The sequence below is a fragment of the Monodon monoceros genome, unplaced genomic scaffold, assembly GCF_005190385.1.
Source record: "Monodon monoceros isolate NGI ecotype Baffin Bay Population unplaced genomic scaffold, NGI_Narwhal_1 Super_Scaffold_12, whole genome shotgun sequence".
Taxonomy (NCBI): domain Eukaryota; kingdom Metazoa; phylum Chordata; class Mammalia; order Artiodactyla; family Monodontidae; genus Monodon; species Monodon monoceros.
The window spans coordinates 87,426,735-87,570,913 of record NW_021703768.1 but is presented as its reverse complement, the minus strand read 5'-3'; the positions used below and the strand labels follow the sequence as shown (position 1 = coordinate 87,570,913).

The following is a 144,179-nucleotide window of genomic DNA, read 5'->3' as shown; positions in this document are numbered from 1 at the left end:
AAACAAAAGTCCATGACCAGATGGCTTCACAGGTGAATGCTATCAAACATTTAGAGAAGAGTTAAAACCTATGCTTCTGAAACTATTCCAAAAAATTGCAGAAGAAGGAACACTCCCAAACTCATTCTATGAGGCCACCATCACCCTGATACCAAAACCAAACAAAGATACCAAAAAAAGAGAAAGTTATGGGCCAATATTGCTGATGAACGTAGATGCAAAAATCCTCAACAAAATACTAGCAAATTGAATCCATCAATACATTAAAAGGATCATACACCACAATCAAGTGGGATTTATCCCAAGGATGCAAGGATTTTTCAATATCCACGAATCAATGTGATATACCACATTGACAAATTGAAGAATAAAAACCATATGATCACCTCAGTAGATGCAGAAAAAGGTTTTGACAAAATTCAACACCCATTAATGATGAAAACTCTCCAGAGAGTGGGCATAGAGGTAACATAACTTAATATAATAAAGGCCATATATGACAAACCTACAGCTAACATCATACTCAACACTGAAAAGCTGAAAGATTTCCTTTAAGATCAGGAACAAGACAAGGATGTCCACTCTCGCTACTTTTATTTGACATAGTTTTGGAAATCCTAGCCATGGCAATCAGAGAAGAAAAGAAATAAAAGGAATCCAAACTGGAAAAAAAGAAGTAAAACTGTCACTGTTTGCAGATGACATGATACTATACATAAAAAATCCTAAAGAGCTACCAGAAAGCTACTAGAGCTCTTCAATGAATTTGGTAAAGTTGCAGGATACAAAATTAATACGCAGAAATCTGTTGAATTTCTATACACTAACAACGAAAGATCACAAACAGAAATTAAAGAAACAACCCCATTTACCATCACATCAAAAAGAATAAAATACCTAGGGATAAACCTACGTAAGGAGGCAAAAGACCTGTACTCAGAAAACTATAAGATGCTGATAAAAGAAATCAAAGATGACACAAACAGATGAAAAAATATACCATGCTCATGTATTCGAAGAATCAATATTGTCAAAATGACTACACTAAACCCAAGGCAATCTATAGATTCAATGCAATCCCTATAAAATTACCAATGGCATTTTTTATAGAACTAGAACAAAAATTTTAAAATATATATGGAGACACAAAAGACCCCGAATAGCCAAAGTAATCTTAAGAAAGAAAAACGGAGCTGGAGGAATCATGCTCCCTGACTTCTGGCTATACTACAAAGCTACAGTCATCAGAACAGTATGGCACTGGCACAAAAACAGACGTATAGATAAATGGAAAAGGATAGAAAGCCCAGAGATAAGCCCACAACCTACAATCAATTAATCTATGACCAAAAGAACCAAGAATATACAATGGAGAAAAGACAGCCTCTTTAATAAGTGGTGCTGGGGAAACTGGACAGCTACATGTAAAAGAATGAAATTAGATCATTCTCTAACGCCACACACAAAAATAAACTCAAAATGGATTAAAGACCTAAATGTAAGACTGGATACCATAAAACTCTTAGAGGAAAACATAGGCAGAACACTCTTTGACATAAATCACAGCAATATCCTTCTCGATCCATTTCCTAGAGTAATGGACATAAAAACAAATGTAAACAAATGTGACCTATTAAACTCAAAAGCTTTTGCACAGCAAAGGAAACCATAAACAAAACAAAATGACAACCTACAGAATGGGAGAAAATATTTGCAAACTATGCAACCAACAAGGGATTAATCTCCAAATTTTACAAACAGCTCATGCAGCCCAATATCAAAAAACTGAACAACCCATTCAAACAATAGACAGAAGACCTAATTAGACATTTCTCCAAAGAAGACATACAAAGACCAAGAGGCACATGAAAAGATGTTCAACATCACTAATTATTAGAGAAATGCAGTTCAAAACTACGAGATATTATCTCACAACAGTCAGAACGGCCATCATCAAAAAAGTCTACAAACAATAAATGCTGGGAAGGGTGTGGAGAAAAGGGAACCTCCTACACTGTTGGTGGCAATTGGTACAGTTAATATGGAGAACAGTATGGAGGTTCTTAATAAAACTAAAAGTAGAGCTACCACATGACCCAGCAATCCCACTCCTGGGCATATATCCAGGGAAAACCATGGTTTGAAAAGATACACGCACCCCAATGTTCACTGCCATTCTGTTTACAATAGTCAAGATAAGGAAGCAACCTAAATGTCCATCGACAGATGAATGGAGAAAGAAGATGTGGTACATATGTACAATGGAATACTACCCAGTTAAAAAGAATGAAATAATGCCATTTACCACAACATGGATGGACCTGTAGATTATCATACTAAGTGAAGTAAGTTAGACAGAGAAAGACAAATATCATATGATATTGCTTATATGAAGAATCTAAAATAAAATTGATACAAATGAACTTATTTACAAAACAGAAACAGACTCACAGACTTTGAAACAAACTTATGGTTACCAAAGGGGAAAGGTGGGGGGGGAGGGATAAATTGGGAGTTTGGGATTAACATATACACACTAGTATATTTAAAATAGATAACCAACAAGGATCTACTATATAGCACAGGGAACTCTGCTCAATATTCTGTAATAACCTAAATGGGAAAAGGATTTGAAAAAGAATGGATACATTATATATACATATATATATATATATATGTATAAATGAAGCACTTTGCTGTACACCTGAAACTAACACAACATTGTAAATCAACTATAGTCCAATCTAAAGTAAAAACTTTAAAAAAATGAACCACAGAAATCACCTTGTGAATGGTCACTTAGTGTCCGTACTGAAAGTGAAGGCTTGGTCTCATGCCCTGTACTTTTAGTACTCTAAAATAGCACGTTCATCTTTAAAAACAATGAGAACAATCTTCCCAGTACTCAAGTAACTTAATTCTTTGTTTCTAGTACCAAAGTTATAGGAGAGTGTGATCTTCCTCATAGGATTAAGTATGTAAGTCAATGACTAAAACAAGAATTGGAAAATTGCATATTGTCAAAATTAACCTTGAAAATCTTTTATTACTCTTGAAAAAGCACACATTTTCCTTGTTTTACATTGGTCAGGAAATCCTTAAAATGATGCATACATTCTTTACATAGGTTTGTCAAACATAAGCATTGTTTCAAAGTTTCATGCATCCAATGTCTGATTAATACAAATGACATGATGTTCAAATGCTTCCTATTTTTGGAAGTAAAATTCTCATATGATACAACTAGAATATCTTGGTGGAATACAGGATCATGAGGGCTAAAACTTTTGTTAGTTTTGTTCACTGATGTAATTCAATCACCTCCTAAAATAATGCTGGTCATAAGTAGGCACTCAATAAATATGAGAATATATATGTTGAATAAATAAATATGAATTAGATATATTGAAAAAGTGAATGCATTAAAGGTGAATGAATATGTCTCCTAAGCCTAGTTCACAGAGGTTTTAAGTTAACACCAAAATATCTAGCTAAAAAATTGGTAATATGGAGCTGGATTAAATAGTCTTCTGACATATTTGGCTTTTTAAATCTTTCTTTTGGCTTGATAATAATCTTGTATATAGTTTTTAGGTGCTATATATAGACAAATTTATTTATTTATTCAAATTCAAGTTGCTAACTGAATTTACCAGATATTTTGACATCAGTTAGATACAATCTCCTATTGCAAAGTGCCTACATAAATAAAAGATATGACATTAAGTCGCTGTACATGAAACTTTTACCAGAGTCAAATTATTTCTGTATAACGATATGTCTCACAAAGAAATTCAACCTTTCAAAACTGAAAATACTTAGATTTCTTATCGCTAAAAAACTAGTTAGAATGTTATTAGTAATTCAGACGTCCTGAGACACTTGCTCTGGGATTGGGTTTCCTCTAGGAAGGCTGTCCTTAGGGTTCATGGTGTCATCAGATTTTGGAAAGCCTTCTCTGTTCTCTGTTCTCTAGATTTCTTTTCTTCTTCCCTTCCTCTCTCCTATGCTTCCCTTCCTCCCTTTTCTCTTCCTCCTTTCCTCCCTCATACTCTCCCTCCCTCAACTTTCTTCTTTATCCTTTCAATTGTTTAGAATTGGGTCACAGACTTACTTGACATACAAGAAATATGAACCTCTTTACTTCTCTATACCTATCCAGATTTCCATGATGAAGTCTCAAATTGTGAGACTACCCAAGTTGTAGAGAAAAAGAAATAGATTTAGCCAGCTTGAGTAATCTTGATCCTACTAAATAAAAAATGTTATTGAATAAACAGCTAAATGCTTCATATCTTTTACATAAAATGTTGCCTTACAGATTCCTGCCCCTCCCCACTCATCCTCGTCTTTCCAGCATTTTCATTCAAAGCAATGATTCCCTGGTAATGCTGAAGACTTGTAGCAGAGTACAGAGGGTTGTTTGTAGAAATAAGGTGCTGCTGTGTTGCAGCTCTGCCCTGTACAATTCACATGTTGGCCATTCAATGTTGAAGTATCTGATTAGTTAAAGCAATGACTTCAAGGGTCTAATAAAATAAAACCTCGAAGTTTTAAATCATTAGTTCCATTTGGTTTGGAAGTAGTCTTATATTAACTGGATAACACAGTCAAGAGAAATCAGCTATTTAACTACTGTTATAGTAAGAAGATAAAGGCCAAGACTGAAAAGAAAAACAGGGAGATCTGCAAAGAGTTCCAGATAGGAGGGAGATCTGCAAACAGTTCCAGATAGGAGGAGTAAAGTGGGCAGCTGGTCTCTATGTTTAGCAGTTCAGTTCTTAACTTGCCTCCCTCTTTTGGAGAAAAATGAATCAACTTTTTTCAAATAGCAGCAGAATGAGAACTTTCCTTTTTTTTTTTGGAGTACACGGGCCTCTCACTGCTGTGGCCTCTCCCGTTGCGGAGCACAGGCTCCGGACGCGCATGCTCAACGGCCGTGGCTCACGGGCCCAGCCACTCCGCGGCATGTGGGATCTTCCCGGACCGGGGCACGAACCCGTGTTGCCTGCATCGGTAGGCGGACTCTCAACCACTGAGCCACCAAGGAAGCCCTCCCTCTTTAATATTATACATTTGATTCATTCTTCACTGGTTTGGTGGAGGAATTATGTATTTTGTTTTAAAACTCTCCAAAGAGGGATGCATTTAGAACTGTAGGAAGCAGAGACAAGAGTTTACATGCTAGCAAATAATTTAAAAGTATGGAGATAATTATGTAAAAAACAAAAATCAAAACACAGTAAATGATGGCTGAGTACTAATAAATTGGATCTGATCCTGAGTTTCTAGGGTCATGGGATGCTGGAACTGAGGTTAGTTAATATCATCTCCACATTTTACAGATTTTTTTTTTTTTTTTTTTGCAGTATGCGGGCCTCTCACTGTTGTGACCTCTCCCGTTGCGGAGCACAGGCTCCGGATGTGCAGGCTCAGCGGCCATGGCTCACGGGCCTAGCCGCTCCACGGCACGTGGGATCTTCCCGGACTGGGACATGAACCCGTGTCCCCTGCATCGGCAGGCGGACTCTCAACCACTGCGCCACCAGGGAAGCCCCCATTTTACAGATTTTAAGGCTTTACTTTAACTGCTCAATTAGACCCTTGAAGTCATTGCTTTAACTAATCAGATACTTCAACATTGAATGGCCAACATGTGAATTGTACAGGGCAGAGCTGCAACACAGCAGCACCTTATTTCTACAAACAACCCTCTGTACTCTGCTACAAGTCTTCAGCATTACCAGGGAATCATTGCTTTGAATCATAGACAAAGTATATTTGTCTATGTGAGTATACAAAATTATTTATTTTATGCTTTTATTTTAATTTGAAAAATCTTAACATTTTACACACATATTTGTATGCTTAAATAATGGAATTTTGAGAGATAAAAATTCTACCAGATCTTTGAACTGTTGGAAGGAACTTTACCTTGAAGTTAATGACACTTAAGTTACACTTCCATGATAACAGGAGAGACCCTAGAAATGTGTCCAAAGAGTCACAGAATTAGATAAAGTTGGTTAAAGTAATATATGGTATTTCTGTCCACTATTGCTTCTCTTCATTCACAACTTCTTTTTTGTCAGATGAGGCTGCAATGGTGGGAGGTATGTCTCAGATCAGGCCAAGGAGAAGCTGAGTTGTGGATACACTAAACTTGGGTTTAGTGGCATATGGTTTCAATCTCCTGATTGTTAGTTAAATTACTGGCTACCCAGTTAAAGCTGGAATACTCCAAATGCCCACTGGGCTGATTCCCATGGGGGGACAGGGCCAGAGGTTGTATTATGATATGAATGGGTCTTACAATGGTCAACACCAGAAATATATGGTAGAAGATGAGAAGCGAGGTCCAATGTACATAAATACACAAGCTGGTTTGTAGAAAATATTTCTACAATTTTCTACAATATTTCAGATATTTTAAATTATAAGTGGAGGATTCAATTAACATCAGCACTCAGTCAAAACAGAAGTTCTCTCCTATCCTGAATATACTCTGTAATGCATTTTATGAAATTCAAATGTACCCTACATTATTTTTATTTTTTGATGGCTTTTTGCAGTATGGAATATATGAGAATTTCTGAGTTACAGGACACAAATTCCTAGCAGTTCTACGAATGGTCATTACGTCTGTGCTGACATTTAATGTTTTATGCATCTCATTACTACTAATAAAACCAAATTCAACCAATTATGTTAGGAAGATTAAATTATATTTTTATTCTTTTTATAGAAAGATAATATAAAACTGTTGTCATTTGAAGAAGTGATCAAAGAATATGCAGCCAAATGAAAGAAAAGCATTATAGGAATGTGTCAAGGAGTTCGTTAAATAAGTCTTCTGTATTATTTTTCTACATTTTGTAATGATTGAAGTATTTTCCAGATATTTTAGCTTTGATTTTGCTGTGATTTTCTTTCTCATTCCAAATAAATATTCATGTTCATACCTAATTTTGTATCATAATGTAATCTTTTCCTGAAAGACAACTACTGAAATTATATATGGTTCAGGTTCCACAAAACTTAAGTCCACCTTGTAACTGAATCTAGAACAACTGTAGATGTGTATAGGCAGGGAGTGGGGCTGTAAAAGGGTAGAGGAGGGGGTAAAGCATGGTGGGTTCATGAGAGGAGGAAAGCCACATCTTCATCAGTTCATTTAGTTGTCCTTATCACTCTTTCTCAGGAGATGTAATAGAAAAATGAGGTCCACGAACAAGTTTTAGATGAGGGTTGGTACCTCCAAATGCATCTGGAAGATATACGGGAAGACAGAGTAGCCCATGGAAGCCAAGTATAACTTTTTCTTTCAAATTTGGTTGTTTGAAATATGCCTCTATTTGCCATGAAATGTTTTAATGTTTGGAATCTTTTCATTAATTTTCCATATTCTCCATTGGAGCGGGTCTATATTTCATTTTATGTACTGCCTTTCAAAGTCCTGATTCTTTGTAGTTCAAAACAACCTGACACTGGGGAGCCCTAGCCATACTGCTTTACCCAGGGATGACACCTCTGTCCATTCCATGGCCCAGCTCCATCGTTAGCCCTGACTTTGCAGAGTAATTCCCTACTTGTTAAGTCCAGCACTTTCCTCTATAGGAGCTGTCCCCTAGAGTTTGAGAACTCTTTAAAGGTGTGATAGAAAAAGCTAGTGCAAATGTTTCATCTGGTTTTGGTTTGCAGGTTCCAAGCATATGGTTTCCAAATGTTACATTTGGAAAGTGGAATTCAGTAATTCGCAAGCATTTTGATCAAATCAATGACTTTATCCATTGTCTTCTGTGAATGAACAATACATGATGTCTGGCTCTTTTCAAACACCCTCTTCCCTCCTCTTATATATTCAACTGACATGTTCTTTCAAAGGTTAGGAGCATTTGGGAATCTGTATGTTTTGAGAAGAAAGGTGAACTCATTAGCTTCACTTTCTAAATATTTTAATAATGTAACTGAAGCCTGGAATGCCAGCTTTATTCAGCTCTCTCTTTTGTTTTTCTGCCACAACTTAGCACTTACAGTGAATGGCAATACATATTAATAAGAAGGAAGCTTAATAAGACTCAGGTTAATGATGATAATTATTCCTACATGGTGTATGCTGACAGTGTGTGCAATGATATTCACTCTTCAAAAAAGCCCCAAGGCAGTACAGATAATTCTGACACTGAGTACCTTATCTGAGTAGAAGGTTAACAATGTTATGTGATACTTGGCTTTTTTTTTTTTTCTAAGTGAACATTTTAATTACCTGGGGATAATGTCCATGACTGGAATTCAGTCAGTGGGCATAGGGCCAGTAACTTTTCAGGAGATCCCTGAGACAGACTTAGAATTTTAACCATTAAAAATCATAGGCTTGGGCTTCCCTGGTGGCGCAGTGGTTGAGAGTCCGCTTGCCGATGCAGGGGACACGGGTTCATGCCCCGGTCTGGGAAGATCCCACATGCCGTGGAGCGGCTAGGCCCGTGAGCCATGGCCGCTGAGCCTGCGCATCCGGAGCCTGTGCTCCGCAACGGGAGAGGCCACAACAGTGAGAGGCCTGCGTATGGCAAAAAAAAAAAAAAAAAAAATCATAGGCTTGCAAATAGGGACACTATCTAGAAATAAATAAGCATAGTCAAGAATTAAGAAAAGGTCAGTGTTTTAACTCAAATTCTCATAGTGGGTTCCTAGTTTGAAGTAAATATTTATATTTTAATTAACCATGGTAAAAGCATGAAACTGTAAAGTTCTCCTTCCTTTATTCTTTTCCAAGTCCACCAAATTCTCCACAAAACCAAACACTCTGATGCTTACTGACCTTGTGCTCTGCTTTTTATTCCTCTATTCTAGGTTGCTCTCCAAACCTTCATTTACACCTGAAGAATAACGACAAGTGACTGATTAACAGTTCAGAGAGACATTCCACTTTTTTCCTCCCAGGGTCAATTGCCTTTTCAGAAGTATTACAACCTTAAACCAGGCATCTCAAATAAAACACCAGCTAAAGCCTGTCAAGTAACATTAATGAGTGAAGCTGGCCTACTGAGAATTGTAGTAAAACTAAAAGAGAGGCTTCTAGAATGGGGGCTATCGTTGCATGTCTGCAGCAGATTATTTCCAAATAGACATTCTGGTCCAGTTTTGCTAAAAACATACTTTTACAAAAGAAGCTTGAAATGTGGATTTTTGTGAATTCCTCCCATGTTTAAATTTTGTCCATGAATTCAAACACTGCATAGGTCAAGCATAACGTGTCAGGGCCAAAAATGGTCCAAAGGGCACGAGTTTATAACTTCTGCTTTGAATGGAAGGGAATATGTTGCAATAACTATAACTCACACACTTCTGTTCCCAAGCTCAAGAAACTGGAGGACCCACACTCCTCTGATGCACTTGCAACCCTCTGCCCTTCTTCATGCTCTTCCATTTGCTCTGGGTGACCATGCTGCCCACTCCACCCTGGGGACCCACTCACTTTGGATGGCCTCTGTTAAATGTCACCCTCTCTGCAAAGCTTTCTAAGCCCCTTCTCTCTTACCAAACCATATTTCTACTACCTCCATTGGAGAATGAGTCCATTTTCTCATTACGTTGCTAGGGTATCTGGCACATACTGTAATTGGCACTTAACATAATGTGCACATACTAAATATCTGTGGGTGTGTTGGTCTCCCCAGTTACAATGTCAACTCCATATGCAGAGTCCATTTTTTATTTCTTTATCAGCATCACAGTATCTGCTTCATAATATACAATAAATATTTGCTGAATGAATGTATGGATTAGTGAATGAATATTAGAAAGCTACTTTGAAGGCTTAAGTATTCTTGTAAACATCTCTGCTCCCATCAGGGGGTGAGAATATGGAAGACATTCAGTACGTATTTATTAAATAGGAAAAGAATGTCAACCAATGGGGGAGATTATTCTTTGAAGAGTTAGGGGGTGGAACATAGGAAATTCTCAGCGCTTGTTTCCCTTAAATCATTTCCCACCAGGATAAAACAGGTTCTTAAAATATCTCTGAACCTAAAATTTAATTTAAAATATAAATTATCATACATATACATATATGTGTGTGTGTGTATATACATACACACACACACACACACATATATATATATATGATGGAGATGTATTCACTGCTTTCATGACGACCTTTTAACATAGCCCTTAGTGTGTCTTCTAATTGAGGCAACTGTGTAACGGCATCAGTATCACAACTGAGCTGTTACTATTGAGGCAAAACCTTATACAAGGTCTATCGGTTATAAAGTAAATTTTTTCAGAAGCAAGTCAGGATGAATTTGAATAAAAAAGCCATCTGGCAGTACTCTAGCCAATTGGTATTTATTATAAATGCACACACAGTTATTTGAAATACAGTTGTTTATATCAAAGGTATTTAGTCTGATCATCACATTAGTGAAAATATGCTTGAGTCCTTCTGTCCTGAGTCTTCTGCTTGAGTCTTCTAGGAAACTGCCTTACTAGAGCCTGATTTTAATTTAAAAATTTAGATTGACTTGGAAATATGTTAATGATTAAGTTAACAATCTAGTGTAAAGGTATCATCCAAGAACCCTATCCTTCATGTTGACCTAGGAAGATACATAAAGGTGAAAGGAATGATGCTTCTTCCATAATAGATATTTGCCATGCTTGTGATCAGTTTTTATTTTTGCAGGGGAAGTACCAGTAGAAGACAAACTGCTTGTTCTGTAGGTGACTCCAGCTAGCTGAATAATTTTGCAGACAAAATCAAATTATGAAGGTCAGTTGTTTAGTCACTTGTACATCTTAACAATTAGCCAATCAGTTATATGAGAATCAATCAATGAATTAAAGATCTGGGTTGTAGACAGCTGTGGCATGGCAGTTGTGCTTTTAAAAAGAAAATAAAAGTTGTTTGTTGCTTAGCTTGTGTTGGCGTGCTGCACACATAGCATATCATGATACTATTCGGGAACTTGTGCTATTTTACCTAACTTCGGACAATTCAACAATGAGCAGTTATGAATCGTGCACATTTTTCCCACTGGGGTCATGCATGCAATGTAACCAAATTTGAATAAGCAGATTTTCAGAGTGTATTTGAATCTCTTCCTGGGGGCTAAAACAGACCTGCCACTGGTCTCTCCATTTCCTTTGGTAAGCCCTTGTATATTAAGCAGTGGAAAATAAAACAACAAATGTTATTCAGCAGAAAGATAAAAGCCCAATCTATGTAAAGTGAGACAGAAGAAATGGAAACAATGTGGATTTTGCATGTGAGCCTCATAAAATGCAAGCGTGAATTTCCTCTCTCAAGGAGTGTGGTCCAACATTAAACGAAGCATGGGGCATGCTTATGAGAGATAAGATCAGTAGTTAGAGAACATACAGCAAGCTGTTTTACCCACATTGAATGTAATTTCACTCCTCTGATCTATTAGGCCCTCTTGGTGCACATCTTTGTAGATTTTTGCTAGTTCTCAGGAATGCATTAAAAAACCCTACGGGCTATAACTAAAATTACTGAATATTTTTTAATGTCGCACATGTTGACAGCCCTGATTTTCGTTATGTAAGAAATAACTGTCGATAGTGCCATTTAAATCCCTATTCTTTAGACTTCTGAATGCTAATGGCTGGGCTGTCGAACTTCAGCTTTTCCTGTAATCGTTATTCCTGGTTTCCTGTGGTGGATATGTATCGAACATAAGAAATTAGCTGCAGAGAGAATTAGAGGGTGTAAGACTGAGTCATGTAAATGCCAAAAGCTTTTTGTGACATTTTTCAGACTTTAAAAATGGAAATATGTTATTTGCACAGTAGCTCCTGATGGAATATGTCATACTGCAGCGATGTGGCGAGTTTAAGATTGGGCTGCAGGTCATTAGGAAGCCTCTGTGTGAGAGCCTGGGGCCTGAGCAGAGGAATGGAAGTGAGCTATTTGGAAGAAGCACGTGAGCTATTTGGAAGAAGCACAGCATTTGCTGACGAGCCAAAGAATCCTCAGATCAAGAGCTACTAATGACAATTGAGAACTTGCTTGAACCTGTTACCATAAGTAAGGCTTAGGAATATAATTTTCAACTTGATGTAACCTTTGTCTTTATTCCAGATGGTATTACATCATCATTATTATATCAGCACACACACAAAAAATCATAGGGCTACGTACATACCTTAACTCTTATATTTCAATTAATGCTGAGCTCTTTCATTCAGCTGAAATAAGAAATCTTTCTTAATAGATTTTGAAGCTTTTTTGGGTCCTGAGAGGCATGGAGGATGGTGTGAGGGGCACATAGCAGAATTTTCTCTAGAGGAAAATGGAGGACTCCCATCTGTCACACTGTCCTTCACCTTCTGTTCCAATCCCTTTTAGCTTCTGAAGCCTCTTAAGGGGGCAGAAATGTCTCTGGTTTCACCTTTGGTTAGCAGAAAAGATCTCTCCAGAGGTTTATTTCTACTTCAGGGGATAGCCTTGCAATCCACTGAGCCCACACTTCTTCTAAACATGGGAACATGGGCATACTTACTTACTTACTTACTTATTTATTTATTTGGCGGATAAAGTAGCTCAGTAATCTTACGCTAATTTTGATATATTCCTGCAGCGTTTAACGTGCTATCATGAGAAACAAGCTTGCTTAACCTTCTCTGTTTTCTATTCTAGAAAATTCAGTGTTCAGTTTTTGAAAGATACAGAATCTATGAAAACAAACACATGATATTTGCAAGAAGAAGTCAGATGACCAAAAGGACACCTGAAAGAATTTTATAAGTGCAGTCTGGATACAGATGACTAGTGAAAATGATAAGACAAAACAAAACAGGAGGCAGGGGTTTTGACAATTTTTCCTTTCAAAAATGTCTTTTGGGAAGCCCCTGTCCAGACTTCTCCATGCACCCTATAAATTTAATACTGTTTTTCCCCTTAAATTCTCAGTGATGCTTAAAAATGCCATTAAACCTCTTCTCCCAAAGCAAAAAACTAGTCATCTTTGACAATTTCCTCTTCATGTTCTCCCTCCAGCTTACCATTAAGACATGTTTGTTTTATTGCAAACCTCCTCATTTCTCCTTGCTTTCTCCCCACTGCTGCTTCTTAGTCCTGACCCTTATTTTATCAGAACTAGACTGGACAGTTTTAACTGGTCTCTCATCTTCCTGTCTCACCCCATTTCTCCATCTTCATTATTTACATAAATATTTCACTGTTTTATGATTGTGAAATATTTATATATTTTTTCCTTCTTTACTGATGCTCAGGCACCTTGCAAGTAAGTGTGAGTCTGAAAAGAGTAATTCATTGCTTCCTGGGAGCCATAAAAACCTGCAATCGTGTTCCTTTCCAATCAAGTTCTTTTCTTCCCCTGCTCAGTTGAGGAACACTCTATTTTTCAGTTGTCCATGGGAACAAGTTTACATCAACAGTCAAAGCTATTCACAATTTGGTCCTTTCTTACCTCTTGGGTTTACTTGCATCTGCCTGTGTTCAACCGCCCACAAGCCAAGCTAACAGCGTTATGGCTTCATGAACTGTCATTAATTTTCATAACTCCATACTTTTTTCACATTCAGTTCCCTGTGCCTGAAATTCCTTTCCCTATCTGACAAATATCTAGTCTTCCTTTAAGATTCCTCCTCAAGGTCATCTCTCTCTATTTTCCTTACACTCTCAGGCTGAGTGAGGGGTTTTCTCCCTGTAGGCCTTTATACTTTGAAATGTATTTATACTTCTGGATTGACTGTGATATTCAAGGCCCTTTATGACAACGGCTTTGTTTTATTCACCTTTGGAATTCTAGATTTTAGCACTTCAGGGGAGAAAAATATATAACCCAAAATACGCCTCTTTAGCATGTTGATTACTTTAGGCTGATTATTTTTAAGAAACAGCATACAGAAAAGCTCTGGAAACTGCATAAAAGTTTTCCTTTTCTAAGAAAAAGGAAAATTTAGATTTATAAGGGAAATCGCCACTTGTACTGGTATTTCCCTGGCTGTACTGGGAAGAGAAGGATGACTAAATCTTTAGAAACTATTACCAGTGGAGAAGGCAATGACAAATCTGCATAACCGTATGTTTGGTTACTGTGCTTTTCCTGCTCACCTCCCATAACTGACTCCCCAACCGCAACATCTTCTTTTGTCTTCAGCTGAAGATAATATTTAAAGTGATGGCTTCAGCCATTTTAGAGAGTTACTCATTTTTCCTGGGTCTCTTCCATATATACTGGAAGTACCCATGTTATGAAACTTTTGTTTTTTTCTCCTGTTAATCTGTCTTATATCAATTTATTAGACCAGCCAAAGAACCTAGAAGAGAAGGGAAAGTTTTTCCACCCCTACATCCACAAAACCAAATCAAACCCATCGTTGCAATGAAAAATAAATGAATGAACTGAAGATATAACTCAATACTTTCTCTTTGCATCAATTATGAAAAGCAGTGGAAATCAAACACACTGAATATCCGATATACTGCCTGTACAGAACATGACCCAGGGAGCAGTAAATTCATAGAAGAAGCATCTGCATTTTTCCTTGAACAGAATCTCTGCTCACTTTGAGGTTTACCCATCAATGCCATTTGAAGAAACCTGTTCTGCTAACAATGTGCCACTTTATTGAATTCTATTAGAGAATTTCACTACAGGTTTAATTACTGCTCACCTTGGTGTCAGGCTGCTTTCTCTTTATTAACTAATCATCTACTGGCCCAGTGGGGTTCTTCTAGCCTCCAGGCTTCTCAAGATATGTCAAATCAGATTATCTGCCTTTATTTTACATGGATTAAAATTTAAGTTTTTTCTAAACTCAGTGAAGAAACTATCTCCCACCATTTAATATACACAGACTATACCAAGGCATGAATTTATATAGCCTGAACTGAGTTAGTCATCAGAGGTTTGTTAATTAGCTTTGGAAAAGTACGTTAGCACAACCATACCAGTAAATAGATATATTTGATGAAATTTTTATTTTACTTTACAACAGAGAATATCGTTGCGTTGTTCAAATGGTTTCTAAATACTGGTTATGAAACAGAGATCAGAGACCGGGCTTTGTGTACACTAACACGACAACATCATAGTTCAGAACATTTTTGCTTCAGCAGCTCTCAGAAATGAAGATTTTATGAACTGGGTTGGCCTTGAAGTAATTGTTATTTGTAAACTGTTTTTGTTGATTCCAAATCAGTATGCTGAGAATTACTTCTATAAAGCCTAGCTTTCTAGAAGACTTTCATGTTGAAATCTTCTGAAACTTAAAGGTGAGGTATTTTGAAATATCACAGAGTGCCAAATGGCATAAAATATGTCAAAAGTATCTTCTGATTTTTAAACAATTTGAAAATCAGAGTTCAGTGTTTTATGATCTTTTGAAGTGTACTTGAGTCCCTCTAAGTTTATATTCTATGAAGCCTAGTCATTATGTGTTATAGGTAACAAAGCTTCCTACCATTTTTTTTTTGTCTTGGGGTATATGTTTGTATGACAGTCCAATACATGGTTAATAAAATGTTAGAACTTTTCTGTTAAGTATATATAATTAATAAAATACTTTACATGAATTAAATCAAGAAACTTAGAAGTTATATAATTTATTCACACAAATGAGTTGCTGCAGATCTAAGAGTAAAATTTATGATTTCTCTTCATTCCCAGATCTCATTGCACTTAACAATTTCATCCAAAAGTATTGGATAATTAGAAAATATTTGTTTTTCCTCACAATTGTTGTAGTTATTACATTGTTTCTGACAGATTTTGTATTACTATTTTACCTTCAGAAATGCAACAGTAATTTTTGATAAATTTCAATTTTATAACAAATTTATGAGGAAGGGTAAAACTAAGTAGAAAATATATCTGAGTTATAAGTTATAATTGGAGTTATAAGTTCACTCCAATTTTATTGAGATGTTATTTAGCTTGAATTTCTCTTGAATGAACCTGGATTTAAGAATGAGAGAAGATTTGAAGGCTATGCTTTTCTCTTCATTTTATTTAGTTATTTAACCCTTTGTAGTCCATAACTAATAAAGAACTAGTATGAGGCTAGCTGTAAAGTTTTTTTAATCAAATAGAGAAGTTCCTATCATTTTTTAATTTGCTGAAAATTTTTATTATGAATAGCTGCTGAAATTTGTCAACTGCTTTTTTCTGTATTGATTGAGATGATTACATTTTACTTTTTAAGTCTATTAATGTGGTGATTTATACTAATTTTCAAATGTTGAAATAGCTTTGTTTAGTAAATCCCACTTGTGATTAACCTTTTTATATTTTCTTGTATTCTATTTGCTATATTTTGTTTATCTTTGTGTCTATTTTTGATAGATTATTGCCCTGTAATTTTATTTTTCCCTCTTTTCCTGCCTTTTCTGGTTTTAACTAAGCATTTCATTTGATTCCATTTCATCTTCTCTTTCCATTTTAATGTTTCTTTTAAAAAGATGTTAGTGGTTGTCCTAGAGGTTGCAGTATAAATTAACTAACCTAAGTCTACCATCAAATAACATATAGCACTTCACAAGTACTGCAGAGATCTTAGAGTATTTCTAATTCCTCCATCTCATCCCTTATGACATTATTGTCATTCATTTCACTTATGCATATACCATGCATTCATTGCATTCCTTTAAATAAAATATAACTATTTTAGATCAATTAAGATTAAGAAAACTAAGAGATCTTGTTTTATCTTTATTTTTTCCTTCTCCAGTGTTCCTTCTTCCTTTATGTAGATCCACATTTCTGATCTATATATTTTTTTCTCCTTGAAGAACTTCTTTTAACAGTTATTTCAGGGACGTTCTGTTGTTGATAAGTTCCCTCAGTTTTTGTTCATCTAAAAAAATCTCAATTTTTCCTTCACTTTTGAAGAATAATTGCTGTTTTTCTTCCCCCCTTCAATACTTTAAATGTTTCATTCCATTCCCTTCTTGCTTGTATGATTTGTGATGCAAAGTCTGCTGAAATTCTTATCTTTGTTTCTCTTTGGGAAAGTTCCTGCCAAACACTGCCCCAACTCTGGTTTCTTTCAGGATTTGCTTTTTGTCCTTGGTCTCCTGCAGTTTGAAAACGATATACCAAAATGTATATTTTATGGTACTTTTCCTGCTTGGTAACCCCAGAGCTTCCTGGATCTGTGGCTTGGCCTATTTTATTAACTTTCTAAAGTTCCTGGCCATTATGAAAATATTTATTTTGCTCTATTCTTTATTCTCCTCCTGGTATTTTGAATACGCATATGTTGTACCATTTGAATTTCTCCCACAGTTCTTGGATGTTCTTTTCTGATTTTTTCATTCTTTTTTCTCTTTGCATTTCAGTCTGGAAAGTTTTATTAATCTATATTCAAGCTCACTGATTCTTTCCTCAGCTGTGTCCAGTCTACTGATGAATCCATCAAAGGCATTTTTCATTTCTGTTACAGTGTTTTTGATGCTACCATTTCCTTTTGATTCTTTCATAGAGTTCTCATCTCTATGCTAGAATCAGAGAAAAGTCCCTCTCCCAGGTGGAATAAGGCTCTGGTGAAGTCTTTCTCATTGGAGAGTAGGCATTTGTTACGGAGAACACTTTGGGCATATTTCATAATGGTTACTCTACCTCTCCCTGCCCTGCCAGAGCCAAGAGAACATCTTTCTTGGCTCCTCACTGTGAGAATCTGGTGGGGCTCCTGGAGTAGAAGTGCGAGCCCCTCCTAAGATTGCAGCCTCAAGGAGTTTCTCAAACTAGTTTTCTCTCAGGTTCTAGCAATTCATCAAAATTACCATTTAGTGCTCCTATCATGTTATGGCTTTTGCTCTAGGAACGCCAACTTCAGTTGTGGCTCTCTGAACTTGTCTGTCTCTCCAGATTTGTGGTGGCAGCGTGTCCTGTTGCCTCATTTCTCCGAGGGGTCTAAGAAAAGTTTTTGATTTTCAATTTATTTATCTTTTTTTCTTGTTTTTAAGGGTGGGAGTGATGACTTCTAAGCTCTTTCATGTCAGAACTGAAACCAGGAGTTCTGATTTTCTATTCTTATGATACCTTGTCATTCTTTGCTTTCAGGGCTATATTGTCCTCAAAAAACAAGATGAAAAGAATTCCTTCCTCTGTTATTTTCTGAAATATTTTGTGTGAGAGTGATTTCATCTTCCTTAAATGCTTAATAGAAATTGCCAAAATAAGCCAGGATTTCTTTTTGAAAATATTTTTGATTATAAATTCAATTTCTTTTATAGTTGGGCTTGTCAGATCTTTCTATTTCCTCTTTTGTCAGTTTTTTAAAAATACAAACTGCTCTATTTTTTTTGTCAAAATTCATTTTTATTAATAGAAAATAAACACTTATTCCAGTTGTTATACTTGAAGTTGCTAATAAAAAAAAAGAATTTAAAATCACCACTTAATAATCCTGTTTTAACTAAGACAATGAAACTGTGGCTTAAAAAAAAAGTATTCAGCACCATTTGCTCATAGAACTTTCAGACTTTGTTCTTAAAGTTTCTGGAACTTTCCCATCTGTAAAGTACAGGAATTGCTGAGCTACATGAGGAACCCTCTCTGGGACAACCAACGAGAAGTTAAGCAATCAGTATATATTCAGCCTGGTAACTTGGACTGTACAACGATCCCCTCCTCTCCACTCTGGCTCAGGAGGGACATGCTTCTAAGCACTGAGGTATGACGAGTCCGACTGTTATTAGCTGGAAAGACCAGTTCTAACAGCAAATAACAGTAAATCTCTGGCACAGAGACTACTGTCCTTAAGGTTCTGTGATTTTAGGAAATTCTGTAAATAGCTTGGCTTTAGTTCAATTTACTCAGAAACGAAACATGTTTAATGAGGTTAAACTACTCTGCTACAGTAAGTGTCTGCTGGTTTAGTGTCCTTATAAAATACATACATAATATGTGTAGGTAAATCATAGTCTTAAAGTATACTTAGAATACTGCATTATTGAAACCAAAGTCTAACAAAATGACTACAGTTAGAAGCAGCTAAAGAAACTAAATCCAAAGTTATAACAAGGGAGACTCATTCTCACTTGAAGCTGCGTCACTTAGAGAATTAAAGCCATTCAAGGCGAGGTGAAGGTGGCACCTTTAGATAATTCCAATCAGGGCCAGAAATTAGCATATCTAAATATTTCAGAAAAGTCCATAGAAGTGTTTCAAAGACTTTTATGCAAAAGAATGTCTGTCTATCTTTCTGCATCAGTGAGTAGTAGTGCCCATCAGACTTTCCTAATAACACAAAGACAAAGGCAAGTCCATACACTTGATCAGATGTCAAAGGAATGGGAGGTGGACTATTAGGTCACCCTTAGAGCTTCTGCTGGCTTTTTACTATATGCTGTTCACCAGTGTGAGTCAGGCGGACTTTTGTGAGAGAATAGTGTTTGGTGGCCAGGACCTCTTATGGGCGTTTCTTGCTAAGTGGAATACACAACAGATAAGGGAATAGGGGAGGTAATACAGGGAAGCTACTCTTTCCAGCTCAGAAGGAGTTGATGAAGCCCATATATGCATTCAAGAAGCCCATGGGATCCTCTATATCTGTGGACAGTGGCTAATGTGGTCATCCAGAATCGACACTGTGGACCGCAGCAGCATTTTCCTGTACAGCTCCAAAAACTCTGGATAGGGATTCACTGGATCCAGTGGCCCATAGATAAAATGAATGGGAATAGATACAGAGGCAAGAGCTCCCACACAGTGTCTTCTAAACTTCTTCCTTTGATTGATGTACTGCAAGAGACTGTCGATAACCAAGTTCCCATCATTGTTGTGTATCCCTGCCCACAGGCCCCACAGTTCACTCTCAGAGGGTCGAGTGTATGGCCCAAAGACCGGGGTGAGACCTCGAGAGAATACGAAGAAGTTCATCAGTCGCGTGAGGATGGGTGACAGCTGGCCTCCATCTTTGAGAAGCTTTTGGAGAAGGAGAGGACGGTGAGTCTCAAGAAATATACCTCCATTCGACAGACAGAGACTCTTGATGGTAAGTCGACCAGGTCGATTCTGCTTGAACCTATAGAGAAGCTCCTGAGCAACGATATCCCCATAGTCGTGAGACAACAGGTTGATCCTACGGTTCGGGAGCCCCAGATGCTGCAAAAGAACCTCCACGATGCTGGCCTGCTCGAATATGGAATAGTGATGTGGTCTCGGTTTGTCACTGAAGCCAAAGGCTAGGAAATCAAGGGCAATCACTCGATGAAACCTGAGGGTCAGACCCTCCCAAATCTTGTACCTGTCATAGCTGGACGTTGGAAAGCTGTGTAAAAGCACAACTATCTCTGGACTTCCAACCACACCCACAGAGTCTTGGTAGAAGATACGCAGTCCCTTGTAGGTAAAAAATTTGCCTGATGACTTCCATGAGTGAAGAGCAGGGGAGAGCTGGCGGGGCGGGATGTGCAGATAGGCCGCAAGCAGGGGCACAGCCAACAGCCCCACGTGGACCCACCACTCCCTCATCCTGATTCAGGTAAGACCTGGGCTACAAGACTCCATGTTTGGGGCCAAACTGCTTTTGAGTCTCTTTTTTTCCAAGAAATGTTTTCACTTTATTGTCTAATTTACTAGCATAAAGTTGCTTACAATATTCCATTATATGAACATTTTGTAGTAATAGCCACTAATTCAATTCTGCTATTGCTAATTTTATTTTTTCTTCATTAATCTTCACATATGGTTTCTGTTTTATTAGTCTTTTAAAGAACCAACTTTTGGATCTGCTAATTTTCTCCATGTTTGTCAGTCATTGATTTCTGTTCTTTATTGCTTCATTTTCTCTCCTTGCTTTGGGTATATCTGATGTTTTTTTAACCTTCTTAAGGTGGTAAGTTAGATGATTCACTTTATAACTTTCTTGTTTTCTGATATTGGCATTTAAAGTTATAAATGTCCCTTTGAGAACTGCTTAACTGTATCTCATAAATTTTGATGTTTTACTTTCATTATTATTCAATTAAAATTTCCTTCTGATTTTTGCCACTTACTGTTTATTTAGAAATGTATTGCTTAATTTCCTAATATTTGAGAATTTTCTAGATATCATTTCTATTAATTTCTAATTAAATTCTTTGTGGTCAGAGAACATACTCCATAGGATTTCAGTCTTTTGAAGTCTATTGAGATTTATTGTCTATCTAGGTACATGTTTTACCTTGGTGAGTGTTCTATTGGCATTTGACAAAAATTTGTTTTTTTGCAGTCTTATGTTAATGTCAATTAGCTGATAATGGTTGATGTTTTTCCCATCTTCTGTATTTGTACTGTTTTTGTATATCTGTTCTATTAGTAAATATGAAAGATGTGTTTAACATTCCAACTATGATTATAGACTTATCTGTTTCTCTCTTTAGTTCCATCAGTTTTGTTTCATACTTTTCAATGATTTCTCATTAGGTGCATATTTAAGCTTGTTTTGTATTCTGCTGGTTGACCTGTTATTACTATACAACATATCACTTTATTTCTTGTAATATCTGTTGTCTTGAATTATACCTTGTCTCATAGTAATACAGCCATAACAGTCTTTTTAATGTTTATTGCTGAATGGTATATATCTTCCATCTTTTTACTTTCAATCTCTGTGCCTTTTTTTAATGTATGCATCTTGTAGAGAGCATATGGTTGGAATTTGCTTTCTGAAAGCATACAATGTCTGCCTTTTAATTTGAGTGCTTAGTCCATTTACTTTTAATATAATTATTGGTATGGTTGGGTTAAAGTCTATTATTTTAACCCATGTATTCTTTGTATCATTTGTTTTTTGTTCCTCTGTTCCTTTTTTTGATGTCTACTTTTGGTTTAATTGAATATTTCTAGTGTTTCATTTATTTTCTCTCATGCTTTTTAGCTGTACCTTTTTATATTATTATTTTAGTGGTTTCTCTACTAAATAAAATAATATCTCACTAGAGTCTATTTAGAATATTTTATCATTGCACAATTTGCACATCACACATCACAGATGTAAAATTCTTACAGCAGTATACTCACAGCCGCCTTCTTTTGTTCTAATTTGTCAAATATTTTCATTTTACATTGGTTATAAAGCACCTTACAATTATATTATTTTTGCTTTAATTTTCACTTGTTTTTAAAGAGAAATTCATAGACTAAAAAGAATTTATTTGCTCATATATTTAGCATGTCTTTGGCTCCAGTATTTTCTGATAAGAAGTCAGTTTTATGCATATTCGTGGTCCTCTACATGCACTGTGTTGATTTTCTTTGCCTGCTTTCATTTCTTTGCCTGCCTTCTTTATGTCTGATTTATGGCAATTTTACTATCATGTGTCTAGGCATAGTTTTCTTTGAATTTATTCTGGTTTAATGAGCTTCTTAGATCTGTAATTTTACTTTTTTAATTTTTTCATCAAATTGAGACAACTTCAACCATTATATCTTCATATATTTATTTCATGCCTTTTTATCTCTCTTGTCTCTTTTGGGGACCCTATTTGCAGATGTTTGACTGCTTGATATTTCCCTACAGGTCACTGAAGAACTGATCATTTTTCTTCCTTTTCTATGTATTATTCAGATTGTATGATTTCAATGAAAGCATTTTGAAGTTTTCTGCCTCTTTCTGCCATCTCCAATCTGACATCAAGCTTATCAAAGTGAAAATTTTCATTTTAGATATTCTAATTTTTTATTCTAGATTTCAATTTGGTTCTTTTTTGTACTTTCCTTGCGTATCTGAGAATTCCTATCTCTTTACTCATTAAAGCCATATTTTCCTTTAAGTTTTTAACATCTTTATAGTAACTAAAGTCACTATCTTTTAATTTTAATATTTGGATCATCCTGGAGTCTTTTTCTATTCACTGCTTTATTTCTTTATGATGGGTCATATTTTTCTGCTTTTCAACATGCTTACTAATTTTTGTATTGTTTTTGGAAGTTTGCAGGTAATATAAATAGTACAGATTATGTAGTCATTTTTTAAATAGTGTTGAGTTTTGTTCTGGCAGTTTGACAATTTACCAGGGGGCTCCTAGATCCTATCAAGGCTTGGCTTAGGCTTTGTTACAGTATGGTCCTTATTACTCTTAAGATATTAATTTTCTAGTGTTTTAGCTGAATGCCCAGGGTGCTGATGAGCTCTTTCAACTCTGGCTGGGTTAGAACTTAAGACTTCCACACTGTGTAACCTCCATTATCTTTGTTTCACTCCCAATCCTTGTAAGCACCACTCTCTGCCAGACCTCTGAGTCCTACTCTCTAAAATCTAAAGTGAGGCCCTTGATCCAAGGGCCTTACAGAGATTATTGAGACCACTCTTTTCCCAAGCAACCTTCTAACACTTTGCCCTGCAAATTCCAGCTTCTTTCTGCAGCGCTAAATTCTGGAATTTGCCTCCTCAGCCAAGTGGGACTGCCCTGTTTCTGTTGGTCTTCAATTCCTTATTCTGGTTTAGGGAATTTGTCCCTAGACAAAAGCCTAGGTGATCAAGCAACTCACCTCTTGTGTTACCCTTCTTTCAGAAGGAATTCCTGTGCTGCCTACTGTCAAATGCCAAAAAACAGTCACTTCATGTATTTTGTTCAGTTTTATAGTCACTTAACATGTTTGGACAACTCTGGAACAAGTTAATCTTTCATATTTGGAAGTAAAAGTCCCACACTGTTATCTCTTAAAGAGGAGAATAACTTCTGGAAGGTGGTAATTCCAATCTTGTACAAGGGGATGCACTGATATTATATTTATTGCTGGTAAGCATTGCAGTACCTGAGACAACAAAGCAATGACACCTCACTGTCCTCAAATAAAGGTACAGGTAGAGGAAGAAATATCTCTAGTTTGGTACTATGACATATATTCTCAAAAGTGGTCCCTGACTTTGATATCTATTGTCTCAGTTTTTTGGTTAGAGCATCTAAATACAAAATGCAGACAATGAGGAGGTAAATCCAGAATGCCTATTTGGTAGGTTAGTAAATATCTATAATTAATTTTTCCTTCATATTAAAAAAATTAAAGGCAAAACTTGAAATGGTATAATTCAACATTATATGTTTTAACATATAATAGGAGATATAAAATGTCTGGAGTCGTGTGATATTAACACTTGCCCATTTTATTTGATTTTGAAGCTTATCACCTTTTACATTATGAATAATAGTTGAAAGGATGTGGTTAAGCTAATAATATGAGAACTTAAATTTGGGCTTTCTTTCTTTTATTAGTTTCTAGTTTTTAAATTTATTTTTACCTAACTGGAGATTTTCCACATGAAATATATTTCATAGTAGTTTTTATATAGTCAACAAAGTGAAAGACATGTGTTAAACATAGAATTTTACATGGCAAAGTATTTGGCATGGATCAGATTACAGTGGCCATTTCTGAACATAAGAAAACCCATGTTTCCTCATTTGATTTTGTGAAGACTGAAGCACCTGGGTCCCATCCTTTTTCATTCACCCTACAGACCCAAGAACACTTTTTTAGCTGTCACTCTTAGCATTTCGTTGGTTTTTTTGTTTTTTATTTATTTTTTAACTTACTCCATTCCTTCAAAATGTTTCTGCACATTTTCTTATTAATTGTACTATGTGTATATTGGAGACTGAGAATTCTCTTATCTTCTTGCTTAGTATTAAACAACAAAAAAGTTTTGCCTTTAAGATTAAATTTTCTTAACTGACATCCCACTTGAAAAAGAATTCCGTCTCTATTTATGTGTCCTGTGAAATTATCTGCTAATCCAATTCCTCCCCCATCTTGAGACTATGTTTCCAAAAATCCCTACTGTTGGAGATCTAGTAGAAGTTCTCTGTGCTTTGTGTGATAGTAAAACTTTGAGACTTGTGTAGTCTGAGGAAACCATAAAAGCTCGTAGTAACAGTTTTTACTTTCACCGAAGTAAAGCAATGAAAATGTCCTGTTTCACTGTATTTTACTTAGTAATAAAATGTCCTGTTTCACTGTATTTTACTTAGTAATAAAGTGTCATGTACTACTAATATATATAAATCACTTGTTTGCTAAAAACAATGGATGTCCCTCCTTCTCATCCTTAACCCAATCATCTGTGATTGTGTACACATTTATTCCAGTTAATGTGTGCACTAAGGAGTGTTTCTTTCTGTTTGATACTCCATACAAATGGCTGACTCCTTTACAACTTTATAACTCAGGCTGATTGACTCCCTCTGTTCAAGTCCTCTGTGGTCCCAGTGAGCTAGAGTGACTCTTTATTGTCACATGAAAAAGCATTTTCATGTATTAACATAATCTTCCACTGATTTTCACATCCTATTTTCTGTTCCACCCTGAGTTCCTTCTCTTTTAAATTCTCTCCAGAAAAAAAAATACTTATGATTCACACATACATGATTTTCATGTAAGGATAATATGAGCTTCAGAAGGATTTGATGTACTTATTTGTTCCCTTTGTCTAAAGAGCTTATAAAAACATTATATTTTGAAATAACTCTTCAAATTTATTATTACATTGAGCATATGATAGATGATCAATGAGTTCTTGTTTTATAAGTTAAAGTTTTAGCAACCCATTCACACTGTCCATGCACTTCTAATTCAACATTTGATTTCCTTCCAGTTGTGTTTTAGTAACTGCAATTATGTTCCCTAGTTCATATGCAAATCATGGCTTTTCTGGAGACTTTTCATGTGTAGAATTTGTTCTTGCAATTTAGAAAACTTCAGATATTAAAAATCGATAAAAAATGTAAGCAGCCAAGTAAAGTGGCAACATGTAAATTAAACATTGCAATGGAGACTTCTACAAATTAATTTTTCAGAATTTATGGTTATTAATCTTGTGAAACAGAAGTTGTTTAATGATATATTGTTAGACCTGGAGGACTCCCAAAATTTAGAAGCAAGTTAAATAATTTCCCTACCTTAAACTAGTCCTAACAAAAAGACTAAGAAAAAAATTTTAGATCAGCTATTTGTACAGTCCTTACAGAAAATGTACCATCTGGTTAGAAAACATGGGCTGAACTTACTAGGAAGTCTGCTGAACCTCCAAAACTGAGTACCAATCTCTAGTATATGGTGGCTTTATCAAAGTGCAGCTACCCTGTGAAGCTAGCTTAAAATAACCTGGGAGCTCTTCAAATCACTTTAAAGATGTTATCTTCGTAACATTTTAGCTACTGGTAATCCTAATGGGTAGGTTTGTCAGTGAGAGGTTGACAATGGTCATTACTACAAAATTACTTAATTGAAATGATGCTGAATGGTTTTATGGGAGTGGATGTGTTCTCAGCTCCAAACTCATATATTTAACGGCCTACTCCACATGTATATCTAGCTTTCCACATTCAAAACTCCACAAGTACAAAACTGAACTCGTAGTATTTTCCTTGTCCCAAATCTGCACCTCCTGTAGTCTTCTCCACTTGTTTCTGTTCTCAAACATCATCATCCACAACTCTTTTCTTTCCATACACCCCAAGTCCAACCAAACTGCAAAGCCTCTTGACCCTATCTATCTTCTATATGTCTAGGATCTGGTGTCTCCACTGCTACCACCATGATCTAAGTTACATCACTGTTGCCTAGGTTACTGAAATAATCTCCTATTTATTAAATAGTTACTTATGGCTACTATCATCCGTGCACTGTGCTTAGAACTTTACCTGCATGACTTTGACTAGTCTTCATAATTGCATTAAAAGATGATTACAAGCCCTCTTTTATATATTAGGAAGCTGATACTTAAAAAAAAAATTTCCCCTAAGACCACACAACTTGTAAGTCACAGAGCTAGTATTTCAACCCAATTTATTAAATTCCAAACCTGGATTTACAACACCTCTATGATGTTTAATCTTTGTGGCAATCTTAGTTCTAGTAACTACAAAACTAAAGCAAAGTTAAGATAAAAATTATAGGATGAGAATCTTTTTATAATACTTATGAGATCTAGAAGGTAAACAAAAAACACCCCTAAAACTCTAAAGTAATTCTGATACAATTAAAATGGCAATTTGGGGTAGAATCATTAGGGTAATTGTTCTACTTCTTTAATTCTGACTGTGCGCATGGCAGGAACAGTGAGAGGTCTGTGATTTTATCCTACTTGCAAGCTAAAATGTTTGCCTACCAGAGTTTCATAGAGGCTTGAGAAGACATGAGAATCCTCAGTCAGGAGTTATAGTAAATCATTTATCCTTTAGGCCCAGCCTGGGAGAAATCTTTCTCATATTAGTATACTAGGATATTTTAATAGCGCATAAATGTCTGTGGTTTAAATGCAATAAGGGCCCTAACTTCAGACTATATTTCAAAGTTACAGTAATCAAAATAGTATTTCTTACTAATAGTACAAAAACAGACACATAGATCAATGGAACAGAATAGATCTAAAGCCCACGCACTTATGGTCAATTAATCTATGACAAAGGAGGCAAGAATATGTAATGGAGACAAGACAGTCTCTTCAACAAGTAACTGGTGCTGAGAAAACTGGATAGCTATACTGGACAGAATAAAATTAGAACACTTTCTTACACCATATACAAAAATAAATTCAAAATAGATTAAAGACCTAAATGTAAGACCAGAAACCATAAAACTCCTCTTGGAAGAAAACACAGGCAGAGAACTCTTTGACATAAATCGTAGCAATATTTCTGGATCTGTCACCTAAGGCAACGGAAATGAAAGCAAAAATAAACAAATGGGACGTAAAATTAAACTTAAAAGCTTTTGCACAGCAAGGAAACCACTGACAAAATGAAAAGTAAACCTCCTGAATGTGAGAAAATATTTGCAAATGATATGACTGACAAGGGGTTAATACCCAAAAATATACAAACAGCTCATACAACTCAGTATCAAAAACGCCCAAAGAACCCAATTTTAAAAATGGGCAGAAGATCTAAATAGACATTTTTCCAAAGAAGACATAAATAGCCAACAAGCATTTAATAAGATGCTCAACACGGATAAACATTATAGAAATGCAAGTCAAAACCACAATGAGATATCGCCTCACACCTGTCAGAATAGCTATCATCAAAAAGACCACAAATAATCATTGTTGGTGAGGATGTGGAGAAAAGGGAACTCTTATGCACTGCTGGTGGGAATGTAAATTGGCGCAGCCACTATGGGAAACAGTATGGAGGTTCCTTTAAAAAGCTAGAACTATCATATGATACAGCAATTCCACTCTGTGATACGTGTCCAAAGAAAACAAAAACACCAAATCGAAAAGATACATGCATCCCAATGTTCACAGCAGAATTACTGACTATAGTCAAGATATGGAAGCAATATAAGTATCCATCAACAGATGAACAGATAAATATGTACACAATGGAATACTACTCAGCGACAAAAATAATGAAATTTTGCCATCTGCAACAACATGGATGAGCCTGGAGGGTATTATGCTTGATGAAATAAGTCAGCCAGAGAAAGACAAATACTGTATGTTATCACTTCTAAGCATAATCTAAAAAATAAAACAAACAGATGAATATAACAAAACAGAAACACAGATAAAGAGAACAAACTAGCTGTTACCAGTGGGGAGAAGGAAAGGGGAGGGGCAAGATAGAGGTAGGTGATTAAGATGTACAAAATACTATGTATAAAACAAGCTACTAGGGTACATTGTACAGCACAGGGAATGTAGCCAATATTTTATACTAACTTTAAATGGAGTATAATCTATAAAAATATTAAATCACTGCTGTACACCTGAAATTAATATAATATTGTAAACCAACTATACCTCAATAAAATATTTTTTTTCAAATAAAATTAGTTACCATTGTGGGGGAAAAAAATTAAATGCAGTAAGTACAATCTAATGTTAGTTTCACAGCTACATTGATCAGAACTAAGGGTAGAAGAGCATTTTATAGTTTTTACAGATTGACAAACTCACTAAGATTCTTTGTGCTCAATTGAGTCCTAGGCAGAACTTCCCAAAGGAGAACTTCAAAATAACTGAGGGTGATAAGAAAATCAGCATGTCTGAGCTAACGATTCCAAGTATTGAAATTTTAATTTTCTTCTATTTAATAATAATTTGCTTGTAATGTAGTATATTAATAACTATTCTACTTTATAGTATTCTTTACACACTGTTTAACTTCAGATGAATTTAACATAAATTCTGTTGTTTGGGTCGATTTCAGTGTGCATGGAATAAAGAAAGAGGTGAAAACACCTCCAGTTGAGCTAAATATTAACTAACTCCAAAAAAGGCATCTTATACTACAAAGCTACAGTAATCAAGACAGTATGGTACTGGCAAAAAAACAGAAATATAGATCAATGGAACAGGATAGAAAGCCCAGAGATAAACCCACGCACATATGGTTACCTTATCTTTAATAAAGGAGGCAAGAATATACAATGGAGAAAAGACAGCCTCTTCAATAAGTGGTGCCGCAAAAACTGGACAGCTACATGTAAAAGAATGAAATTAGAACACTCCCTAACACCATATACCAAAATAAACTCAAAATGGATTAAAGACCTAAATGTAAGGCCAGACACTATAAATTTCTTAGAGGAAAGCATAGGCAGAACACTCTATGACATAAATCACAGCAAGATCCTTTTTGACTCACCTCCTAGAGAAATGGAAATAAAAACAAAAATAAACAAATGGGACCTAATGAAACTTTAAAGTTTTGCAGAGTAAAGGAAACCATAAAAAAGACGAAAGACAACCCTCAGAATGGGAGAAAATATTTGCAAACGAAGCAACTGAAAAAGGATTAGTCTCCAAAATTTACAAGCAGCTCATGCAGCTCAATATCAAAAGAGCAAACAACCCAATCCAAAAATGGGCAGAAGACCTAAATAGACATTTCTCCAAAGAAGATATACAGATTGCCAACAAACACATGAAAGGATGCTCAAAATCACTAATCATTAGAGAAATGCAAATCAAAATTACAATGAGCTATCACCTCAAACCAGTCAGAATGGCCATCATCAAAAAATCTACAAACAATAAATGCTAGAGAGGGTGTGGAGAAAAGGGAATCCTCTTGCACTGTTGGTGGGAATGTAAATTGATACAGCCACTATGGAGAACACTATGGAGGTTCCTTAAAAAACTAAAAATAGAACTACTGTATGACCCAGCAATCCCACTACTGGGCATAAACCCTGAGAAAACCATAATTCAAAAACAGTCATGTACCACAATGTTCATTGCAGCTCTATTTACCATAGCCAGGACATGGAAGCAACCTAAGTGTCCATCGACAGATGAATGGATAAAGAAGATGTGGCACATATGTACAACAGAATATTACTCAGCCATAAAGTGAAACGAAATTGAGTTATTTGTAGTGAGGTGGATGGACCTAGAGACTGTCATACAGAGTGAAGTAAGTCAGAAGGAGAAAAACAAATACCGTATGCTAACACATATATATGGAATCTAAAAAAAATGGTTCTATAGAACCTAGGGGCAGAACAGGTATAAAGACGCAGACTTAGAAAATGGACTTGAGGACACAGGGAGTGGGAAGGGTAAGCTAGGACGAAGTGAGAGAGTGGCATGGACATATATACACTACCAAATGTAAAATAGGTAACTAGTGGGAAGCAGCTGCATAGCACAGGGAGATCAGCTCGGTAGCTTGTGACCACCTAGAGGGGTGGGATAGGGAGGGTGGGAGGGAGACGCAAGAGGTAGGAGATATGGGGATATATGTATATGTATATCTGATTCACTTTGTTATAAAGCAAAAACTAACACACCATTGTAAAGCAATTATACTCCAATAAAGATGTTAAAAAAAAAAGGCATCTTTCTGGTACCTAGTAATATGGAATTAAGTATTTTAAAAAGATTTAAATTCAGTGTGCATGGTTGACATTTTTTAATGCTGACATCACTGTTTAAATAAAATGCTTTTCCTCACCAACGATTTTTGATTCTTTCTTATTTTTAAATGTATTCTTAAATTTGTTTGACAAGCAAAGATATGTTGTTCAATAATAAGAGAATTTAAAGTAATGTCCTTGTATACCTAACGTACAAAGCATAAAGGGTATCTAACACAGGCTTTGGGCAGGACAGAGGCAGGAGGAGAATGAGTAATGGGAAAAGAGAATATCAACCGATGGCTGTCATTTTTTTTGCTAGTGACGTTGACACAGCCCTAAGCAGATTTGGTTCTCATTGCTTCAACAAAACATTTTATCCAAAGATAATTCCAAAGCCACATTTAGGATGAATTTATTGAGTCTAACTTTTACAGACAAAACTGAAGCAGAATTTTGAAAAATTTCAATGAAAAGGTTCATTATGTGGATCTTGATTGCCGTGATGTTAATCAATTCAAGAGCTATGATAAAACTTGCAATGGGATTGGCAGGCCAGCAAGAATCCTCACCCCATTCCCTACTTATAATATTAGTCTTTATGAATTGAAACAATTCCAATTTTCATTTTATGTTTTAATTAAGGAGTGTGCATCTGAAAGTCTAAGACATTAATTAGGTGATTCAAAAGGTTTTCCACAAATGATTTCTATTTTTATGCCCCACAATGTCTGATGTGACACTGTTGGAAGAATGTAATTTTTATTGATTTATTTTTTAATTGATGTATAGTTAATTTACAGTGACGTGTTAGTTTCTGCTGTGCAGCAAAGTGATTCAGTTATACATATACATACATTCTTTTTTATATTCATTTCCATTATGGTTTATCACAGGGTACTGAATAGTTTCCTGTGCTATATACAGCAGGACCTTGTTCTTTATAAAGAATGTAATTTTTAAACAGTGAATTTAGAAAGATTTTTCATCCTGAACCAAAACTTATGGTCTTACATTCTAAACATGGTAACTGAAATCTATGGATTGAGCGCACTGAACTATATATCATGTCTAGTGAGTGATCTCCATTTAATGTGTAGTCTTTCCTCTCTTTATCTCTTACTTACCATTAATTTAGTTTTTAAAAAACAAGCATGTAAGCATTAGTTCCATTTTAGCTTTTTCTTCAAAAGTGTATAAGCAGGATTCAAATCTGTAAATAATTTGTGCTTTCTATGCTGTTGAATTTGAAAATGTTTATTCTGTGTCTGAAAAATAGCTAATATAGACATTCTTTGAAGATATTCTATAATTCTCTCTTTGATCTCCCAGATTGCCCAATGACAGATCATTTTTACTATCTGACAGGCTGCTATTCTTGCTGATGACTGTTCCAACTCTCCAGAAACAAAAATCTACTGTTTTCTACTTAAAGTTAACCTGTATTATGTTTTATCTTCCATGTCCCCCTCTTTTTATGTTTGTTTGATCTGGTGGTAGTTGTCACAGTTCAGTTTATCAAACAGAATACCATATAGGTGCTCTCTCATCTGGTCTTTATATATATAGAGAGAGATATATTAAACTGGTAATATTTTTTCTTTTATGCATCATGTATTATTCTGTTAGAGTATATGTCCTCTGAATAATACTTAAAATTTTTTTTTTAATATTTTATTTATGTCTCCAGCGAAAATTTATAATCATTTTGTTAAATTTTCTTAAAAATATCACAAGGAGACAAAGAGTATAATAGCATTATGCTTATGAATTAATTAAGAATTAATCATACTTTATAATACTTAGTCTTATAATTTGGAATTTTTAAAGAATATCTAATAAAGAAGATCTCACAAGCCAATGAATAAATAAAGGATTACTGAAATGAAATGAACTGGAAAAACTTGGAAAATTTTTGGAAAAATCAGTTAACTTCGGGAAAACTTACATCTTTAATTCAAACATTCACATATTCCAGCTGAATTAAAGATTTAAATAATAAAAACATGTCTTGCAAGAAAAAAATTTGAAGAAAACGTAGATGTTAATTTTATAAACTCTAAAGTGGGAGACAATCTCTAAGATGGTAAGTGCTAGAACTAGTGAAGGAAAATGTTAGTAGTTCTGAGTAACATCAAAATAAAAAAACTTCTTAAATGTCATTAAGTGAATAACAAAGCCAAATTGGAAAAATACATGTAGCAAATATGAGAAGACAGAAGTGTAGTATAAATATTACATAGGCGATTTATTCAAATTGATAAATAATATAATCACACTAGATAAATGGGCCAAAAGTATGAACAGATAGTTCACGATTAAAATAAATTTATTGAGAATTGTTTTATGGGCTAGTATATGGTCTAACCTGAAAAATATTTAATTTGTGCTGGAAAAGAATATATATTCTGGTGTTGTCAGATATAGTGTTCTATAGTATTGGTTAGGCTGTTCAAATTGTTGCTCTAGCTGTTAAAATCTTCCATATAATTACTGATTTTATGTTTAGTAGTTTTATCAATTATTGAGAATGTGGTATTGAAATCTCCAAATATAGTTGCTGAATTGTCTCTCCTTTCAATATGTCAGTTTTTATTTCATGTACTTTTGGGTCCCTGTTATTAGGTGCATATACATTTATAACAGTTATTTCTTTCTAATATCCCTTTATCATTATAAAGTAACTCCATTTATTTCTAATAATGTTCTTTGCCTTAATATTCATTTTGTATGGTATTATTATAGCTACACCAGTCTATTACAGATCTGTTTGCTTGGTATATGTTTTTCCATCCTCTTCCTTTTATCCTATTTGTGCCTTAAAAACTAAGGTATGTCTCCTGTAAATAGCATAAAGTTGAGTCTTAATTTTTATTCAATTTAACAATCTACTTTTTGATTCGAGTATTCATTCCATTCACATTTAATGTAATTATTGCAAAAATTGATGAAATTTTTAGCTTTTAGTAATTAAACTATGTTGTACCTAGATATGGCTCTCTTTATGCTTTTTCTACTTAGAGTTTTTGGAGCTTATTGATTCTTTTCATTAATTCTTTTCCTCAAATAGCCATTACTTATTTGACTATTTTTTTCTACCTTTTTCTTTCTGTCTGTGACATCCATTGTACAAATATTAGTATGCTAGATGTCTCACAGTTCAATGAAGAACTTTATTTCTTCAATCTTTTCCTCCCTGTTCTTCAGACTGGATCATTTCAACTGATTTATTTTCAAGTTCATTGAATTTTTCTTCTGTCATTTCAAGTTTACTTTTGAGCACATCTAGTGGGGGATGGGAGCAAGTCCAGATGGGAAGGCCTCAGACTTTCACCATTCTTTCTTGGAGGTCCTGCAATTCTTCACGAATAAGCATCTCTCCATTTGCTGCTTGGTCACTTTTCAGAATTCTGAAAGGGTTGTTTTTGAAACACTGCCCAGTTTTATAATTATTTTTTTGGGGAAAGATTTGTTGACAACTTTATGTCACCATAGTCATTAAGTCCTGCTCCCCAAATCATTAAATTAAATTGCTTAACATGTATTTTTAAAATAGTTCAACTCCATTATCTAAGAAAGGTAAATTAAAGTAATAATAAGATATTGATTTGCCTGTAAAATTAGCAAAGATTGAACACTTGTGTACACCGAATCTGGCAAGAATTCAGGAATATAGCATTCCCATGTGTTTCTGATCATACTCTAACATCAAATTTTTAAATTTATTTTCTCTTTTATTATGTTTCCCTGAACCTAAATTTATAAAATGTTTTAAAATCATTGCTTAGGTTGAAAAAACTATTAATATGAGCACATTATAACAAAGAATAATTTAATAGAGTATATGGTTAAAAGTAAGTCTTTCTACCAGGCTTTCACATCCTGTCCCTGGAGGCAATCATGGTTATATCTTTCTTGTGAATATTTCCAGAGCTATTCCTGTATATGCAAGCTCAAGTGTCTATAACATAAGCTTTTTAAAAAAATACAGACACTTGAATATTGAATATGCAACATCCTCCAGCTAGTGTTTATTATTAACAAAATATCTTTATTATCATGACCAATCAATATATGAAGATATTCCACAACCAAATCCTTTACTATTTTCATATCGGGAAAGTTATAGAATTTTAGTTTTTTTTTTAACCGGTTTCTACTTTTTCATACTTAAGAAAATTCTACAATGAACATTTATTGATTTTGTAATTGTAAAATAGACTTTATTATAAAATATGTATATATATATATATATATATTTTTTTTTTGTGTGGTACGCAGGCCTCTCACTGTTGTGGCCTCTCCCGTTGCGGAGCACAGGCTCCGGACGCGCAGGCTCAGCGGCCATGGCTCACGGGCCCAGCCACTCCGCGGCACGTGGGATCTTCCCGGACTGGGGCACGAACCCGCGTCCCCTGCATCGCTAGGCAGACTCAACCACTGTGCCACCAGGGAAGCACCATATGTATATGTTTTGACTCATTAATTTTACTTTCATAAATGTATTCTAGAAAATGTTTACAAATGAAAATATTATTATGTATAAACTAGTTTATCACTGAATAAATATTAAAATAAGAGTTTTAACTAAACTCTAAATTTACTGACTATGTACAATACGGCTCATTCATTTGAAAGATATTTAAGCAGCTATCAAAATAATAATAGCTAACACATCTTATTAAATACTGTTATTCCATGCCAGGCACTGTTCTAAAAACTTTAAATGTATTACCATTTTTCACTGTAAGAATAATTCTGTGAGATAGGGGCTTTCTTCATTTTATAGATGAGAAAACTGGAGCATAGGAAAGTTAATTAACTTGCCCAATGAAAAGTTTATAATGATATGCAAAAATACTTATGTTGTCTTAGGTCAGGTTCCCCAGAGAAGGCATTTTGAAATTATGCAGGAAGAGGGGGCAACCACGAGGATAAATACCAGAAGGGAAGCAGAGGAAATAGAGTTAAAATGTGATGCAGATGTTGTGTGGTCACAATAAACGTCTCAGCAGACCCTGCAGGGAGCTCTGGAGCTGCAGTGGCCCTTCAGAAATGTCCTGAATTGAAGTAATGTGGCTGGGCCTTTACACCCCTGCAATGAACGTGAATAGTCATTAGTGGATGTGTGTGACAGGTTAAGAGGTGTGATTTTGGCAAGCCTGCTTTCTCTGGCTGAGGCGATCTCCCTGAGAGTGCCTCAACTGAGCTACGCCACCTGCCAACCCTCCTAGCATTTGAGGAAACTAGTGCCTTAGTCCTGAAGGGGGATCTAGGTGGTACACACAGCAGCTGTTGCACATGAAATGATAAATCACTGTAAATCCTTATAGGGTTAAAAATAAAAAATATTTATACATGTATAATTTTCAACCCTACATGGACGTACTATGTATACACACATACAGACATATGTATGCTTAGAATGGCAAGAAAATATGCTTTCATTATGGGAAACAATTTTTTTTCTAATCTAAATTACCTCTTTTATAAGGACAAATACTTCAAAATAAATGGTTACTCTCAAAACTTCTGTCAGCTTGGTAAACCGAAAACATCCCAAGTGTGTAAGATTTTTCTAATGCACATATTGGAGTATATAAGATGAAAGTGATATTGATGGAAAGAAACCCAGGGTTTAAAAAGACTATTAATCCCATATTTGATCAAGAAGTATAGCTACAGTTATAGGTCAAGTATAAGAACATTATAAGAATATGTGTACTCTTGAAAATTTCATATAATAAAATATAACTTTCTCACTACTGTTGGGAAGTTCTGTAATTAAAATAACCCCTTTCAGTCAAAAAACTTCAAAGAAAAAAATCCATTCACTGTTAGGCAATATGAAGTAGTTGACCATACGTAATTTGCTTATTGAGTTATTCTAATAGACCTAAAATTTCAGCTTTTCATTTCTTAATTTTTGCATTCTCTTTTCCATGGAAAAAGCAGAGTCGAGAAAGAAGAGGAATAAAAGGAACCTGGAGTCAGGAGGATAAAAATCCTCTAGATTGATGATGGAAATGGCTGCTTCCAGGTGTGTCAAGAGTACAATTTAGCACATCTTCTGGGCAGATTTCAATATTCCTGACCAGCACCAAGGTGCCAACTGCTGACTGCCTCTGGCTATTGAAGAGGTCATTTCCACAAATATAAACTGGTCTTTTACAACTTTCTCATCTTTGCTCTGAGCTCTCTCTCGTGTGCTCTGCTCTTAGGAGACCCAATATTAAGTTGACACAGTCACTTTAGGCACTCCTTTCCTGTATTCTTTTTGGTGTTCTTAAAGCCAACTCTTCCTTCTAATGCAATTTAATTTCTCCATATAGTTGCTGTTGCTGGGCACCTTTGGGAATCCAGGAAAGTAGCTAGGGCTTATTGATTTGACCCATCAGGATAATGCTTAAGCAGTAGCTTGAAGGGTCCTACGTGGTTAGAACACGAAAGTAACAAAAGTCACATTCCTGGGTACTAATTTATTACATTTTGCAGACATCCAGCATATAACTGTTTATGGAATTTTTATGTTTAGGAATTTCTCCACTCCAGGAACTTTGAAGGGGCAAGTCTTCAAGCTCATAGGAGCTGAAAATACTACAGCACAGACATTTGACCTGAGCTCTGTTAAGCAGACTCACCTATGTCAGACTTGGACTCAGGAGGTAACATCACAGGTAAAAATGGACTGAGAGCTTGTTCTTTCTCATTGGTGGTGACAGTAGTGGTGTAGGCTGAATGGAGTTCCAGGGGTAAAGTGGTATCAGGGTGGTATTAGAGGTGCTTGCTGTGGTCATTATTGCTTCCCCTTTGGGATACATAGTAGGATCTCTCTTGCTGGCTTCTTCATCATTGCGTAGAGATAGGTGACTGGTCTTGACCAATGACATGAGCAGAAACGATAGTGTCACTTCTGGCTCAGGTGTTTAATAGCTGGCAAGAGACTCTCTGGAGCTCTTTCCCTCTGCCACAGTGAACAGCAAAACTCCAGATATTGGCTTCTATCAGCCTGGGTCCTGGAGTGGGGACAAGGCAGAGCAGAGCTGCCTGTGACCTGTGATGGGCAAGTAGTGTGGATGGGAAAGAGCCTTTGCATCATGACTGATGTAGTGGCCACAACAGCAGTGTTCCTGGAATAAAAGTGGCAGCTGAGCTGATTGGTGTTTGGCTAGAATCCTTATCCAAGCAGTTTTTAAGCAGGATTTTGGGCTATTTCCAAAAAAAAATAGTCTTTAGCCTGGTTCTTCATCCTTTTCAACATTTCTGTGAACTACCTGGCATCTTCCATAGACGCCTTTTTGTCTCAGACAGTAAGATCCAGCACAACTCTGCCCAATCCAACTCCTAAACCGCTTGGTTTCCTTCAGGATCCTGCTATGAATTTCTCTTCCATACATTTGTAAAAAATCTTTGAAAGCTACTGATTTTTAAAATCGAAACTTCCTCTCAAGAGTAACAAATTTCAAAAATTTGCTAAGTTTATAAAATTTGTGCAGGCTATTTTCCCCTAAATTTATCACTTTCAAGCTCCAAGGGTTTATCTTAATTCTTTACAGTAACATTTGATGAATAAATAAGCATTCACCCCTGTTTTCCTTAAGCATGCTATTAACCTCAGAAATATCCCTTCCTGGGCTTCCCTGGTGGCGCAGTGGTTGAGAATCTGCCTGCCAATGCAGGGGACACGGGTTCGAGCCCTGGTCTGGGAAGATCCCACATGCCACGGAGCGACTGGGCCTGTGAGCCACAACTACTGAGCCTGTGTGTCTGGAGCCTGTGCTCCGCAACAAGAGAGGCCACGACAGTGAGAGGCCCGTGCACGGCGATGAAGAGTGGCCCCCGCTCGCTGCAACTAGAGAAAGCCCTCGCACAGAAACGAAGAACCTACACAGCCAAAAATATAAATAAATAAATGAATTAGTTAAAAAAAAAAAAAGAAATATCCCTTCCTACTCTTTGCTGTCCAGAGTAAGCCAGCTTGATCTCATTAAACTGACCATTTCAGATGGCTCCCAGGGGATTCTAGGACTGTGTTAGCCACTGAAGATCTAGTCCCTCCAATGTCCCCACTCCACCACTGCCAGCCAGGAGTGTGCAAACTGTGCGGAAGTGTGCAGCATGCCTTCTCACTGCGCCACGCTGTCTTACTCTCTGTTAAGTGAAGCCTGTATTGGATAACCTCTCATGTTTCTTCATACTCTAAGTTTTAGGATATCTTTCTCTCCTAAGTAACAATTGGTAGCTTAGAACTCTTAGCATAAACATAGTTTTGTGGGCTTGTATTTTCTAATTTTACCTTTGTTCATTTTGAAGTGCAGGTGGTTCCTTGGGCCTTGAGCGTTCCCTCAATGGAGCATTTCCTTATTTTGGGCACTACTGACATTTGGGGCCAGGTAATTTTTGGTTGCAGAGAAAGGGGCTTGTGTATGGTAGGATGTGTAGCAGCATTCTACCTCTACCCGCTAGATGCCAGAAGCATGCCCAAGTTGTGATGACCAAAACTGTCTCAAGACATGGCTAAACATCTCTTGCGGGGTCAAAATTACCCTAGATGAAGATCAGTGCATAAGAGTATCTACATTTGCACGGTTTCTCCATTTTACTTTCAAAAGAGCCATTTCATTTTTAAACTTGAGAATTTCATTCTGTTATGCCTCTTTTAGAAAATTCATAAAAATATTAGTTACTTCCAAGTATAGGAAATAGTAATTTTATCCCTCATTTCAATTACCACTAGACTTTTATCATTGTAGAGAGGTAGTCCTGGGCTATTTACATTTTTTAAAACTGGAATATCATGTTACTCTGTCTCCATTTCAAACACTCACTGTAAACTCTTTTACAGAATTTTAGCACTATCAAACTAGTTTAAATCTCAGCTAACAAGGGTGAGTTAGGTCTTTTCTTTCCTTAAAAGAATACAGTATTCCAGAGGTTTAAAATGTTTTTAAGTGTCTTCTCTGTAGAGAGTAAGGAGAATTAAGCTTTTATTATTCTGTGTATTTAGTGGTCACACCATTGTTGGTGATAAAATCTCTGTGGTCAGAAGAACGTATTTATTACTTTTCCCTGTTCTTATTCTTACACCCTTTAACCTGGAGGCCACTGGTATTCAAAGTGAAATAGGTAGCAGGGGCCCAGAGTGAGAGCTGACAGATTTGTTTGGGTAGTAGTGCATGTACGTGTGTGTGTGTGTGTGTGTGTGTGTGTGTGTGTGTGTATGTGTGGTGCATATGTGTGATCTGTTCCCATACATCTCGCCATTCAGTGCTTTCTGGGTTTTTTTGGTGCATGAGACAAATGTCCACCCTGATAATCTTTACTGATAACCCTGTGACTGGAAATTGACTTGCTACCTATGATAAAGTGAAAACGAGGCTGGGTCAGATAAAGAGGAAATAAAACAGAGTCTGTAGAGAAGAAAATGAGCACGAAGTCAATAGGTGAGAAAGAAGGGCTGTGGCACAGTGATCCAGGATTATTTGATCAATGCAGGGAAAAATGCAGGGGGAAATAGTAAGCCACCCAGTTGTTTAGTACTCTATCTACAAATCAGTCAGATAGCTGTCTGTGAAATGATTACCTTTTTCAGCATTGAGTAGGTAATGCTATAGTGAGAAAAGCAGGAGATGTGAGGGAACCAACTCAGGTCACAAGATGGCTGTATGGGTAGATGCTGTTTGGACCAGCAATCTACTCATAATAAAAATAGTGTGAAATTATGATTTTAACATTATTAGTATAAGCACTACTCTTGAATATTATGTACAGTCTGCATTCTTTTTAGAATAAACAGTACATTGAAGGGAGAGCAAAGGCGAAAGACAAAAGAGGCACGGCTTCCTTGAAAGTACAAGCATAGGTTTAAAAATTAATGAGAAGGCAGATGCCAGAAGAAAGAGGAAGCTTGAACGGCTGGTTATTCTGAAGCAGACAGACCCCTGTGATTCTTTGAGGCCTGCCTATCACTAATAGTCGCCTCTCTGAATCTTCTTAGAGTCTCTTCACTATTATCTTTTGAAAGTGGTATTTGCATTTTTTCAAGTCCGGCTCGGGAATACGTTTTAACTCAATTTTTTTTTTTTTGCTATGTCAAACTTAAAAAGACCTGCTTTGTTTTGGTTTCTCATGAGTTTTGAAATATTTTCATCATATGCCTGAAGATATGTTTTACACAGCAGGTGTTAAGGATCCAGTAAGGTCTGTTGGACAAATGATTCATAAATATGTGTTTGTAGGCTGTACAATAGTTGAATAGAACCACACAGATGGAGCCACCCTATTCTATTGAGGAAGTGGTATGTGTTTTTGTAAAAACTGTGATACACATGGTTTTTAGCCAAGGAGCCAGACTCTGAGAAAGTTTTTGGAATAATATACTTATGTTGTACTGATTTGTTCAGTGGGAGTGTGATGTAAATATACCCTTATTACATATTACAGAAAGGCCTGGAGGGTCTTAATAAAAGAAACTTGAGACATCTCAGGGGAACTGTGATAAGAATATAGATAAAATGAATGCTACTGATGGAAAAGATATTATCTGGTATTTTTAAAGTGATGGAGATTAAGAAGTAAGCTTGAATACTTGGGTGAAAGGTAAGTTTTACATCAAAGAGATGATGACTAAAGACCAGATTTCGATTCCAACACATTCCATTTTGTACAAATGTCACACTGGTGAGCAGGAGACATAACTATTTTCTGAAGGCCTGGGAGATGGGGTTATCTAGGGCCTTTCTCAATCATGTTTTAGCTAAAAACTAGTAACTGAAATGACAGGATTTTAGTACTCATACATTTCATCCTATGAAGCAGCTTTCTAATTTTGATGGTGTGTTTAAAAAGCATGAAAGACCTTGCTCCACCATTTACATGCAAACACCCTTTTACCTGTTACCACATTTCCCAGTGTGTCTCATCATCATGTAGGCATTCACAGTGATGGGAGATTACTGAAGAGACCCATAGAGGCTGATTTGAGAAGAATGCTAGGAGGAGCAGGTCAGATTTTATTCTGCATGCACAGGGGACCATCAAGAAGAGGAATGGCAGGATCACAGTTGGGTTTCGAGAAGACGATGTCAGCAGAACTAAGAAGAAGGGCTTTGAGGAGAGGGAATGAGCACAGTGACAGTGAAATTTCTTAGTGGTGTTCTTCCTGGCTGTGGTTAGCTAGCTGTGCACACAAGTTCACTGAACGACTGACAAAAGCAGGCCATGGGTGCCCCTAGGCTGTTCAGTGCATTTGCTTAGGATCTCTTTGCTCATTCTATATCTGTGCAACCCAAATTTAAATTCTTAGTTTCTGCTTCTTGCCTTTAGATTGTCTGTATCCCAATTTCAAGGGCTACGGATAATTCTTTTCCCCAGAAGACTTTGAACTTTTCCTCTCTTAGAAGGCTACCCACCATGAAGAACCCCTTGCCTGTCACTTGGATTGTTCTTCAGCCTCAAATCCCCATGTGGTGGATAGAATTTGGATGATTATAATGATCCTTATATTCTGGCTGAGAGGTAATGCAGGTAACAGCAGAGAGTTAAGAACTAATGTGGATATTAGAGTCAGAGTGACAATATTTGGTGACTAATTTAGTATGAGGGGCAAGATAAGTAGAAGGCAGATTTGTGATTGTGACCATGAAGAATCTAGAGGACTATGTGGGAGCTTTAACCAAGACTGGAAGACACGAGAGCAACAGGGTTGTTAAAAAGTGAGTTAAATATTTGACATGTTAAGTTTGAGATACCTGGGACCTATGTTGGTTGAATTGTGAGTTGTGAATGGCAGTTCTCATGGAAGACTACATTTAGATACACAGATATGCAAGTGATTTTTAGAGACGAAAGCTGAAACAAGTGGAGTGCTGATATTTGCCATAGGAAAGAGGAGAGGAGGAAGATAGAAGACCAACAAGGGATACTCAAGTTTTATTCACCCTTACTTGGTTATCAGAGGGACAGAAATCAGCAAAGAAAATTGAAGGAGGATTCAGAGAGGCATGAGGAAAGGCAGGAGTGTGGAAAGAAGGAGAGTGGAATGTCATATATCCTTATTCTTCTTAATAAAAAGGGTATAAAGTCTACTGTAGAGGGAGCCAACAATGAAATACATTGGCATGGCATTTTTCTGAATAACTTATTGTTTGATGGCTTTCTTTGGTTAATTGCACTTCTTGTTGGTTAACTGTGTTCTGTTCACTTGAAAGTAAAGACCAATAAAAGAATAAAGCACAGTTCCCACTGAGCACAGGTGAAGGCAAGCCTTTGAATAGTGACTATAACTCAAGCTTAAGTGTTTGTCACTACTTTTGACTTGCTTGCTGGATTCATAATTTACATGAAAATAGCTAATAGGTGTGCAGCTGTTGGGTTCCTCAGCTGGCTACTTGGTGTTTTTGGAAGCTTCATGTCAGCGAATTCTTGAAATGCTTCTTCTAGCCTCCTCACTTGTAACTTCCCACTTCAGCTGTCTATGTAATTACTTGCCTGCGACCATGTTGCTCTTTATGGTTTAAATGGTCCAAATTAGCGGATTCATATTTTGACTGGTATTGGTGGGATTTAAATTATTAGTGGTATATTTCTGTTCCGTAAGTCTTTATGTGAAAGTGATGAAATTTTTAAAGAAGTTCATATGCTCTTATCTTTTGAACATAAAGGAAATACATATGTATAGGTGTGTGTGAGAGAGAGAGGGGAGGGAAAGTGCACGCGAGCGGGGGTGGGGGGAGGGTGGGGGGAGGAGTGAGAGCAGAGAACACTCCTGATGGGTTTTCAATTCAATTCTTTTGGGACTAAGACAAACTGATCAACCACCTGAGTGTTCTGATGACCTTTTAATCAGATTTTTCTTTATTTCTTCATGCTTAGTTTTATTCATTGCTTCTATTCTGGAAAAGTTAATATGGTTTCCAGAGGGTCTGGTTTAGAAAACTGATGAATATTAGACCTTATGGGAATCAGACTCAATAGTGGATAAACTTTTATCCCTTTAATATTTTTCCTTTATATATAAGAATAAGGAAACAGGGTTTGTTACTATAAATAACAAAACATGCGCATACTACCAAGAGATTACTCCCATTCTTCAAAAAAGCATCCCCAGATTTGCATGACATGTACAATTATTAGTACCAACTCTAGTTTAACAATGCTTTATGTACCGAACTATTAGATGTGGATGAAAATTATGTACCCATAAAACTATGTATTTATTGGTCAGAGATCTTTCCATGTGTGATTAATAATCCTGCTCATTAAACATCACTAATATTTTAGAATTGAAAATAATGTAAATAATCTCAACATACATGTGACGGCAAATATATTCATGTCTTTGTAATAATGGTTCTATATAGTGTAAGACGTGGGGTAAGAGAAAAAGAATCAACAATGAAAAGAGTATTTGCTTGAGCAACTGGAAAAATGATATTTCTACCTAATGAAATGGGGAAACATGGGGGAGGAGAGGTTGGGGTGAGAAAAATCTGGAGTTTAGTGTTGAACATTTTAATTTTGTAATAGTTATTAAATGGACATGTGAAGTTCAGCTTCATAAAAGTGTGGATAGTTATCTTATTTACTGTGGGATTTCCATTGCCTTGATGCAATTATTTCTTGAATAAATGACTGAACAGGGCTCAGAATAGAAGACCAGCTTGAGACATAAATTTTGCCACTGTCGTCATATAGGTCGTATTTAAAGTTGAGTCTGGAAGAGATCACTAAGGGTGAGACAATAACTAGAGAAGAGAAGAGATGCTAAAAGTCAAATGTCTGAGTACTGGAGCATGCTGAATTCTGGAAAATGAGGAGAATCTCTGTCTCTATCTCCATCTCTATATTTATATGTACGTCTATATCTACAGTCATATCCATTTTATATCCATTTGTTGTTGTTATCCGTAGCTCTATATCTATCTGTATATCTATATCTACATCCATATCCATTTTATATCCATTTCCATTTCTAAATATATCTATACATAGATACACACATGAACATATATCTCACAATGTACATAAAAGGGAATACTCCCAATCTTTGGCTGTTTGTATTTTCAACTTAGTAATACTCCTTGAAGACTTTTCTATGTCATCATATCCTGCTCCACCTTATTCTCTTCTAGTAGCTGCATAGCGTTGAACTGTTGCAAAATTCGATAGTTCCCCACTGACTGATATTCAGTTTGTTTCTATTTAGATTATTGCCATTGCTTACAGTGTTCCAGGGCACATCCTTGTCTCTACATCAGTGCACGCTTAGAGGTGTCTATCTGAAGGACATATCCCAATAGATGAGTTTCTGGATAAAAATATATGCATTTTAAAGTGTGATAGACATTGTCAAAATGCTTTACAGCAAGGTAGCCCTCTCACTAATAGTTTATGAGGTTTTTTACAAAGGTTATTCATAAGTTGAGTGATTATCGTGTCAAGTGATTCATTTGTGTAAAGTCAAAATAGTAACTGACACAGGGAATAAAGTTTTGACTGATGCTCGGAGGATGGGGAGTTCTTCCATAGTCACAAGACCCTGGAATACCTGTGTGATTATGACTTCTGGTTCCATAAATGTCCAAACCATAGAAGAGTTTTTTACTTTTGATGTGGTAACCTTTTTATTCTAAAAAATTCTACTGTGATAAATATAAGCCAAACTCCCAAGTAAGCAGTTAGAATTTAAATGCAGGATGTACTAGTGATAACTGATTAGCTATTTGGACAAAAGTAAATTCATATATTCACACTTTATCACCTAAAACAACTTCAAATGAATGGGAGTGCTAAATATTAAAGATTATATCATCAAAAGGCTGAACATCTACCACCATTATCACCACCACAGCAATAGCAGCAACAAAACCAAGCAATCTAGGAATATTTAACTATAATCTTAAGAGGAAAGAACTTTCAAAACCCCCAAAAGATAGAAAAAAAACCCCAATAAATTTTAGTAAAGGTAGAAAAAACTGATTCATTTTAGTAAAAATGAATATTTTTGCCTAAAATAGATTAAAACATTCAATACTTTAGAAAAGTATATGAGAAAATGTAAAAAGGTTAATATTGGTATAAAAAATATCAAATCATATAGATTATATAAAAAATTATACTATTAAACTAAACAAACCAACATTAAGGTTTAAGAAAATGGGCCAATGCCTGAAAAACCGTGTTAAAGAGAAATAAGAACCATAAACACGTATCTGGAATAATAATGTTCAATTTCACTAGAAACCAAATAAACACAAATTAAAATGATATACTACATTTAATCTATGAATTATAAAACACTTAAGATACTGAGAAAACCATGTGGCTGGCAAGAGTGAAGTGAATTGGACATTTTAATAAATTGTTAGTATCAGTTTTAGAAAGCAATATACTACTAGTGACCACACTTATAGCTGTTATTATCTTTTGATCCATATATTTTCTCTCTCCTGAGAAAATAACGTATATATAAAATAAAATTTAATCATTAAAATTATTAACATCAGCAGTATTTATGAAGCAAAAAATTTTTATTCTACCTAAATATTCAATGATAAGGAAATAGATACCTATGAATACACATATGATGGACTATCATGCAGAATTTAGTATTGCTTAAGGGAAAAAATAATAAGGACATGACTAGTATGTAATAAGTGAAAAAAAGACACAAAATCCAATAAACATTATGATTAGACCGTTAGGAAGAAACACTCACTGAGAGATTTAAAAAATAAAAGGAAATACACCAAAATATTTATAGTGGTTATGTTTGGTTGGTGGATCTTTACGTGGTTACTTTCTAAATACATACTTCTATATATATTTGAAATGCTCTTCAGTTGGAACATACAAATTTATGGTGAAACTGTAATTGCATGAAATGAAAAATATTTTTGTTCTGCATTGTAAAAATTCATTCTGATGTTTCTTTTTTTGACTTCAGAGAAATAAATAAATTTTAACTTCTGGATTTTGAGGCTTTTTCTTAAATTCCAAATGATACGAATCCAAGCCTTACTTGAGGAATTACATACCCGAAAGCAGCAGTCTCTGTGTCATTAATTTTGCCTCCTAAAGGATTTTTCAGAGTTTCCCAGTCTTCAAAACACTCCCCTCCATCCTATTTGAGAAAGATAAACTCTGTGTTGTACCCATATTGTGGTAAGTGCCAACTTTAGCAACAGGCAGTGACTCCCCACAACCCTCCATGAACCTGTGCAAGCACATTCATTTTGAGGTTTCCAAGAGTGTAAATCTTGCTCAGTGCTTTGAATTTGCAGAGAATCTATCACCAGGGCTTGCAGACCAAACATTTGTAAGTACTGTGCCCCAGCAAAGGGAACAGAGAAAGAAAATTGAGGCTCTGAATAAGTTGCCCATAGTAGAGTAGTTGAAAATTGATACTCAAAATTCCCACTAAGTGATTTCCACATCTTTTAAATTTTTCAAATTACCATGATACACTGAAGTCTTTAGATTTGTTCTATCTTATGACCACTGAGTTAGAATTAAAACTCAGGAACATGAATGATGGCGTGACTGACAGTAAAGTTTCCCTTTAGGGCAACTCAAAGTAGGAGTAGATGTGTATTCCAAAGACAGGGCTTTTCCTCACCCAGCTCCAAGGTCAAAGTCTTAGCATTTTTAATAGACTGTGTCACACCTGAATTGTGAGTAAAAATAGAGATCAATAACTTAGTGTAAATGTGCATGTATATTATATGTATGCATATAGGACACAAATACCCATATTTGTACACATATATATTAAATGAAAGGCATGTTACACACTCCTTTTAGTAAATTTAAAAATTATATTTGAGCCTGTTAAATGTTAGAATGTAGTGGGTTATTTCCTGACCCAACATCAGCTCTCTCAGTTGTTATCTAATTAAACTAATTAGGAAACACCGTATTTGCTCATCTACAAACTACAGAGCTAGTAGTCTTTAATCTTCAAAGTAGTTTGCTATGTTAATTTATTCTTATATTCAGGTGTATATTTGTTATTTTTATACTAACCTCTTGAATGTTTTCTACATTTGTCATTGTGAAGAATAAAAAACTATCTAATGCATTAACAAGGTAATATTTCTCACATGGGTGTTCTAACTTTTGACACTGATTCTTCAAGGTAACAGCGGAAGTCCCACAAGACGCATTTGGTTTGCCATCATCTGGAATAACTGAGCAGCTTATAAATACATTTCCCTGGAGACCTCATCAGGTTATGCATTTTTAAAAGAGACACCTATCACTACCGGCAAGTCATAGGCAGTCTCCAGCATCGCATCTCTTCCAGCTGGCCTGAGTTTTGCTGCCTCTATTTGTACATCTTCACATGAGAAACACTCTAGGAACTAAAAACTGTTCTTTCCTTCATTGTGCATGTGGAATGCGATGCAATTTACCACCTAACAGATGTCATAGCTAAGTACCCAGGATCATGTCATGATTCATTCATCTTAAGACAATCTGCTTCAGAAATGCATGGCTTTTTATAAATTGAGAGAATTTGGCTTTTGAGTAATTCTATAAAATGCTGTCTATTTATAACTTTCATTTTTTTCTTAAAACACAATTACAGGCTTCAGATTGTTCTCAGGTTAGCTGCCATTTTTTTGGTTTGACTTTGAATATCTCTGCCACTGAAAAATAATAAAAAACATCAATTTATTTTCTACCAGAATGGTTATTGAGGTAACTCTGGATATTATTCTAAAATTGAGGTTTTAATGTCTAGGCAAATCTGGAGAAACATTATTTCTCTACCCTCATAAAGCAGACAAAAAATTCATGCCAAGTGGTATTTTACATAATATTGTCATTAAACATGGTCTATTTTCAGCAGAAGAAGCAGACGGTAATAAGTCAAATAGGGATGAAGAATTATCTGAATCTGAGGAGATACACTTGCAAATGAGTAACCGAAATTATTATTAAAAGTAGAAATATGACATCAAGATTAGTAGAGTAAAAGCTTGAAAGAAATGTTTAACTATTGGGAGTAATTATCAAAGGCTTTTTTTGTAAAACAATATGTTATGTAGTCTCCTATTTTTGGAGGCTTATTTTTTCTATGTTAGAATAAAGAATTCATAGATCCTTTGCTGCAGCTGTTTCGGTCTTGATTAACCTAAGTACTGTAACCATAAAAGGAAAAGTAGCTTAATTAAAAAAATGTTAAAGCAGAATAGAATACATTTACAATAATCTCCCTTCTCTTTTTGGCTAAATGTAAGAAAGAACATCATCCTTTCTTTTAGAGGGAGCAAATCAATATCTGTGCCTCTGCAATTACCCTCGAGACACAATGTTGCAGAGACGGGTGCACAAACAAAGGAATCATGGGTTAAAACCATATCCCTCAGCATTAAAAAAAAAAAAAGAAGAGAACTATTTAAGTCTTGCTACATTTATTTCTGTTCTCCTCCTCCAATCAAATACTATCATTGTAACTTCCAACCTTAATCCCATAAAAACGTTTTTCCCAAATGTATAAGTTTTTTATAACTTCATTCTGTTTTTAATTTCCCCTCAAAGGGATCCAAACTGATTTCCTTATTACCTTGAGGTGCATATGTCTCACTGGGTTGATGTTTAGCTTGTTTATAAAATAAATTTATCCTTTTAATATTTACACACCTCTTGAGAACTATGAGGTAAAGCCACAGCAGGAAAGTTTCCTAGTTGGGAATTCTGTGTTTTCCTCTCCTGTGAATATAGAAATTGATTTCCGATGTACATTTGTAGGAGCCCTGTGGGAGATAGTTTTCTGATGATTGTGCTATCAGCATCTGTAATGATAGGCTATAATGGAAGAGAATACATAGTTTAAACCAGAACAGGTGGATATTTAAAATTTTGATTGTATGTTGGTAGAAGTTTCCTTTTTGATAAGTTTAAGAACACATCTAAAATTTTTCAACAGTCATAACAGGAAAAGCAAGAGTATTAGGCAAAGAGTTTTACAGTATTAATCATAAAGATCTATGATTCTAATATTATTGCCTTACCTTCCTCAGCAATTATCTCAATTTCTTTACCATATAACAAACCTAGTTTCATGGTGTTTGCTTTGCATCATGGCTGAGACAGATGACAATCTTGACATTAGTTATTTTTCAGTGGGAATTTCCCAAGAAAAACTGAATTATTTGTTATGTTCAGTTCTGCCTTGTGTTTGATTTAATTTTGAAGGATTTTTTTTACTATTCCATGTGAAATTAATAAAATATTTTTTAGTAATGCCCAATAATACTGTATACAGAATAAAACCAAGCATCACCCACTGCTTAGCTCCCCACAGTCCATATTAAAGGCTAAACAAAACATACCACACAAAATTAAGGGAAGGAATGGGCCCAAACTGGATTGAACGATAGGAGAGTATTTTATTTCTTTGGCTTAAGTATATCATGGGAATATAAAGCTATCCATACACCTAATATAAAGTTAAAATTATATGTTGCTTTGCAGATCCTTCAGGAATTGATAGAAGAGTCAATTTGGTTAAAACACTTTCTAATTCTTTTCCTTTTGGCTAAATTCAGATCTATAAACTGTGTATGCTTAAAAGAGCAATTGCTTTATTGTTTTTAGAAACATAAGAAGAGAACCTCAATTTTTTTTACATTGTGGGACTAGTTTATAGATTCTGTTTCTTCTACACAGGTGCCTGCTATCCAGTTGGCTTCTTCAGAAGAAGGAGCTTTTTGGTATGGGAAAAAGTACCTAAGACGACACAACTGCAAGTTGTCTTGAGTTGCCCTTGAATTGACTGAAAAAGTAAGAGACCTGATTTCAGGAATCTAGAGTATGAGAAGCTATCTTCTAAGGGACATATCTTGTTCAAAATTGACGACAAAGAATCGTTGCACTTGAGGTACTTGCTGATGGAGGAGAATCTATAACCCCTGCCAAGTTATACCTAGGAAAAGACTTAGCAAGGGAGAAACAATACATATGACATTTATTCAGTCCACCCTTTCTGACAGATCAGGCAGTTTTCTAAGTCCCAAATTCACATTCCTTCAGAGGACAGACAAATAATGTAAATGAGTGAAACATGGCAGGTGAGGCATGAGTGTTTGGAATTAACATTTGAGTTTCTAACAAAAAGAGAAAGAAAATGTACATGACATTTTCTCTGATGAAATGCACGTGCCAGACGCATACATACACACAACTATCTGGTTCTACTGATTGCTCCCAATATGTGGCAAGTCCCAGCTTTTCCACTTACTACCTGTTTGACAGAGCAAGTTCCTTAAATTTTCTGTACGTCAGTTTCCTCATCTGAAAATGGGAATTATAACAGTAACTACCTCATGGAATTACTTTGAAGAATAAATGATTGGATACATTTATAGTGCTTCAAACAGCACCTGGTACATACCAAGGGTTTTATACGCATTGTTATACATGTTTGTTCTGTGCCTCTATCTCAATTTTTCTCTGTTTTTACACATACACAGTATATACACACACATACTCACAAACATACTCATTAATATAAATATTATTAAAAATGGATTTGGAGGATAAGAGAGAAGCTCCAAAGACTGGATAATTCATATTTGTCCTTCAAGAACCACTCTCTGCGCTGCTTCCTCCTTTTCTGTCTTCTCTGTGCCCCAGGAGGCTGACCTCCATGAATGGCACAAACTGGCTCCCATGCCCTCAGGCTTCTAGGCAGACTTGCCTAAGGGGAGCCACCCACTGGCGACTGGACAGGGTCAGGGAAATGATGTCAGGGTATTTATTTCTCTGCTTCCTCCCTGTTGGAATACTGCTGATTGGCTGTGTTCCTCTGCAAAAGGAGCTGTAGCTACTTTCATGGTTCATGGCTCTCTCATTTTCCCCTTTAGGCCTAGGAGGTGACCACTCCTACTCTTGCAACCCCGGCATGTTTAATCATACCTCACTGTGCATGTTTACGCTCGTCAATAACCTTCCTCAACAAGCCTGTTGATTGTACCATCTCTTCCTTGCCTGGATCCTGACAGATACAAACTCTTATTTAAAATGGCTTAATATCTTCTCTCTTCTTTTCCTAAATCCTGCTAAAATGATAGAAGACAAAAAACTGATAATGAATCCACAGAAAGCCTGGATGCCCAACGGGAGTGGTAGCAACAGAAAATACAATGAGTAAATTGACATTGAGAGTGAAAAATCACCTGAACTAAGGACCATGCCTGGCCACATAGGAGACCTTCAAAACAACCGGTTCTTCCCCTGCCTCCTGGCCAAACAAAAGCCTAGAATAATCTATACTAGAGAAAGCAGAAACTAGTTGAAGTAGTGGCTAATGGGATGGCCTGAAGTTACTAACAGGGCAACACGTTTGAAACAGTCCTATCCTTGGGAGGGGTTCCCCAAGAACAAGCTGTGAGAATAGTTCCCTGAAGAGAGCGTTTTAACCTAAGAGACATCAGAATGCCTTTTGCAGGCCAAAGAAACAGGATCATTTCCAAGGTTACAAGTGGAATAAAGAGACATCTGCCTGGAATGGCTCTGATGACATTGTGCCTACAGGCTAAACTGTAGAATAGACAGCCTTTGAAAAATAACAAGTCAACAAAAAAATTATAGCATTCTTGTTCCTAGTTATCAGGAAACCTAAACTCACATTGTTATTACACAGTCAAAAAGAGAATAAATGTTAAAAATACACTATTCAGATAAATATAAAATGATCTGGAAATTTAGTTCATGTGAAACTATAAAACTGAATTTGTTTCTATCCGAGCATTTATATGAACATCCATGTGTATGTGAAAACAAAATACTGGAAAAAATGACTTTCTAGATTCACTGAAACTTTATAACACTGTCAGAGTCAAGAATGGTTTTCTTAATATAAATGCATAGTGCTCAAAGAGAGGGTAATAAAGAAGGGTGTGTGTGTGTGCACGCACACACATTCTCCTCTAGGCAAGTCTGCACTGCTGAAAAGCAAAGAAATGGTGTCCACATGGTATGTTCCTTCCCTTCATTATTAGCAACCTACTTTGTATTATACTTTCCTCTGGAAAGAATGTACACAATATAAATGTTCAGTTTTATAGCTGCTTACATTCTAAGCAGATGAAGTGAGGAAAAGTAACATTTTCCCTTTCATTTTCTTACATAGTAAATATGAGATATTTAATGCTAGTAAAAGTGAATCTCTTTCCAATAGTAACAACAGCAACTTATAACTACCAACAACACAACAAAAACACACTCCAGAACATTTTGTCATTTTAAAATAACTTAGATCCTGTTTATTTTTGTGGTTTGACTATCAATTCATTATAAATAGCTGAAAAACTCCTGAACATCTAAACATTTTTTAAACATGGTTTGAAGTGGCAGAATTTATTATTATGAAATACATTTAAAACTAACTAAATCATGGTTTCCTAACTTCTTCTCCAGCTAAAGCAAAACAAATCAAAGCAAAACAAAAACAAACAATGGACATAAAAGGAAAAGAAAGAAGAATCAAGAGAAATAAATTAAGAGAAATAAATTTATAATGCTTTAGTGTCTGAATCATGTGGTCCATATCAATCACACAAATGCACTTTAGACAATGTAGGCTATATATACATTCATGAGAAGTTTCTACAAAAGTATAGTTCGGTGGATGTTTACTTCATTGGATAACAGAAGCTTAGCTCTCATCTGAACCCCTACAAGTGACTCTCAGGGCACCAATAATAATATTCCCAAGACTTTTTCTAGACATGAAGATGAGCATATTATTTTTTATCCCTGATGGACATAATTCCACTATATCCTCAAGGGGGTTCTGGTAACAGGTTTCCTGAATCTGGAATATCTAACTCATTAGGAACTCTTAAAGATGGCTTTCTTGGCAGAGGCTCTGAATAAAGTTCATATTTATTAAGTCCCAAATATCCACTGATGCTTTTAAGCCCAGAACAAAGAATTAGAATTTTAACATCCTAGATCACGAGGTTAAGTAACTTTCTGGGTTAAATGGACAAAAAATTTCAAAATAATGTGAACATTTGATTTTATTTAACTTAATCTCCATTAAGAAACATTTTTTATTTTTTGAAAAGAAAATAATTTTTTCTGTGGTAAAGTATACATAACAATACAGCTCAGTGGCATTAGGTACATTCACATTGTTGTGCAACCATCACTACAATCCCTCTCCAGAACTTTTTCATCTTCCGAAACTGAAACTCCATACCCATTAAACAATTCCCCATTGCTCAATTTTCCCAGCCCCTGGTAACCACCATTCTACTGTCTGTTTCTAAGAATTTGACTACTCTAGGTATCTCATATAAGTGGAATCATATTTGTCCTTTTGTGTCTAGCTTATTTCACTTAAAATAATATCTTCAAGGTTCATTCATATAGTAGCATATGTCAGAATTTCATTGTTTTTTAAGGCTGAATAATATTCCATGGCATGCACATACCACATTTTTAAAAATCCATTCCTATATCAATAGACATAGAGTTAGTTCCATCTCTGAGCTATTGCGAATAATGCTACTATGAACACTGGTGCAAATATCTATTTGAGTCCCTGCTTTCATTAGTTTTGTGTATATACCTAAAAGTGGAATTGCTGGATCAATTGCTGGTAACTGTTTAATTTTCTGAAGAACTGTCACACTGGTTTCCACAGAGGCTGCACCATTTCACATATCCTCCAACAATGCACAAGGATTTCAATTTCTCAACATCTTGCCAATGTTGGTTATTTTGGTTTTTTGATAACAGCCATCTTAATGGGTGTGAAGTGATCTCTCATTGTGGTTTTGATTTGTATTTCTCTAACGATTGGATATGTTGAACATCCAAAAAGAAAATAATTTTAAAGTTTGTTTTTTAGTTCCAGTCAACACTAGAACCAGAGAGTTGAAATTTCTTTCTTAAATCCTTTGGGTCAATCTAATATCATTATATATTTTTAAAAGGAAAACTTAAAAATCACTGCATATTAAATTAAAATTTTAATTAAATTCATTTTACAAATAAACACACATCACAACTATTCCTTTGAGTGAAACAATGGAAAATATTTTCTACACCCTGTAAATTGCTAAATTTACTATATCATTTTGAGATTATGTGAGTAGCAGATTCTCATTAGGTAAAAACGTATTCTAAAATAAGAAAATGTTTATATCAAAAGAAACAAACAAGCTATCAAACAAACTAAAGCAACAGTTGGACTGAATATCAAGAAATGCCGAAGAAAGAGAGTGTAAATATTTAAATTTAAATTTAAAAAAATCTTCTTTAAGGGACAAAAGCAATTTAAAGAGGCTATGAGTTTGTGCTCTCATTTTAGAGATCTTTATTAATCTTGTAGATAAATAATGGGGAACATGGTTGGAAGGAACGTGAAGAAGGATGGTTAAGGCCAAGAATATGGTCTTTTTGGAAAACAGATGGCTTGTAAAAATCAAGTTTATGAACGAAGGTTTGTGGAAATTTTGCTGGTTGGATTTAAGAAGGGTTTTCCCCCACTCTGAGTATTTCCATTTGATCAGAGAAAGCTTTGTGGTGATATTTCTGAAGCTAGTGACTCTGATGCTGCCAGCCAAAGAGTTTCAATGGTTTTCTCTGAAAAGTAGTTTCATACTTCCTTTTCCAAGACAGTAAATTACCCAAACAAAAGTAACATGTGTAGTTTGCTGGAGGCCATATAAAGAAAGAGAGAAATGTGTTTGTGCAGCAACAAAAGACTGTGGCTTTATTGGCAGCACCATCAAAGCTAGTCCATTTGCTTGCCAAGGCAGTGTGACTCCACTGCAAGATATGTCGAGTCTGTAAGAAAAATAATTTTCCTGGAGCACCCACTTGCGGGACTGTAACTCTTTCTTCAAGTCCCCTGATAGAGAAGGAAGATTTTCTATGATAGTGCATAGCTACTTTTGTCTTTTGGTTTTCATCCTTTCATAAATTACAATGATTTTATAATTTTGATTCTCATCAGTCAGCAATTTTTCTATCAAACCACTGAAAAGATTTACTCTGGAATCCCTCTCCTAACTGTCTGATTAACAATGTAAACTTCTGATCTTAATGAGTTGGAATCATTTAAGATGTGATTCCTAGAATTATTTTGAACTGTTTCAATCTACTGAATGGAAGTGTTCTTATTTTGGGAATCAACAGGGAATATTCCAAGTTAGAGAAATTTCACTTCTGTCTTATGAAATATATACTAAATATATGAATATGGGGCAATACAAATCCACAAAATCTAATTTACTTTTAATCTAAAGATTTTTGCTTTATTTCTTAAGCTCTCTTTTAAAGACAGTGAGGGATTTAAACTGAAACCCTTTTGCTTATGAAGATAAACCTTTACCACTGCACATCACTGAACATCTTGTTATCTGGCTGAGCCTGTGGCCAGCTGGAATTATACAAACAAGCAAAAAGAAAATATTACAGAACCCTGATTCACATTATAAAGGTCTTGATTTTGAAGTTTAATATAGTGGTTTAGATACTGTAAGTAATTCTGTGCTGTAATTTGTTCAATGTAATTCAGTATCTTCTAGCTTTTTTTTAAACATTATTCACTTTAGTGTAGGAATGATCATGGTTAAGTGGAATTCAAAAAACAAATACACTCTTAGATTTAGGAATTAACAGTAGGTTTCAGTTTGTATATGATTTTATTTAACATATTTATATAAGAATATTTTAAGAAAATGCTAGAATAATTTTTATGATTTTGATGTGTTTATATTTGCTGTCAGGTAATAACGTACCATATTTGCTAGCATTTACTGGCTTAAATTGCTGCATCTGATTTATAAAATCTGGATAGAATACAAAACATTATGTTTGCCATGATGTTTGGTGCTACTGAATTCTGTCACTGGGAGATGACATCATAAAACAATTATGGAAATCACTCTTAAAAGCATAAAGACAGAACTAGAACTCTTGGGCCAGAAAGGACATCAGGTGCTTAGTTAGTCCTTTTCCCTTATCTAGGCCACTGGCTTCCTGGGCCAGGAGGGGAACACGAGGCATTTGAAGTGCAAGAAAAATGTTAGCCCTATTCATAGTTATTTTATTTCATCCTTAAAAAAAACCCACATTCATATTACTTTAAAAATATATCAATACATAATATGGTATTAATATCTGTAATCAGCTTATAAAAATATACATATCTTGCAAAAGCACTATATGAAAATGTTTGGAGACCAGTTCCTTAGGCAATACTGAAATCAAATAATCCTGGCAAAAGACTGAGGAGAGTGTATTGAAGATGTGTTTAATAGCCCCTGTACCATATTTCAATGCTTACATGAAGCAGGTACTTAATAAACAGAATTGAATAGTTTTCCAAGGCTTAAATTATGCTTTTTGATTATCTACTTGAAAAATGAGTTGGACAATTGTTAAGTACTTTCTTCATATTCTCAATTATTTGTGTTTCAAAAACTAGTTCAGTTTTCTGAGAATGTAGATAAGCTTATCTTTAAGAGGAAGCAACTGAGGGAGAGAGAGAGAATGTGTATGTGTTTAGGAAAAAAATATTCACCAGATTAGAAAATATTTTTTTTCTGGAATTTTTTTGTTGCTATATCTCGTATCTGAGATTTTCACATTTAAACATAGAGAAGCAACAAACATTTTAAAGTTTATGTAAATATTGTGAAAATTAAAGATATATCTATGATTCTAGATCATCTAATTACATACAAACAATACACCCAAGTTTATTTTCTACTGAAGTTGCTTTGATAATAAGCAAAATCTGTTGGTTCTTGTCATCAAAATTCACTTTAACAGATTACTGCTGTTTTATTTTAAGTGCTCTGGTTCAGTAATTCACCTTGCTTTTCTCACCATCTAGGAATTATTCCCAATACAGTTATTGGCACAACATATTGGTTTTTACCTTATACAGAAGACTGGTTACTTAATACTGTAACACTGAGAGAGTAAAAACAGCAGCAACATATTAACAATGTGTCAGATACTTTAATTGAGTACTACATTTAATCCTTACAAGAACCCTATAAGGTGGTTTTATTATTAATCTTGTTTTATATATAAGGAAACTGAAATTCAGAGGGTTAAGTAATTTTCTCACATTGCTGGTAATGTGAAAATCAGATGTGAACCCCATCTTTCATGGCTCCAAAGTCTATCAGAGAGAAGCCCTTTCCTATGGCTACCATGCAGGCCTTGGCATTAGCCGTATGTTTCATGTATACATACCACTGGTGATAAGGTTGAGCATGTAAGATCACTGTTCATGAAAAAACAGTTTGAGTCACACATTCAAGGCGATGATTTAGTGTATCATCTATTTAAAAAGCCAGAGTTTGTGGTTTAAACCAGTCCAATGCTCTAGGTTGAAGTAAAATTAATTCAAGTAACATTCTCTACTACTACTACTGCTACTACTTTTCCTCCTCCTCCTCCTTCCCTCTTCCCTCTTCCTCCCCTCCTCTCCCTGCCCTCCTCCTCCACCTCATTATTATTATTACTATTATTATTGATTGATTGCAATAACATTTACAGCTTTCTTTCTCCTTTCCCCAACTTCAAATGTGATTTCCTAGTGCTGCAGATATAATTCTGGAAAGCTGAAGTTTAAACTTTTCAAAAGAAAAAACTTTTCAAAAATAGATTTTAAGGAATCAGTCTTTGAGAGCAAAAACAACTTACTAGTTAACTAACTTAATTTCTTGGACATCCACTATAAGTACTAAAATAACTGCTTTGGGTTCATGGATAAATTATACTTTCTTCTCCTTCAAAGACAGATATGCTCATAATTAATTACAATAACATATCAAAATTCTATAACAATCGAGGCATTCACCAGATGCCATGGAGGTACTGAGAAATGAAGAATTCCAGAGGAAATGAGAGAGGAAGGCAGATGAACTTGTCTTAAAAGAATTTTACAAAGTAGACCAGACAAGGAGGAAAGATACTGATTACAACATTTTTTTACTAATTTAGTTCTAATATTATATGATAGAATGATTAGAGAATAACCTTCTATCTTAACGAATAAAGAGGATTTTGGGAATTGCTATTTGAATATGTTTCACCTCTATTTGTTGCTTAACTTCAATCAATGTCTCCCAAGGCAAGTGGTTTCTGGGATAGTGGACAGCTGAGTATGAGTCAGACAAAGGAGACTTAGTAGGAAGAAGCAGTCAATGACTTTCTCTCTCATGGGTCAGGCAATAACCTGGAGACTAGGACCAGAAAACCTCAAGTCAAGAGTTGGTATACAGTAGATTCTGTGAAGAGCTTGGCCTTCAGAGTTTAGAAGACACAAAGGTTAGTGTTAACAGACCCGCAGGAGTTGGCCTGGTCTTGCTGGTTGACAAGAATCTGAGGAATTGCTGAGTAGTTAGGCTGTTTTTACCCTATTCCTGAGGCAAAGAATATGTGAGAAAACTGGAAAGCAGGAAAATTTCCATCTCATTGCCTTGAGGGAAGGGCAACCTGACTGCTGCTACAATCCCTGCCCATGGTGGCAGAGAAGGTTTTACCTTCCTTCTCTTTCTCTTTTGGGACTGTTATGACTTAGAATACTGCAACAGCCAGACCTGAGCCACAGTGAGCTGGAGAAGTCTGCCCAGAAATCAAAGAGAAGATAGGCAAAAGTGGTACCCAATGGAAAAGACTTGTATAACAAAAAGTAAGAATATGTATGAAGATACAGATACATTGCAGAAAGGACTTTTTGGAAATAACAGCTTTCATTTTCAAACCAAAATCAAAGTTAATAGATGAAATGAAGTCAGGTTTATTCACTGCTGAGACCTTAATTAGTCACCAAGAAGATGAATGGAAGTAATAGCTTAAAGCACAGAGCAGAAATATAAAGAGATTAAAATCATAAGGAAACTAGACAATACATTTGGAGGATATATATTAAATATTTAACATATTAATACTAAGAATTCCAGAAGGAATCAAGCACTAGATGGAGAAACAATAATAAACAACATAAAATATCTCTTAAGGCCAAGGAAGGACAGGAGATTGAATACTGATGCACACACTGAGTTCCAGACAGATTTAATGAGGAAAAAGCATATATTTAGGCATATTCTAATAAAGTTTCAAAACCCCAATAATAAAAAAAAAATTTCTAAGTTGCCTGAAATAAAGAACATGTTATTTGAAGAAAAAAAGAAAAAAGAACTAAACAAAACATAATTCTGGTAGGTACCACTAGAAACTAGAAAGACAGCTAATATATAATGTCTATGAAATACTGAGAGATAAGAATTGTAACCCTAAATTTCTTATACCTAACCAAAATAGCACTTACTTTTCAGAGTTAAAAACAGATATTTGTATTATGCAAGAATGAAAGCGTACTCTAGGTTTTATCTTGTTGGCGTTTGAGAAAAGTGTTTCTATGAAGAAACAGAGTATCTTGGCAGGAAAAATAATTCACATATCCTTTTCTAATAATAGTACAGAAATATGCATCTCAACATACATACCACGAAAAACTGTCTCAAAGTATTGAAAGGTAGACTTCCCTAATTAACTAGAAGAATAAGAGAATCAAGTTTAATTTAATCAAGAAAAGAACACATAACATAAACATACACATAAAATAAAATGGAAGGAATAAAATAAAGTGTGCTTTTTTCATCAAATGTGAATAGGCTAAATGCTCTTACTAAAAATGGTGACTCTAATACTAGGTTAAAAAAGCAAGGCCCTAAAAAACACTAAAATACTAAAGAAATATAGAAATTAAAGAGAAGGGTTAAAAAATCATGCAAATATACATAAAAGAATAGAGAATTGATAATATTAACAGATAAGGTGGAATTTGATGAGCTAAAATTTAAACAGACTAAGAATGGATATAATGTCATGAAATGCCTCTTTCAAAACTGATTAGAGGGGCTTCCCTGGTGGCGCAGTGGTTAAGAATCTGCCTGCCAATGCAGGGGACGTGGGTTTGAGCCCTGGTCTGGGAAGATCTCACATGTCACAGAGCAACTAAACCCGTGCACCACAACTACTGAGCCTGCGCACCTAGAGCCCATGCTCCGCAACAAGAGAAGCCATTGTAATGAGAAGCTCGCGCACTGCAATGAAGAGTAGCCCCCGCTCGCTGCAACTAGAGAAAGCCTGTGCACAGCAATGAAGACCCAACACAGTGAAAAATAAAATTAATTAATTAAAACTGAATACAGTAGAAAAAATATGGAAGTATATAGAGAATTTGAATAGTACGATCAATATACTCATTTTAATAGTAACTCACATTGTTCAAAAGAAAATATAGATCTTTATTTGTCCATGAAACATTTCAAATACTGATCATATACTTGGCCATTAAGAAAACCTCAACAAGTAGAAGCACATGAGATCACATCTACTGAAGATCACATCCTTTAATAAAATAAAGCAATAAATGGAAAAAACTCAATTGGAGATTAAAAAAAAATACTCCTAGATTATTCTTATATCAAAGAGGAAACAAAAATTGACATTACTAATTCTAGAAAGCAGGGAATATAAGCCTCACATTATTGTCTCACAACAATTAAATGAGAAGAAAATATATCCTCTTTATCACATTCCACATTAAAAATGACAACAATATCAACAATAATGAAATAACAAATGCTTATCTTAAGGAATTGAAAAAATGGAAAAATGAGCCAAAAGGAAACAGAAAGAGAAAAATGATGAATCTGAAATTGCTAAAGTAGAAAAACATACTGGTAGCGATAAAATTCATCAAAAAGCTGGCCTTATGAAATGATAAATTAGGAATCAATCAAATTTTTTCAATTATAAAACTGATGAAAGAAAAAAGAGACAGGAAAATTATACAAAATTTGTTGTGGGAGTGAAGTAGAATGATAGGAAAAATGAAAAGAATTGTAGAAAAAAACTGCAATTCTTTGGACAAAATTTTGAGGGAACAAATAATTTTTTATAAAAATATAGATTATAATCAAAGCAACTCAAAAGGAATACTAAGACCACTTTCTACAGAAGGGCTTAAATAGGTGATCACAGAGCAACCACTGAAAAACTTAACAAGACCAGAAGGATTCATAGATGAATTATATCTAGCTTTTTACTAGTTTAACCTGCCAGGCTATTTAACTGATGCATGCATGGAAAAAATGAAAAACTTTCTTACTAATTTTTTAGAGCTGGTATAAATTTAGTCCCAAACCTGATAAAGATTATATAGAACAAACAGTCTAATCCCACTTAAATATAATCATGAAAATAGTCCAAATTAAATACTGGTAAAGAGAATCCAAAAATATGGAAAAACAATAATGCACTTAAATGAGACATGATTTATTCTGGGAATACAGGGTGATTATATATCAGGAATCTAGCAGCATAATCCACTACACAAACAAATTGAGAAACAACATAGTCACAGAAGTAGATGAAAATAATTTGCTTAAACTTGGCAGCCAGTTTTTGAAAACCGTTAGGTTAAATGGTAACAAAAGAAACCTACTTAAAGGTAATAAAGGGAGCTTCCTTAGTGACACAGTGGTTAAGAATCTGCCTGCCAATGCAGGAGACATAGGTTCAAGCCCCAGTCTGGGAAGATCCCACATGCTGCGGAGCAACTAAGCCTGTGCACCACAACTACTGAGTCTGCGCTCTAGAGCCCGCAAGCCACAACTGCTGAGCCCACGCACCACAACTACTGAGCCCGCACGCCACAACTACGGAAGCCCGCATGCCTACAGCCCGTGCTCCCAACAAGAGAAGTCACCACAATGAAAAGCCTGCGCAGCACAATGAAGAGTAGCCCCCACTCGCATCAATCAGAGAAAAGCCCGCGTGCAGCAACGAAGCTCCAATGCAGCCAAAAATAAAATAAATAAATTTATAAAGGTAATAAAGATCATGAAAGCTGGACCAAGATGGCAGAGTAGGAGGATGTGGAGCTCACCTCATCCAACAAACATACCAAAAATACATCTACATATGTAACAATTCTCACGGAAAAATAACTGGAAACTGGCTGAAGAACTCCTATGCAACCAAAGCTGCAAGACAGATCTCCATGTAACCAGGTAGGATGAAGAAAAAAAGGCATCAGGTCATGATCTCTGCCCCTGGGAGGGAACTGTAAGGAGGGGAAGGTCCGCATGGGTGGACTCTCACCCTGGGGAGTGAGCAGGTTGAGTCGCAACTGAGTACCTCAGTCCTGGGGTCCTGCATGGAGGAGATGGGCCCCCTTGCCTGCTGGAAAATGCTCTGAGACAGATAGAAGGGCTGGAGAAGCCTAGACTCTACTCCCAAGGAGCGCGCCCATGCTGGCTTGCTGACACTCAGGGTGGAGAGAGCCTTGCACTGGCGACTGCCTCCTCCCTGCACTTTCCAATCTGAAAGGGTGAACACCCCAGCCCCACTAACTCCACACCGAAGCCTGGTGTAAGTTCTGGGCAGACTTGATCCAACTGTGCAGAGACAGACTGGGGTACACGGGGAAAGCTGCAGAGGCCATTGTTAGAACATGCAAGGGGCAGTAGGTGTAGCTGCAGAATAAACTGTCAGTGTGCATGAGGGGTGGTGTCACAAGAGTGCATAGCGGCTAAGTGCTCCATCTCAGGCAAACAAGCCCTGGAAGAGGACTCAATCTAGCTACACAGAAACAGCCCACAGGGCCCAGGGTATAGTCCAGGTGGGGTGGTGATGGCCCATGTCAGTGCACTTAGGAGTATGCAGTGGTTCATCTTCCAGCAATGTATCCTGGCTCCACCCACTCCACACCACAGCTTAGCAGTAGATCTAGGACAAACAGGTCCTAGAAGAAGTCTGCCACAGAGGCAACCCCGATCTCAGGTGGCAGCTCATCAACCTCAATTCTTGCAGCCACAACGTTGACTCTCAGCCATGGCTTGCTCCACAGCATAGCCTTACACTAGATCTGAGACAACTGCAACAGAGAAAGGGGTGCAATCTTGGGCTGCATCTAAGCAGAACTGGCAGATGCCTACACAGGCAGCCCATAGGTCCTCTGTGATCACATGGGACTAGCTTACTTCAGCAATCACCTCTTTTCAGGCAGGGCATGCACTCAAAACAAGAGAAGCCTGACTAAACCCAACTCTCAGGGCTTCTATGTCAAAAACTGGGAAGCAGACTCCACCTTGACAGGGCAGTGACAGAGCAGAGAGGAAATGCCGCCTCATGTCCATCACAGGCTCTAGATATGACACCACCAACCATATCCCCTATCAAGGGGAAAATGGTCAGCACACTCTGGGGAAAGATGTGCCCAGCATCCATACCAAAACCAGCCCTCACACCAAAAACACTGGACACATACTGTCTACATAAAAACACCCCTTCAAGACCAGAGTAGATAACTGTATCTCCTAAATTCATAGAGGCTGAGAAAGTTAGGTAAAATGAAAAGTCAGAGGAACTACTCACAGTTAAAAGAACAAGAGAAATCCCCTAAAAGAGCAAATAATGAAACAAACCTCACTAGTCTACTAGACCCCCCAAGTTCAAAAATAAGGTAATAAAAATGCTAACTTAATTAAGAAAAATTATTGATAGAAATGCAGATCACTGTAACAAGGAACCAGAAACCATAAAGATGAACCAATCAAAAATAGACAAATTGCTGGGCCTCCCTGGTGGCGCAGTGGTTGAGAGTCTGTCTGCTGATGCAGGGGACATGGGTTCGTGCCCCGGTCCGGGAGGATCCCGCATGCCACGGAGCGGCTGGACCCGTGGCCCATGGTGGCTGAGCCTGCGCGTCCAGAGCCTGTGCTCCACGGCAGGAGAGGCCACAGTGGTGAGAGGCCCGTGTACCACAAAAAAAAAAAAAAAAGACAAATTGCTGAGATAAAAACCAATCTAGAAGCAATAAATAGCAGACTAAATAACACAGAAGAAGGAATAAGTGATCTGGAAGATAGAATAATGGAAATCACCCAATCAGGACAGCAGAAAGACAAATTAAAAAAAAAAAGGAAAAAAGAAAGCAACATATGAGATATATAGGATAATATAAAGTGTGCCAGCTTATGCATATTAGGAATTCCAGAAGGAGAAGAGACAAGGGGAGCAAAAATGTGTTTGAAGAAATTATGGCTGAAAACTTCCCAAACCTAAAGAAGGAAACTGATATCCAGGTATAAGAAGTACACAGGGTCGCAAACAAACAGACCTACTCCAAGACATACCACAATTAAAATGGCAAAAGTTAAAAATAAAGTCTAAAGGCAGCAGGAGAAGAACAAACAGTCAGTTACAAGGGAGCCCCCATAAGGCTATCAGCTGATTTCTCTGAAGAAACTTTGCAGGCCAGAACAGAGTGCCATGATATAGTCAAAGTCCTGAAAGGGAAAAACCTGTAACCTAGGATACTCTACCCAGTAAGATTATCATTCAGAATAGATGGAGAGAGAAAGACTTTCTCAGATAAGCAAAAACTAAAATAATTCAGCAATACTAAACTCACCCTAAAAGAAATAATGAAAGACCTTCTCTAAATAGAGAAGCAAGAATCTACAGGAAAGGGAAAAATCACAATAGGAAAGGCAAATATATAAAAGCATTGAATATCACCTAAATAAGCCAGTATGCAGATTAAGAAACAAACAAAAAAATAAAAATGATTATAACTACAATTAACGGTTAAAAGATGAGCATGAAGATGTAAAACAGGACATCAAAATCATAAAATGTGGGGGAGGAGTGTATAAAAATGTAGATCTTTTACAATGTGTTTGAACTTGAATGATTATCAGTTTAAAGCAAGTAGATACAGTTATGAGTCAACACACTTGGACTCCATGGTAACCACAAATTAAAAATATACAACAGATTTACAAAAGCCAAAAAGAAAGGAACTCAAGTATACTATACAAGAAGATCATCAAACCACACAAGGAGAAACAAAAGAATAAGAAACAAATAAAGAAGAACTACAAAAACAACTGGAAAACAAGGATTAAAATGGCAACAATTACATACCTATCAATAATTATCTTAAATGTCAATGGACTAAATGCTCTGATCAAAAGACAGAGAGTGGATTGACAAAAACAAGAATGTACAATATGCTGCCTACAAGAGATTCACATCAGGGCAAAAGACACACTTAGGCTGAAAGTGAGGGATGGAAGAAGATACTTCATGCAAATGGAAACTACAAGAAAGTGGGGGTAGCAATACTTATATAAGATAAAATAGACTCTAAAACAAAAGCCATAAAGAAAGACAAAAGAAGGCATTATATAACGATGAAGGGATGAATACAAGATGAGGATATTACACTCCTTAACATATACACACTCAATATAGGAGCACCTAGATATATGAAACAAATACTAAGAGACATAAAGGGAGAAACTGACAATAACACTATAATAGTAGGAGAATTTAACCTCCCACTGACATCAATGGATGGATCAAACAGAAAATCAATAAAGCAACAGAGGTTCTAAATGACACAATAAACCATTTGGACTTAATTGATAGGTACAGAATACTACATCCAAAAAACCCAGAGAACAAATTATTTTCAAGCACACAAGGAACATTTTCTAGGACAGACCAAATACTAGGTCACCAAACGTACCTCAACAAATTTAAGAGGACAGAAATTATTTCAAGCATCTGTTTTGACCACAATGGTATGAAACTAGAAATTAATCACAAACAGAAAAATGGGAAAAGAACAAACATATGGAGACTAAACAACATGCTACTAAAACATCAATGGGTCAACAATAAAATCAAAGAAGAAATCAGAAAATACCTCAAGACAAACTAAAATGAAAATACAATCATACAAAATTTATGGGGTGCAGCAAAAGCAGTTCTAAGAGGAAAGCTCATAGTGATACACGCCTTCCTCAAGAAACGAGAAAAATCTCAAATAAACAACCAAACCTACCACATAAAAAAGTTATTAAAAGAACAAACAAAACACAAAGTCAGCAGAAGGAAGGAAATAATAAAGATTAGAGAAGAAATAAAACAGAGATTAAAAGAAAAAAAAGGAAAGATCAATAAAACCAAGGGCTGGATTTTATAAAAGATAAACAAAATCCACAAAGCTCTAGCCAGGATAACCAAGTAGAAAAGAAAGAGGGCCCAAATAAACAAAATCAAAAGTGAAAGAGGAGAAATAACTGATACCACAGAAATACAAAAAAATCATAAGAGAAAACTAGAACAGTTATATGCCAACAGATTGGACAACCAAGAAGAAATGGACAAGTTTCTAGACATACAACCTGCCAAAACTGAGTAAAGAAGAAACAAATAATTTGAACAGACTGATCACTAGAAGTGAAATAGAATCTGTAATGAAAAATCTCCCTGCAAAAAAAAGTGCAGGACTGGATGGCTTCGTTGAAGAATTCTACCAAACATACAAGAAACACTTATGCCCATCCTTCTCAAACTATTCCAAAAGATGAATAGGAGAAAACACTCCCAAATTCTTTCGATGAAGCCAACATCACCCTGATACCAAAGTGAAGACACTACAAAAAAAAGATCACAGGCCAATATCTATGATGCATATAGATGCAAAATTCCTCCACAAAACATTAGCAAACCAAATCCAACAATACATAAAAAGGATCATACACCATGATCAAGCTGGATTCATTCCAGGGTCCAAGGATGGCTCAACATAGGCAAATCAATCAATGTGATACACCACATTAACAAACGGAAAGACAAAAACTAAATGATCACCTCAATAGACACAGAAAAAAATAACTGACAAAATTCAATATCCATTCATGATAAAAACTCTCACCATCAACATTGTGAAATGACTATACTAACCAAAGCAATCTACAGATTCAATGCAATCCCTATCAAACTACCAATTGCATTTTTCACAGAAACAGAACAAAAAACTGCACAATTTATGGAAACACAAAAGACCCTGAACAGCCAAAGCAACCTTGAGAGAGAAAAATGGAGTTGGAGGAATCAGGCTCCCTGACTTCAGACTATACTACAAAGGTACAGTAATCAAAAGAGTATGGTACTGGCACAAAAACAAAAAGATAGATCAATGGAACAGCATAGAAAGCCCAGAGATAAACCCACGCACATGTAGTCACCTTATCTTTAATAAAGGAGGCAAGAATATACAATAGAAAAAAGACAGCCTCTTCAATAAGTGGTGCTGCAAAAACTGGATAGCTACATGTAAAAGATTGAAATTAGAACACTTCCTAACACCATATACCAAAATAAACCCAAAATGGGTTAAAGACCTAAATGTAAGGCCAGACACTATAAATCTCTTAGAGGAAAGCATAGGCAGAACACTCTATAACATAAATCACAACAAGATCCTTTTTGACTCACCTCCTAGAGAAATGGAAATAAAAACAAAATTAAACAAATGGGACCTAACAAAATGTAAAGGCTTTCACACAGCAAAGGAAACCATAAACAAGACAAAAAAAACAGCCCTCAGAATGGGAGAAAATATTTGCAAACGAAGCAATTGAAAAATGATTAATCTCCAAAATATACAAGCAGCTCATGCAGCTCAATATCAAAAAAGCAAACAATCCCATCCAAAAATGTGCAGAAGATCTAAATAGACATTTCTCCCAAGAAGATATACAGATTGCCAACAAACACATGAAAGGATGCTCAATATCACTAATCATTAGAGAAATGCAAATCAAAATTACAATGAAGTATCACCTCACACTGGTCAGAATGGCCATCATCAAAAAATCTACAAGCAACAAATGCTGGAGCAGGTGTGGAGAAAAGAGAACCCTCTTACACTGTTGGTGGGAATGTAAATTGATACAGCCACTATGGAGAACAGTATGGAGATTCCTTAAAAATCTAAAAAGAGAACTACCATACGACCCAGCAATCCCACTACTGGGTACATACCCTGAGAAATCCATAATTCAAAAAGAGTCATGTACCACAATGTTCACTGCAGCTGTATTTACAATAGCCAGGACATGGAAGCAACCTAAATGTCCATCAACAGATAAATGGATAAAGAAGATGTGGCACATATATACCATGGAATATTACTCAGCCATAAAAAGAAACAAAATTAAGTTATTTGTAGTGAGGTGGATGGACCTAGAGTGTGCCATACAGAGTGAAGTAAGTCAGAAAGAGAAAAACAAATACCATATGCTAACACATATATATGAAATTTAAAAAAAATAAAAAGTTTCAGAAGAACCTAGGGGCAGGACCAGAATAACGATGCAGATGTACAGAATGGACTTGAGGACACAGGGAGTGGGAAGGGTAAGCTAGGATGAAGTGAGGGAGTGGCATGGACATACATGCACTACCAAATGTAAAATAGATAGCTAGTGGGAAGCAGCCGCATAGCACAGGGAGATCAGCTCAGTGCTTTGTGACCACCTAGAGCGGTGGGATAGGTAGGCTGGGAGGGAGATGCAAGAGGGAGGGGATATGGGGATATATGTATACGTATAGCTGATTCACTTTCACATACAGCAGAAACTAACACAACAATGTAAAGCAATTATACTCCAATAAAGATTTAAAAAAAAATCTTACTTAAGTGGATATAGAGGGAACATATCTCAACACAATAAAAGCCATTTACAACAAACCCACAGCCAACTTAATACACCATGATGAAAAGCTGAAACTGTTCCCACTAAATTCAGGAATGAGACAACAATTCCCACTCTTACCACTTCTATTCAAAATAGTGTTGGTAGTCCTAGAACAGCAATCAGAGAAAGAAAAAAGAAATAAAAGGTATCTGAATGGGAAGGGAAGAGGTAAAACTGTCACTATTTGCAGATGACATGATACTCTCTCTCTCTATATATATAGATAGAGAATCCTAAAATCTCCATACAAAAACTATCAAAACTAATAAATGAATTCCATAAAGAACAAGGATACAAGTTGAATAAACAGAAATCTGTTGCATTTCTTTACACTAATATGAAATATTAGAAAAAGAAAGTAAAACAGCAATCTTGTTTTAAATAGCATCAAAAAACCCAGCAACAACAACAAACAACAACCTAGAAAGAAACTCAACCAAGGAGTTGAAAGACTTATATGCTGAAAACTATATAACATTGATAAAGGAAACTGAATATGATTAAAAGAAAGACATCCCATGTTCTTGGATTGGAAGAATTTGGTTAAAATGTCCATACTATCCAAAGCAATCTACAGATTTAATGTAACCCCTATCAAAATATCCATGACATCTTTCAAAGAACTAGAACAAATAATCTTAAATTTTATATGGAACCACAAAAGGCCTAGAACTGCCAAAGTAATCCTGAGGAAAAAGAAAAAAGCTGGATGCATAATCCATTCAGACTCCAGACTACACTATAAACCTACAGTAATCAAAACAGCATGGTTGGGCTTCCCTAGTGGCGCAGTGGTTGAGAGTCCACCTGCCAATGCAGGGGACACAGGTTCGTGCCCCGGTCCGGGAAGATCCCACATGCCGCGGAGCGGTTGGGCCCGTGAGCCATGGCCGCTGAGCCTGCACGTCCAGAGCCTGCGTGTCCAGAGCCTGTGCTCTGCAACGGGAGAGGCCATAACAGTGAGAGGGCCGCATACCGCAAAAAACAAAAGCAAAAACAAACAAAAAAACCCAGCATGGTGGGGCTTCCCTGGTGGCACAGTGGTTGAGCGTCCACCTGCTGATGCAGGGGACACGGGTTCATGCCCCAGTCTGGGAAGATCCCACATGCCGCGGAGCGGCTGGGCCTGTGAGCCATGGCCACTGAGCCTGTGCATCCGGAGCCTGTGCTCCGCAACGGGAGAGGCCACAACAGTGAGAGGCCCACGTACTGCAAAAAACAAACAAAAAAACCAAACAAAAAAAACAGCATGGTGTTGGCACCAAAAAAACCCCCAGAAATCAAAGGAATAGAACAGAGAACCCAGAGATTAACTGACACACCTGCCATCAATTAATCTACAACAAAGATGGCAAGAATATACAATGGAGAAAAGATAGTCTCTTCAACAATTGGTGTTGGGAAAGCTGGATAGCTACCTGTAAATCAGTGACGTTAGAACACTCCCTCATGCCACGTAGAAAACTTAACTCAAAGTGGTTTAAAGACCTAAATATAAACCATGACACCATAAAACCCCTAGAAGAGAATATAGGCAAAACATTCTCTGACATGAATTGTAGCAATATTTTTTACATCAGTTTCCCAAGACAAAATAAACAAAAGCAAATATAAACAAATGTGACCAATCAGACATAAAAGCTTTTGCACAGCAAAGGAAACCATCAACAAAATGAAAGGACAACCTAAAGAATGGGAGAAAATATTTGCAAAGGTTGTGACTGACAAGGGATTAATGTCCAAAATATACAAACAGCTCATACAACTCAACATTGAAAAAAACAAATAACCCAATGAGAAATTTGGCAGAAGACCTAAACAGACATTTCTCCAAAGGAGACATCCAGATGGTCAACAGGCACATGAAAAGATGCTCAGCATCACTAATTATTAGAGAAATACAAATCAAAACTACAATGAGGTATCACCTCACACTGGTCAGAATGGCTATCACCAAAAAATCTATAAACAATAAATGCTGGAGAGGGTGTGGAGAAAAGGGAACCCTCTTGCACTGTTGGTAGGAATGTAAATTGATACAGCCACTATGGAAAACTGTATGAAGGTTCCTCAAAAAACTAAAAATAGAGCTACCATATGATCTGGCAATCCTACTTCTGGGTAAATACCTGGAAAAAATGTAAACTCTTATTTGAAGACACACGCACTCCAATGTTCTCAGCAGCTATATTTACAATACCCAAGACGTGGAAAGAACCCAAGTGTTCATCAACAGACAAATGGATTAAGAAAATGTGGTATATATACACAATGGAATATTACTTAGCCATAAAAAAGAATGAAATATTGCCATTTGCAGCAACATCAATGGACCTAGAGAATATTATACTTAGTGAAGTATAAGAAAAAAGAAAGAAGCTGGAGGTATAGGAAAGACAAATACTATATGATGTCATTTATACATGGAATCTAAAAATAATACAAATGAATCTACATACAAAACAGAAACAGATTCACAGACATAGAGAACAAACTTATGGTTACCAAACGGGAAAGAAGTGAGGAAGGGACAAATTAGGAATATGGGATTAACAGATAAAAACTACAATACACAAAATAGATAAGCAACAAGGATTTACTGTATAGCACAGGGAATTATATTCAATATCTTGTAATAACCTATAATGGAATATAATCAGAAAAAAATCACTATGCTGTACACGTGAAGCTAACACAATAGTGTAAATCAAGCATACTTCAATTGAACAATTACTGCATTTAGGCAACTCTTGAAAATTTACTACAAAATTGTATTTGTAAACCCCAAGAGGGAAGGAATATGAAATAGCAGTTTATAGGGGACCAAACCAAATGGCTTGCAATTATAAGAAAAAGCTGTAAACTCATTCATATTCAGGGAAATTTGATAATGGGATTGGGCTTATATTCAAGAAAAATAAAAGACCAGTAACTACCTTTGGTGCAGTGATATGAGTAAAGAATTATGGACAGAAATGTGGAATGTTTTATCATTTTGGACAGCAGTCTAGAAACACTACTCAAATCTATTTCTGTCCATCCATGATCTATCTATCTATCTAGTTGTAACAATCCCACTCCTGAGAATCTATACCATTGGGGGAAAAAAAAATGTGTATGGATGTATCCAGAAGGAAATGAACTTATCTTTGAATTCTTCTCACAACAAAACACGGAAACATACTAAGTCATGTGGGAACAAATGATCGTACATCAAGACCCGGGTCTCTTATGCAGCCATGCCATAGAATGACATAGAACCACATGGGTTGATTTGAAATGATCTCATGAGGTGCTTTTCAGAGGAAAAAGCAAGATGGAGAAAAGTATATATACCATATCCCATTTTTGAAAGAAACCATAACCAACCTCATACATAGGTTTATATATATGTATATGTACATATATATTCATATATGATTATATGATATGAAAACAGTATGAAAGTATACATATGCAGTAGTTCATATTCTATACCTTATAGGGAAGGAAAGCAAGGAGGAAATAAGTGTGGGAAAAAAAGAAGAAAAATGCTGTAATAAAAAAGTCATAACATGTATAATTCCATTTCTGGGTTAATGTGAAACCACATTTATGTATGTATATGGAATTTTTAAGAAAATTAGTAAAAACAAAGAAAGTTGGGAAAGATGTCTATGTTATGAGTGCCATAAACGAGGATAAAATATGTTATGAGCATTTAAATTTCATCTTATAGGTTCTGTGTCACGTATATTTTGTTACTTATTTTTGCTCATAGTGTTGGCAGAAGTACCTTTAAAATATTATATTTACTCCTATGGATACTTAAAGGAAATTAGCATGTCCTGGGGCTTTGCTAAAACTCCATCTTTGGAACTCATACTATAGGAATAGACCTCAAGAATGCTTGAAATCCAGACCCATTAAAAATGGGAGATGGTAAATTGAAGAACATTTCTCAAAAATACAATAAACTAGTGAATACAACAAAAAAGCAGAATCACAGACATAGAGAATACACTAGTGGTTACCAGGGGGTAAGGAAGACAGGGGTGGGAGGGGAAGAACAGGTGGGGGAGCAGAAGGCACAAACTGTTGGGCATAAGATTGGCTCAAGGATGTATTGTACAACATGGGGGATACAGCCAATGTCTGTAATAACTGTAAATGGAAAGTAACCTTTAAAAATTGTGCTAAAAATAAAATTGAAAAACAAAGAAAAAAGAACATTTACTTGGATTCTTTTATTCAGGAAACGGTCAGGAATGCACTGTGGTTGTTATTAGTCACTTCTCATTTCGTGAGCAAGCAGGTGCATAGACTGGGTCTCTATAAGAGCTGAAAGGAGTCAGGAGGTTATTAAGCCCCTTAAGAATGAAAGGAAACAAGCTTTTCAGAAGAACCAGATGGAATTTTAATCTGAAATCACATTGGCAGCTGGGCTCCCAAAGGGCATGGAAGTTTGTCCCATATTTGAAATATGCTCCTGGTCTCCCAGCTCTGATTGTCTGTATAAAAACCCAGTATTATTTCCTTACCTACTTAGTAGAACTTGTATCCTTTGCCTGCATCTGTTGGTGTCTTACCCTTGTGTCATCACTGCATATGTTAGAAAACTGTCTTCATTCATTTGTTCAACAAATATCTTTTGAATGCCTACCATGGGCCAGACACTACACTGTATGTGTAAACTTGTATTAGGGCAATTTTTTTGTTACTTAGTACATCTATTCTCTGGAAAAACTACAAGACTTCCTTGTCTACCTTTGTATAATAGCTTCCTATAAAGAGTTCCTACAATAGCTGTGCTAGAGAAACTGCTACTTATTGTAGTATGGTGGAGTGCCTTACACTGCATTCTGTACAACAGTAAATACTACAGAAAGGTTCTAGTGCATTTGATGATATCTGGCCAGCTTACTCATAATAACTCTGACTTCACTGTGGAAGAAGGGCCTTCTATGCAAGGCATAAAATCCAATTGATTTTTATGAAATAAGACGCTATGAAGAAGAAATGCATTAAGTGTACCGTATCACAATAATGCCACTTTGTAAGCTAAATGGCTTTTGGAACATTGTTGAAAACGCTGTCACCATTCTGAGCATACATAAAAGAGCAAGATAAGGCCAATAATTTAAAAGTCAATGCTATTCCTATTCAAAGATTTCTTTCCTCAATTAATAAAGCATCTCTCCTCTGTGTCAGTTAAAAATAAAATCCAGAATAGCTTTATATGATATGATCAAACAGCAATATGTAAGTTATGTTGATTCTACAAAGTTTCTTTATTGAATTCTGTGCTTGCTGCTATCTAACTTCCATTTAACATACCTTATAAAATCTACTATGTATATTTTAAATGATACATTTTTGCTTGGGCTGCATTTATCATATTGTTTTAAAATTAGTTTATTTCAGAAAGCCTGGTTAAATTTTGAAAAATATTTCTAAAATAATGGTATATGAATGCAGACAGGAAAAGCAAGCCATCAGATTTCTGGGACAGAAATGTAGCTCTTTAAATCAGACAATAAATTGCAATGAGTTGGGTTAGGTACAAAAATGCCTGCAGCATTGTTTCTTAATCTTATTTCTGCCCTACATACCTGAAGAATATAGTATACTCCTATCAATAATAGGGACATGGTGACAGTGATTATGTGATTTGGAGGAGGAGTAGAGTAGACTGAAAACCACCAGCCAACATATCAACCAACCAATCATCCTACATGAAAGAAATGATTTGTAAATTCTCTCCTGGAGGATATATCTGAAAGTAGTTAAAACTATGTGGAAAATTCTTGAATCTAGCAAGTTTTGTTTTTATTTCTGATGATCCTAAGTGAAGTGATAAACTGGTTTTGAACCTGGCATCTACATGTTCAGCAAGTATATGATTAAACAAGAAATGAAAGAGATGCTTTTTAATATCCTTTATTTCCCATTACGGCAAAGCAGTATATACTGCTTTGTCATTTAACATTTCCATGTTAAATGGAACTTCTCACAGGGTTTTATAAAAGCTATCTGGTAATATCTAGCATAATTAACATATATGCATATTTTTTACTTTGTATTCATTTCTGAAAATCTGTCTCATTAAAGTAAGCCCCTTATATATCTAAAACAGAGAGGTCCATGGATGATCCTTTTAAAGCTATTTGTGAAAAACAGAAACACCTCAAATGAACATTATTTAGAAATAAAAGATTGTGTTTCTAAACTATGACATATTATTCTGCTATTAAAAAGAATAAATTATATTTAAACCAACTCACTTAGGTTTCCTCAAGACATTTTTAAAGAGAAAAAGCAATGACGTAAAGAAATACCTGACAATTTTTGTGAAACCAACAGTTGCAAAATCCCCACATATCACTACAAATGATTACATATTGAGAAAAATATGCAAAAGATAAACAAGTTCAAAACAAAACCTCTATGTGTATGATTCTATTTATGTAAAATTCTTTCTATCCATCTATCTACCTACCTACCCACCCACCCAACTATCATGTACAGTCATACAAGAAAGCTGAATCACCAGAATGTTAATGATGGTTATCAGAGTGGCACGATTGCAGTATACATTTTACTTGTTTTCACTTTTATGTGTTGTTTGACCTTTTTACATTGTTTACATTATTTGGATTTTTTTAACTTACCAAGGAAAATTAAAAGTATATCCACTCTGAAAATCAAATGCTTAGGGAGAATTCCTTCCTGGCTTTCAAGGGTAATAAAAATCTCCAATCTACTGACAAACCAAACACCAATCAATGAAAGAAACCAATTTTCTACCTATTAACTAACCAGTTAAAAAAAAAAAAAAAAGAAACAAGTATGTGTATCTGTAAGAAATATTTGTGTTTTGAAAACATGTTTTTCCAAACTAATGTTGGTCTATTTTTTTCTTCAAAGGTCATTTTGTTTTAAATATTAAAGAGGGAGAAATAACTAAATAATAGCTGCTTAAGCTATTTCCTAAAAGCTGTTCTCAACACAGAAAGAAAGAAGGGTCAGGCCAATTGTTCTCATAACTCCCTTTTCCTAGGTTTGAAGGTGAGGGAAGAAATTTACTTTTTCCCCTTAAAAATCGCTTGGGAGGGGAACTAGGATCCCATGTGCCATGCGGCGCAGCCAAAAAACAAACAAACAAAAAACAACAACAACAAAAAAAATTGCTTGAGGAAAGCCCTCTAAGCCAACCTGTATGGTATATTCCCATTTTATTCAACCTTTCCTCACTGATGAGCATTGTTTTATTCTAGTAGGGGAAGATTTATCTCTTCAGCTTTGCTAGACTGTAGAACAAATGAGTATCTTAGTTATGATGATGGGAGTGTTTGAAGGCTCTGACTCAGACCCACCACCCAATCCAGGGTCCTTCAAGCAATATGCAGAAGGTACCACAGTACAGTGGAATTCCCTGCGTACTGAAATCAAGCAGGATGCATCTCAAATCCCTGTGCCACCTCGCATGAGCTGTGAAACTTGGTAAGTTATTTACTGTTCTGGAGTTTCTGTTTCTTCACCTGTCAAGTGGGCACAGCAACTCTTAGTGTTAGAGGTGTAGAAAAGACTCAACAAACTGTATTTATAAGCACTCAGCCCTGTGCCTGGATGATATTTCACAATCACTCAATAAATGATATCCACTACTGTTATTATTTTTATATGTTTCTGTATCTTTTCAGAGTGTGTTGGTGTCACAAAAAATGATTGCTTCTATGGGTATGTGTATGAGCATTATTTACATCAAATGAGGACTATCCTTATTTTTTAGCTACTTAAGTTCCATGCATCATAATATATTAAAACAGTATTCTATTTTCCATGAACCGGGGGGAGTGGAGGAAGCAGAATTGATTCAGGATGATGAAATAATTATATTTAAATGCATTCTCTATCTCTATGCCATGTGATCTTAGCTGGCTCTTGCTCTTCCTTTTATAATATACATAAATATAAATAATATATATTTATATATATACTTTTTTAACCAAGGATCCAGTGAAAATCATGGATGCTCAAGATGCTCTTGAGCATGGAATCATTAATCACTTGCATAGCCGAGAAAATGTTTCAGTTCTTGCCAAATGCACTGTTTACTGAAAAGAAGTCAACATTTACCACTGAAAAGACAACATACTTGGAGAAGCAAAATGAAAACAGAATTAATCTTGTGTATATTAAATGTGTTTCTGGAAGCCATTTAATTTGTGATTTGAACCTTCAAATTCCTAAATTAAGGCACTGTGTATGAGGAATCGTCTTCCCTTCTAAACTATACTTGTTAAACACTTGCATTTTTTTCTGTAGAAACAATCACTAAAACAAACATCAGTTTAAGGTGGTTCTCAAATTTCTTGAAAAGCATCAGTAAAAACTGAAATGATTTCTTATGTAAGAAGAAATGTCTTAATTAAAATACTTATTTTCTTTAAAATAATTTCTATTTATTAAGATGAAAATAAAGCAAAAGAAAAGAACTAAGAGAAACAAAAATCATTGACAGTCTCATTACAAACACACAGTTAATAATTTAGTACATTTTGTTCTATTCTTGTTTTTTCCCCAAGGTTAATTTTTTGGTCTCCATAGCTGTAATCCTACTGTATGGGCATGTTGTTTGTAACCTGCTTGAAAAATTTTTATTAAGTACTTAATTAAAACAGACATAGCATTAACTCAGAGACTTTATATTTCCTCTACCCTTTGTGATCCAATGTCCTGTTTTCTGTTAGGTTTCAAAAACACTGAGTTTAAAAAATCATATAGTCAGGTGGGAAAATAATTTACACATACTATGTAAACTAATTTGACCCTTTCTCTGTAAATTTGAAAACCTCTTGTGCAATTGGTAAATTGGATGTTGAATTTGATTAATAACCATATTCAGGATCTCATACGTTATGTAGGAAATTTCCCATCATTATGTTTTTAGACAAGATTAAAGAACTACTGTGTTAAATCTGTTTATTCTACGGCAACGTGAAAGGTTACAAGAGAAAAAAAGTCCAGGTTAATTCCCATATGTTCCTCTCTAGTTATGGCTTCTCTTCATTAACCATCCTGTAATGAAACATTTGGTCACTGTCACTGGTAGGCATTAATTGCCAGGAAATACATATTTAAATAGCTCATATTTTAGAGTACTTTAGTGATCACAGGATTTTAAACAGTATCTACTTTAGATTAAGATGTCAGAAGTATCAAAACTTGTGAAGTGTGATGTGAAATAGTCCATATGCTAGACAAGAATAATCTCAATAGAAAGCCATTACATAATCATCACTGTTTTCCTCACACGTGAGTGATAGTTCTTAATATTCAATTAAGCAGGCTAGTTAACAGGCTCAGATGCTGATCCAAATCTCAAAGAAAGCTTAATTTGTTCGACCCTTGTAACCTGATAGCGGTACGCAGGCCTCTCACTGCCTCTCCCATTGCGGAGCACAGGCTCCGGACGCGCAGGCTCAGCGGCCATGGCTCACGGGCCCAGCCACTCCGCGGCATGTGGGATCCTCCCGGACCGGGGCACGAACCCGTGTCCCCTGCATCGGCAGACGGACTCTCAACCACTGCACCACCAGGGAAGCCCTAACCTGCTAACTTTTATTTGAGCTTGTGATTAACCCTGTTGCTGCAACCAAGGAACCTAATCTACATTTCTAATTTTTATTATTATTATTATATCATCATCACCATCAACTATTGAGAGATGGTCAGGTCTTACAAAATCTGAGCTAAGCTTCTTCGGGATACTGATTTTTTTTAAAGGGAAATAAGCTCAGAGAACCTTTGACCTACATTACATCTTTTTTATTTGCTAACATAAACAGGAACTAATCATAGGTGCAAGGGATTAAGAGACACAGGAGACTAGATTATGTATTTTAAACTTTACTTTGGAGACCTGAGGGAATGCTTTAGTGTAGAACTGGATTAACCTTTCTGACACTTTCCTTAAAATACATCTAAGTTATATGCTTTGTTTCTCAACTCTGTAGGTACTTATCTAATGATCCAGGTTTTGAGGTTCTGAGTGAAGCACTCAAGTTTTACCAGGAAGAGGAAACTTAAAATATTTTCATCATTTGTCAGTCTGTAGTTCCCTTCATGCAGCTCTTTTCAAAACGAAGACAGTCAACGTCGAGAGCACCACTCAGCTGCTCTGTATCTGCCAACATTGTTTTTTACTGGATCAGTGTGGTTCTTCATAGTGTAGTCTACTCAAAGCCTTTTCCAAATCTATACATTGCAAATAGTTTTAGGTGTACTATATTTATCAAGCTTGGATAAAGAGATAACATGTCCAATATTGCTCAAGTATTTCTTTTCTTTGCCTCATCTGCTAGTCACCTCATCTTTTAACATGAAAAAGAATATTCCTCACATTAGTATTTACCTACATTTATTCACTTGGATAGATGTAAGGAAAATATTATGGTCTGTTATGAAAATTTCGAAGCAAACAAAAAACAAAGAGTCCTCCTTTCAAATTATTTTACTCAGAAAATTATATGGAACTAATATCTTTTTCTCTTTCTTGCCCTGTTTTACCTCATTCTCTTTCTCCTTTAATATTATATATTTTATATAAATCACTATCAGTACAAGAACCATTTTAAGTTGCTAGTACATGGTTGCAAAATTTTCAGTTTAATTTAGACATGCTATTTTGGAATTTCAACAACACCACTTAAACACTGAAATACGTTTTTCCTCAAGTGAAATAAATTATCTCTAGGCACAGTAAATGGTCTATCTTTACAATATTTTCCACTTTAATATTTACTTCTCAGTTACTTTTTGCTATTAAAATTATTCCTTTGTGAGGTTCTTTATGCCAAAATTTTCACGCTGGCTTCAAATCTGTGATCACATCATGGAATGCTTATCTAGATTCTACTCAGCCTTTTCCTCCTGCATCTAAAGTACTCCTAGGTGTTGAATAGTGGGAAGGAAAAAAGTATTTGAGCACCTTCTGTTTGCCCAGCGCTAAGCATCATGAAGAACAGAGAAAAGGCATTGATACATGGTTTCTACCCACAGTTACAATGTGCCAAAAGTAGCACCATTGGATTACTGAAAGTATTAATCACTCTTTCTATGTGCTAATTTGCTGATAGTATTTAATATAGGCCCTGGGAAGACCAAAAGAACGCTTTCAGTGATTGGGTTCATGGTCAAGTTTTATGTGCTCAGAGACAATATCTCTGTGAAACTGACCAAAGCCACAAGATCCAATTAATTCTCCAGCTTCTTAGACATTGCCCTAAAGTGAGATGGGGAAATCTGGCCTCTCCTTTAATACAGTGTGATTCTACTATATGCCTAACTCCACATCTGCATCTCTCTTAGGTTAGGTATAGTGTTCACATTTAAACTTGTATATGTTATTCCTCTAACCTTTTTTTCATTATTTTCACATACCTTTTTAATTATTTCTATCCTACATTGTAACACAGCAGTCAACACTTAATGATTTTTATAGCATCTGCTTTATGTACCTAATTATCTTCATTTTGTGTGGTTCAGTTTCTAAAAGAAAAAAGAAGACTCAATTTTATTAACTGAGGTTAGAGATATAGCGAAGTGGACAGATATGTAAGGAGCTAAATTAATGCAATATATGCACTCTTTCATAATGTTTCTCAGGATTTTTCTCTTTATTTTCATTTTTTGTTAAAGAGAAAACTTGTTAAGACCCTTGATTTTTATCATTATATTGACATTTTTCATTCTTCCTAAACGTCTATTTCAGGTAAAATATTCAGCATTGCAGTGTATTATGTAGAAATGAAATTGTTAGATTGGCTCTGAGAAAGCCGTCAAAAATATAGCACAAGGGTTAGAATCATGTTTTTTTCATCTTTCAAAAGGAATGACAACATAAACATGATCCCCAATGAAAAAGAACCCCAAAGAATAAAAAAAAAAGTGTATAAGTAATGACCTCATCACCATTTGTGTTTAATTTTGACACCTACCTACTTGCTGTGCTGTCTGATTTCAAAATGATTTTTTAAAAAAATTCTGAGGTGATTATTCAAAATACCAATGTGGCTATGTTTGCAAGTGAGCTCGTGTATCAGACTATTTACAGATGTTCTCCTAATAGTGTACTCAAAAGTCTAAGTACAGTTTAGAAATTCCCAGGGGTATAATTTAGGTGCTATTTGACCACTTACCAAGGAGACAGCAAAACTTGCTTAAACAAACTGTGCCCATCATGTTTCAATATTATGAACAAAAGAACTAAACAAAAATTATCTTACAAAATGTTTTCTGTATACATTTTACAAATTACCCTTTTTATTTTAGTATGAATAACTATCAAATAAGAAAAATTCATCAGGAATTACATGTGCGTGTGTATATATATATATATATAGAGAGAGAGAGAGAGAGAGAGATTATGTACTTCTTTACATTTCTTTACATAAAATAACCATAATATTTATATATTTTCTATTTTTTCCCATTTAATATAGTGGGACAAGCATCTCTTTTCACATAATTTTGCCATATATATGAAATCCAGAAGGTATAACTTTGGTATGCTATCACTGATTAAAAGAAAAAAAAAAAGTGAGAAAGAGAGAGGGAAGAAAAAGATATATACACCTCATTAATCATTTTAACTCATACATGATAACTGGTATTTACCTAATTCTACTGTGCTGAGAAAAACACTATTGAATTTCTGTTTAGTGATATCTGGCCTGTTTTAGGGACATCACCTTGGCTAACAAATTCCCTTTTAGTAAGTGCTTGAAGAAGATGGCTGTGTTTAGTCAAGGGAAAGGTAGGAATTCCCCCTAGTTTGACATTTTCTACATAGGTTAGTCTTAAAAACGTTGCAGCTGTTCTTAGTTTTCCATAGAACAACGGAGATACTCCTACAGTTACTTCCCACAGGAAATTATTCCCCAGAGACTGCACTTGAGATGAGAATAAGTGAAACTCCTCAGCTAAAGTTCATGTAGCTTCTTTCAAGTAAGACATGAGATGAGTGAACCAAAGAAACAGGTTAAAATTCAATCTTAAAATCTATATTTAAAAATGCAAATATTGTAATATAGTGGTTATTAAAAAATAAAATGGTTTTGGAGAGAAATAATATATATGAGTCACTTAAGTTTGTGATTTTCCTATAAATAGTCACACGGCCAACTTCTACAGGCAATTGCCAATTTAAAGGGTTGTGCTTTCTGGCATGATAAGATTTATTTTCTGAAATGCAAGTTTTAAGAAAAGAATCTTCTGCTTAAAAGGAGCTAACCTTAAAACTTTGTGAATATTAGAGTGACATATGTTCAAAATGTCATATGATTGATGGATGTTTTTGTATTACAAGAGAATAGCTACACACCTTTTGTGATTAAAAATAGTCGTCAGCTTTAGTCTGGTATTTGGTGACTCTGTCATTGAGTAGGAGCTGGATGAGGTGCTAATAGGCGAGATGAGAGGTTCAAGGGGGTGTTGGTGGCCCATATGTATGGGAAGTGACCTGACACACAGGAAAAGCAATTAAGCTTGCCTTTGCCTTCCTGATCCTGTTTGAAGTGAATACAGATACCTGTTCAGAAAACTGAGGTAGATTTTTGAGCTATGAGCTCCTTAGGCATACCAGTTTCTCAGTGACAGAAAGGGTATATTACAGGCTTCCACGAGAGAAAAAAGGCAGTGGATATTAATTTGAATACTATCAAAATGGAAATGGGTGTTGGTTTCATTCGTGGTAACACTTGTTACTATAGAAGTGTTTAACAAATGAGGATCAGTTAAAGAATGAGATAGCAAAAAAGGGCATATGCCTTTAAGTGTCCAGTCATTTTCTGAGAAGCTGAAATAATCCTCAGGTGAATATATCTGTTGTAAGTCACTCTGTTAAATCAGCTGCTTTCACCAACTGTGACACTATTCTGGAGTTTAGAGGAAAAGGCCTTGCTTTGCCTCAGGCCACACTTCTATTCTTTTTGCTTAATGTGGAGATGAGAGAAGAGATGGAAATCTCAGGTGAAACCTCCAGGAGAAAATGCCCTTGTGAATTACAACTTATTTTTCTGGTCTCAGAGAATCTAAAATAGATTAGTTTTGGTGTCCTCCTGATTTCGGCTTGGTTGGCCATCTCCTTGTGAGCAAAGAGGCGGCATTAGGCTCTGAATTGAAGCATTTATGCTGTGATACACAGTTTTCTCTATGAACAATTTGGTAAGCTGTTTAAAAATCACAAAAGAAGAAAGGGATGTAAAATGTACCATTAAGTCTTTCCATGAGATTTACAAAGGCTTTAATGAGTTAGAGATGGATGAAAATGCCTTTTTTGATTCATTAAAGATATCCATCTGATTAGAAGATTTTCATCACCTTATCAGCTAATCCAATAAATTGACTCTCCATTTCAAAATGACTCCAACTGGATTCATGTCCATCAGAAGGATTTTCTGAAAAGCCCAGAGTATTGTATAAAATTCAAAATTATTATCAAATTGCCAGTGGAAAAAAATTTACTAGATCCTGATAAATCTAGAGGATTAGGGAAAAAACCAACCTGAGCTGAAAGGTTACCACAAACTAAAGTTCAGCCTGCATAGTTCTCTTCAAGCTTATTATTTATCAGTGAAAAAAAAAAAACCCTAAGATTAAAATCAGTTTTTTTGGTAGCTAAAATAGAAGTGTTTTATAAGGAAGTTATTTGGTATGTTTCTTGCTAACTCCCTAAAGACCTTGAAAAAACTAACACGGCTTTGTATATCTGGAAAATATTTTAAAATGCCATACCAATGAGATAGCTAATGCATGGGATCAGCTAATCAAATTTCCAGTTTTTGGCTGGTGTATGCCCTAGTCTAACAAAGTAAGATTAATGGGGTGTTAAAAGTCTGTATGAACTTGTCAGCTTTACGCTGCAAATAGGGTTAATATCATCCAAATGTAGAAATTTAAAAAATTAATGTGAATGAACTAAAGCTTTATATTTGTCTTTGCTTTTTAAGAAACCTATGTTTTGCAGGACCAGTCCTATCTGTACTTGCCTGGCTATGGGAAAAGCCAAGGGAAGAAAGAAACGCCTTTCAGGGAATAGTGTCATGAGGCCAGCTACAATGGAGAAATGCCAGACATTGAAATTTAGAAGTAGATAATTTTACCTGTTGGACTAGCCAAAAGCATTTATTTTGGGCCAGTATCTGATACTATGCAGGAAGACAGGCCCCCTTTATTTTTTCTCAAAATCACTTTTTACACAGTCTCCACACGAAAACTGGGGTGAAGGTATTTTGCCCTTTGTGAAATACTTTAGGTAATAAGGAGGAGTCTTCATAAACCATCTCCAGCATTTTAACAAACTGGCCTTCATCCATATATTTGTCTACATAATGCCAAACACTTGGATAGTTGGAAACATCCAGATGTCTGAGTGCATTTTGAACTTGTCATTCAAACAGTATAGACCTACGCTATGTCTATGTGTAGTCTGAATTGTGTGGTAGTTGAACAGGCAAGGGGTGAACAGAATTTCAACAACACCTTTTTTTTATTGCTATATACATTTTGTTTCCCCTGAGATAACTTCAATGTAAATAATGGAAGCATGCAGTTTTAGGATCCCCAAAAGAAGTAAAACATACTAAAACAGAAATCTACATAGCATTAAAAGTAGACATTCATTCAGGATGATGCAGGGGACTGGTATGAGATACTTATGCAGATGATCTATGGCACCTCAGCTATTTGGCACTTAGTTTTGGCACCCTGAGGAAAAAGGCAACAGACCAAGGGCTGGCTTTGTAAGAACACAGTTTATGGTCGTGTGATTTAAAGAGTACCAAGAATTCTACCTCTCTTCAACTATCTCCCACATCTGGACTAAGTACCTTTTCTTCATTTTGCGTTATTTTCTACACAGTATCATAAAGAATCATTATTCATAGTAATACACACCATCTTTTAAAGTATAATTCCCTTTCCTCTACTGGAATGATTCCGAATTACGTATTTGTTTGGAAAGCATTTAATAAGACTCAATGTCCTCCTACTTGAGTCCTTTATATGGGGAAGGGGAGACGGAAAGCAGGGGAGATTGGAGCAAAGCACTCTGCAAAACAGACCAGACCTGAACGGGGGACTAAAAAGAGAAGGGAACAAAGGCTGAGTTAGGGAGTCGCAGAACAGACTGGTGAAAATAGAATGAAGACGACTGTGCCTATTTTACCATTTCACTTCCGCCTTGCCTTCATGATAGGCTCCTTCTCTGTGGGAGCATCTGCAGGGCCTTGTCTTACTGCACTGTGTTGATCACTGTACTGCCCAGAGCTTCGCACAGAACCAAGCACATAGTAGACACCCAGCAAATGTTTTTCAAGTGAATCAATAAATGAAGAAAACAACTGTGTGGTCTGAAAGTATGGGTTAAATTTCAAAGATTCTAGGCTTACAGGAATTTCAGGAAGTCATATAGTTCAACTTGTCTTCAGCTAGCACTTAATCCACGCCAAGAAACAGCTTTTGATAATTTTCTTTTTAGAGGTTCCCACATCCTTTTCTCTAAGCATATTTCAGCATCATTTAAAAAATCAATCTTGAAACCTTCCTTCTATGATTCAAGATCATTTTCCATCTTAATAGACAGGAACTTTTGCATACGAACACATCTCTTATCTTTTCCACAAGCTTTTGCACACTCTTTTCCCTGCTCTCCAGAACAAACTGCTCAGGAAACAGGGCAGGGCTTACTGTCTTTATTTTAGCTTAATTTATTCAAAATTTCTGCATCTTAATTTCTCATTTATAAAATGAAAATGATTTGAGGAAGCTTCCAGCAAAGTCTGGGCAGACAGCAGTCTCCCAACTCTTTCTTCAAGTTCAGAAAAACTAAGATAGTTAGAGATTTGGGGATTTTCTTAGTAGTCTGCAATGAAGGCAGACATAAAACCAGAATTCCACTTACTTCACTCTGATAACAACATTTTACACACTCCATGAAGCACCTGTTACTCACGTTATGTTCACTTCAGCGACAGCTTTGCCAAGTGACCCCCACCTCTTTTAAATGACATAGGCTTTCTATGTTGAGATGGTTTTTCTTTCATCACCATGATTTTTATAAACTTTTTTCTAGTTTCCCAAAATGGCTTGGTTGTAGGATAAATGCATACTGATGATAAAAAAAGGAATATCCAATGGCTTTGTTAGATCATTCTTAGTATTTATATAACTGTTAACTCTTTATGAAAAGGATGAGTTTCAGGGAAGTTGTGAAGTAAATGTGAGTAAAACAATTCTGATTTTCCTATTGCTTATTCCTTATATTACCATGGGAAATATTACTTGAAAGATTAATGTGAAAACTTTTGGCTTGGAAATAGTAATACTATCTATATTTTAGAAGATTCAAACTAAAGATAATTCTCTGAGTTTCAGGAAGATATAGTTTTATATAAGACAGATATACCCCATGCACATTGTTTACATTATTTAGAAATTAAAGTACCAAGATAGGACAGCTAGTCCAATGATGGATTTGTTGATCTATCAGAAGGTCTGCAGATCTTCCTAGGGTGTCCCTCAAAACCTGGTTCAGAGAGAAAACAACCACAGCCACATAATATATGGGCAGCACAAGCTGATAGATCAAATTGCCAACTTTTCCCAGGCTAGAAGAAATTGACTAGCTTGTTCTCATTTGCCAGGATAGGAGTCCCATATTAGGCTTACTCCCTTTTTCCTTTTCTTTCTGAGTGAGCTCTAAAAGAGGATACTTTATAGATAGTGTGGTCATCAGCTCAGGCCTTCCTCAGCCTTTGGCACTCAGCCTTGACAAGAGTTGCAGCCTTCGAAAGAATAATAGAGGTTCCAATTTATTATTCTCCTAGTTTGTCCCAACCACTGCTGAGGCACTTTTCATACAGGTACCTAATCATGACAGCCCTGAAAGGCTGTGCTACCTTTCCTTGCATTTTGATGAGAAAGTTGAAAATCAGACATGTTAAATAATATATTCCCAGATACACAGACAGAAAGTGGCAGAGCCAGGATATCCTGTGCTCTTGGATTGGAAGAATTAGTATTGTTAAAATGGCCATACTACCCAAAGCAATCTCCAGATTTAATGAAATCCTTACTAAAAATACCCATGACATTTTTCGTAGAACTAGAACAAATAATTCTAAAATTCATATGGAGCCACAAAAGACCTCAAATTACCAAAGCAAGCTTGAGAAAAAAGAACCAACCTGGAGGTATAACCTCCCAGACTTCAGACTATACTACAAAGCTACTGTAGTACAAAACAGAGAGCCCAGAAAATAAACCCATGCACCTATGGTCAATTAATCTATGATTAAAGAGTCAAGAAAAGACAATGGAGAAAAGACAGTCTTTTCAATAAGTGGTGCTGGGAAAATAGGACAGGTACAGGTAAAAGAATGAAATTAGAACATTTTCCCACACCATATACAAAAATAAACTAAAAATGGATTAATGGTCTAAATATAAAACCTGAAACCATAAAACTCCTACAGGAAAACATAGGCAGAATACCCTTTAACATAAATAGTAGCAATATTTTTTTGGATCTGTCTCCTAATGCAAAAGAATTAAAAAAAAAACAAAAAAAACAAATGGGACCTAATTAAACTTAAAGGAAACCATCGACAAAATGAAAAAGCCTATGGAATGGGAGAAAATATTCGCAATTAATGTGACCAACAAGGGGTTAATATCTAAAATATATAAACAGCTCATACAACTCAATGTCAAAAAAATAAACAACCCAATCAAAAAATGGGCAGAAGACCTGAAGAGACATTTTTCCAAAAGACATACAGATGGCCAACAGGCATAGGAAAAGATGCTCAACATCACTAATTATTAGAGAAATGCAAATCAAATTCGCAACGAGATATCACCTCTCACCTGTCAGAATGGCTATCATCAAACAATCTAGAAATACCAAATGTTAGAGAGGATGTGGAGAAGAAGGAACCCTCCTACACTGTTGGTGGGGATGTAAATTGGTGCAGCCAGGATGGAAAACTGTATGGAGGTTCCTTAAAAAGTAAAAATAGAGCTACCATATGATCTAGCAATCCCACTCCTGTGTATATGTCCAGAAAAAATGAAAACATTAATTTGAAAAGATACATGCACCCCAATGTTCTTAGCAGCACTCTTTTAACAGCCAAGACATGGAAGCAACCTAAGTGTCCATCAACAGACGAATGGATAAAGAAGATGCACTATGTATGTATGTGTGTGTGTGTGTGTGTGTGTGTGTGTGTGTGTATAGTATTATATGGAATATTACTCAGCCATTAAAAAGAATGAAATTCTGTCATTTGCAGCAAGATGGACGGACCTAGAGAATATTATGCTTAGTGAAATAATTCAGACAGAAAAAGACAAATACTGTATTATATCACTTACATGTGGAATCTAAAAAGTAACACAAATTAGTGTTTATGCAACACAGAAACAGACTCACAGATATAGAAAACAAACTTGTGGTTACCAAAGGAGAGAGGGAAGAAGGGAGGGACAAATTAGGGGTATGGGATTAAGACATACAAACCACGCTGTATAAAATAGTTAAGTAACAAGGATATATTGTATACACAGGGAATTATAGTCATTATCTTGAGATAACTTATAATGGAGTATAATCTGCAAAAATATTGAATCAATATGCTGTACACCTGAAACTAATATAGTATTTTAAATCAACTATACTTCAATAAAAATAAATAAATAAAAATAAATAAAGTCATGTTCTTAACAAAAGAAAGGAAGGAAGGAAGGAAGAAAGAGGCATACCCAGGATTTATACCCTGATCTTCCCTGTCCCACCAGACAGCATGGTCCAAGGCATGGCAAGACTGTTTCACTTATTTTGAGGTACAGGGTAGCAGCACCAGTGATAAAAGTCATCTAAGCAGAAACAGCAGTTACAACAGTGTCTGTTCATCTTATAGGGAGCTTGCCCTCTGTTTGCTTAAAAGTGATTAACTTTATAGTCAGAATAAACAAACACTTCAGTTTTCTACTTTTCTATCTTCATAAGCTAAGTACATTGAACTCTGAAGGCAATGCTATCTATATATGTCTACAGTGTAAGAGAAAAAGCCCAAGTTTTGAATTCAGGCAGATCTGGATTTGAAACTCCACCTTGATTAAGTGATATTAGGCCAGCTACTCTCTCTGCATTTTAGTTTTCTCATGTGTAGAAAGATGGCAACACCTTCTGCACAAGGTAGTTATGAGCAACAAGAACATTACAGGAAAAGGTCCAATGCATGGCGTAGAACAGAAACCAAATAAATTATGTCATTCTTTTATTATTATATATTTAATATTTTTATTAATAATAGCAGTAATAATAATGACTCCTAAGTGGGTTCTTTTGCCTATAGGATAAGACTTCCTAACTAATTCATTATTTGTAAAAAATATTAAGTTTGCCTATAGGGCCAGGTATTTTAAAAGTATCCTTCCACCATGCCCTATAATGGCTTTTGTGTGTCTATTGAAATCCTATTAGCCAGAATGTTAATTCTGTAAAGCACACTAAATTTAATTGTTAAACATAACTCATTTTTTTCCTAAAGAAATACCAAGTTCACTTGCAAAATAGTGACAGTGCAACTTGGTGAACATAAATTATTAGCCACACTGGATTAAAGATTTTATTAATATTTAGTAATATTTGGAGAATGATTCTCAATGACTGCCTCTTACTACTATATATAATATTTGACTAATAACATGCCAAATGTTAAATATCAACCTTGTCAAAAAGTACAAATGAATTTACAGACAACAGGGAACTGTCAGGACGTTAAAACGTTGCTTCTGCTACTACGATGGGTACATTGATGTTACACCATCTCCTTTGTTTCCCCTCTTTTTGCTAGTGGGCCCCTCCTTCCCCATCACATTCACCAATGCATAATGGTCCCTTGGTTTCAGTTACAGTCCTCTTGATGGGAAACCATGTTTAGCCCAGGAGGTATGCAAGGTAGTCTTTATCTACTCTTAAAATCTCAATACTGAAAAGTATTCTTCTAGTGCTTGCTTGTTAGAGTGCTCATAAAATGATGTGCTGTTTCAGCAACATGTAGGCTAGTTAGAAGGTGGTATAAAACCATCAGTTATCACATGGTAATATCCTTTTATTAACCACTGAAATATATCAAGACGTTTCATGACAACCGACAATGCCAGATGCTATTACTGGCCTAATGGTTTATACATTTGCACTTCCTTCCACTGAGCTCTTTCTTCATGCTTACATTTCCTTTTGTGTAAAACATTTTTAAAATGTGTGGGAGCATCCTAACTTTTCAACATCTATTTTCATATCATATATTTATGGGCACTCAGTTGGCTTTTCAAGTTTCCCGCATGTCATTCCTTAAAGCCCAGGCATTTCCCAAGTTACAAGCACCTGACTTGCAAACATCCTATACTTGCACTGTTTGCTGTTGAGCCCTTCTCCCTTGCCCTTCAAATACTGACCCTCTCATCCCCAGCCTACTTCTGACTTCTGAAAGAAATTTTCTTTAGAAGATACTGTTTTCCTGTAGCTGGTACATGGAATAATTTGAATCAATCTTTGCCAGTTCACAGTTACTTTGGCTTATTTTTTCTTTCTGTCCATTTCAGATCACAGCCGACACCACTATGGGCTTTTTTTTTTCTTCTTACGCAGCCATATATTCATTTTAACTAACGGGGAGTGGGCGCACCACCATTAAGGAAATACATAGCCTACATTTGAAAACAAATCCGAATTGATGTACAAAACCATGAAAGTCCTGGAAACTTCTTGAAACTTCTTTTAGAATTTAAAAAAACTCTCCATCTACCTTCCTCTCTAAATAAACCTAATTTCCCTCAAGATCAAGGGTATAATTATTTTTGTTTCATCCAATTCTGTGTTCATTGCTTGCCCTATTTTGCTCTAATTTTCATCACATGTGTAGTCTTTCAGGTAAACATGGGCTTTTTAGGCTTGTGTGGAGACCAAAGCAATACTTAAAAAGGAAAGATAAAGAATAACAAAATAAGAATGGGCAGTTTATAAGTGACAATTTACAGTTTACCATTAAGTTTTACACACCTAATCTCATGTAGCTTCCCTCACATTTCTGTGAAATAGATAGGGCAGGAATATCCTATTCATCTCAGAGGTGAAGAAACAGAGTCCAGGAAGTTAAATTGTTCCCTCTAGGTTACATAGCTAGTAAGGTTGAACAGAGGTTGGAACTGAGGGAGTTTGAAGGTTAGAAACATAGAGAGAAGAGTGGAGAATCTATCTCAAATATTTATAAATTGTTTTGTCTTTAGCCAAACTTAATTGAGCTTTGCCAAGGACTATGGAAACCTGTATTTCTGATAATTAATTTATAAGAGCCCCACAAAAGCTCTTCAAGACATACTGAAGTTGCTTTTGATAACATTTGAAATTCCGTAAGTTGAAAGTGAGATGCAGGCCTCCAAGGTTTAAAACTTATCTCACATGTAGAACCTGTACAATCTGAGATAAATTTAGAACCATAGAGACTGGGCCTCCTCCACAAAGCACTACTTTCATGTCTAGAAAAGAAAAGCTATTTTTGGAATATAAATGGTTAGAAATCAAACATGATGGAGAACGCTCTTTACCAAATGTTAAATATTCAGGTCCTCTTGATGACCCAGTGTAATTCACAGTTCGACCCAAATGCCTAATGTCTTTTTAGTGAGATCAATGATAAACTAAAAGCATGGTTCCAGGTGAATTTTTAAAAAGTACACTTTTTGTAAAGAACTAAGGTCTTTTGATAATCAGGGAAAAAATTCAGACAGAGGAGGAAAATGACATCTTTTCTGAATCTTTCCTAGAGTCTGTTCAGTCTCCTTGATGAATTCCATTATCACAAAAATGACCTTTCCAGTTCATATCTCTTTTGAGCTAAAGCAATTCTTCTCCATTCTGTTATAATGAAAGTATTACATGGATAACTATCCAGCGTTATCTTCCAGAAGGAGAACTAATTTGGGAAAGAAATGAAGTACTTGAATATAATATCAGATCCCTCTCATTTTTTTTTTTTTAATCCTTGTAGAGACCTGGTGGGTAGAACTAAGCAAGTTCATGTACAAGGTAAACACACTGAGCTCCCTACCTAATACAGAAGTAATTTTTATTACCACATCTGTGAATAGTCGTATGAGTGCTTAAAGAACAGAGCTTCGGATAAATTCAGACGCCTAAGTCGCTGAACATGCTGCTGAATGCTGAATTTTCTTTTTGGAGATGTGTAAATGAAAAGTATTAAGATCCACGCACACCTCCTGGATGCACTGCAAGTTTCAAATGCGTACGGCCTGTCTCTCCCTGCGAGAAGCATCAAGATGGGCTGGATACAGCATAAACACTAATTATGTACTCTTGTTAACTGTATATTTCTTTAAAGTGGTAGCAAAATGCAAGGTATATGATGGAAAGAGCTGGGAAAAACGATGGGAAGCTTCCTCAACAGGTTCATGCACATAGAAAGGTAAAGTTTTTGGTGAGCTATAGTGCTTTCCCTTGAGAAACTGAGCCTGATCTCCAGTTTTTTTCTGGGGAAATCATTTCTCTGAGAAATATAATTTATGATGGTATACTGACCAGTTAGCATATAGCACACAGATCCAAACCATGTTGCACATCCATAGCAAGGTCACATAGTTTGAGGTCAGGGCTGTCAAACCCTTTTCAGGGAGCCAATTAAATGAATAATATATAAATCCTTGCTTGTTCTGTATGATAATAAACGTCTTAGTGTAATTCCTCATAAGAGGTAAAACACTTTGTAAAAATGCCTTTACTATTACACTCCCTATGAGACAATTGGCTGGCAGAGATTTTAATTGCTATATTGTGGATGTGGAAATTGAGGCTCAGAGATTTAAAGTGGTTTACCTAGGTCATATGTGTGGGCTACAACAGTGTGAATTAAGTTAAAAATTTTGAAAGTAGAAGGCAACTGGATAGAATTTAGGTACTTAAACCTATGTGTTAAATTTAGCTATTAATTAAATTAACTTCATAGAATTAAAAATGAGTTTTTCAATATTTTCAAAAACTAGTTTAATATAAGTAAATAGAAAGTGAAAGCCTCATTTTTGTTTTATGTAACTGTCAAAATAGCAAGGATGTCTCAGAGATTTCTTTCCCAATCTGTTACTGTCATGTTAATGTCTGGGGTTATGCTGTTTTACTATGACCCAGTGAAGAAGAGCATTACTAAAAGGTAAATATTTATTTTTCAGTTTGTTGTTTCCTTTTTTTTTAATAAAATTGTGAATATAATTTTATTCTCCTTCTGCATATCTTTCTACCACTATGGCGGTAGTGGTGGGTTTTATTTTGTTTTGTTTTCCTTTTTAAACTTCTGTTTATACATTTTACTTCTGGGGGAATATGGTGACATTAAATCCTAACCACCCAGTAGCAATGTCTCTATGAGTACATTTCGCATCCCTTTCAAAGTGGCATATTTCCTTTGGCTGAGATGCTGCAGGTTTGGTATTTGTAGATCAGAGCTTGACTCTTAACTCAGTCCTCAGCTCTTAATAATACACTTTTCATCTATACTGTCCTTGACACCACACAGACATCCCATGTTGAAACCTTTTTCAGAGTCTTGACCTGTCTGCTAGACTAAACAGAGACAAGGAAACAGGTAATGACAGAATTGAAACATAGTTTGGGGATCTTGGGAGGAAAAAAGAAAGTAAAAAAATTTTTTTAATGTACAGCATAGTCACCCAAGCTTATGGTGTCTCATCAGAGCCTCTCAATGTTTGGAAATTTTCCCAAGACTTGCCCTAGTGAGACAGCAAAAACTTATTAGATCATTGTGTCTGCTTCCCCACCTGGGCAGGAAAGAGTCTCCCATACGGAGAACATATGGTGTGGTCTTAGATTAGCAACAAAGAACGTCAGTTGGCAGACAGATGGAGGAGAAGCAGAGGACTGTGTGAGCTTTGCTAGCCTGGATCTCAAAAATGAATTTTAAAAATCATATTCACTTAATTCAAACACTGAACAACCTACACGGAGGAAGAGGCACTAACATTTACTGGACATATATTACAATCTAAGAACAGTATTTTACAGATCTTTTCTAATCCTTACCTCAATTGTTTTATTGTCTCCATTTTACAGATGAAGAAAGTGAGGTTTAGAAGTGTGGGGTCCAAAGTCATACAGCTAGGCAACCGGCAAAGCCCAGAGTCCCACACACGAGTCTGATTGGAAAGTTAAGGCTTTTTAGAAGTAATAAGTCAGAGAACATAAAATTGACTTTACATACTAAAACTTTCTAATTACTTCTACATTGATTTTTAACATGGATAAAAGGCATCTCCCCTTCTCTGATTTCAGCTGTGAAATTCAATGAATTTGCTTGCTATATTGCTTAATTTAATGGTATTGGGAATACAGAAGTGGACTTTGGGGAATAGAAATGAGAAGGAGGATATGTAAATAGGACAGGTACAAATACTGAATTATAAATGTTTGCAGCCATCCCCCCTCCATCACACTCCCCAAATAAAGGAAGAGACTTACTTCTTGGTTCAGATTGAGAACTGTCCTTTGTTGACTGAATCTGAGCACTGGCAGTGGGGCAGGTATCTTTTCCTAAAGTAAAGGAAACAAGAATGGAATATTTACCTATATCATAGAGGAAGGGGGGATGAAGAGAACAGCTGTGAATGTTTTGTTTTTCTTTTTTCTTCTGCACTTCTACAAATATGGTGTTTTTGTTTTTATTGTATCTGTTCATATATTATTTAACTTCTTTCATAATTCACAACTTCACAAGTAAAAGTTGTTAGAGAGATAGTTTAAGAGTTGTGGAAGACAAGGAAGAGTGGTGGGGTATGTAGGAGATGGAGCGACCAAGGTAAAAAGAAGACAGTGAAGACTTTACCGGGGGTCATGAATTGGAAATCATTTCAAGAGACTCGAGTAAAAACTTGGGGTTAAATCTACCATTTAAATATGTCATCTGTTTTTGTTCCATTTCCTTTCCTTTCTTGCCTTTTCTTGCTTTAATCAAGTGTTTTTTTCCTTATTCCATTTCCCACTTCTATTAGGAGTCTTTTATTATTAATTTAGTGATTACCATTGACTTTACCACAGGCATCCTTAAGCTATTAGAATCCACCTTAAATAATACGTATTTTTTTACTTTCTGGACATGTAGAGGATCTAGAATGTTTTAACTCCATTTCTCACTCCTCCCACCAACTGCCTTTTGAATACTGTTGTTGAATATTTTAATTATCTCTGTATTTTAAACTTCACATGATAGTGTTAAAGAACTCACTTAGATTTACTCACACATTTATCCTTTTGGAAGATCTTCTTTTCTTGCTGTATTACCTGTGCTTCAAAGTTATTGCTTTTATGCTAAATAACTTCCTTTTGTATCTTTTTCAGACATGTCTCCCACAGTGCATTCTCTTAGCTTTGGTTTGTGAGAGAATTACTTACATTCACCTTTCTTTTTAAAAAAAATTTTTTTTAAATAAACCACTTAATTGATGTATAATTGACATGTAAAAAACTGTTCGTATTTATTGTACACAACTCAATGAGTTTGGGATAAGTTTATACTCATGAAACCATCACCATCGTCAAAGCCATAAACTTATTACCTCCCAAAGTTTCCTCCCACTTCCTTTATTATGATTTTTTTGGTAAAACTGCTTAATGTGAGATCTACTCTCTTAGCAAATTTTTGTTATATAATACAGTATTCTTAGCTCTAGGCACTATGCTATATAGTAGATATCCAGAACTTATTTTTCTTGTATAACTGAAACTTTGTACATTTGACCATCACCTTCCCTTTTCCCCCTTCCCCAGCTCCTGGCAACCACCATTCTACTCTTCACTTCTATCAGTTTGACTATTTTATATTCCACGTGCAATTGAGATCTTACAGTATATGTCTTTCTGTGTCTGGCTTATTTCACTTAGTATAGTGTTCTTCAGGTTCAGCCATGTTGTTGAAAATGGCAGGATTTCCTTTTTTTAAGACTGAATAATGTTCCATTGTATGTATATGCCACATTTTACTTATCCCTTCAACATCGATGAACATTTAAGTTGCTTCCATATCTTGGCTATCGTGAATAACGCTGCAATAAAAATGGGAGTGCAGGTATCTCTTTAAGATTCTGACTTCAATTTCTTAGAATAAATCCCCAAAATGAGACTGCTGGATCATATGGCAGTTCCACCTTTAATTTTTTGAGGGATTTCCATACTGTTTTCCATAATGGTTGTACATTTGGGGATGAGAGCCTTTTTTGCAGTAAAGAGAAAAAGAGAAGTGAGGGAGTTGAGTCAGAGGATATAGACAACTTTTCTTAAGAGTTTAAGAAATAATAGTGACTGAAAAATGGTGCAGAGGCTATGGAGTCAAACTTTTTTTTTTTAAAGATGGAATTATTTCAGCTTGCTTGCATACTAATAGAAATGTTCCATGAGAGAGAGGGGAAAATGATGATGCTTCAGGAAAGATAGGGGCTAATTATAGGAACAAAAGGTTTTTAAATAGAGGAGAGAGACTGGGATCCAGTGCGCAAGTATAGGAACTGCACTTAGGTAAGACTATGAACAATTCATCCATTGGAAATGGAGGGAATCATGTTATCTGGGTACACATATTTATATATTAGTCGATTTGATAATACAAATATAAGACATATAACTTCTGATTGTTTATAAACATCCTGGAGGGTAAGAGAGTGATTTGACCAGGAGAATGCAATGTTTGAGGGTCTTTTTTGAAATCTGTGTCCATAAATTTAAAGTGCAATCAGTCAGCTTAGCATGGCTGTGGTTTTTTCCAGCTATGGTTTGTTCAGCTGCTTGGGCAAGTAAAGAATAGTGAGATGAGTTCTCTCAGAATTGTTTATTGGCAGATGTGTAAGGCAGAAGGAGAAAGGAGTTGAGGGTATACACAGGGAGGGGACTATGATTAAAATAATAGACCATGGGATTTTAGGCTGTTTTAGCATGGAGATATGGACAAGAGGAAGTGAGAGAGGGGGGATGATCAGAAGGATGAAAGATGACTACAGCGGGGGTGGGGGGGGAAGAGGATGTTATTATCTGATGGTATGTGCTTTAGAGTAGTTAGATGACTTGATTTTTTGAAAAGGAAGGAGGAATAATGATCTAGTTGGGGTAGAGAGGAGCAAAAATGATGTCCTCATTGTCTGCCAGGTAATAATTAAAGACGGTAAGGAATTTCAGTGGAGAGATTTAGAAGAAAGGACATTTTACTAATGGCAGACTGTGAGCTCCGGGTTTCTGCAGTCATGGGGGAGTAAGAAACTGGGCCAGATGGGGCTCTATTCAGAGGCTTCTAAAGAGGAGAATCTGAGGCATAAGGAATGACCTGAGCTTTAGGGCTTCTTGTGATGGCTGAAACATGCAGGGATGAAGTCAAGGTTAAATTTAAAATATTTTTCTAATAACCAGTATGGTATGGGCCCTGAACAGTCACAACTAGTACCAACCTGTCATAACGGTCCAGTTATAAACGACTGTTATTGTGTTGTAGTGCTTGCAAACCAAATCCCAGAGCTCATGTTGGGGCTGGTCTGATGGCAGGTTAGGGTGAGATGAAGAATCAGTCCAAGGTTCTTCCTTAGGATTGGTTTTTAAGGCAGTTTGTTAAGACAAATAATATAATGTGATGGTAGAATTTTGGAGCTCTGTGGTCCTCACCTTCAGTCCTCTGAGTGCACTATAAATTATAAATATTTACAATATATAGTTGTAATGATTTCTAAAAGAAATGAACTTGGAGGTTAAAGATATACACGCAATCTTTGCTCTGTATTTACTAACTGTTTGATCTTTAGAAAGTAATGTAACTGTTCTGGGCATAGTTTCCTCACCTATAATATGCATTAGATTGGAAGAAAACATTTCTAAGGGCCCTTTTGGTGGTAAGGACTTGAAATACGACTTACACCTGTTTATAGTTAAATGTCTGCTTCATCTGTATGTTTCAGCTGGGGTGCTATTTCTCATGTCATTTGTGCTTAGCCTTTTGCTAAACTTTCCCTACATCAAAATGTCCCCAACACCAAACAAGTTATTTTTAGTCTATTATTTAGAGATTTTCTGATTCTGTAAGAAAAAAAAAACACTAAATTTCCATTTTCTATCCCTAAAACTTGTTCGGTTTTCCCTACTTTTTCAATACTCCTTAAGGAAAAATAATGTTTTGGTTTTTTCTCTTCTAGGAAAATTTCTCATGTTTGTTAGTTCCCACACATTTTCTAGAAAGTTTTTAAAGTACTTAAGTGTTAAGTGCATTTAAGATATTTCTAAACTTTTTCCAGACTTCCTGTCTTTAAAGATTATCTCCTTTCCCGTTAAAATGAAGAACAAGTTAAAAAGCACTCGGGAAAAGAATTCATGCTGCGTCACTTGTTTAGATACCTACAAGGCCACTAGGTGTGTTGCTGAGTTCTTTTCTTAATGCTGCTCAATCTTCCTGCTTCTTTCTTAGCCATGAAAAAGTATTTTCAAGGTGATTGTCAGGAATCTTTTGGATGCTAGAGACAAGTCCAATTCCGAGTGACTTAAATGCGTTTTACTAGTTATATATTTCTATGTAACAGATGGTCCCAAAATTTACCTCCTTAAAAAAACAAAACAAAACACTCACTTATCTCACTTTCTGTAGGTCACGGTGCTGCAATCAAGGTGTCGGCCTAGAGTTAGCAAGCTCTTCTAAACGCCAGAACGCTTAACAAGTGAGTGTGTGTGTGCGCGTGCCCGTGTGCGTGCGTGTGCGTACTCAGGAAGAGAATAGGCTGGGACTAGGTAGGCAGCAGTTTCAGCAAAGAAGGCGGAAGCCGGCCAAGACGCTGCCGTGCACGCTCTTTCCAAAGGAAGCCAGATCTCGCGGGATCTCAGGGGCTCTCGGGAGTTCTGCAGAGCCGGCAAAGAGTCCTGGGAGGAGAAACACCTGAGTACCCTGGTTTCCCGGAGGGTCCTTATCCCAGACTTGTCAGCACAGAGTCTGGCTCACGCCACTTCGCCAGCAAATTCCTATTCTCACCGAAGCCACTTCCTGCTACTCCCTCCATCCGCCCCCCTCCCCCACCCAGTCCCAGTGCAGGGCTGCTGCTCTAGGAGCACTGACAGGTGTAGGGGATCGAGCTCTGGCCCTGTGGCCGTGGAAGGGTGGGGTTGCCTGAGGCAACTTTCAGCTCCTTGAATTGAATGCCTCTGTTCCTCCCTTGCTGTTGCCCAGAGATTGTCCTAGTTCCTCACTGCCTGACCTCATCCACATGGCAGCTTGCTTCTCCAAAGTGTGCAAACATAAGGCAGTAGAATATGCCAGTAGGACAGAAGTCATGATCTTTTGTAACCTAATCATGCAACTGACATCCCATCCCTTGTGCCTTATTATATTCCTTAGAAACAAATCATTAGCCCACCCTCAAGGGGAAGGGATGACACAAAGGCATGTATCCAGAAAGTTGGATTATTGCTAACTTCCTGAAGTTGGATTGCTAAAATTGGATTATTAAGGACCAATTTAAAAGTTGTCTGCCACATAGATTCATTTACATAATTGAAAAGGTGAGGTGTAGCTTGTCTTCAGACACAATTGGATCCTAAAACTTAAAAGATGCCATCAAATATCAATTTCTCTTCATCACCATTGCTTCTGTTAGTTTCATTCTGAGGTAAGTTCTCCTTTCCTGGTAGCCCATATGCTCCAGGTTTTCATCCCACCAGTTCAGCAATTCAGTGGAGAAAGTGTTTCTTTCCTAGTAGTTCAAGTAAAAGTCCTGGAAATCACTGACCCAGTTTGGGTCACATGGTCATTCTTAAATCAATCATGTGATTGATTTAAGACCATTTTTGGGCCCTGTGCTTTCTTCTAGGAAGCTAGGAGTGGACATCCCCAACTGAACAGCATGGACTGAGAGTGGTGTAGGGCTACTGCCTCAAAGAACATTGGGATGCTGTTCCCCAAAGAAGGGGCAAAGAATTTGGAGCATAAACAAAATTACAACAGATGAGTCACTGTCTTACTTTAAGAGAGAGCAGATCTAAATGGAACATGAAAGGCATAGTGGCATTTTGGGCTCTGCTCTTTAATGATAGTTCAAGGACTCTGGGCATGACATCATTACCACACAGGAACAAATCAGGCACCTTCATGACTGAGTGCCTACAACATCTTAGACACTATGTTAGGCGCTTTACACATGTGGTCTCATGGAATACTTGCAGCAACCCTATAAAGTTAGCATTGCTTTGTTTTTATACAGAAGGAAGTATGTTTTGGCATTTGATTTGCATCAAAGCCATGCTGACTCGAAAACTGTGCTCTCATGATGATACCAAGCAGGATCCTGTGGGACTCCTGGGCACAAAAGCCTTTCTGTGTCCTCCATTTCCTGATTACAGGAAATAGGCTTCTTTCAACCTCCATGACCTTCCCTGAGTTCCAATAGCAGGTTCAAATAGTTGCTAATTAGGGAAAGGAGGGGATACAGAGACAAGGGAGGAAAAGTCAAAAGATACAATAGTGCAGCCTTGGGGCACTGGTTCCCCATTGAGGGATATACATAACAGTATCTTTGAGCTGTTTTTGATGATACTGAAGCGCCCACCAGGTAGGAGAGGTTAATGGTGTGGTGCCCACAAGCAGGAGACCGCAGACTGGTTGGAACCAGAAGGTTGATGATGTTGACTCCCATTTACCTTACCACCAACCTATCAGAAAAACGTTCACGAGCTGATCATACCCTCTTTCAACCATTACTGTAAAACTTCTCACTACCCTCTCCAGGTTGGGACACACAGTTTTGAGGGAATTAGCCCACTGTGGCCCCCTTTGCCTGGCAAAGCAATAAAGCTATTCTTTTCTACTTCATCCAAAACTCTGGCTCTGAGATTTAGTTCAGTGTCGGGTACAGAGGCTGCATTCAGCTTCAATGATACCATAATACCTGCCAGAAGATACAAATATTTTTCATCCTGTTACAGTTTACACTTATAGGAATCAGAAACTTGTGTTTATGTTTTATTTGTATGTTTTTTTTACAAAGTATTGATATGATTGAATATTTTGCATAGTTTATAGTTTAATAATAAAATAATTTATTGAAATACATTTCTTACCTAAAAGAATTTGAGGCACTGAAGTATACGTATATACTAAGTTTAAAAACTTGGAATAAAAATGGAAAAATACAGTTAAGGAAAGTGAAATAAAATTTTAAAACAATGCTCTAATTAAATTTGATCTTTCCAAATAATTGTCTTTTATTTTTCTCTCTTTCTGGTCATCTTTACAGCTTTTGGTATACTCCATTGATATGGTGAATATGGAAAAAATACAGTGAAGAAGGAGAAAATATATATGTGCATGGTAACATCTAGAAAGTACCAGATAAATAACTAACTGCAGAACAGAAACCACAATTCCATATGACAGTTATTTTTATCTCTTTGAACCTTAGTTTCCTCATCTATAAAGACAATAATAATCAGAAGAATTATGTAAAGAATACAAATAATATATATAAAGCAAACTGTTTAACATATAATCTGTGCCCAATAAGTTTATCCTGCCACTATCCAAACAAATTAAAATATCTGACATAGACTCACAAAGTAACCACTTTACTCAAGAAAACAATTTAAATTGGTCTAGCTTAACTTTATATATATTTTTAAAGGCACAAACTTTTTGTGCAGGAAAATGGTCGAAAGAGTAAGACCCAAGTTGTGTAGAAGTAACATGACCCAATGAATGCCAAGAATGTTCTCTTGAAACTCACATCTTCCTGGTCCCTGTAAACTCTTCCTGAATGATTGACAAGAGCAACACTCTTTGAGACGGTAATTTTCAAGACTGATTCTTCTATTCTCTTAAGTTTTTATTATTATTTGGGTGTCTCTTGATGTACTATTACTCATTTCTTAGAAATTGCTGAATTTACCTAACATGTTGAATGGTATTTGTCTGAAGATTTTTCAGAGTTTCTTGATACCTATAATGGAAGTTTGTTAATATTTTGTCTGTTCAAGGGAATTCTGCATTTTTGGACCTTGAAGGGATGCAGAGCCAATCTCCCATATGAAAGATGAAGGCGCCAACTACCTACTTTTCCATCTCCCCGTGGAGCTGAAGCAAGGGCATGTGGGAATATTAAGCCAAACTTGAAGGAAGAGAAGCAGCTGTCCATGTGCTGATCTCAGGAAAGAGCGTTCTAGGAAGTGGGAAGAGCCTCTCCAAAGGCCCCACAGTGGAGGTGCTTGGTGTTTTTGAGGAACAGCAAGGAGGTCAGAGTGGGTGGGGCACTGTAAACAAGGGGCCAAGTAGCAGATTTGCAGACATATGTTATACACATTATTCCAAGAACCATTCAAAGATGAAGTTGGAAACAAGAGGTTGTGACTTGCCCAAGGTTGCCCAAGAAGTGGCAAAATCAGAACTCAGAAGCTCCTCTTCGGGTCCCAAGTCCTGTGTTTTTAATCAAGATGCCATTTTGTATTCACCTCTAGATTGCCTTAACATTTTCTTTATGCCTTTGTTGTCTTCCTTTTGTTAAAGCTATCAAATGTCAAGTATCACGCCTTCTCAGGTTGCACTGAATGAATGCAGAACAAAGTTCAAATAAATGCTTTCTAAATACATTTGATGAATCATTTAAACAACAGACTCTTCTTTCCAATTTAATTTATTGTGGTAGACTTGGCTGAATTTCTTAATTTAGTGGAAATATTTTAGATTAGATTTATCTGATTATCTAGCAGTTTAGCAAAAACATTTTGTACCTGTATCATATTATTTATGTTAAAGCCATTTAAAAATTTTATATGGAATATAAAATTACTTGTATATTCAAACATCCAACTAAGAAGACAAATCTTCAAATTGTATTCCATACTTGAGATCATTCAGAGCATACTGTCATACAGATACATACACGTGTATTACCCATAACTAAATGAGTGCTCAAACTAAAAATATTTTTTAAATCCCTAATCAAGAATTAAAGGGCTCTTTATTGATGGTGTAGTATTATAATAGACAGGTGATTTAATTTGTGTTATTTTAAATATGTAATGATTAAATATTCATGACATATTATGCTTTATGAGACTTAAATACTCATACCAAAATCATATGGTGAAGATAAAATGCAGACAAAGAGTCTGGGTTCCCACAGCCGCCAACCCCCAAATGACCTGCTAATAAATGCCAGATTCTCATCTTGTAAAATTCCTATGGGAGAATAATAAAGGATGAACATTTGGCCCAACGTTTATATAAAACAAATACCTTTAGTTTTCTTTCAAAAGAATCATTTTCTAGCTCTATAAAAGTCTGTAGTCCTTTATGAAAATGTGTACCTCATGTCACACAGCTAGGACCATAAATTTGGGCAGTTACACATGGAAGATCAGACATCCAGCCTAGCCAATCTAGATGATTTAAATTAAAGTTGATATTTACATTTAAATTTTCCTAGTTCCTAGTACATTTACCAACTAATTATATAATCCTTCATTTTTCTTGGACCATAACTTTGGTTGTGAAATTTGGGGGGAACAAATTTATGTAGATTCAAAACAGAAATACAGTGAATATAATCAGTCTTGTGATTAGTAATTGCTATAAGCCAGATTCCCAAACTTTTTTATCCAAGGGCACTACAGAACAGATGGGTACACTAACAGCAGTGAAGAAAATAATCAGGTTGTGACTAATACAAATATAAACTAAAATAAATATATCAAAGATACTTAGTGCTTCCCTGGCGGCGCAGTGGTTGGGGGTCCGCCTGCCAATCAGGGGACACGGGTTCGTGCCCCGGTCCGGGAAGATCCCACATGCCGCGGAGCAGCTGGGCCCGTGAGCCATGGCCGCTGAGCCTGCACGTCCGGAGCCTGTGCTCCGCAACCGGAGAGGCCACAACAGTGAGAGGCCCGCATACCACAAAAAAAAAAAAAAATAAAAGATACTTAGAAGTGAATTTAAAGTAAGAGACTGGGTATAACTATGCCACAAGGTAGGTACAAAACTCTATGTGTTTGCCGCAGTCACAGCTTTCCCTTAAGAAAAGGAACTCCTGGAATCTCTGTGGTTAATAGGTGCTGTGGCTCATGCCACATAAGTCTACTCCAACTTTAGTTATTATCAGAGCAAGAGTTTGTCCTGGAGACAAAGGTCTAGCACATACAGAGATATTTAATATTCTCTAAAGTGGTGGTGTAAGAAAATCTTGCCCCATAGATTAGATGCTCCATATTGGATAATAGCAAATCTACTCAATCACATTCATCTGGGGAAAAAGGAGTGCCAATTACATTTTAAATGTCAAAAAATTAGCATTCCCAGATTTTCCTAGTTTTCAGATTCTCTATATGCTTTGCTGTGAATCTTAGTGTTTGAAGCTCTAGGACACAGATGTGTATGGACAATGAGAGGGTCCCAAGCTACTTGTTACTAATATAATCTTATGATGGAGTCACCATACTTACTCAGTGAGAGTCTCTTCATTTTAGGAAAAAGGTTCAGTTCTTGATGGCAAAATGTCCTAGATAGATTAGGGGTTGGAATTGGAGAGAGAGAGGGAGGCAGAGAGAGAGAAAGAGAGGAGGAAGAGAAAAAGGAGGAGGAGGAGGGGATAAAGGGGAGGGGAAGGGAGAAGGGAGAATGGAGAGAGAAAGACAGAAAGAGAGAGAGAGAGAAGTTACAAAAACAAAAATACTTCCCGGTTCAATTTACCTAACGAGCCCAAACTCTAAAACCCACAATGAAAACTAATTTAGTGAGCCAATAATATAACAATCAACAATTGGAGAATAAATTCAAAGCACAGAAAATTAAAAATTCAGAGCTAATAAACGTTGAAATAAGCATAGTTTGGACTCTAAAGAAATAAAAAAAGGAAAATATCACATAGGCAGAGATGATGAAAGAAAAAGTGGGTAATAAATAAAATCAAATAAGAAAGCTTAAATTTTAAAATTTACATTTAGAATAAACTCTAGCATAGGGTTGGTTGTATACTCTTGGTAGTGGAAGGCTTAATGGCAGAGGAGGGACATGAACAAAGCTGACAGAGAGCCTAGGTTTGAATATGAGCTCATCATTTTTAGCTGTATAACTTTTTGCAAATGACATAGTTTCTTCATATATAGCATGGAAATATAAATATTTCCTATCTCAAAAAGTTATTACAAAAATTATTAAGTTAATTATTTTGAGTACTTAAAATAGTGCTTGTTACACTGTAATTGTTCAGTAAATGTTAGCTATTACTATCTTTTCTGTATGCTTGAAATAGTTAATAATACAGTATTTTTTTAAAAAGGAATGGATGTGCAATAAAAAACATTAAAAGGTGTAATTGGCTGAGAATATGTCTATAAAATAAATATGAAATTTAAAAGTTCACAGAAGACATACAATGTGAAATATTAATTTTAACAGAAACCTAAATCTCAAATATCAAATTTTATCAATTAATACTATGAGTAGGCAGAGAAGAAGTAAAAGTATTTTCTCTGTTTATGTTAAAGGAAATCAAGAGATACCATTTTAATTTAGGCAGTATTTAGAGAAATATAAAATACAGAAAAATGGAAAAAGTCAAATAGTGCATACATCATAGAAGAGAAAACAATGGAAAGAGCAACGAACCCCAGGAAGATAGAAATCAAAGTACAGGATGTCAGATATAAGAATAGACATATCAATGATTTAAAAATATATAACCCGTTTAAGTGATATTATGTAAAGTTAAAACCTCAAGTGTTAGATTAAAAAGCAAAATGCTGCTATATGCTAAACTAGAAAAATAAAACTAAAACACAGCCCGCGTAAAAACAAAATAATTTTGAAGATTTATTAGAAAACGAAAAAACTAAAGAGTAGTTTGGTTAGTACCCAAAAAGTAAATATGACAAAGAGGATAATTTCATATTGATAAAATAAACAACCTACAATTAAGATAGAATCATGGATTTTATGACCCATAGTATCAAAATATATAAAGTAAAAAAGACAAAACAGATTAATTTATAAAGATAAAGTTGTTACAATAGACATGAACAATCTTTTATTCCTAGTTAGGTGATGGGAAAAAAAAATAAAGTAATTGAAAGCTTATATGACTGTAAATAAGTTTTGATATTTCAGATAAGCACATATGACTATACCAAATACAAGTATTAACACTATATATATATATTAATATATAAGCAATTTATGTAGCTTTCTTGTAAGCAGATAGATATTTGGCATGTTTATGATGGTTGAACAGAGGCTTTAAAAAAAGTCTTCAATTTGTCCAGAAAATAGTATTTATTTTATCAATATTTTGTGCTCATAATGTGGTATAAATGACCTTTATTAGCAAAAGCTTAAACAACAAAGCAAATGACTGTTTGTTCATCTGAGCTTTTGCTAATTGATTTCTATTTAAAACCACTATGAAATTTAAAATCAGTTTTCTAAGTAACTTGTGGATCAAAGAGAAGATCAAAACTGCATTTGTAGAGTATTAAGGAAATATTAGCTGTATCAAAAGACAGAAAAAAGGTGGAAAGCTAGCTGATAATGTTATGAATCTAGTAGTACCTTGATACCAAAACCAGAAAAAAGAAAACATCACAAAAAATTAAAGAATAATCTCGTATATTAATATAGACACAAAAATCCTTAACAGAATACATGGAAACACTGGCAAAATTATTCATCAAGACCATGTAGACTTTATCCTCAAAATGCAATTAATTTTTAGTTTTTTTTTTTTAACATCTTTATTGGAGTATAATTGCTTTACAATGGTGTGTTAGTTTCTGCTTTATAACAAAGTGAATCAGTTATACATATACATATGTTCCCATATCTCTTCCCTCTTGCGTCTCCCTCCCTCCCACCCTCCCTATCCCACCTCTCCAGGCGCTCACAAAGCACCGAGCTGATCTCCCTGTGTTATGCGGCTGCTTCCCACTAGCTATCTACCTTACGTTTGGTAGTGTATATATGTCCATGCCTCTCTCTCGCTTTGTCACAGCTTACCCTTCTCCCTCCCCATGTCCTCAAGTCCATTCTCTAGTAGGTTTGTGTCTTTATTCCCGTCTTACCCCTAGGTTCTTCATGACATTTTTTTCTTTTTCTTAGATTCCATATATATGTATGAGCACACAGTATTCGTTTTTCTCCTTCTGACTTACTTCACTCTGTATGACAGACTCTAGGTCCATCCACCTCACTACATAACTCAATTTAATTTCTTTTTATGGCTGAGTAATATTCCATTGTATATATGTGCCACATCTTCTTTATCCATTCATCTGTTGATGGATGCTTAGGTTGCTTCCATGTCCTGGCTATTGTAAATAGAGGGGCAATGAACATTTTGGTACATGACTCCTTTTGAATTATGGTTTTCTCAGGGTATATGACCAGTAGTGGGATTGCTGGGTCATATGGTAGTTCTATTTGTAGTTTTTTAAGGAACCTCCATACTGTTCTCCATAGTGGATGTATCAATTTACATTCCCACTAACAGTGCAAGAGGGTTCCCTTTTCTCCACACCCTCTCCAGCATTTATTGTTTCTAGATTTTTTGATGATGGCCATTCTGACTGGTGTGAGATGATGTCTCATTGTATTTTTGATTTGCATTTCTCTAATGATTAATGAAGCTGAGCATTCTTTCATGTGTTTGTTGGCAATCTGTATATCTTCTTTGGAGAAATGTCTATTTAGGCCTTCTGCCCATTTTTTGATTGGGTTGTTTGTTTTTTTGTTATTGAGCTGCATGAGCTGCTTGTAAATTTTGGAGATTAATCCTTTGTCAGTTGCTTCATTTGCAAATATTTTCTCCCATTCTGAGGGTTGTCTTTTGGTCTTGTTTATGGTTTCCTTTGCTGTGCAAAAGATTTTAAGTTTCATCAGGTCCCATTTATTTATTTTTGTTTTTATTTCCATTTCTCTAGGAGGTGGGTCCTAAAAGATCTTGCTGTGATTTATGTCATAGAGTGTTCTGCCTATGTTTTCCTCTAAGAGTTTTATAGTGTCTGGCCTTACATTTAGGTCTTTAATCCATTCTGAGTTTATTTTTGTGTATGGTGTTAGGGAGTGTTCTAATTTCATACTTTTACATGTACCTGTCCACTTTTCCCAGCACCACTTATTGAAGAGGCTGTCTTTTCTCCACTCTGTATTCTTGCCTCCTTTATCAAAGATAAGGTGACCATATGTGCATGGGTTTATCTCTGGCCTTTCTATCCTGTTCCATTAATCTATATTTCTGTTTTTGTGCCAGTACCATACTGTCTTGATTACTGTAGCTTTGCAGTATAGTCTGAAGTCAGGGAGCCTGATTCCTCCAGCTCCATTTTTCATTCTCAAGATTGCTTTGGCTATTCGAGGTCTTTTGTGTTTCCATACAAACTGTGAAATTTTTTGTTCTAGTTCTGTGAAAAATGCCATTGGTAGTTTGATAGGGATTGCACTGAATCTGTAGATTGCTTTGGGTAGTTTAGTTCCCTTATGTGTGATAATTGCATCAAGAGTATAAGCAAAACAAACCATATGAGAATTTTAATAGCTGTCTTTTTAATAGAGAATTTTAATAGATTTACAGAATTTTAATAGATGTATAACCTCTCTGCACGTTAGTTTCCTCATCTGTAAAATGTACATAATAGCAGTATGCAGCTCAGAGGTTTGTTGTGGGGATTAAATAAGTTAATCTAGGTAATATGCTAACAGTGCTTGAGAATGCAGTATAAATATTAGCTACTATCTGTAAGAATTATTTCCCTTAAAATTTAGATAATTATGTCCACATTCATTCGTATAATAAAGACTAGCTGTTTTATGTCCAGAGCCAACATGATAATTAATTATAAAAAAGAAGAATTATTGCCATTGAAATGAATAGAATTGTAGCATGCATAAAATTATTACTTTTTGATACTTTTCATAATAATTTTGGCCAATACAATATTATTTTAAACAAAAACAATAGACATAATTATTGGCTGAAGAAGACAAAATATCATTTTCTTTTAGGATTTTATAACTCCTAAAATTCTGTAAAATTGTAAGATATGAAATGAATACACAGCCTTTCTATACACCAAAAATAGAAGATAATATTTCATAGAAGACTCCTTTCTCATTAATATAAGTAACATAAAAGGACGGGAAATAAATTTTATGCTTAGTAAGAGGAAGATATTTAAAATTTATGGTGCAATCATGCAGTAGAATATTCTGTATACATTAAGATTAAGGTTCTAAAGAATTTTAGATTAGTTGGGGATGCTTTCTGCAATGGTTATCCGATAAAAGCAGGTAATAGGCTTCGACTTATTTGTAGTCTCCATCTTGTACATATTACTATACATATATGTGCAAAAAAAATCAGTGAGGAGTTATAAAATGTTGTCAAGAGTGTTCATCTTCATTTGCTGGAATTCACTTTTTTTTTTTTTTTTTTTGCGGTACGCAGGCCTCTCACTGTTGTGGCCTCTCCTGTTGCCGAGCACAGGCTCCGGACGCGCAGGCTCAGCGGCCATGGCTCCCGGGCCCAGCCGCTCCGCGGCATGTGGGATCCTCCTGGACCGGGGCACGAACCCGTGTACCCTGCATCGGCAGGCGGACTCTCAACCACTGCGCCACCAGGGAAGCCCTGGAATTCACTTTGATTCTTATTTTATTATTTCTTTTGTACTTTCTAAATATTCTGCATGACCATTATATGTCTTATATAATTTTTCAAAATATATTTTAAAATTGTAATGACTAACATCTTGGTGCAATTTTTAAAAACTTCATTGGCTTTGCAACAATTCACATGTAATCTATATTTGTGTTCTGAAACCCTGAGAATATGTACTGAAAAAGAAATTTACATAATGGATTTGAATAATTTACATTTGAGATGTCATTCAGAGCTATATCAGAAACTTCTTTTTTGAGTAATGATTAGAAACTGGAGTAAACAAATATAAGAAAAATAGCACCTTCACTGTTAATCCACTGGCAAGGATGAACAAGAAGACTTTGACATACTCTCAGAGTTGAGGGAGCATAATATTGTATCCTCTGATTTATGGTAGCACATAAGAAACTGACAGTACTCAGAAGATAACACCCAGGTGACTGGATCCTAGGTATAGGGGTTCCCAGCATATGAAAAATTCCCATCCCAAATGCAGCACAAAAACTGTTGAGCCATCAATTGTAAAGATACACTGGAACAACATGTTTATTAGTGGTAAATAGTATGAATAGATCCCCAAGGAGTTTTGGGGTCTCCTTGATGCTCTGGTCTGGTATTGAGAACTCATGAAGTTTGCACACTGGAGGTATTGGGAAGGAGCTCTAATAAGGACTGAATCTGAATTTCCTGCTTCCTCTTCAACTTGAAATGCTCAGTGTATCACTGCACACTATTGTGTAGTTGTGTTCTTTAAAACTTTAGGAAGCGCCATTCAGATAAGATGCCCAACCATAAGCAGGAGACCCATATGCCTATTGATGCTGTAATTTCATTCCTCTGCCTTACATACTATGCTCCAACAGCTATGACCTTCTTTCTGTTTCTTAAACATATGTTCACCTTGCAAAAGGGCCTTTATATTTGTTGTCTCCACTGTGTACAATGCTTTACCACCACTTTATCATCATCCAGGTTTCAGCTCAAATACAACATCTTTCCTGTCCATCTAACAGGCATCATTGCAGTCATTCTCTATCCCATTTTCCAGTTTTAATTCTTCAGAACTCTTACACCTATCTGAATTATCTTATTTGTTTATTGATTATTTTCTATAATATGGGATCATAAGAGTAGAGCCATTATCCATAGAACCCACTGCACCAACCATAGTACTTAGAATAAAAGAGGTGTTCAATAACTATTTGTTGAATAAAAGAATGAATGAACATATAAATTATAGTAAACTTGAAACTTGAGGTTATGTCAGAGGTTTTGGATACTGTGAAAGGAATCTCCCTCCTCTCCCATCACATCTATAACCACTTTCTCTTAATATATGTAAACATTATATAGAAAGTTTTTATGATGATTGCAGAGAAGATAAAGGATGATTGCAGAGAAGATAAAAGCTGGAGGTAGGGCTGGGTTTCAGATCACTACCAGCTTTGACCATTGGCATGCTGTTGAAGAAACCAACATTGGCAAGAGGGATGAAAAAATTTTTTGTTGTTGGAATATTTTTAGATTTGGCATGTTATCCATGTGTATATATGAGCCATTGCTCTTTATATTTTGAGTTCCCTTTTAACATGTACAAATTCCATGATACAAATCATAAATTGGGTGTTTGAATAAGTAATTCCATTACTCTTTTTAGCCATTATCTTGTGTTACAGTTTGGTAATCAATTTTGAAAGAAGTTGAATTTGGCATAGTAAGTGTTCTCAGATCAAGTCAGCCACATGTCTACTACTTTATAAAACACGTAGTTTGAGATATCTTCTTTGGCCATATTATGGCTTCTATATATGTTGTTGAATATTTAAAGGAATATAGATAAATTTTTAAAAATCTGGATGGCTTATTTATGTCATATAATCAGTTATTTCTAACATGATCCATAAAATATTTGGATTTTTTTGTCTTATTGATTAAACATGGTTAAAGCAAGTAATTAAACTTGACTATTAATACTAATATTTTTTGATCTTTTGGGATTTTTAGATCTGAAAGCAGGAAGTAGTTTAATTTTTAGTTTTGCATTTGTATAATCTGTCCTATACAGTTTTAATATTAAGAAAAGTATTCATTTGAGGCTAAGATTTTTTCAAAATACTTTTAATTCTAGAAGTTACTTCTTTCAGTTGCTGAGCAACAAAGACAAGACATTATTTATTCTTTAGTTTTAAATATTATTATAATTAATAATTTTTAATTAGGAGTTTATAGTATGAAATACTTTAGACTCCTGTTTCAACAAATAAAAGGATTTTTCATTGTGGTCAAAATATACTTTTGCACTTGTATTTATCTGTCCAACTTGTTACAATTTTTGTGTAAGTATATATTACAAAAATGGGTAAATGTAAGTAAATTAGACGTTCAGAATATCTTGAAATGTACACGTGCTAATCTAAAATACATACATCCTTTTGGAAAGAAAATCAGAGATTTGTTGCAAGAGAGGAGGACTGCTTAATAATGTTACTGATTCCTAAAACTTGTTGGAAAATGAAGCTAAACCAAGGGAAAAAGCCCTGCGGGGCTTATGAAGCCAGTTAAGCTTCATGCATATGTTTGCTGACAGTTGGAAGAATGCACATTTCTCATTCCCCTTTGACTGCGTTAAAAAGCACTGGAAAAGCTTGTGGATTCAGGTTTCATGCTCTTTGCAACTGAATTCTTTTCCTTTTCATATTTTAAATTTGTAACATGTTCTATATAGTCCTTAAGTGAACATCCTGTTTTCAGGACTTCTAAAACTCCATTGCTTTGAACAGTATGCCACATGGCAATACTACAAACATAAAGAGTCCAGCTGTTAGGATGGAAAATACCATATAAATCACTGTAAAAGCATCTTTTCTTACTACTTTGGAGAGCCCATTGAAGTATTTTAAAGGAAAGGGTTACTAACTTTAAAAGCCTCCAAAAAGCGCTGTCTGTTTCTTTGGATTTTAGATTATAATCTCAGATTGTTTCATGAAGGGAAAATTTGCATAGCTTGTTCCCTGAGTAAAGAAATGTTTTTTTCCCCACTAATTTCTCAAGTGTGCTCTTGTCCCTGGCCTCCTCCATGTGGTTTGTGAAATTTGACACTATATCATAATTAAATCTATTTAAATGACCATTGTAAGTAGAAAGTTCTTTGAAATAAAATTCTAGTTATTTCCACCTTGACCTTAAAAATAAAAATGAACTCTTTGGCAAGTCTTCTGGATTGCAAATATTTCTGGGAAGAGGAGCACCCTCAACCAGAACTGTCCTAGAATTTGAGCATTCTGGAAAAATACAGAGGCAGGGTAATACTTGGAGTACTCCTGCCATGGGTAGTTTTTGTTCTTTATGTTATACATTTTTAAGTTGAGCAGATATTTTATATGCTGACACAGGGAATTATAGTGAGAGAAGGAGAAAAAGTCTAAATGATTTAGGATTTCAAGACAGATTAGATTAGTTATTGAACAATCTTAAATGCTGAATAAATGTTAGCTGCCTCTCCTGTCTTAGGCCAAAATTCTAATGTGTGGAGCCCGTTAAGGTGGCCTTATTGTCTCACTTCAGTTGCCTCTTCACTTTTCATGGGACTATGGGGTCAATGCTCCAGGCAATCTCCAGGTAGTAAAAATCTCTGCGACTAAAAAAAAAAGCAATTTGAAATGAGAGTCTTAATCCATGTCAGTTTATTTTGATTTTATGGAATCAGTTTTGCTTTCTTGACTTCCAAGTAAGACTCTTAATCACTTCATTTCCTAATTAAGCTATTTCAAAGAGCTTGGTTAAACTTTCTTTTCCTTGGAAGAATTGCTTTTTCTTCTTTCTGACTGGGAGGCAGTAGAGAATGGAGTTATTATGGATTATTATACTGGATTCAATATACAGTTTATGGCAAATCATTTAACTTCTCTAAGTTTCCTCATCTGTAAAATGGTGGAGAGAATGATAATACCTTGCTCATAGAGTTGTTATGAGGATTAAATAAATAAATATTTTGTTAAGAATTTGCCACAGTGCCTAGCACACAAGTGGTCAGGCGGGGAAGGATGATAAACAGACCAACCACACTGGAATTTACAGTCATAGTTGATTATTCTTGTGCTTAATACCAGCTTGGAAATAGAGTGTTAGAGATGGGAGGGCCTTAGAGATTATTTAGTGAACAATTTCATTTTATACATGAAGAGTTGAAATCTACAGTAAGAACATGACTTGCCCAAGGCCACATAATGAAAGATCTGGAACAAGACCATCCACATCCATTTTCTTTTCATACCACATTCTTATTATACATCTCTCTATTTTTATTTTGGCAGCTTCTCACTGGGGATGAAACACATGCTTGGCAACATATCTGCTGTGAAGATACAATGTTTTCTCACTGAACCTTTTAGACATGCCACTTTGAGTAAAAAAGATGTGCAGAGCAAAGCTTGGAGGAGATTGTTTCTGATGTTTCCATTATGTAGACATGGCCACGATATATTTCAATAACCATCTTTTAAAAGAATGAACTCACTGAACTTACTATTCAAACAAGAAGGTCATCTATTTATTTAACTCATAAGAATGAAACATAGAAGCAAGTTCTGTATGTACATGTTTGTAAAGTCATTTTGCAATGAAATGTAAAGACAGACAATATAATGCCTTTTATGGGATAAGGCTAATGCTTACTGCGCCTGGAGCTTCCCCGTTTGACAAAGAAAAACTTAGATTTATCAAATGTTAAACACATGGCTTTAACGGTTCATATTAGGAGCATTCCTGAGGGATTTGCACTAGTTGTGAGGTTGTATTCACTTCACTTTATTTCTTTCCTGTGGCTCTCCTGTTTCCCTTTGGGATGTGTTTCATATGTCTGTTATTGCTTTGAAGATTTTTCATTTCTATCTCATGCTTAACACCTGCCATTGACTTCTTGTATAACTTACGAGAAATGAATGGCATTCTTCCCCCTGGGTACCAGTCTTTATAAGGTAAATGTGCCTGTGCTGATTTAGAAAAAAGTGTTATTTCTCCCCTTTTGTACCAAAATACGATTTTAATTTTTGGTGTTGATAAATATTTGGAAACTTTATATAATTTATTTTTTATCTCCTTGATTATTTGTTACATTGTAGAGGAAAGCAAAATGACAGATATCCCGTGATTTTGTTTTCAGACAACAATAGATGCATGAGAACACTGAATATAGGAATAACTTGAGACCCCAGAAAATTCCTTCTACTAGGGGATCATTTTATTCCCAGTTATCTTTAGGTTGCTGAACTGTGTTGTACAGTGAAAAATATCTTGTAGCAATTTGAACTTGAAGAGAGATTTACACATTGCTATGTTAGAAAAAGTTTTATCCAGGGCAGTGTTCAATTCATAGGGACTTCCCTGGTGGCACAGTGGCTAAGAATCCTCCTGCCAATGCAGGAGGCATGGGTTCGAACCCTGGTCCGGGAAGATCCCACATGCTGCAGAGCGGCTAAGCCCATGTGCCCCAACTACTAAGCCTGTGTGCCACAACTCCTGAGCCTGTGCTCTAGAGCCCGCAAGCCACAACTACTGAGCCTGTATGCCACAGCTACTGAAGACCGCATGCTTAGAGCCCGGGCTCCACAACAAGAGAAGCCACTGCAGTGAGAAGCCTGCGCACCGCAACAAAGAGTATCTCCCGCCCGCCGCAACTAGAGAAAGCCCACGCGCAGCAACGGAGACCCAACGTAGCCAAAAATAAATATTAAAAAAAAATTAATAAAAAAAATACCAATTCATAAATGCTTGACTGGAAATCATACAGAGAGATCATCTGTACCTTTTGGTTTGTTTCTGTCAGTGTGTAGACAGCAAGAGAAGTGTATTTTGAGTATAAATTGATCATCATTGATATAAATAACAGAAAAATATATTTGTGAATGTGCTTATGGAATGAATCACTGGAAAATATTCAACTTGTATTTCTGTGGCTGTATCTGTTCTTTTTCTGTCTTCATGAGACTTGAATGATTAAATAGAAATCAGGTTAAGAGAAAAAAACATATTGTGGTTTGAACAAACCTTGCATTCAAAGAGATGCTTCTTATTTTCTGAAATGAAATCTTTACACTTGCCCATCTGGCAGAGCTATTCTTTCTCATAATTTTGTAACGTTTGCTCAGTTGGTACCACTACCATATACCTTTTATGGGTATTACAGTTACCTTTATAATTTGACCCTTCATTTAAGCCTTTTTAAGTTAGAAGGAAAGAAGAACATCAATTTCTTAATCTCATCCGAATTATATTTTAACTATTAACGGGTTGTTCAATATATAAAAATAATGTTCTAAAGAGGCTTGAGTGGAGATTTTGGCAAGTAGCAAGCATGTAGTTTATAGCAGTGATGATTATTTTCAAAGACCAATCTGAAGCCAGTTTCTCGATATCCTACTTCTGATTCTCCTCCAGAGTGAGTAAAATGAATTTATAGTTACATAAATCATATTTGGAATAAATTTAGGTTTTATTCTTTGGAAGAAGAAAATCTGTGACTGGTTCTTTCCAAGATAGACTGACCATGGTTAGATCTATTAGGACAGAGGAAAAAAGTCCTGCCTTTACTACTTTCATATACTATAATTATTATCTCCTGGTCAAACAACTGACTGAAATTGGTCACAGCTCCCACTTACTTGCATTTGGCATGATGTGAAGGAAAATTTCAAGCTATTTAATCTTAAGGTTTATACCAGTATAATCACATTTTCATCTTTTCCATAATTTTTCTGCCTGCCTATTATGAAATGGATTTTTTTGCCATTTTGCCTATGAACCCTAGGTAAATGGTGAGAATGTGGGATTAAGGATTGACCAATATTTCTATAGTTTTCTTCAACAAACCATTATATAAATATCTCATAGTATAAACTTGACAATAATGGCCCACTGTCCTTTGAAGTAACTTTTGATTACATCAATAGCAACATAAACCAATTTATTGATTCCTTCTCCTCTTCTTGGCCCTGATCTGCTTCTATTCTCTATTCTCATTTCTTTGCTGCTCTCTTCTAGTCTCAGTCTTAAATATTATACATGTAATATATAATCATATATAAATATTATATATATGGTAAGTAGTATATACAGTATATAGTGTGTGTGTATACACATATATCTTTAATATATACTTTGTTCTGACCTTCTGTCCTTCACTATAGATTTAGATAACAAACTGCCTACTCAATACCTTCACTTGATTATCTAATATGAATTTCATATTTTATATGTCTGAAATAAAATACCTTATCTCCCCCATATCCTCACCCAAACTCGTCTTCCAACACGCTACCTGCCCCACCTTAGTTAACGGCTATCGCGTTCTTCTATGGTACAAGGCCTAAGGCCTTCAGATCAGCCTTCACTCCTCTCTTTCTCTTACACCTCATATCCCATTTATCATCAAGTTCTATTGACTTTAGCCTTTAAATATAATCAGAATCTAACTATTCTTACCACATTCTCTGCTAATCTCCTAGACCAAGCCACTGTCATCTTTCTCCCCAGTTACTGCAGGAGACTTCTAACATTGATTTATCTGCTTTTGCCCTTGTCTCCTGGCCCCTTCCCTCCACCCTAATCAGTTCAGCAATAAGAGTCATCATGCTGTCATCCTTTTGAAACATAGTCACATCATGCCACTCTTCTGCATAGAATTCTCCACTTGGTTTCCAGCTCACTTAGAAAATAACCGAAGGTTTTAAAATGACCTACAAGGCTGTAAACCATCTGACTTTCCACTACCTTTGTTACTTTACCTCTTACTTTACTCCTCACTCTGGCTTAGCTCCCCTGGTGTCCTTAAAAATACCAGACAATCTCCTATGTGGGTTTACCCTTCCCTGGAATGAGCTTCCTCAAGATATCCACAATAGGTCACAAGGCTAGTTTCAAGTCTACAGCTTTTTACTGAGACTTTCCCTAAACACTTGATTGAGCACATTGTTAAAGTTGTAACTTCCTCATTTCCCTGGCATGCCTTCTGCTTTACTTGACTCTATACAGCATTGGCCACCATCTGAAGCCTCCATGTTTTACTTAATCTTCTTTAGTGTCTATCTCTTGCTCTAGACTATATAGGATGTAAGCTCTACATTTTGAGTCTTTTTTTTAAAAACTACTGCATCTTGTGTACCTAGAATAATGCCTAGCACATAGTAGGTGCTCAAACATATTTATTAAAAGAACAAAATAATATGAAACTAAAAAGTATATATGTACATTTTCTTCAGTGAATTGGAAGGAGATATAAAATGTTATGAAAGCAATACTTGGCTACAAATTGAACTGGCATCAGGATTTATTAGAAATGTGATCATGAGTAAATACCATAAACATTTTATATTTCAGTCATCATACATATAATTATGAAACTTAAATGAGACAATGTATGTGAAAGTGCTTGTCAACTATTGAGCATTTTACTAATGCCATTAGTGTTTTCTTCTCCTTGAGGATGAATTAATTTAATCTTATAAATGGATTACTTTATCAGTAGTAAAGTAACCTCTTCATTTTGTTTCTTTAAGTCATTTCTCTTAAGTTTTCATTATCCTTTTCCGGATTACTATAAATACTTTTGATTCATTAGGAATTAAGCATTTACCAAGTATTTAATATTGGTACATGTGATAAAAAAAGCTATGGACTAATGGGGTTAGACATATTTAATGCACTTTAAAAAGTTGATTTATATATAGTTATTTAATTTCTATTGCTTACTATATTCCATGTTTTCTCCTAGGTGCTCTACAATTATGAACTTATTTAATACTTGTATAACCTTATGAAGTCAGTATTATTATCTCCATTTTGCTGATGAGAAAACAGATACAGACAGGTTACCATGTTCAAAGTGATAATTTATACTACATGTGTATGTGCATGTATTAAATGTTTAACAGTGAAACAATTTTAAGATTAATAATACAGTTTTAAAAACATAAACATGGGCTTCCCTGGTGGCGCAGTGGTTGAGAGTCTGCCTGCTGATGCAGGGGACATGGGTTCGTGCCCCGGTCCGGGAGGATCCCACATGCCGCGGAGCGGCTGGGCCCGTGAGCCATGGCCGCTGAGCCTGAGTGTCCGGAGCCTGTGCTCGGCAACAGGAGAGGCCACAACAGTGAGAGGCCCACGTACCGCAAAACAAAACAAAACAAAAAACAACATAAACATGACATTCGCATACTAAAATAGGAGTATGAGTAAACTAGATTTTCAAAACCAAGTGTTGGCTGACCTTTATTCATTCATATAATATGGCCTATGTATGCATTAAGCCACTAAGATCTTCAGATTCTTTCTAAAGCATCATTGTATTAGTCCTTAGTACTGATTTTTAAAAGTAGTATATTACGTAATTTCAATATCCAAAGAAATACTGGCTTATGGAAACGTTTCCACTTCTCATCTACATCTTAGTGGGATGCTAACGTATGATTAGTGATAGAAAGTTTTTGTTTTCTAGTCATATAGAAAACCATGGTCTTGACCTTGCTTCTTTCTAGGCTTTATTCCCAAATATTTTTTCCTAGTTAATGGTGTTAACTTTCACTAAAAAAATAAGACCATCACTTTTAAAATTAATCAGAAGAGTTCATTAGACAGTTTTCCACTTTTTTTTTTTACCATGGTTATTCAATGCCATACTTGGTTAAATATTTACCGGAGGAATTTTCTGAAAAATATTAATACAAATTCATTGGTTATTATATATGGCTATTCATGGTGAAAATACGATTTGAGAACTTACTGTGTGCCAAGAGATAGGTAAGACAGGCAAAATCCTCATTCTTAAACATCTAGTTCAGGAGGGGAATGTTGGACAGATAATGAATTTTTGGTTGGTGGTAAGTCTGGGAAGAAAATCAAGGACAGTGATAGGACAGTGATTGGTTGGCCTATGGTATTGGCCCTTAGCTGTGCAAGATCTAATCATGTTCAAGATCAGAAAACCTAGCATGACCTTAGCACAGGGAGTGAAGGGGAAGGCGGTACAACATGAATTCAGAGTGGTGGGCAGGAGCCAGGTGTATTGATCCTTACGGATAGAAAAAAAAAAAAAAAGTTATGTTTAGGGCTTCCCTGGTGGCGCAGCGGTTGGGAGTCTGCCTGCCGATGCAGGGGACACAGGTTCGTGCCCCGGTCCGGGGGGATCCCACATGCCGTGGAGCGGCTGGGCCCGTGAGCCATGGCCGCTGAGCCTGAGCATCCGGAGCCTGTGCTCCACAACGGGAGAGGCCACAGCAGTGAGAGGCCCGCGTACCGCAAAACAAAATAAATAAAAAAAAAAAATAAAAATAGAGTTATGTTTATTTTCAGTGTGACTGAAAGACATCTGAGGATTTTAAGCCAGGGAATAATGTGGAAAAAAATCTGTTCTGGCCTCAGTGTGAAGGATGGTAACAGGGGCCAAGGGAAAGACAATGTGTGCTCCATGGGCTCACTGAGTTGACCTCTGGCAGGTACACACAAGAGAGTACCTTTACCTCTATCCATCCTTTCCTGTGAAAGAATAGAACACTTTTTCAGAAATCTTTGACTCATGTACCATGTCAATTACATTTTTCAAAGATTTAATCTAGACAAAATAAACACTCATTTCTGCCCAACTTAGAGATATTTGGACTTGGACAATTATTTGTTAGATTCATACTAAAATGACAAAGATTTTCAATACATCTAGTATTACATGATAAAATAGCAAATTATTTTTCAGGGGGCATTTTGGTATGGTAAAGTCATTGAACCTCTTTAATTTAACATGCATTTGAATTGTTACATAGTTCCTAATAATAGTATACAGTGGTACCACAGGACAGGGCAATTTCCTGCCATCTTATGAAGCATTGTACTGGTGGAACATGAGATCATGTCATGAAATCCAGGAGTGTAATTTGTAAGACTCTTTGCTCAATTTTGCCTGATGTCATATAGTAGACTTGCCTGAAGTACTGTGTAGGAAGTGAGGTATGATTTCTCTAATCCCAATTTGTTTTCATTTATTTTAATTAAAATAAAAGAGAGTAAAAATACATTTTTGCCTAATCTGAAAGTGACTCTACACTTTACTTGATCTTGTTTTCTTTTAAGAAATCTGTTTTCCTTTAGGGATATTATTACTGACATAACTCTTTAGTTTTATGAAAATGTTCCAGTAACTTTGTGGGTTTTTTTCTTTACCCTTTATTCATAGTAGTTACAATAAAGAATAAAACAGCTATAATTTTTAAGGTCCAGTAGGAATATATTGATTGATAGAAAAAAATTGCAAAGGACAGCATGCAGAAATTTTTATATAAAGTAGTCCCAAGTGATATTGATAGAAATTATTTTGATGCCTTATGTTTCAAAATATGCTGTAGAAAAACAGAAAAGAGTGATGCAATTGAATTGTTTTTACATGTATCACAGAATATCACTTTGGCCTGTTCTGTTCATTACAATGAAAAATAGAACATTTGGCACCACAGAAAGCCAGGCCTCATAATGAAGTGACATCTATTTGCTTTCTGGGCCCATAGTCAAGGAGTAGAAAATTTATTCTGTTAACTTTACTTTTAAAAATGGGTGATTAAAGGATATTATCTGTTTTCCTCAACTTATATGTCTGGATCCAGTAACAAACAGAAAAGTAGTATATCTGCTTTCTATATTTAAATTTCATTCTACAGAAGACTAAGGTTTGTTGCAATGACTAGGCTATTGTCTAAAGAAGACACCAGACTCTCTGCATTTGATATCTGCACCTAGAACCTAGTACAAGAATGCCTCGTGCTGTCATGGGTCACACATATGCAGACGAGGCCTGGACAACTGCTGTTCACTTCTCTCACTCTCCTACCTGGTGCCTAACAGGCCTCACTTGCAATTTTCAACACTAGTAGAACTGAAGCCACTACAAGCCTGTTTAGGGTCAGAGCAATTATTCCTTTTGGAAAAACGGCTCATGACTGCCACTGCAGTGTGGCTCTGTGACAGCAGCTTTTCATTTGCTGACTGTGTCTTTGCAGCATCACCAATATTCCCCCCTGGACCACAAATAAAACAGAGGAAACTGGGGGGTCTGGGCTTGGACAGTAGGCCCCCAAATCATGAGCTTGACCATGGTAATAACATGCAGGAATGGAGAGGCTGCAGAGAATATCTAAAGCAAATCTTACTTATGACAGATGTCACTTGAAAGGCAGATAAATATAGTCTAAAAAGAACATTCTTGGGCTTCCCTAGTGGCGCAGTGGTTGAAAGTCCACCTGCCGATGCAGGGGACACGGGTTCATGCCCCAGTCTGGGAAGATCCTACATGCCGCGGAGCGGCTGGGCCTGTGAGCCATGGCCTCTGAGCCTGCGCGTCCCGAGCCTGTGCTCTGCAATGGGAGAGGCCACAACAGTGAGAGAGGCCCGCGTACCACAAAAAAAAAAAAAAAAAAAAAGAACATTCTTAAATTCCACATGCCCATGCACCTATTAAACCATTTCTTTGTGTTAGACAAATTCCAAATGGATAGAAATGATTCTGAAATTACATAAAGGTAATTATATGTGTATCTGACAATGAACTTAATTTTCACATATTTTATATAAAAGAGATACATTTAAATAAAATTTGAAAAACAAAAGCCCTCAGAAAAAATAAAAAACATCCACGATACTAACATTTAGGAAAATAACTGTTAACTATTTGGAAACATTTATGACCAGCAGTTTCTATGACATGTAAATATGAATAACATATACACAGTTCCAAATAGAGAATTATATTTTTCATGTAATTTAAGAAACACTGAAACAGGCAATATTCTAAATATACAAATATTAATTAATTAATACTCATAACAACCCTCTAAGATAAGGACTACAATCTTAATATCCCCATTAAAGAGATTAACTCAAATGTCCATCAACAGATGAATGGGTAAATAAACCCATTCATGAAAACATCATGCTAAGTGAAAGAAGCCAGGCAAAAAATTCACATACATAACTCTTTTTATATAAAATATCCAGAATAGGCAAAAAGAGACAGAAGTCAGATTAGTAATTGCTAGGAGGTAAGTGTAGGGGTAAATGTGGAATGATAACTTAATGCGTATGCAGTGTTTTTCTAGGGTAATGAAAAAGTTTAGAAACTAGAAAGATGTGATGTGATGATTACATAGCATTGTGAATGCACTAAATGTCACTGAATTGTACACTTTAAAATGGTTACTGTATGTTATATGAATTTCACCTCAATAATAAATAAATGAAAGAAAGCTGAAGCACAGAGAGGTTAAATAATTTACCCAAGTTTACAAGCCAAGTTGTAGATCTAAGATTTAAACTCAGGCAGCCTATGTCCATTTACTCTGTGTTTAAATATGAGTAACTGAAAATAGAATAGAATAATAGAATAATATTTCTTGTTTTTAACTCTATATTATTGTAAGTAACTTTTCTTAATAGTAAGAAAATACTCCTAAAAATTTCCTTTTTTAAATATAAAATAAACACAACCTGACACTTCTGCACTTAAAATCTGGGCTCTAATATATAAATGTCTCTGTTCAGTGCATCATTCCCTGAAAATCTGGCAAGATGACTGGAGGGCAGAGGAAGTCCTGCCAGGTGTTGTTAACTCCTTACTTAGAAGGACGAAAATCAAGACGGAAGGAAGAACACCTGGCTTCGCACACAGTTCTTTCTTCAGGCAGAAGAGCCTTACATTTTAAAAGAATCCAATGAGGTCAGAAATTCTCTTCCATATGAGGTAGAAGAGTTTGGGGTACATTCTAGAGACCTGGCTGATTCCACAAAACGGGCTGTTCGGGTCAGGCGTGGCATTTCCTACCGGGACAAATGGGTGTGTCAAGAAACCGGAGAATTCTCTTTCTCCATTGTCAGACACCATAGTCTTAGCAGTGGGGGCAGGTCTGGGGGCAAAAGAGTTTAGGAAGTGCTAGGATAAAGGGTTAATTAATTCCTCCAAATTATTTGGAGCTAAAATAAGTGACCTGGAAATATTACATAGTTAGTGAAAGTGATACTTTGTTTGTTTTTTTAGTTAAATGTGTGCCATATTGAAAATATCTATGTTATGCTGTTGGGAGAAATGGAAAGAACATGTAATTGCATGTAGTTGATTCTTAAAAACAGGGAGGAAAAAAGGCAGAAAAATTTGACTAGTGCAGTTTTCAAGGATGTGTATCAAATGTTAGTCATAATTATTCTTTGGGAGGTGACAGTAGTATCGATTTCACTTCTACTTTTGTGTACTTTTAAGATTTCTAAAAATGTTATATTGCTTGTTCAATAGACAGAACTATTGAAAATTAATTACAAGAGTGTACCCGATTCTCCATTTCACTAGGTTTTGAAAATTTAAAACAAATGAATGTATATTTATCAAGTGCCTATTGTTTATAGGGCACTGAACTAGGCTCTGAGTGTTCAATGAAGGGAAAAACAGACATGGCCTAGTACTCAGAAAACTTACCATTTGAGAAACAAACAGGACACAGATCTTTCCTCAAATATTTCTCTCCAACATTCCCTCTATCCTCTCCTACTTAATAATTCTCTTTCTCCTTAACGCTCCCCCCACTTCTTCTTCCTTCTTCCTCCTATTTTTTTTTTTTTGAAGAACACTCCCTCTCCCCCCCAAAAAATGCACATGGAGAGCCAGGTTAGGATGGGATGCAACGAGGTTGAGAGAAAGGTGCGGCCCAGACTATGCATGCCACATCCTTCCTGTGGCCCATGAAAGGATATAAGGACAATGGCAAAGTAATCGAAGGACTTAAGCAGATTCAATTTATATTTTAGACAGATAATTGTGATTGCAGGGGAATAATGAATTAGAGACAGAAAGTTTTGGAAGCAGGGAGACAGAGAGAAGACTATTGCAGTGGTTCAGGTAATGGATGGTAGGACTTGGAATGGCTAGAGAAGGAGGGAACAGGAGAGTTTGCAAGAAGTTTTCATGGTTTGGGTCAAGATGAGGCAAGCCCTCCATGATTCTTCCTTTGACCTAAGGCACAGCACCTTCATGACCTAACAAATTTGCCCTTGGAAAGAAGAATTTGGACAAAGATTTCCTTTTATTCTGATCCCCATTCCTTCTGACTGGAGATACATGTTGTTACTTAAAGAGTTTTATTAATAGAATGACAATGATGTTTTGTTGTAATTTAAAGCATTGCCCAAATATCTTATTTCCCCTTGTTTTTTCTAATACTTCTAAGCCTAGCAACCGACAGCTTGCATGCTTACAGATACATGCTATCCTCCCTGTAGTAATATTTCTAAAAATTAAAGAATTACAAAATTTTCTCTTCTGCTATTGAACAACAAATATATTTAGCATTTCCTACTCTTTCTTATAGCCCTAAAGAATTATAACACCTAAATTTAAAAAATTTTGATGTATTTAAGTGATCTCCACCTATGTATAAATATATTTAAGATCATTAAGGATTATTATGATCTCAAAATGGTGGGTTTAACAGAGAAAAACCACTATTTTAGATCAGTTAATATTACATGTACCCAGTCATTATATTTAATTGCAAATCTTTTGTCAAAGCCATATAATTGACAAGAAATTCTGTTCACATGGATTTCACCCAAGGCTTAGTTTTATTTACATTTGGCCCTGCAGAATATCCAAGTTATTAAAATCAGAGGTCAGCAACCTATTTTGGTTGAGTTCCACAAATTTACTTCAAAAGTCTTAAAGCAATGTAGAAGTAAAGGAATATATTCAGCTTTTCATATTTTTAAATGGTGAAATTGATAGCTTTGTCTGGAGCCATCATTTTCTTCTTATTAGTTTCCTTTTTAGGCCCCCTCCCCCCATAATACTATGACAGTCTTTACCTGCTTCCCCCACACACACAAGCTCTGGACTGTTTTACACTTGGAGACCACTTGATTTGCTACCTGAAATGAGCTGAGATTGGAAAAGTTAAAAGGAAACATACTTTTTTGTTCGCTATATTTCAGAGTGCTGAAAGAATGAAATGGGCACATGTCAGCCCAAAGATATGCAGTAGAAAGCAGGGAAGAAGCCACCTCATGTGCAGAAGCATGTCTAGAAGACAACTGCTAAGGAAAAGAGGGCATTAAAAAAAAGCAGGGGAAAAAAAAACCTTCAAAGCAAATGAAAAGAAACAGTTCTGCAAAACAAGAGAGGAAATTGGAAAAAGATCATTTGGGAGGGAAAAAGCATGTGGGATTTTTCTAAATAGAAGGTACAAACCCAACTCTTAAAAGTAAGAATACGGTAAAGCAGGAGATGGGGTTAGGTGAAGATTATTAGAGGCATAAGGAAGAGCATGTGCAAAGGCTTAAGAGAGATAGATCATTAATGGTTCTGGAAGTCAGAAGGTTCCTGTGACGAAGAAAATGAGGGGGCAAGTAGATGGAGAGGGGCTGAAGAGGAGGTCGGTGCCAGAACATGTACATCAGAGTTTCTCAAACTATTTGTGCTGAAGGGCTATTCATTAAAAAATATATATATATTTCTAGTCCATAGCAAACCAACACAGGATTCTATTGTCTAAAACTCATAAGCACATTGAGCCGCATACAACTCACCACGTGATTTCTGGCAACATGAGCTGGTCTACGCCTTTGCAACAAAACAAGTTCACTGATCATGTATATATGTGTCACAGCACTGTCACATGAGTATAAACATTTCTAAATATTTACTCTTCATATTTGCACTTATGTCACAAACTGGCACCACGTTTTAAGTTGCACTGATGCAAGGAGTTTTGATTTTATTCTAGGTCCAATGGGAACTTGTGGAAGAGTTTTCAAAAGCTGAGTAAGATTAGATGATTTGTGTTTTAAATCACAAAAAACAGCCTTTAAAGAAGCAGGGCAGAGGTAGAAATAGGGAGCGTGGGAGACTTTGTAATAATGAGGTCTAAACGATAGGTAGTGACTATGAAGGTGGATAGATGGATTCAAGATCTATTTTGGTGATGCTTCCAACAGTGTTAATAGGTTGGGTGTGAAAACTGAGGGTGCGGGAAGAATCAAGAATGATTCAGGGATTCTATCTGAAGCCACTGGGTGGATATCACACATTGAAATGGGAAGATAAGAGGAATGGTTTGGGATGGACATGGAGATGGTGGAACTAGGACTTCTGTTTTGACTATGCTAAACTTAAACTTGTTACAAGAGACTCAAATGGATGAAGAGTCTCATTTGTTTAAAAGATGATTTCTCTCCTTAAAACAAGATATTTACATTCCTGATCCCAGAACTCTGAGCAATCATCCTAAGAGTGCTTTTGATGAACTAGTGAAGTGGTCTGACAATAATACTACTAAACAATAGTTAAGCCTCTGTGCACAGTGAGCAGTTACCTGTGGAAAGATAAATTACCAGCCTATAAGCAGAAAAAGTTCCCAATATGTGTACAGCATGTTAAAAATGTGTTGTTAGTCTTTTTATGACTGAAATCAGGTTCACTTCAGTGTGGGGTTAGAAAAAATAGATTCGTATTTGGAGTTTTATTACATGTATAGATTTATAATTGAATTTAAATGGTGAAAATGGAAAAAAAAAAAAAGTCTTGTAAAATGCCTTAGCGTATAAGAAAGAGTGCCAGAAAGGAAAATAGAGACTAAAGTCAGCAACTTCCTTAGAGTTCCAGAGAATAACCTTTGAATTCATACTAATTAGCTTCAAAGGTCCTGGAAAATTTGACCTCAGTAACTGCCCTGTTGAACTTTGCTAAGCACGAATAGCAATTTAATTCTCTGTTTGGCTGGTAAGGACACGACAAGCTATGTGAAGAATTTCTCATTTACTAAGAAATTTCCTTATGGTACAAAATAAGGAAATTTGTCAATCTTTTAAAATATTATTCTTGATGTTATCAAAACAAGACACACTGCGCCATGTCTTTTTTTTTTTTTTTTTGCATTTTAGGGTTAATTCTTCTGATAGGGCTTCTCTTTATGAGTTTATTTGCATTCTGGTGACATGCAAAGTTCATCGTATAAATCTGTCTCTAGAATTACCTTTTCTCTCAGACCACAGGTTGACGCATATTCCTCCAACCTTAAGCTTCAGTGGAAATGAATACACAGTACAAATGGTGTATCTAATGCCCAAAGACAGTAGAAATAATGTCAAACTGTGGTCATTGACTACTTTATTTTTTTGCTCACATTACTCCAAGTGTAGGAATTTACCTCATTCTCTCTAGTTTCTATTTTCTACAAAAGTTCTTAGAGTATAAAGCAAAAGTTAGTTGTTTTATTGGAAAAAGACCATGAAGAAATATCATTTATTCGGCTGGCCCACAGATTTTCTCAGAATATTTGGTAGCAGAAACACATATCCTTGTGGCTTACATTTAGTCATGGTTGAAAAATTTAAATATGACAAATTCTTCATTTTGAAGACTAACGGTTGATACAAGGCCAACTACTTCAACTTCAAAGACAAGGACAACAGCCAGTAGTAATTGTTGCTAAATACATTAGATGTATCTCTTATCCCAAGTGAGTCATATCTGCCTGGTAGGGGCTTTCTCAGGGATGTTATTATAGAGCAATGTATTGAATTCTTTATTCTGACTCATCCCAGGGAACACAGTTATACTGATGAGACTTTGATCAGGGCATCAGCTAGTAGCCTCACTAGATACTAGGTTCTAATGCCCATGGTGTTACCCACTTAACAATTGAGATAGTATTTTTTACTTTTATCTGTGGAACAAATTCCCTCCAAGTATATATTGTGGACTTCTTATGCCTTTGAAAAAACTTATATACCAAATATAAATATTCCTCTCTGGGCAAGAGTGGATTTTGCTGAGCTGGTGTCTATAATTATACAGGGTCTGCACAGCTATTATCCCTAATGCACCAAGTGGTAATAACTCAGTCAGCTCTGTGCTTTCTAAACCAATCCTCAAACCCACTCTATCAATTTTTGTGTGTGACTGTTGTTAGTTCCTCTTGCTTGCTAAAATCACATGCTTTTCACTGCATCTAGGTCCCAAAGTAGGTACTGTTTGTTAAATCTGCAGAGAGATTTAAATTATTGGTTATCCATACTCCACAGTTGTTATTGCTAAGGAATGAGATTTTTTTTATTGTCAGGTTAGTTCTTCCAGACATCAACCAGCAAATTTCGAAGAAGTTGCTATACATTTCAGCGCTCTAGGGACTTTCTTCTCTCTCTAATCAACATACCACTATATAACCGAAAACACCTCTGGAACTCTACCTAATATTTACAACGTGAAAGTGAGCTTTTTAAAGAAAAATAGCATCAGTAGCTCTTGATTTTATGATTAACCTCGTCAGGAAACATCATAAAGATCAGGATAAACTCTTACCCCTAAAACTTTACCCCTCTATACATCTTCATTTTCTCAATATTTAGTAGTTAAGCACACAAAGTGGGCTAGGCAGGTAAATTATTGAATCTTTGCTATGTTCTGGGAATTAAAAAGATAACAAAGACAGATGTCTGGACTTTTGTTAGAGAAAACTGCCATGTAAACAAAACAATTCCATATCTGTGTTAACTAATGTGAGAGAGATATGTAAGAGACACAGTGAGTTGTTGGTGTTGGTGTTTTGTTTTTAACACATGGAATAATCCATTTTACCTGGGGATAGTGGAAGGATCAACAGAAGTTATTAGAAAAGGTGTTTGACTTAGACCTTGAAGAATTTTGCCAGGTGGAGGAGATGGAGAAATACTCTAGCCAAAGGGAAATTGATTTGAAAAGGCACAGAGTCAGGAGAATACATGCCTTTTTTTCCTTCATGTTAGTAAAACTTCTCTTTCCGTGTGCTTTAATCTTCAGGGTAACAAATGTCATTTAGAATCCCCCACTGGGTATATAGGTTAGGTTACAAAGGTGAAGCATACTGTTGTTGCTAAAAAAAAAAAAATTAGAAGAGGCATGTTGAGATTGAATTTTATGCCTGGATTGTAATGTACTCTAAAGAGTATTTTTATGCTAGGAAAAAATATATAGCCGATATTTCTGAGGTAGGGATAGATGGGTCACAACTTCTATTAATTGATAAATTTAAAAAATCAGAATAGTCCTGTTAGTCCACAAGAAACATTATTCACTCAAAAAATTTCCCAGATTTTGTTTTTTATAACTGTAACAAGGTAGATAAATAATAAATACCCGTTCCCTGGAAAAAATATTAGATCACCATTTTGATAACATGTTTGAGATGTCCTCCATCAATATGGCAAGAACTGAAATAATGTAAAATGTTGCATTCTTTGTAATATGAACTGGGTAGCTGAGGTGGTTGGTGTGTGGAGAACAACATGACTATATAAAAATAATTTTATTATTTGTCTTAATTTCTATACCAACAAGGGAATTGTCATTGCATTGTTGTTATAATTATAGCCTTTTTGAAGAGGCAAGGTGTTGAAAAGAAATGTAATGTAGTGAATAAATGCCTGAAAAAAAGCCAAAGCCTATGGGCATGTACCTTGTTGATTACTCTTGAGATTTATGTATATGAAGAGGTACTTTACAATTGTAACATCAATGCAATAGTTTCTAGTAGGCTCAAATTCTTATGAGGTTAATTACTCAACAAAAATGTCCTTTTCCTGTTCATAAGCTTGTATCTTCATTTCTGTCCACAAGCCCTTTCTTATTTCTTCCATGTTGTTAAAACTGATTTTCTTTAACATTCTCCTACGACACAGATCAACAAGGGAATCAATTCTATTAAAGGAGATCTTCAGAATGAAATCAACTGTGGAATGTTTTACAAATGTGGTTCAATAAACTCCATATAATTTCAAAAGAAAATGATGCATACAAGAGCATCTTGGGAATTAGCATAAAAAACACTTTCACTTAGACTCATGCAAGAAGGACCTTTGGGAGAATAGGACTACTTTTAAATAGCCTGATGGAAAAAAAAAAATCTCTTACTGGGGTTCTAAAGAACAAAATTTGCATATTAATAGAAGATTAAAGTGCCTATCAAGTATTCTGAAGCAGTTACTTTCTCTTCTCTATTTTGTTCTTCACATAAACATCTTTCATAATAAAAAGAAACGTGTGCCTTTGCTGCTATTTCAATGAGTCTCCAAGATTTCCTATTAGAATAGGACAGATTTTTAAAATGTCTAAAACCCTCGAATAAAGCTCTTTGTATTTTTATTTATTAACACAATGAAAGGGTTACTTTTAGGAAAAAAAATAGAACACTAGAAGAAAGGACATATCAGAAAATGTTCTTTAAGGAAGACTCCCTGCACAAAAAAAAAAAAAAAGAAAAACAAGAAAAAATACACATAACTAAAAAGCAAAGTAAAAATTCAAAACCTCTTGTAGTGAATAATATATACTTCAAAAATGAATTTTAGGTGTAGTGACAGCAGAAAGGATAAAATATATAAAAAAAGACTTTTATGTGTGGAAAAAAGTTTTGTGGCAATTCTGAGTCCACTGTGCTCAAAATACAAATTATTGCTACATATTTCCCATGTTCATTCCTGATAATGTTGTGGGGTACTCTGTAATGAAAGGTAGGTGTTGTTCCACATAATACTTCATAAAATTTCAAATTTAGAAATATACTTGACATAGAAAATATAGATCAAAATCAAGGTAAAAATTCATAATGTAAGAGAATTGTTGTATGTGTCAAGTTTTAGGCAGGAAACAAATAGAATATTTATTTAACAACAAGGGAGGTGGGGAGTGAGAATACAATCCTTTCTCCCCCCCCAACCCCACCCCCAACCCCCAAGCCACTTCTGCTTATTTTGGTTTCAGAGCTGCCTTCAAGTTGAAAGACTTGAGAGTATGCCTTTCTACGGCTTTATCTGTAGTTTGACAAGGAGCAGTCATACTCAGTCATACGGAACACAGATTTTTTTTCATTGATTTTAATATAAACGACTGCTATTTTTCAGATATAGTTTCTAAGCCGGACAATTTATTTTTTAAAGAATAGCATCTTTCCGTCTCTTCAATTAAGAATGTGTGGGATAAAAATGAATCATAGGTGGATTAGATTTTCACACTCTCTCAGGGTCTTAAATGTGAAATAACCATTTCCATTATGATTAGGCTGGTATTCCTTTTCTATGCATGTATTATATGCACCCTCAGCTTGAAAATGATACATTTGACAACGGACTTTTGTGTGCCTTTTTGGTCTAGCTGTCCTGCTTTCGGTTCCTAGGCCTTTCTAACCCCGATGACAAAGAAGCACAGAAAAGTATGGGGACTTACAGCTATGAGAGCTTTGGAAAACTCATCTCACATGAAGTGCTCCTTTCTCTCACTTTGAAGATGCTCAGCTTTGCTTGAAGCCAGAGCCAGGACATTCCCCAGCCCTGACCTTAGCAACTTGTCACCACTGTACATGGGCTATCAACACTGAACAGCAGCTACAAGTTTTGGCTGGATCTCAAGGTTCCCAAGTATCTTTTTTTTTTCTTGTTGTTGTTCCTTTGTTCTTGCTTATCTAGTTTTAGTCCCTGAACTCTCCTATCCTACCTTAAGTATCCTAGTATGTTCTCTGGTTTTGTGACATTTTTCTCTTAAGCCCTTTTTGATGCAAGGTGTTTCCAACTATGCTGCCTTAAAAAATAAAATAAAATAAAAATTAAGACACCTGGAGGAAGAAGTTTCCTGAAGAGATATTTCTTACTGTTTCTTTCTTTCTCACCATGAGTTCTGTTGAGAGATGGATATAGTAGAGGCGATATCAGTGTTTTTAAGAGAAACCTTTCTATGACAAGTGTTTCTTGCCAAGAATTCTGAAGACTTGGAAACCATTGTAAATCCCTATTGAAAAGGAGATTTTGCCAGTATTATTAGATGGAAAGAAAACAAAATGACACACCAAAGATGACCCTTACTTTTTCAAATTGCTCAGTGGCAGATTTTAATATATTCATAAATTTTACTTTGAAAACAATCCCCATTATTTCTTTATGAATTGGGTGAGTGAATTACAAAATGAAATGTCAAGAAATAGTAATAACTTGAAGGGGGTTAAAAAGTACAAACTTCCAGTTATAAGATAAATAAGTCATGGGGATATAATGTCCAGCATGGTGACTATAGTTAATAGTACTGCATTGCATATTTGCAAGTTGCTAAGAGAATAGACCTTAAAAGTTCTCATGACAAGAAAATAAATTGTAACTATGTGTGGTGACAGATGTTAACTAGTTTTGTAGTGAATGATCATTTTGCAGTACATACAAATATTAAATCATTATGTTATATAGCTGAAACTAATATAACACTATAAGTCAGCTATACCTCAATTTAAAAAAAGGAAATAGTATTAACTCTATTATGAAAAGAAAAATATGACTACAAGCCTGATACAATTATTATTGCAAACATCTCAGATGACCTCCTAAATACCAAGGCTATTAGATTTGATTTGCATCTTAATGTGGATTTAATTCTATTGACCACTGCCATTGGCTTGAAATTCTCCTTCTTTGCCTTTCGAGACATCTTTTATCCTGATAAGTTTTCCCTCTCTGGTTGCTCCTTATTTTTCTTGACTTTTACACCTACTATCACTAAGAGGACAATGACTATTGCTAACATTAGCTATTGTGTTTTATTGAGCACTTCCTGCCATTGTGAAGACATTTTAGAACCCTATGAAGCAGGTATTAGTTCTTAAAAAAATGTGGAAACTGCATCGTAGAGAGTTTGAATAACTTACCAAAGGCCACATAGGTGGTGACTGACAGATTTTCACTTAGTTCTGCCTGACTCCAAAGTTCACCTCTTGACTAACACGCAGCAATTCCTATCACGTCACCTGCAGCCTTTCTGGTAACCGCTGGAGGTTCTCCAGGGCTCCCTTCTAGGCTTTCTTATTTTCTTACGCTACATTATCCTTAGGTAATTTCATGCAGTCATTGATTTTAACTTTCTCCAGTATGTTGCTGGATTTTAAATCTAGAGTTCTACCAGACTTACCATATGCCCCCGTACCATTTTTCCTGCCCATTGGGCATATCCATCTAGATGTTCCAAAAAACTACAAAACAAAAAATAAAAACCCTGGAGTTTAAAATCTTGTCTTTAAAGTCTGCTACTTTGCCTCTATCTCCCAATTTAAAAAATAATGATAATGTTTACCCAAGTAAATTCCTTCATTTTTTCCAGTCCAATAGATTATGGAATCCTATAAATTCTCCTTACCATTTCCCACTAAGTATTATCTGGCTTTCCTCCCCACATCTACTCCCCTGGTTCTGATTCTCTTTATTGCAGGACTGGACTTCTTAATAGTTTTATTGCTATAATATAAAGCAATGTAGTATAATTGTAGAAAATCTTGGAAACAAAAAAAATCAAAGAAAAGAAATCTAAAGTTACTTATAATCTTCTTGTCCATAGAAAACTACCATGCATATTCAGTACATTTCCTTCTAGCCCTTTCTGTTGTTGCACATTAAAAATATTGGTTCTTCAGACTTGTGGTTGCCAGGGGAAAGTGGGGGTGGGGGACAGATGAATTGGGAGGAGTTTGGGATTAGCAGATGCAAACTATTATATATAGAATGGATAAACAATGAGATCCTACTGTAAAGCACAGGTAACTATATTCAATATCCTGTGATAAACCGTAATGGAAAAGAATATGAAAAAGAATTTATATATATACATAACTGAATCACTTTGCTGTACAGCAGAAATTAACACAACATTGTAAATCAACTCTACTTCAATAAAATAAATTTTAAAAATATATAGGTTCTTACTCTACATATTACATTATAATTTCTTTTACTCAATGTCATTAAAAGTTTCCCACAAAATGATATTTTTCTACTATATGATATCTAATGTCTGCTTGGGATTTCTGATCAGTCCTCTATTGTCAGATAAACAAAGTGTCGATTAATCTTACATGCATTTAAATCAGAGTGCACACTTTTTATTGACTTCTTAGGATACATTTCCAAAGGAATAAGCAAATTTATGCTTTGTTTTTTAAAAATAAAATATTTTCTTATAATCAAATCAATAGGCATTGATTTTAACTAAATCAGAAAATATATACAATTGAAAAAAGAGAATAACCTATTGTCACAAAATCCAAGTAAAAGGTCACTTTGACTTTTCCTCCACTATACTTCTCTGAAACAGGTCATAAAAACCTCATGTGACAGTTATATGCAAAACTTGGTACATATAGTTTTGCAAACTTTGTCTACATCTGTATATATGACAAATGAAATCATTCTGTATATACTGTTTTTTAAAATTCTTTTTCACATCTATATATAACTTCATTAAAAACATTAGTTTGTAGGATGATTCTTAATGGCTAAATCATACATAGTTGTGTGGCTATAGCTTATTCTTTAATAAACTCCTTACTGTTGAACATTAATGATGTTTGCAAATTTTAATTGTTATAATTCATATTTTTAATACCTAGATCTTTGCAGAAAACGTTGTGCTCATTTTCTTCATTATTTCTTTAACATGATTTCTGAAATTGGAATCACTAAGTCAAAAGGTAAAAATATTTTTTAAGACTTGTGATAAATATTTCCAATTTTACCTCCAAAATGTTTTAAATAATTTATTTCAGCAATACGAAGGACTATTTTTCTGTTCCCTTAACAAAACTGATTAATTTCCTTTCTTTTAGTTATTTTTTCTTTTTTTAGCCAAACATACGGAATATTTCAGTAATTTTAAATATGAATTAATTTTTTACTAATTAGGTTGAACATTTTCCACATGGTAATTGGAAAATATTTCTTTTGTTCTAATGTGTTATATTTATCCTTTAAAAATTGTATTTGCAAGTGCTCTTGAAATATTAAATAAGTGCTATTAAAAATAATACAAATACTTTTTTCCAAGTTTGTCTTGATGGAGTTCAGGACACACAATCCCAAAATATGGCACCCTGGCATATTGAATATTTTAAGCTGAAGGAGTTGGAGAAAATGGCAGAAGCAGGAAGGACATTTTGCCACTTCCCCCATCATTCTCCACTGAAACAGGTCATAAAGCCCTCGTGTGAAAGTTTCTCTCAGTTTACTCCTCTTACCTCATACTCCTTAAGCTATCATATTTCTACACAACTGCCTGCTCTACATCAAATCTAGCAAAAAACAGTTTAGTTTCTTTGGTCAGTTTCTTTGGGTCTTCATTTTCTTATGAAAGTGCCCGTGTCATATAAAACTCATACAGAATAAATTTATATGCTATTCTTCTGTTAATTGGTCTTTGTTAAATTTTCAGACCCAACCAGGGGCCCTAAGAGTGTCGAGGAAAACGTTTTTTCTCTCCTACAGTCTCAAGTTTCTTAATTCTGTTGATTGTGTTTGATAATGTAGATTAAGTAAAAATATTATCAATCAATTCAAATTTATTTTCATTTCTGTTTCCCTTTTTTTAAAAATCCATAGGAAGTCTTCTTTCTACAAACTGAGATAGATAAATGCTCACATTTTAATTTTTGGCTTAAAATGTACAAAATATTCATAAAGTATTATAAGAATATAAGACTATGAATAGCCAGATATTTTACTTTATTTACAAGCTAACAAGTTAGCCTACCACAGTTTGATGGATAATGTCAGAAGACACAAGACACCTTGGGTCAGAAATGAAAACACTATATGAATCACAGCAATGGCAGAAGCCAAGATATCAGCATTATTTTTGTGCCAGATATTTGAACCTTAATGCCCACAGGGCAACACAAAGAAAGGGAGATGATACCTATATATGCAGTTGGCTGCATTACAGGAAAAGAAATCTGAGTTTAGGGATTCTGAGTCTTTTATAATGGACAGTAAATGGGCTTGCCCCTTGCTGTGGAGGCAGACATATATTCCAAGGCTATAAGCAAAACTCTCCTTTATAGAGGAGATACTATCTCTATATTCCAAAGCTATTTGTTATACAAATATATCTTACAAGACAGTTTGGAATAAAGGTCAGCCGGAGCCTTGCTTGAAAGATGAGTTAAAATGAATGACCCATAGACAATTGTCTCCCAATGAAAGAAAGTGGTTAATAATCAGCAGAGACATAACAGCATGGAATGAAAAATAAAATCCATTCCTCTACCTCTTTTGTCCCCAGATCTCAATCTTCAAACAAAATCATTTTGGTCATTTAGACTTTTAGTTTTTCTCATAGTTACTTCCATATTTCTAAATAATATCTTTATATTGTGTATTAATTATAATAGTCTAGGTTATGCTGCAGTTACAAACTGACAAATCCCAATGGATTTTAAAAAAAAAGTCTGGGCATATCGTCTGTAAAGGAAGGCAGCTTTATTTTTTCCTTTCTAATATTTTTATGTCTTTTATTTCTCTTTGTTGCCTTATTAGTGACTATAACCTCCACTACAATGTTAAATAGATGTTAAATAGATGGGGTGAGAATGGATATCTTTGTTTTGTGCCCAAACACAGGATAGAAATGTTCAAGATATCAACATTTTTATACGAAGCAAGCTGTAGCGAATAGGTTTTAAATATGTCAAATGCTTTTCTGTATCTGTGGAGAAGATAGTATGATTGCTTTTCTTTGCTATTTTTTTTAAACAATGGAGAATTATATTGATTTTCAAATGTGGAACCAACCTTACATTCCAGGGCTAAATCTTCATCTAAGTTTTTAATTTTATTTGCATAAAAAATTATTTATAACATGTTATTTTAATCCATTTATTTTAATACTGGTAATCTGTGTTTTCTCTACTGTTTTTCTGTTTGTTTTATCATGTGTCTTTTTTCTTTTTCTGTCCCTCTCTGTATGTGTATGTGTGAGTTTATATTCAAAAAATATTTTTCACCTTTGTTATGTTTGACAGATTTAGCAAATAGTATACAGAATGCTTGGTTAAATTTTGAATTTCAGATAAAAAATGAAATTTGTTTTAGTATGTCACATGTAAATTTTTCTTTCATCTTAGTGTTGTTTTCTCTTTCCACATTCAATATTTTGAATATATTCATCCAGTGTTTATCTAAAATTCATAGATAACTGGGCATCCCTGTATTTTATCTGGCAACCCTCTAGAGTTGTTTTGTGAGGCTTGGGTGTAAGAGTGACCTTACAGAGAAGTTTTATATTGGATACTATATTGATTGAGATGTATGGGTTTCAAAAGTCCTGGTTTAGATTTTAATCTTCGTTTCTCAGGTTGGGGTTCCTGAACAAAGATGGTTTAAGTTGGTATCCCACGATCATATTTGAACTATGCATTGGTTATTATATTTCTCACAGATTCTTTTTTTCTTTTTTCTTTTTCTTTTTTTTTTTTTTTTGCGGTACGCGGGCCTCTCACTGTTGTGGCCTCTCCCGTTGCGGAGCGCAGGCTCAGCGGCCATGGCTCACGGGCCTAGCCGCTCCGCGGCATGTGGGATCCTCGCGGACCGGGACACGAACCCGTGTCCCCTGCATCGGCAGGTGGACTCTCAACCACTGCACCACCAGGGAAGCCCCTATTTTTTTCTTTTTTACTTTCCACACATGGCTTTGCCAGCTTCCTGGCCATTTTCCCTTGATTGGTGAACTATGGTCTATTTATGGGACTTAACTACAGTACCCTGATACATGCTTCCAGAGTCTATGTCCCCCGCCTCTGAATGGGTTTTGGAGCTCAAGCTGCCAACACTCAGCCTTGTTCTGTGTGGAGACTTGGCCTGTACTCCTGTAGCATCATTGCACAGTCTGTCTTCTACCTTATTTTTGCCTTCATCTCTGACTCCTGAGTATTTACCTTTATTTCTTTCAAAAGTTTGTTTTCTATTAAGCATTCTTATGTATTTAATAAAAGAAAAAACCTGTCAATGCCAGCCTACCATATGCTGTGGTATTTTTTTTTTTCTAAGCCTTGGTTTTCTCACTATTATTGAACATAATAATAGTACTTCCTTTATAAAGTTGTCAAAATTCACAAGATAGTTAATACAGGGAAGTCATATAATGTCTGGCACATAGAATGTAACTGATAAATTAATCAGGTTTCTCTTACATTCTTAAACTTTTCTTCTATTTCAGTGTAGTTTTTCCTTTTCAATACCTTTCACAACTGTTTTTTTTTTTGGCCACACCTCACGGCACGCGGGATCTTAGTTCCCCACCAGGGATCGAACACGTGACCCCTGCAGTGGAAGTGTGGAATCTTAACCACTATACAGCCAGGCAAGTCCCACCTTTTGCAATTTTTAATTCTGCTTTGGCACTATTAGTTTTCTTACATTCTTGCCACATTTCATTCCTCTCTGTTTTCAAAAAATTCTCCTTGCCCTTCAGCCTGTTATCTTTTTATATTTTATAGTTAATCTTTGTTTCAGAGGGCAAATATTTTCTTGAATTTAAAAGAGAGCATTTGCTCTCTTTAATTCCTTAGTAAATGTTTTCCCAAAGAAGATTTTCTTTCTTTTTAGTGCTATACTTTTTTCTTTTTGTTTGTTTGTTATAAACATCTTTACCCAGTTGTGTATGGATTTCATTTCTGTTAATTTATTTTTGATTTGCTTTGTGCAAACTTCCTTCCTAATCGCTGAAGCACAATGGCCAGATCTTCATAGTCAATTTTCTGCTGGCTTGATATTCTCTCTAGGCTTCTATCTTGCAATGCCAATAAAAAGCTCCACTGTGGTTTTGTTTTGTTTTTGTGTAGTAGGTATAGTTACCCCTACCTATCTATTCAGGTAACTTTGCCTGCATTGTTTTCCTCTACAAAAAAGGAGATACTGTGTGCTCAAAGTCAGCTTTTAGAATTCACTGGACGTCTATGAAGTATAGACCACACAGAGAGAGAAAACACATTTTTTCCCTATTGGTTATACTCTTTAGTTTCATTAATGTGTTAATGCAACAAGTTGAATTCACATAAAATACTAACATAAACTATGTAATTTCTGTCAAACTATCTCATCCTATTTACTTTGACTTTCTATCTCTCTGGCCCATAAAACCGAAAGTATGAAAAAACAGGGAAAAGGGGTGAACAATGCTATGATGCTCTACTATCTTAATTCCCATGTAGTTATCTTCAGTCTTTAATTTCCCATGTAACAGTTTAGATGGAGAAATGCTATATTCTTCTTTTGTCACCTCTTTATATATTTCTTGATTTACATTTAATTTTTTCTTTTCTGTAACTTTTCTAGACATACGTTAAATTGTGCCATTAAAGGAGATTAGTGCCATTATTTAAACATTTTAAAATTACATTTAAATCAGTTCAATATCTGAACTGTACCAGTTTTATTTCACTATTTTGATCATGCCAACTAATATTGTTAGCTAAAGAACTATGGAAGTAGAGATATAAAAAGGTTTAACTTCTACAGTTCACTTGTATTTTCTTTGTTAAAATTTATTTTTTAGATATCTTAGTGCCAATGTAGAAAGTAAAAAAAAATACAGAAATTGGAATGTACGGAATATCACAAAGAAGAAAATTTCCATCCGTAATTCTTCAAGCCCGAAGTTATCTCCATATAGCCATTTCATCTATTTCCATGAACTGGCATACATTTATATTTCTGCAAAAAATTAGAACATTATATGATATTTTTATATAACTGCTTCTTACACTAATAAGATACTACCAATTTTTTTAATGTCATTAAGTGCTTCTGTTTTGACATTATTTTAAATGGAGGCATGGTATTTCATTTAACCAATTTCATATTGAGGATATTTTAGGCTCTTTCCATATTTTTTGCCATTTTAAACAAAACTATCATGGACATTGTTTTTTATACACAGCTGTAATTCTTTCTTTATGTCAAATTTTGAGAAATGGAATTGCTGGATCAAAGGAGATGTACACATATAAGACTTTTGCTATGTACTGCTTTATTGTCCTATTAGAGGGTGCATCAACCTCTACTCCCACAAGCAACTTAGTGCTAACTTTTAAAAGTATACTATAACGTTTTCAATGTAGACAATGGTGCTGGTGACTTTAGAGCTGCTCTTTAGTAGATTCGCAAGGAAAATCTCAGTTGGATATAAAGAAGTTCCGCTTTTCCAACTACATTTCCAGTTCTAGCAAGAATGGGATGGGTAAGAGTGTTTACTCCTTATTTTAATTTTCTTGCTATGTGTAGCTCACAGTCCTTGCAGTTGGGAGGAATACAAAGCATATTATATTGTCGCTTTCCTTACAAGCTCACTCAGTAGAATAAATGTACACATGTAATATGTTAGACAGAAATTTAGATCAATATTTGATTAGAGCCTAATTTTTTTTTCTAACAATAACACTATATGAATTCTAGAATATTGAAAGATTCTTGTGGCCCAAAGTGAATGGACAAAGGCAGAGGGGTCATCTTATGGGGTTTAACTGCTTCTTGAAAGCTGAATTGATTTCGGGCTTGGTGGAGGTAGGTCCAGAGATGGGCTTACTATGAGCAAATCTTCAAAAATGGGAAATGGGCAGGGCAGATTGGTAAGGAAAGAAGGAAAGGAACTAACAATTACAGATTTCCTATTATGTGCTGATGTATATGCCAGGCACTTTATTCAAAACCACCACCATATTAGTATTATTATTCCCATTTTACTGGATCGCAGTGAGGTTCGATTATTTTTTTTGCCCAGGCATATCTGCTTATGACTCACAAAGGGTTATGTATTCAGATAAATGGTTTGCCTTAACTACTGCCCAGTTTGTATGTGATTAGGTACTGGTTTTATTACTGGGTTTCTTCTTCAGAGCCATCTGGGTTGAGTTTTTCTGTTCACATCAAAGTTCAGTAATCCCAATTTTGTGACACTTAAATAAGAGGGCACATAATTTAAAGTATGAAATATTACATGAGACATGTTGTATCCATTATATGAATATAAGATACCAGCTGTGGCCTTGGGGAGTTTTGTGTTTCTTGGAGCAGTTAATGCTTCTTGTGTCATAATTGCATGGTCATCATGAGTCTGGCATCCCGGCACATGAATGGTGCCAAGTGTAGGAAATTAGAAATTGGTGCTGTAATGCTGAGGTGACATATCTCTACAGAACTAGGAGATAATAATGAGGTTCTTTATTTGAGTCACATTTATAGTTTTGGCAAAACTGGAAGGTTGTCACTTAATACGACCAGTAGCAAAGTAAGCATTGACCAATCTAAGCATGTGATATAATTATGCCTCCCATCAGGAGGAAGAAGTGAGGTGGAAGGAGAGTCAGCAGCTGGCTTGACTCCAGGCAGCAGGGCAAGTCTAGATTAGTTGTCTTAACTGCAATAAGAGCCAGGACATTTCCCCCCAGCTGAAGTGTCAAGTGCAGGGTGGATGTCTTAGCTATTACTCATAGCCAAACCGATATGTGTGGAAACAAGCTAGGTTAATGATGCCAGAATCACAAAACTATTTTTGGTATAAGCCAGGATTCAAACCAAAGTATATTTATGGTAGTGCCATACTTTTTTCATCCATTGTGCTTTCTGTGAGAAGTGCAGCCTGGCTGTCACAAAACAACTTTGCTTGAGAATTTAGGGAGATAATGTAGGAAGGTTAAGCTAGGGCCAAATTAAGGAGATCTTAAAATGTTAAGGTGGAATTTCGTAGACCCCTCTCTTCTTATTGTGATGCTCCCAGTTTAATATCACATTGTTCTGTTTCCCAACATGCTTGATCATAAAAATCACATAGGGCGTTTGTTAAACAGACTTCCTGGCTCTTCCGAAAATTCTGATTTGGAGTGTATGGGGAGGACCCTGGAACCTAAACCTTTAAAGTGAGCTTTAAGTTATTCTTTGGAGAGTATGTTTGAACAACCTGTCAAGTGTCTCTCTTCCTAGTGGGAATATGCTCCATCTTTTATTTGGATAAGGAATCATTTATTGAGCAGTTCCTGAGAGGGAGGTGCTGTGGAGGTTCAGAGAGGAATAAAGTTGGATCCCTGCCTCTAAGAAGTTTCCCTTAGTAATTGAAAGATATCTCTAGCATCTCTCTGAACTACTTGTAATTACATAGCCATCTTATTAAGAGTCCTCCTTATGATTCGATTCTCTGGTTTTATGAAAAAATACATTTAAAAGTACTGATTACTAAACACTTGGTTTAAAAAAAAAATTTACGATGTCCTTTTCCTTGGCTTTGCGTGTTTTCTGTATTTAATCTGGATTTACATTGTTCTGAATATAAAATTATTTTTATTAAATGTGTAATCATAATATTTATGCTTCTATGTTAGTTTTTGATTTGAGATACATAATTCTCTGAATTACTAAAGAAAGGCTTAATTTCACTCAGAAATAGAAAGTTTTTTTGCTTATCTTTGTAACCAAGCTACTTGATATTCAAAATCTCAGTTTGGGAAGTATTTTAAAAAGTGAGGAATATTTGAATTTTAAATTGAAAACCTTGGCACCAAAGCTCTTAACCCTTGATTATACAGAAAATATATAGCCCTCAAACTTTTGTGTTTCCATGCTAGTCCAACCCTGTAAGCGTATCACAGCCTCAGGTTTCCACAGAATGCATTCATTGGGGAAATTCCCACTGAGCTAAAAGAGTCCCCAGATGGAATACAAATCACCACTAAGATTGTGTCCACACATGCAAAATTAAATGAAAAATTGTGGTAATTACATGAATATTCCAAGGCCCAAACAGGCTTGCTTGAAATAGTCAGATAATTGAGGCAATAAACATAGATTCTAGTAATTAGAAGAGACTCACAAATCCTCTAATCTGCTTCATTTCATAGAGGAAAAGCTGACAGCTCCCTTTTTTTAAAAAACCATAAGCCAAAAATGTACCTTTGCCTGAATTTATGGCTACTTCATGCAAAACCTTATTTTTAACCTAAATTATCTGGATAAATTACTCACGTTTTACTTCATTTTGTTTAAGGTCTTGGCCCTAACTCCCTCTTTTATATCTGACATCTACAGCTTCTCTTGGGTATCTGCAGCCTGAATTGGGAACACTGTTTTTCTATCTTGAGAAACTGTGAAGCTT

At 35.6% G+C, this 144,179-nt stretch overlaps 1 protein-coding gene across 2 annotated transcripts; it reads right to left on the bottom strand.

The window, feature by feature from the left end:
* Window positions 1-19,541: 19,541 nt before the first annotated feature.
* LOC114893061 (mesoderm-specific transcript homolog protein-like) lies at window positions 19,542-20,471 on the bottom strand. Of its 2 annotated transcripts, none has more exons than XM_029218542.1 (2): window positions 19,842-20,471; window positions 19,542-19,739 (listed from the first exon to the last, which is right to left on the bottom strand). In XM_029218542.1, exons 1-2 carry the CDS (start codon window positions 20,469-20,471, stop codon window positions 19,542-19,544), a joined length of 828 nt encoding a protein of 275 aa, XP_029074375.1. The 2 variants fall into 2 exon arrangements, with proteins under 2 accessions (XP_029074375.1, XP_029074374.1); XM_029218541.1 differs by having other exon boundaries at window positions 19,542-20,317; window positions 20,360-20,471.
* Window positions 20,472-144,179: the final 123,708 nt, after the last annotated feature.

Excerpts from the sequence above, each read along its gene's own strand:
- LOC114893061 (XM_029218541.1), bottom strand. The coding sequence starts at position 20,471 with ATGAGGGAGTGGTGGGTCCACGTGGGGCTGTTGGCTGTGCCCCTGCTT. Across the intron at positions 20,318-20,359 it reads TCACTCATGGAAGTCATCAG|ACTCTGTGGGTGTGGTTGGA; the intron begins GCAAATTTTTTA and ends TCTTCTACCAAG.